This window comes from Halichoerus grypus, chromosome 9 (genome assembly GCF_964656455.1).
Source record: "Halichoerus grypus chromosome 9, mHalGry1.hap1.1, whole genome shotgun sequence".
NCBI lineage: Eukaryota > Metazoa > Chordata > Mammalia > Carnivora > Phocidae > Halichoerus > Halichoerus grypus.
Genome location: NC_135720.1, coordinates 142,024,526 through 142,151,012, shown reverse-complemented (window position 1 = coordinate 142,151,012; position 126,487 = coordinate 142,024,526). Strand labels below are relative to the sequence as shown.

Here is a 126,487-nt window from a genome sequence, read left to right as displayed (position 1 = left end):
TTTAAGAAATGTAATTAAGACCACTGGAAATAACAACTCTATGTGAGGAAAGTAAGATATGCGTTTTTGGCAAGAAGAAATATGAGTAATAAAACTACATACTTGTTGAGGGAAAAGCAAGTGTTAAAGCAAGACTGGTTATTTTAGAGGGAAAATTTAGGTCAAAATCTGAGTATTAAATAAAGAAATTTGTAGGTTTATGGACAAAGACTCTTTGGAAAGAAACTTTATGTGTGGTCAATACTCACTGAGATTAGGATAAACTCAAATAAGTAAATAAGTTTTAATACCAAAAATACACTGGTGCAAAGTTTTTGTTTCCTCTTTGTTGAAAATACAAAGTTTTCTTAAACTATTGCTCTGCCCTTCATGAGAAATTGTAAACAAATTTTTTTCTGTACCTTTTAAGTTATCTGCCTTAAATAAACAATGATTCTAAGTTTGCCAAAATAATTTCTATGTTTATCGGGTCTTTGATTACTTAAGAAAATAGAGTCTTAATATTGAAAGAGCTAAATTTTATTCACAACTATGTAACTTTCTGTATTTGCCTCTGATTGCTTTTCTTGTTGGTTTGATTAAATGGATAATTAATACAGTTTCATAATGATTGTGATCCTATTTAATCAAATGTTCAAACCTTGTGGGTTTTTTGGACATACTTCCGACAATCAAATTCTAAAATGAAGTCTTTTGACCAGAATCTAAGTGAAATTTCCCACTAGGCCCCAGAAACATTAAAAAAAAATTTTTTTTTTGTGAGCAATAAAACTAATTAGGCTTATTTGGTATGTGAAATTACATGGGAAGCATTGTCAATGACATGATATTAAACCCTAGGTTATATTTATGTGCATCTGTTATCTAAAATTATGTGAAACTCCTAGAAATCTGATGTCTTGATATGTTATTATCTTGAAGTGTTGTATGTCACAAAAATAACCAAATTTCCTTGTCAATTGCATTGTAATGAGCTCTAATCAGATCCTTCACCATGGCCATTTTTAAGTCTTTTATCATTTACCGTCATATTTTTACTCAGCTGCCTCTATAAAAGTTTCCTGCAAATGTGCTTCATCTTTAGTGACACTCATGGAAAAAATTCTGAGTACAGGTTTCTGGTAACCTTAAGATCATAAAACTGAACTACATTGGGGTGCCTGGGTGACTCAGTTGGTTAAGCGTCCAACACTTGATTTTGGCTCATGATCTTGGGGTCATGAGAAGGAGCCCCACTTTGAGCCCCACTTTGGGCTCCGCACTGGGCGTGGAGCCTGCTTAAGATTCTCTCTCTCCCTCTGCCCGCCCCCCTCACACTCTCTCTCTAAACAAACAAAACCCAAAAGCTGAACTATGTAAGAATTTCCAGAACTAGTGGAAAAGTTGTATTCAAACAGAACAAGAATTAATAACATGGGATTGAATGAATTGAGGAAGATAATTATACTTTTTATGAGTTTTTATTTCAAACATTACTGACCTTTAAAAAATGTTTCACTTTTTTCCGGATTTAAGAAAACCTTTACTCTTAAGCTAACTGACTTAGAACAGTTTGACAAAGTACACCTTTGTGAACAAATTTAAAAATGTATCATTTCAAACTAATGAGGTAATGTATGGTGATTAACATAACATAATAAAATAAAAAATAATGTATTGTTTCTCCCTACCTGAATGCTCCAGAAAATTTGTGAGAATTCTTATATTTTTATGGCAATTTATTTATTTGCATAAGTTCAATAAACATTTGTTCTCCTTATGACAGGACATAATTGGAAACAATAATTATATTACCAAGGCTTTGACTGAATGTCATATTTGAGAGACATGCAAAGACTCAGATATGACCAGGCAGCTTTAAGGAACTAAGGTTGAGTTTATGGAGGCAATAAAGCCCCTTGGATATATCACCCTGACACCTTGCTTTCAGAATTCCAAACAACCTTACTAGGTGAGTAGAGGTTACTTCCTGGCAGGTGCAGGAACCATAGGATATTTTGGGGACCTCGAGAAGAGAGGAACTCACCCAAATGTGTAGGTATTGCAGGTCAAGTCTGATGGGAAGGATTTGGCTTGGCTTCTGGCCTTGAGAGGCTATTAAAAATTCTATCTAGAGATTCCTTTGAAAAGTTCCAGCAATGCAGGTATTAAAAAGTCTAGAGGGTCAACCATGGTCTTGCTGCACTTATATAACCAGGCCAAGATTTTTTGAAACTAAAAAACTTATTTTGCAAACAAAATACTGTTAATATAGCTATCTTTGGTAAGAATGAGGGTGAGTATAGAGAGAAAATATGTTTCAATAAAACATCTTTGTAGATACAAGATTTCAATACTATTCATTATAAGCTGAACTAGATTGGGAATTCTTCTAGGGTCCTCCAATGCCTGGCTACAAGTCTCCAAACTAACATTTTGATTTTTCTTCCATCTTTCTGACTTCGAATCCTCTGAGAACTAAAACTTCCCTTCCTCCTGAAGCCCTGGCAAACTAAGTATAAATGACTGGTGTAAAGAAACTGCCCTAAGAGCTCATGAATAGACAATCTTTGTCCTGTTGCTCTATGGGCCACTCAAAAGATCACCAGAGACATCTGAATGACTAAGAGAATCTGTCAGGTTGCCAGGACCTGCCCTCACTCTAGTTGAAGATGCTTCAAATCTGACATCTAGAAGTCTTCTCAACTGGCTATCCTGAGACTCAAAAACTGGGTTAACATTTGATCCAATCGTTAATCATTGCTTTTCTTTTGTTTCCATAGAAATGCCTCTTATTTATTACCTGAGTACTTGAACCATAGGCCTAACTCAGAGAATACATCTGGATTATTGCCTCCTGAAATGAGTTTGACTAAACTGAACTACTGTCAGGGCTAAGGGACTAGATCAATGAGATGAAACAACCTACCTGCTCAACTCTTAATATGTGAAACTCCCAATGGAGTTTCAGATGGGGAAACTGAAGGGGCTCAGGACAGTCCCCCCCACCATGCCCCAATGTGCCGCTTGGCATGTGGATTATTTTCAGCTAAGGCACTTGATACCCAGCAGTCTCAAGAAAACTTTTGTCTCTCCCTTAACCAAACAGAAGACTCTAAATTGGTGGTCTCTCCTAGAACAAGGTTTATTAACAGAGATAAATTTTATCTGAGTGACCCATTTGTATGGTAGGGCAAACATCTAATTACCAAACATCTGCTCTTCTTATCCCCCTGTGAATTATTTCCCTCCCTCTGAAGTCTGAGACCCTTCCCTCCATCTCCTTAGTTCAGAATAACATATGTTCCTTATTTTGCCTGACTGTCTTTGAAATGTCTATGTCTATGTGGATTCCCCATAATGTACAGTATTAAATTTAATTTTCAACTGTTAATCTGTCCCATATCAATTTTATTTTTAGTCCAGCTAAAAGGAACTTGAAGTGCAAAGGAATTCTTTCTCCCCGACATTAAATGTCTGGAATATGTACAATATTTTATCTTTTTATGATGCTTCTTTTTCTATAAATCAAAAAAGTGTGTATAATACAAAATATGTTAGATGGTGTACCTCTTGAATCTGAAAACAAATCATGCATGGATTTAAAAAATAATAATAAAGAAAAAATAAGGATGAGGGGGAAATATGCCTAGAAAATGGTACCACGAGACAGCAAGTATAGCAGTATTAATATTAAACAAATTTTAAGGCTCAAAGTAGTAGTGGGGATAGAGAGGTGCACTGTAAGGACTTTTGTTCCAGTGTGGACAACAAGATATTCTGAAAAGCCATCCTGAAGCAAAATAGCTAAGGACTCAATAAACAACAAACACACCCTAGCACATCATGGCCCAGACAACAAGAAACCAAAGAAAACCCCCCAATCTCCCAGAACAATACACACCTAGGAGCTGAAGCCTGACTAATAAACACAGTAGATTGGGTTCATTGGGGACAAATGTCATTAAGATTCTGCACTTTGTCACTTAATGGCAGCCTCTTGGGGAAAAGAGGGTTCTAGGCCTTTCAACTGAACTGGAGACACCTAGCATAGAGCCAGGGCTCTTGAGAAAGTTTAGGCTTGAGGAAAAAAAAATCTAGCATAGATTTCTAAGAAACCTGTTTGTCTCAGAAGTGGCGCTATGGAGAAGGGCAGAGGAAATTTACAAGGGTTTCTCCAAAGACCTAGAGTCTAGACTTTCAGTGAAAGCTTCCTGAAATTAAAGAGCCGTGGGCGCCCTCTACTGCCTCATGGAGGCAAGCTTAAACCTCTTCAAGAAGGACGCATCTTTAACCCGTTATTGGGTTACACACCAATTATTTATTATCTATCTATCATCCATCCAACTATTCATGCATTCATTGTTTACTGAGCACATATTACCTGCCAGGCATTCTCCTAGCAATTTGGGGTGTCCAAATATAAACTCATAATAAATGTGACCTAATTGAGGAAGAAACCACACGATGAAGACTTAGGCTTCCAAATAAAAAAGAGATCCCCCCTCTCCCTCAGAAAAATATTTCAGATATTGAAATTATCAGATAGACACTATGAAATACCTATTGAAAGTTTAAAGGAGTAAAAATGGAATAATACGAGCAAAAAGCAAGGGACATTCAAAATTAGGCCCATTTTTAAAAGTAATAAAATAGAACTTCTGGAGATGAGAAAGAACTATAATCCATAATGACAAATAAAAGTCCAGTGATACGATGTAACATTCAGGGCCCTGACGCGCCTGACCACACAGCTACTATGTATCGCAGGAACTGCCAGGATTAGAACTTCACGGTTACAATTGTAGGGCAAGCTTTCAGCGTCCGACTCTAGAATTTCATATACCAACCAAGGAAGATGCTTATGGTTATAGAAAACTGAACAACACGATAAACATACTTCATCTGTGACTTCTGCACTTAACGCAAACAGAATATCTGATTTATTACAAGGTACACATTTAATAATTTCAAAATTTCAACCCTGGCTTCAGAAAAATAACAATACATACCAAAAAACCAGTTTCATATATACTGCACTCTTTCATCATCATCTGAAGAGTCATAGGAAGGATTTTTCTAAGATAGTAAAAATAAAAATCTTCTCACATGCTTGCAATCTAAAAGCAGTTCTAAAGACGTGGATTAGAACGAATACCATGAGAATCTATGTAATCAAATACTCGCAGGAAGCGGCCTAGAAACCTGAGGACCGTGAGCAGGGCGCGCGCGAGCCGGCGGCCCCGCGGCGGCGCTGGGAGGGTCCCTCGGCCACTGCACAGGACGGACAGGAGGGACACAGGGACACCGCCGCCCTGCGGCTCCGGCGGCACAGCGCTCGGCTCTGCGTTCCTCCCCGCCGACCGCCCAGAGCCTGGCGGCGAAGGGCCAGCCGCAGCTCCGCGACGCCGGGTGACCAGCGTCTGCGCACCAGCAGGGGGCGCCGCGGGAACCCGCCCCGGCGAAGGCGGCGGGAACGAGCGAGAAGACGCGCGACCCCGCGGGGGAGCCGGAAGAACGTAACGTGACGGGAGGCGTAATGGGCGGGACGCGTGCGCGGAAACGGCCCAATGAGGGGGCGGTGTGGAGGGCGTGGCCAGGAGACTGGGGTGAGGGGGCGGGGCTTGCCGGGCCGCCGGGTCCCTTCCACGCCTGCGTGGACGCGGAGGGTGGATGACGGCCGCTGCCAATTTTTAGGACTCTGCAGGTCCGGTTGAAACCGGAGTGTAATTGTGTTGCTGTTCGGTACTAGTATTTCGAAGAAATCCCCTCTTCCGGTCGGAAGCGCAGTTCTCTGGCGTGAGTCCCCGGACCCGCAGCATCGGCAGCACCTGGATAGTGTAGGAATGCAAATAATCCGATCCTGCTAGAGGTCCAGGGCATCAGAATCTGTGAGGTGGGGCCCAGCAATCCGTGCTTTAAAAAACGCTTCAGGTGATTTGGGTGCACGCTGAAGTTTGGGACTGCTTTGAAGTATTGTGTTTCCCTTAGTTCGGGTGCTGGAGGTGACTCTTCAAATGTGAGCTGAGCTAAACCGAGCTGTTTACCTTCAGGATCGTTACCAAAGCCAAAACAGGGCTTAGCCCTTACCCACTCAGACTTCGATGCCAGAGTATAAGGTGAAAAATAAATATGTCTAGAAAGGCGAGATCTGGGAGAGGGATTTGAATCAACAATGACTGCAGAATTCCATTTCTCCAGGTCTGATGAATCATAACGTCTCATCTACAGACGTTTTGCCCTCACTTAGACGTCTCCATCAAAGGTACTGCATGGTAAATAATGAATTCCCAGTCACTGGGCCTGTAAGGAAGTAAATGCTATTTTTATAATCAGAGCAAAAATACAGTGAAAATGCTAAACCACTTTTATTTAGGCTCTTCCCGAGGTAATGCTCTCCTGATGAATCAGTGTAAAACAAACCAGGACAGGTTAGATTTGAGCAGGATATACACACTAATCAATCATTCTCAGGCGGATCAGACTTTTATACTTCATAAATTTATGAGCTCATCCACATTTTCAGTTACTCATTGCATTCATTTCTTCTCTGCATCTCTCTCCTATAACTGAAGAAATAAAAATGGTTTATTTCTTCGGTGTCATTTTGCAGTCAGTATTGATATTTGATGTACAGGGAAGAGAGGTCTTTTAACACATGTTCGTATAATGTGCTATGAGATATCTTTACTCCAATATTACCTATGCCTTAGTCATTTTTAGCATGAACAGATAATGTCTCAAACCATGCTTAGTCAAGAGATATTCCTGAACAAGATGATCTTTGTTCCAAATCCCCCAAATATACTTCTTCAGGTGGGATTTGAGCAGTTCAAAGCTCATATTTTCTCTTTAGTTTTTGACCTGAGAAGAACTGACTACTCTGATTGTCCTTTTAATTCAGTGACTAAAGAAAATATAGTACTTGCTAACAATTGTTAAGTGTATACTAAATGTCTATGAGCATTTTAAGAACTTTACATGATTTATCTCACTTAATCCTTAATAGTGCACTACTTCTTAGAATTATTTTATTGTTGTTGTATACATGTGGAAAATAAGTCCCAAAAAGCCTGAGTCACTTAGTTTATTGAACCATTGCAACAACTCAGCTCTGGCCCCTATCCCTGTTGTTATAGATATACATATACTTTAATTAGTTATGAATGCGGCAAATCCTCACTGAGAGCCCATTGTGTGCCTGCAACAGCCTTAGGCTTTCGGGAGTCAGCAGCAAAAAAGACTAACCCTGCCAGTGGCGCTTGCTGTCTGGAGAATGGGAAGACGAAAGAAACAATATACAAATTCATGTCACTTTTGCTAAGTGTAATGAAGAATGAACAGAATAAGTTAAGAATGGGATAGAAGGGCGCCATTGGACTTTCGCTGATCAGAGAGAATCTCCCAGATGTGGTAACTCTGTAATCCATCCACTCACCCCAAAACCCAAGAAATGCGGGGAGTATTTCAGTGTGTAACAGGTGGTATACCCAGCTGAAGCATCCAAAACATGACAAGGTCTATCCGCTCAATTCCCTCTTTTCCCTTTCTGCTTTCTTTGACTAGCGTGCTCTGTGGCTTCTCTGTGGTCTTCAGGCTCCGTCTGTCCTTTTGTAGTAGCCATTTGCTTCTTCCATTCTTTTTCTGAGTCCCTCTCGATTTCTCTCACCTTTATTCTTTCCCCTATGCTCCTCTGTCTTTCCTAAAAAATAGCCATACCTTGGTTGTGATACTTGTATTGTTTTGTACTTATGAGATTCAGCTTAACCTTCATGGTTAAACTTTTAGACCAAATTCGTTTAAAACTTTAGTCCTTCACTTTTCCACAATTCCTGTTCCCTGTCCATGGTAGCAGATGTCATGGTTATGAAAGGAAAAGTCACTCAAATGCTGCTGTCCAAGTAAAGCAAAGGGAGCCTTTCTTCCTGTGTAGCGCTGCAAACGCACGCCACCAGAATGAAGCTCAAGAACCCGGAACTTCCCCCAACGTGATCTCCACCTCTCCTCAGGCTTCTTTCCTGCAGCCAAGGTTTGGAAGGCAGTTGGGAGTATAAGTCAAGGAGGAGACTGCTGAAGTCGTTCATCTAAATAAAGTACAAAAAATAGCCTTCCATAAGAAAACTCTGTATAACTTTTGGGTCCGCAGTCAATCGAAATAGTCGAAACTATGTGACAGAACCATCAAATGCAAATAGTTGGAGAATTCAAGTTATGGTCAATGACAGATATCTAATTCAAAACTGTAAAAAGTATCATTTTTCTTCGGACTATGTGTGTAGTAAAGCACTAACGTTATCCAAAGGGAGGTGTGGCCTTTGCCCTTTGCTGGGAGGTGATGTCTAGGCCCTTGGAATGTCCTGCAGGATAAGAGTATCTTTGTTTACCAAGAGGCCTTGGGCTGCACAGAATAGTGTAATAATATCATTTATCTTCGAGGCTTTGGGCCATGTGGCGTCTGGACGACCTCCAGGGGGACTGTGGACTAAAAGATCAGCCACGTGGACGGTCATCCATGTTTACGTGATAAAGCCCTGTGGTTGGCAATGTGTATTGTGTTGTTACAATATTGTGCTGCAGGAGGTATTAATACTCCCCACATCCACAAAGGGAAAGGACTACTAGAAGCTCTGAGTTGGAAACCTCTGAGACTCTGCTCATGTGCCTCTTACCTTGGCTTATTTTTAATCTATCTTTTTTATATAGTAAACCGCAACCTTGGGTATAATGAGTTTTAGTGAATTCTGTGAGTCATCTAAAGAATTACCAAATCTGAGGATGGATTTGGAGACCCATCAACTTTGCAGTTGATGTCAGACATGAGGGCAGTCTAATGGGACTGTTCCTTAACTTTGCACCATGTCACAATGGTATTAGTATTACTGTATTCTGTTTATTACTCACATATTTGGATGAATATTTTGCCTAACTTAATTAATTTTGTAGTTCCCATATGAGCCCAAGTCTATTCATCTGCCAGCAGATTTCCAAAGAGTGATAAACATTTTTTTAGGTCTTAGTGAATGATTATTTAAAAAAAAAAAAAAAGGCAATTAGCTTGACTTTCCTTTATGGTCTACAAACCTAAGGGCTCCAGAAGGTCAAGAACAACCTCATCTCTCTTTGTATCTCTAATGCCCATGCCTGTGTCTGGCCCAAAAATATTCAATGACTACCTCTTGAATGATTGATTTATAAGAAATATTCTGAACTATTGCCATGGTACAATTGAGCAAGGAATTTTGACACACGTCAAGGATCTCCTTATAAGCCATCATGACTAAATTATGCTCTTTAATTTCTTCTTTTATGCCCTTTTGCTACCACTTAATCTGTTACCTTTCACTTTAAACATGGTAGCTTATTTTTAAGTCTGACTCAATCATCAATTCAAATTCTACCTTTGAAATCTATTAATTTAGCTTTAACTTCTTGTCCAATTGCAAATTTTATTAATTTGTGTTTTTCCATATTCTTAATTTCTTATATTTTCATAAGCCAAAGTATTTTCTGGGGTTTTTCCTTTTTATTGTATTTTTTTTCACTTTTAGTTTTTTTTTTCATACCTATCCATTTTGTTGGACATTCGTACAACCATCATGAACCAGAGATTCACTGTACAGGTGGCTGGTTAGGAGTTCTCAGATGAATTGATTCGATTCATTCAGTATTTTCTATAAGCACCTGCAATGTGCTGGTTTTATGTAACTGCAGAGACCACTGTTTGGTTCCTTACAATCTCAGGGAAAAGTCCATCAGGACATCATGTGGGAGTTTTATTGGTTTTTGTCTCTGTGGATAGTGGTCAATTGCAGTCTAATTTCCTGGAATTCTGAACAAGCTACCACGTATAAAAGTATTAGGTCCAGGGGATTATACAGCTGAGTTCTGTCTACCCTTTAAAGCACAAATACTTTTTACAATCAAGTATTTAAAGCATAAAAAAATGATATGGTGATTTTGCAATATGTTCACAAATGTACTATCCTTACCTTGAACGATGGAGCCTTGTTACCTTCTGAATATATGCCACATTTAAGTGACTTGCTTCTAATTAATAGAAAGTGGCAGAAGTGACAGCGTGTGACATTTGAAAGTAGGTCTCAGAGACTTTGTGGCTAATCCCTCCCCCACTCTCTCTATGATTTGTCTTTGTGGAAGAGAATCAATTAGCCCTCCTGAGAGGTCTATGTGGCAAGGCATGGAGGTCCTACTAAGGTCCTCCTGCCAAGAGCCAACAGGAACGTGGGTAGCATGGGAGTGAGCCAACTTTGGAAGGGAACCCTCCAGTCACAGTCAAGCCTTCAGGTGACTGCAGCCCATGTTTACGTCTTGACCTCAACCTGAGAGACCGTGGCCAGAACCTCCCAGCAAGTCACTTCTGGATTCCTGACAACCCAGAAACAAAATGAGATAACAAATGTTCATTGATTTAAGCTGCTGAGTTTTTAGGTAGTTTGTTACATAGCAGTAAATAATAGAGGAGAGGCCATAATTAAGATTTTTGCAGTTACCATAATCTTAATGACACCATCTATATGGATGAACCCAAAAGAAAAAATCACAGAATGATTTTATGTATGAATAGAGGAGGAAAAATCCCTCTGACATATTAAAATGTGTGCAGCCAGTATTTAAGATAATAATACAACATGACCAAATAAGATTTGGCCTGGGAATGCAAGTATGGAGTAACATTAGGAAATCTACCTATACTTCATTGTAGCAGATAAAGGAGGAAAAGCACATGATTCCATCAAATGCCAAAAATTCACATATCATTCCTAATAAAAACTCTTAAAATATATTTAGAAGGAAACTAATCAACACATACAGATTACACACTCACACACATTTGCACGCAGGCAAACAAGTTTTTCATGAGGCATGAACGACCAAAGCCACTTCAATGAGAAGGAAGAAAAAGACCGTGATGCCTGCTAGCAGAGCTAACATGGCAAATAGTTTGTGATTTTAGCTAACACAATAACATGATGGAAGTAATTAACAGAAATAGATATTGGAAAGAATATCAAACTTTTTGATTTAATGGACTGAAAAAGCCAGTCAACAGTCCATTAACTATTGATTAAACTGACATACTTTAGTAATCAGATAGATATAAAGTGCATGTAAATAATCAATTTCTCAATTGTCCTCCCGCCCCCCAAGAATTTTTAAGTGCTTCAGTCTGATGCCATCTATCAGAACAGATTAGAAAGCAGAACCTTGTGAAAATCAGCCTTACATTTGTTGTGAGAATTTACGGGGATTAGTTCACAGTGTGACAGAGTGACCCCCCTTTTATTGTATGAGTTTCACTCTATTTTATTTTTAATTACATGAGTACTCCATCAACTCTAAAAAATTCTCAGCCATGATCTTTGAAAGCTCACACCTGCACCATTCTCTCTGGTTGTCTTTGTGGTATCATGATTAGACATATGGCAGACAAATTTACTAGTAATTCCAGGTCTCTTAAATTCACTTTTACATCTCTCTCCCTGCATTTTGGATAAAGTCTGCTCCATCTGGGGCCAATTGACTATTTGGCCTTTCCAGCAAGCCCTTAATTTTAATTTTTTTATAATTATAATTATATACATTCATTTCTAGAATTTGTATTTGGTTCTCTCAAATCTTTTTGGAAAATTCTTTGTATTCTTAGTCCCTCAGCATATTTCAAATAGTCCTTTTTTTTTCTTTTTAAATATATTAAAGTTAGCAATCTGAAATCTATATCTGCTAATTTTCTTTGTACTCTTTTTGTTTCCATCGTGTGCTTCTCTTATTCTTGGTGACAGTGTCTTGTCGAAATGTGTGTTGATTTTGGTTGTGAAGCTGCTCATTCATTTTTTTTTTTGTTGTTATCTTATCTGTGGGGATTTGTTGAGACCTAAAATGAAGCTTATTCCTCCACAGAGGATGTGTCTTTGCATTTACCAGGTGCTCAGGGGCACCAGCTTGGGATATCCCTAAATTAATTCTCAGCCTGGGTGTATTCTGAATCCCTGTGATATTAATGGCAGAAACAAGTGAGTTGTAGCCCAAATTCTCCGTGGCAGAATCTACCTCGCTCAGCCCTGAGGCTCAGGGCACTCTTGTTGCAATCCTCTATGGTGAGTGTGGGTAGGGGTGGGTGCGCATGTGTGTTCGTTTCTAGTTCATCCTTCTGCTGTGAGGATGTCACAGGTCAGGTTGTCAGCTACACCAGGAAAGTTTCTCATGTGCAGCAGAAGCCACGTCCTGCCAGGAAGGGCTTCCCTTCCCTTTCTCCCTCCTCTCAGTCCTTGCCTCCTGGGGACATGGGGAAAGAGTCCTGGGTACTGAGAAGGGGGCCTCAGTCCTGGGGTAACTCTCGCCTAATCAGTCAGACACCTTACGGGATTGAGTAGTGGGCTTCTCTCTTGTGACCCAGAGGGCCTTGCAGCTAAATGCTGCCGGAAGAAGAGTGTAAATGGAAAAGAGCTTCCTAGGAGAGAAGGTATAATAGCTGACAGGATGAAGGCCTCTCTAAGACAGGACAGGCTCCCTTTCCTGTCCCTCTGTGCCTTTAGGACACAGCACATACAACACAGACTGCCCCCCACCGCGCTCCCCCCACCCGCGCCCCCTGGCCCCCCCAGCTGAAAAGGTAACAATTGGAAAGGTAGCAAACCAGGAAAGCCTATGTAAGATTTCTGTGAAAGCTCATATTGTCTTCGGGTTTTTTCAGTATTACAAACCTACATGCTAAAAAGAAAAAGCAAAGCTCTGAGCAGAACAAAGTTTTCAGAGCCTGCCATTTTGTGCCCCGGGTAAGTGATCCTTACCAAGTTCCTGAACAATGTCACGATGAATTTGGAGGCCTGCACGCGGAAACGGGGGCTTTACATTCCAAATGGTATTTTCATTTAGAATTATTAGTTTTGTGAAACCAAAGGAATAATGGTTGTATAGAACCGCTTTTTGCTCATAGTGAGCGCTCAATTTTTGGTAGGTATTTTAATTGACCGTGAAACGTGCACATGCTTCTCAGCCCTAATTGAAAATGAAGAGTCGTAATTAGCTTTCAGCTTGGTAGGATACATCTGAGAATAGCTTTTAGAAAGAGAATTATAGCTCATTTATTGAAAGCATGCGTGGCTCTGAAAAGAGCCTTTGGGGTTGGGATCACAAGACGCTTACTTGGCAAGTTCACTTGGAGCTGGTGTACTTGGTGACGGCCTTGGTGCCCTCGGACACGGCGTGCTTGGCCAGCTCCCCGGGCAGCAGCAGGCGCACGGCCGTCTGGATCTCCCGCGACGTGATGGTCGAGCGCTTGTTGTAATGCGCCAGGCGGGACGCCTCGCCCGCGATGCGCTCGAAGATGTCGTTGACGAACGAGTTCATGATGCCCATGGCCTTGGACGAGATGCCCGTGTCGGGGTGCACCTGCTTCAGCACCTTGTACACGTACACCGAGTAGCTCTCCTTGCGGCTGCGCTTGCGCTTCTTGCCGTCCTTCTTCTGCGCCTTGGTCACCGCCTTCTTGGAGCCCTTCTTCGGGGCCGGAGCCGACTTGGTGGGTTCGGGCATCCCGATATTAAAAACTACACTAACGCTAAGACTTGGGGAAATAATCTGTCTTGGCAAGGCCACGTTTATTTATAGATGCGGTATTCCAATGAGGTTAGTAAAGTCATTCACGATTGGATTAATTTCAGTGTGTCGTCACAAATGCGAATGTAAGAGATACTTGAAGGCCTGGCTTTTCATTGGCTGCTTCGATGCTTTGTTTCGACCCAATCAGAACGTCTAGACTAGGCTACCAGAAGCTACTTATAAATAATCCTCTTCAAGCAAAAGTATCTTTTTTTAACCTTGAGTAAGTGAAACTTTCGTGGAGAGACTGTAACTTTCGGTTTGTGTGTGGACAGCTTCTTGCTGGCTGGTGAAACTTCCTACATTGGGAGGGGTCTCTCATCTCGTTTTGACTTCCTAGATGCTGCAGCTGGTGGGCAAGTGGTTCTTGATGAGATGCGCATTATTCCTGCTACAGCTAACCAACCTAATGGAAAGAACCAGGATTTCTGCAATATGCTGGACTACAGTGACTTTTGAAATGCCTTCTTTATTCCCTAGTCTCTTGGTTTTCTATCAATAGACTTGGTGGCTAAAGTACTTTTGTAACAATCTAAGAGGAATGCCAGTGGTCCACTGAGTGTCAAATCTTTACGGTGGGTATATAGGACATAACACACTAGCGTCCCCCAAGCACATGGTGCCTGGGTAACATTTGTAAATAAGCTATGGCCCCCCAACTTATGCACCCCTTATTGCACCGTGTGGAGTGTGGGCCAACTAATGTGGAAACAGCGCAGTTAAGAGAGTAGAGGGGGAAATAGTGCTCAAAATAGTATCCCAGAGTTTCTAACCGCACTAAGTTTTCAAAGGCCCGAGTGCACTTAACTAGAGTCCCGGTAGGTGCCGCCCCTGGTCCGTGCACTGGTTCTCCCGCCACGCCCCCTTACACTGCAGAGTGCGACAGCTCTTTTCCTGAGGTCTGGGGGTGGCTCTGAAAAGAGCCTTTAAAGATTCTAAACTATTCCATACCATATTCGCTTACTTCTTCTTGGCGGCCACCTTCTTGGGCTTGGCCGCTTTGGGCTTGGCTGCCTTGGGCTTCGGGGCTTTGGCCTTGGCTGGACTCCTGGCGGCCTTCTTGGGCTTGGCAGCCTTCGCCTTCTTCGGACTCTTGGCCACCTTCTTGGCGACAGCCGCCGCCGCGGGCTTCTTGGCCTTCTTGGGGGTCTTCTTGGCGCTCTTCTTGGGGGTGCTCGCCCCCGCGGCCTTCTTGGGTTTCTTGGCCGCCCCGGTCGCCCGCTTGGGCTTGGCCGCGCCCGCCTTCTTGGCTTTGGGCTTGGCTTCCCCGGAGGCCGCCTTCTTGTTGAGCTTGAAGGAGCCCGAGGCGCCGGTGCCCTTGGTCTGCACCAGGGTGCCCTTGCTCACCAGGCTCTTGAGGCCCAGCTTGATGCGGCTGTTGTTCTTCTCCACGTCGTAGCCGGCGGCCGCGAGCGCCTTCTTGAGCGCGGCCAGGGACACGCCGCTGCGCTCCTTGGAGGCGGCCACGGCCTTGGTGATGAGCTCGGACACCGGGGGCCCGGACGCCTTGCGCTTGGCGGCACCTGCCGACTTGCGGGCCTTCTTCTTGACCTGCGTTTTCTCCGCGGGAGAAGGGGCAGGAGGCACGGCAGGTGCGGTTTCAGACATGGTGCGTTTGGATTCCTGACGCTGAAAGCAGAAAAGAAAAAGGATAATAAAGTCTCGGAGTTGAGCTGCCCGGCCCTGGCGTGCGCGTGTGTATATATACAACCGCCACGCTGCGCGCTGATTGGCTCCCAGCTCAGTCCTCCAACTTGACAGCAGCCTAGTCTCAGCTCTGTCCCGGAATTGTGTTTGTTACAACCGAGGAAAGCCAAAAAAATAAAATTTCCTGTGGAGGAATCACACCGATTATATTCTATAGCGAAGCGGGACACCTCAGGCTTTGAGATCTTCATGTTTTCTTCTTCCAGTTTTTATCACGTTAGTCGCAGCTTTTTTCAAAAGCCCCGGACACTCGGAGAGATTCACAGGTCAGAGAGACAACTTCTGGATTTTCGTTTAAAATATAAATTCTTCCCTTTGTGCTTTCCATCGCTTGCTCTCTAGTGATATTCTACACATTCTTGGCTTCTCATACATTCAACAACTGCTTAGTTCTCATTGAGATTTACCCAGAAAATCTGTTTCAAATGAAGAGAAATAACACAGGCTCTTTCTCCATTTCTCTACAAGAATGATAGTAAAGGAAGCTTGGAATAACAGCTAGTTCTGACAAGAACAGTCATTATTTTGTCTGAAAAACCTTTATCATAGCTTTTAGTGACACTTTGCAGGGTTAGTTAGTTTGGCGGTTTCAAGCATTCAAGATTTGTCTAGGAAAATGGGGAATGCAGCAATGTATGATCCTCCTGACATGGTTGTTGGGCTTATGTTTGCCATAGGTGAGGACAGGGGATTTAGAAGAGGCGTAAAAAAGAGTTGGGTCCCTTTATTGTTTGAAAATATCATCTTATTTACATTAATTTTATTTGGGGGGGATCAGTTACTAAAATGTTTACAAGTGTGGGTACAGATTTCTGCCATGCTTGAGGAAGAGAAATATGGAATGTATTAAAGTAACAGAATCAAAGATTATACACATGCATAAGACACACACAGACACAGACATTCACACACTTATGGAATTTCCTTGAAAGGACATTTTATAAAAAGTATGTTTTATATTCACTACTACAATTTTTATTAATGGAAGGAAACACATTACAACTTATGCTTAATGTTGAATAGGAAATAGATTGACTGCAGAAAGTAATTTAATGTGATTTTCTTCACTCCTTAAATTCACTCTTTGTCTTTAACATAGTATCTTAATTTTGAAACATGTAGTAATCTGTGTTGCCCTCAAAAGGTGAAAGAAAGAAATGCTGGGAATACACAGAGCAAAGCCCAAGAGGTGATTCTGATCCCCTCAAAATCAAGAAATGACTGATTACTTCCTTCAGCACATCCAAGTGAAACATGAAAATTAGTGTCACTATAGGTTACATATTAACATGATTCAAATGCAAGAGATGAGGTGAGCAATCAGCTCAGTATAAATCATTCTTACTTTGTGTGTTCACTTGTTACAGAGTTTATGCATTCCTAATCCTAAAGTGGTTTTGATTCAGTCTAGTTGGTTCTGAAGCTCACTTGAAGATTATTCATTGATAGCGATGAGGAGTATGAATTACAGAGAGGCTGAGCCACGGAAGGCTGGGACAGTAGTCAGTCCATACAAGAAAGAGAAGAGCCAGAATTACAACCATGATGGGGGAGATAAAAGAGATGCAGTACCAAGAAAGAAGAGCTGTCTCTAGGCCACGTCAACGCAGGGAGTCTCCAAGGTACCGCCCCAATCACCTTCATGGGCTCATGAGTTACCTTGATGTGGTTAACTTCCAAGCGTCTCCCTTCAGGTCTGTCCTCCTGCTTAACTGTCAGACTTGTATTTCTGGGCGCTTGCTTGATATTTCCCTTTGCACCTTCATACACCAGGCTACATCTTACTACAATTTCTTTGCTGTTGATAAGTGAAGATAATCATTGCCATTTACCCTTACACACCCCCACTAGACTATTGTTATTAACATATGGTTTTTATTCCAACATTCATGGCATTTCCCAAAGTTCCTCTCTGCACATTTTCAAAACCCAAAGTCTTTCAAGGCTCTGAAGATCTCAAAGAAGGGTTCTTGATCAGTTCAGGGCATGGACTTCTTTGCATATCCGATGAAGTTTATGGGCCCCTTCCCAGGACAATGCTTTTAAGTGCTTAAGAGAATATACATAGGATTACATAGGAAAAGAATTATATTACAATACATTATTAAATTTATCAAAACCCCAAACAGTTGAAGTATTAACAGATTTTTTTTTATTAATTCGTTAAAGTCAAAGATTGCCCTAGTGAGCAAGAATTACCACAGTGTAGCAGGAATGACGTGTCTAAATGGTATTGGAAACACTGAGAGCTTAAGCCGCCCGGGATACGCACAAGCCCAGGTCCCGCCCATCACCCTGGTTGCTGCCTGTATTCATAAATGCAGGAAGTGCTAAGGTTCAGTTGGGGGATAGTAGAGCTGGAATTTTTGTTCTATACAAGTTCCTAGATGCCCTGCATCCTGTCACGGTTTCCAAGGGAAGAACCCCAGTCAGGAATTTGTCCCCATGCACCATAAACTCAGAAAACAGCTTTGATGAACTAGGTCCTCCTCACAGACCCTGGAGGAGAAGCCAGATCTCAGCAATTCAACTGGAACTCCTCAATGAGGAGTGTTTATTATTTCAAGGAGTTCTCGAAAGAAAGTTGTGCAAACCAGGATGCTCTGTTAGGCTCAGCAGTTTAGACGGGTGACTACTGAGGGGAGGAGCTGAGAGCATAATGTTGAGTGTTTATTTGCAGATAGTAAAGACTTGACATGGATTATCCGTTTTAAACTCCAGTGCTCTGTAACTTAGCCTTTCTTATACATTTGAAAAGAAAAACCCGAGGCCAGACTGCCCGAGGTCATAGGGCGGCCAGGCCGCCGGCTGTCCCCAGAGCTGGCTCTCGGCTCTGCGCGCGGCTGCAGCATAGAACGCGGCGGCGGAAACCGCGCGGGCCGAGCGGTGCGTCACCAAGCACACGCTCCAAGCACCAGCGTGACACTCCCGGCAGAGCACGGTTCTCGTCACTTTGGGACACACGCGTTTACCAACGTTCAGCGCGGCCTTCAGTGAGGTGGGACCTGATCTGGCTTTGAAGCGCTGAACGTTATGCTGAGTTCCCCCCGCAGGGCTGCGTCCCCGCGAGCCTTCCTTAGGGAAGCAGACACCGATCTCTCGGTGAGACACAGGGACACTTAGCAACAGACTATGATGAGCTCCAGGGTTTATTTCAAGCGTCTCCTGGGGACAGCAGCGAGTAGTGACTCGAGACTTCTGGGGCTGTCCGGGCGACGGGAAGGACAACGGGAGGCTTCTTTGCGGAAAGCGTGTGCGTCGGTGCCCCGCGTGGTGGCTGCCAGTGTTGCAGGCACACGCCGCACTGACGCCCCCGCGGGAGGATTTGGGGGATGACTCCCCGCCCCCACCCGGGACGGACTATGGCTTCGGGCGCCCCGCCTGCCGGCTGCGCAGAGCGCCGAGCAGAGAGAACGAGGCAGTGGGCGGGAGCTGGGGGTGGTGACCGCCCCTGCGCTCGCGGTTTCCAAACAGGTCCGGCGCGTTGCTATAAAAGGGCTGAGCGGCGCCGCGGCCCGCAGTGTCTGGCCGGCTCAGGAGAGTGTTGTTCGCCATGTCTGGCCGCGGCAAGGGCGGGAAGGGCCTGGGTAAGGGCGGCGCTAAGCGCCACCGCAAGGTGCTGCGCGACAACATCCAGGGCATCACCAAGCCCGCCATCCGGCGGCTGGCCCGGCGCGGCGGCGTCAAGCGCATCTCCGGCCTCATCTACGAGGAGACCCGCGGGGTGCTCAAGGTGTTTCTGGAGAACGTGATCCGGGACGCCGTCACCTACACGGAGCACGCCAAGCGCAAGACAGTCACGGCCATGGACGTGGTCTACGCGCTCAAGCGCCAGGGCCGCACCCTCTACGGCTTCGGGGGCTGAGCGTTCCCGTCTACCCACCGGAGCACCGCGATTCTCAACCAAAGGCCCTTTTCAGGGCCACCCATTTCGTCCTCAAAAGAGTTGTATACTTCCTAGTGTTCAGTAGTTTGTAATACTTGTTGGCAGACGTTTTTGCAGTTCTTGGCATACAGTTTGCTACTGTGTTTCTGCGTTTCTTGTTACTCGAAGATCAGTAATTTGTACTAAAGGTTCGAGTGGATCCGTGTTATTTTTGCGTCTTAAGAAATCCTCTTACACAGCTGTTTTGAGTCTGAAACCGGAAGGACCTATCGTCCACATGCAGATTTAGTTTTCTCCAGTGTATGTGTTGGCTCGAAATGGCGAATAATCTCCTGAATACAAGGCCATGTAATGTTCAGTTACCAGGTGAGAATACTGCTGACTGGATGCCACATTCCTGGGAGTGCGTGACTAGTGTTTCAGATCCCACATCTACGGGTCAGGAAAAAATGCTAAGTTCTCAAACGGGTTGCCAGTTCTGTCAATCTAGCGTCTCAGACCGTCCACTTTGCCAGTGGATACTTCCATGTGATCACAGTGGGTTTGATTTTGTGAAGAATTTGGGGGAGTTATTTCGCTGTAGACTGGCCATTTTCCAATAAAATTTGTTCACTGGAACGTAAAGGCATAGCTAAATAGATGGGTCTCTAGCCTTAGGCAACATGTCCTGGCTTTGTCTGGCAGCAGAGGTAAGAATTAGCTAAGATCTCTTGGAAGTCAGCAGAAGTCACTCCCAGGTCTGGGCCTTAAGGCCTTTCCTCTTCCTACCAGATAAGGTGATCTTGTTTGACCTAGCAGGGGCAGGGACATCAGGTCCTATGGGACAGCAGAACGATGACTTGGAGGACAGAGTCCTGGATTGATCAGGAGGAGCAGAGTTGCCCCCTCAGAGCTGGATTAATCACAGTGGATCTGTCCTGTATGACACGAATAACTGTCTTTAGGCTAATTTATTGTTGAGTGTCTGTTATAGCAACTTAATTTTACAAACCAAATGCGTTTTTTTTTCCCCCTCAATTTATGTAGCAGTGTGGACAATCCCTTTGTTGACCTGAAACTGCTTTTAAGGAAAGATGATTCCAAATGGGCCTCTGGTCTTGTTATCTGCCCCGCTGTGTTCCATTCTGGACAGAACACAGGGTCGGGGCTCATGACATGTTAGAAACACATGTGTGGACGGTCCATATGTCTTATGCAGTTGTAATCTGGATATTTCAAGGTATTGTCTCCCTTTGGTAGAGTTGATCTTAACATAAGTGGATCACAAACTCCTTTGAGGATGTGTTAGAAAATATGCCTGTGGACATAGACATTTGATGAGGCTCATGTTGCCCCTGAGGCTCATTCCAGGAATTCCCAGGGCTCCATGGATTCCTGTCAATAACCTGGAGTCTGGATTTCAGGGTCTGAAATACAGATATTCAAAATGTAAGAGAGTAAAGGACAGACATATTACAGAAAGAACACATTGAACAAGAATAATTTGTCACTGTTTATTCACTGTGGGCAGTAGACCTATATATTCAGAAGAAGGTAGATGAAGTCTTAACAGTTTGAAAGTCAGAATGCATGATAGATAGCCCAATTTGAGAAACTTTGATTCTCAGAAGTCTGGAAGTCCATCTGACTCAATCTCACATGATTTAGGAGTAAATAAAAACAGTGAGGGGTTTATTTTCAGCCTGATTCAGGAAGAAGTCCATGAATTTTTCTTTAGGCCCAATGAACCTGTCTTCCATCACCAGTCTTGGTAAATATACTAACAAGTTCTAGGTATGTAGTAGTCTGTGTCATTGAGCAAATCATAGATTACGTTTACAAGTTCCCAATAGCCCCTAAGATAAAAAAAGAAACTGGAAACCTTGTACAGAGGGATGCTTAGTCTTTGTGTTTGTCTTTGTTCAGGTCACTTAACCTCTCTGTGTCTCTGTTTTCCCATCTGTAAAATGGGGATAATGGTAATATCTACCTTATAGGTTTGGGGTGAATAAAATAAAATATTTGGTACTAAGCATTTTGTCCAGTACATGGCACATGGTAAAGGGTTTATGTTTTCTCTTTCATTGTTATTGCTCTATTATCGTTATTCCTCATGAAATTAGAGAGGCCCAGATAAAAAGACAGGGACTTTTAAACCATGAAGACATAGTCTAAAAGTCCCAAACTGCCATTTTCTATTTTTGTGGTCTGTGGCAAATCACTACTAACTGCTTCTATCTTCTGTAATGCAGGAGAAGCTTCCTATTTTTGTGAGCATTGAGTGAGACCACTCAGGGTAAGTAATATGATCACAGTATGTGTTCAACAATATGAGTTACATATATTCATAAGAAGTTGCCAGTATACGAATGAAAGTTTTGTGGATGCAACCATAAAAACTCAATTGCAGATAATTTAAGAGAAAAAAAAAGTCTCTTGAAAGAGGAGTTCCCTGACCACTCTGAAGAAATCGCTGGGTCCTCAGGCCTTTCTCTTCTGTCCCTTTCCCTGGTTTCTCGGATAGTACATCTGCTAGATCCAGCTGGGCAGATGCTAGCTCCAATCAGACATGATGGCCCAAGAGAAAGGGTGACAACGGGGGAACTCTTGGGACCCAGGGAAGAGGCAACAATCCTGAGCCCTGAAATGTCCCATGTCTGGGTTGCCCTTTAGTACCTGTACCCTGAATTCACAGTGAGTTCCATTTACTACATCTAAATGTTCCATGTGTTCTCATCTCAGTAACATCATGGTAGGTTGTCCTCGTCCTCCTTCCTGAAACACTATTTTCTTGACTTCTGTGACTCTACTCCCCTGGGTTTCTACCTCATCATTTAGAATCTTCAGCTGTCTTCTATCTCTCTGAAGTTTGGAGTGCTTCTTCTTTCTCCTTGGGAAAATTCCAATTTCACTGCATGCCAACAACAGTAAAATTTCTATTTTCAAACTCTCCAAAATTTCTATGTTCAGTCCCCAAGTTGTTCTGATTTCCAGACTCACATGTACAACAACGCACTTGACCCTCCGATGGAATGCTTAAGGGGATTTAAACATTGTCATGTCCCAGATTCTGAATCCTCATCCTGTCCTATAATTCTGCATCATTCATCCAAGAATTTCAGCAGCGCTTGTAAGGTGTGGGTAGGCATACAACCTGGAGACACATTGTCTGGCTTTAGCCTCAGCTCCACACCTTGCTCATCCCTAGTCAACTAGAAGACAGAATAGTTGTGTCTAGATACTGTGGATGTTGAGAGGACGAAGTGAGCTAGCCTTTGGAAAGAGCTTGGCACAATCTCTTAAACACATGTAAAGTGCTCAGTAAATGTCAGCTACATGTCTCTTCACCCATGAAACCTGGTTCATAAAGAAATTCTTTGGACTTTCTCCTCCCAGAGGACTTACAATAATTTCACCAGGGTTATTGCAATAACCTTTCCATTCTTTCTTCTGCTTGTTTTTATCTTTAATCCCACAGATACCATTTTCCACACAGCAGCCTGAGTGCTTTCAAATTCTAAGAGTTTCTCAGGACACAATAAAAATCTGGATGCCTTCTTTGGCCCTTAAGGTCCAACATGTTCAGGCATCCATTTAACCCCCAGCCCTGTCTCTTACTTAACACCTTACCTTTGCTTACAAGGCTTCCAGCTCACAGCACTTCCAACCTTGAGCACAAACTCCTCCCTGCCCTAGAGCTTTGTTGTACCATCAGTCCCTTGGCCTGGAATTTGTATCCCCAAATGAGGGTCGTTGGTTCCCTCATCAGGAGCACCACCTAGTCAGCATCGGGGCACCTGTTTTAGTTCAAATAATTTCATAGCAGTGAGAACTGCTATTTGAAATGATGGAGTTGAGGAATCAGTGTGTCTATGATCTCTCCTCTCCCACTAGGATCTCAGCCCCTGAGAGCAGTCTCTTGTCTGTCATGCTTACTGCTCTAGCTTAATGCCTCACACAGACGAAATCATCAGTATTTGACAAAAAGGGCATTGCTTCAACTGTCCTCTGATTTTTCTTTCTTCATTTTTAAAAAATGATTTTATTTATTTATTAGGGGCGAGGGGTGACAGAGGGAGAGGGCAAAGCAGACTTCCTGCTGAGCAGGGAGCCCGAAGCGGGGCTCGATCCCAGGGCCCTGAGATCATGACCTGAGCCGAAGGCAGACACTTAACCGACTGAGCGGCCCAGGTGCGCCTGGCTTTGCTTTCCTCATATCCCATAACCTCATCTTTACCACCAGAAACGTCCACACAGGAAGGGGCTTTGGTTAGCTTGTTCTCCATGTATCAGATGTTCTGGAAGCTTAGTAGCCAGAGCAGCATTTGTATCTGTGGGAACTTGTTAGAAAGTCAAGTTCCCAGATTTCCCCCAGAGCTGATGAGACAGAAACCCTGGGAGTGGGGCCAGCAAGCTGTCCTCTAACAAGCCTCCAGGTGATTTCGATGCACACTCAGTTAGAAGCACTGCTCCGTATCCTCAGGACATGATTCCATGCTTGACACTTGAGTATGAATGAACCAGATGGATGCTCTTTCTTTCTGCCTAGAAGGCCTGGGTATCAGGCTGGAAGGGCCACTTCCCCTCCTTCTTCCTAAGAGCCTCAGTTTCGATCCAATCTCCCCCTCCTCATTGCCTTGTGCTCCAGGGAAGGCAGACTTCCCTCTAGTCTCAGAGATCAGGTCCTGATTCTACCACACTAGTCCTGAGGGTCCCAGCCTCTTAGTAATGATTAGTTTGGGGCTGGGAATACAGCCAGTTCTTTGTGGCTCTGAGAGTCTTTAACAGTGCAGATCAGCTTCCCCAATAACGTTTTGATTGAGCTGAAAAGTGAGTTGTTGATTTAAGAAAACTGTGTATGTTTGTGTGTTGGGGATAAGGGTGGAATCAGGGGCACTTCAGGAAGAGAATATTTGCAAAGGCCTGGAGGCTGGAGAGGTCTCGGGGAATTCCAAAAAGTGTGAAAAAGCAAAAAATGAAACAAACAAACAAGCATAGGAGAAACAAAGAACAGGAGGAAAAGAATTCTGAGGTTTGGTGTGAGTTTTCTGTAAGGGGTAGGCTACAGCCCTTGATTTCTGATTTCGTGCAGTAGGGGGATCACTGGGAGGCACTGAGAGGAATCATGCATGATCAGGTTGCTTTCTGACACAACTGCTCTCCCTGTGGAATGAAAAGTAGATTCACTATGGACAGGAGTTTTAGAACCATCTCAAACTGAAATCAAGATAATCAGAAAGAGTTGAAGTGCAGCTGTAATTTGGCAGCCTGAAAACAGATTCTTGTTGTTTCTTGGTGCTTATTTTGCCTTTTTGAGAGAATAGAGGGAGACTAGACAGAGTGGCTGGAAGGCTGGCTCTGAGTTTCTGGAGGACAGAGTTAGCTATTCTGGGGTGCATTTGGGTTTCCATTTACAGGTGAGGTGCCGGCAAGCCAATCTTTCTCACCTAAGTTCCAGAAAGAAGCCCCTCTGTCGCAGTGCCTGGAGAAATGAGGGAAGGAGACAAATCCTGCTTTTAAGTTTCAGGGTGTAGGCTCGTTGGCATCATGTGATCACAAACCAGAGCCTTTCAGACCTTGGTGTCCAGCATCAGAATGTTAACACTCACGTGCTGAGTGCACATTTCCTGCTCTCCACCCTCTGACGCACCTTGGGTCCCTGTCTTTTTCTCTGGGACCTCCCCACACACAGCTGCTCAAGGGAGCTGGGGGGCAAGAACTGGAGACAGGACAGGTGGACGGCTTGGAAGGAGACCCGCAAGTGACAGGAAAGGGCGGACTGGGGGCTGCCGAGCCGGCCTTCTTATTCCGAGGCTTTCCCCTCTAGTCTCAGGGATCAGGTCCTGATTCTACCACACTAGTCCTGAGGGTCCCAGCCTCTTAGTAATGATTAGTTTGGGGCTGGGAATACAGCCAGTTCTTTGTGGCTCTGAGAGTCTTTAACAGTGCAGATCAGCTTCCCCAGTAACGTTTTGATTGAGCTGAAAAGTGAGTTGTTGATTTAAGAAAACTGTGTGTGTGTTTGTGTATTGGGGATAAGGGTGGAATCGGGCATTTCAGGAAGAGAATATTTGCAAAGGCCTGGAGGCTGGGGAGGTCTCTGGGAGATCACTGAGGCGGGAGGAGACCGTGGCGGGTCATCTGCGAGTCAGGCGGGAGGGGGGAGACGAATGCATTCTTAACTAACCATCAAGTGCAGTGACGATCGCCTTTTCAGGGCAGGTTAAGAAGGAAAGCGACAAGGCACGATGAAAAAGTGGTAAGAACCTGTGTCCCTCCTGGAGAGCTGCAGCCGCCAACAGACACTTAAAGCCCTGGAACAGACGCTCGGCCAGGACCCTACCGGCCCCGGGAAGCGGGCGGGCGAGGGGGAGGGGAGCAGCGGAGCGACACAAAGAGCCCGGGGCGCGAGCCTGGCGACACCGGAACAGGAAGTCCCGCCTTTCGCCGGCGGGCTTTTCAAATGTCACGGTGGCTGCGTACGCTCCGTAGGGTGACACTCGACAAAAGGCGGAGCCCGGAGACTCCGCGGCCGTTTGAGGAGCTTGTAGAGTCGGCGCCAGCAGCCAGCGCGCCCGAGGACACGTTCGGGAGGGGAGCGGGAGCCCCGCGGGCTGGGGGAGGGAGCGCCAGCCGGCCCGGTGCCCGGTCGTCCCCGCGGCTGGGGCCCTCGCCACGCACCGGTCACGGCTGTCAGAGCCACAGGCGGGGAGCGTCACCCCCGAGAACGGGCGACGGGCGATCGAGTCCCCAGTGTCCCCATTAACCCGAGTGAACACCAAGCCGAGGCCGCAGCGCGCGGCAGTGCACAGCTCTGCTGGTGAAATTATGTGGCTCTGAAAAGAGCCTTTGGGTTTGACTGTGCCTCGGAAGACACACTCACTTGGAGCTGGTGTACTTGGTGACGGCCTTGGTGCCCTCGGACACGGCGTGCTTGGCCAGCTCCCCGGGCAGCAGCAGGCGCACGGCCGTCTGGATCTCCCGCGACGTGATGGTCGAGCGCTTGTTGTAATGCGCCAGGCGGGACGCCTCGCCCGCGATGCGCTCGAAGATGTCGTTGACGAACGAGTTCATGATGCCCATGGCCTTGGACGAGATGCCCGTGTCGGGGTGCACCTGCTTCAGCACCTTGTACACGTACACCGAGTAGCTCTCCTTGCGGCTGCGCTTGCGCTTCTTGCCGTCCTTCTTCTGCGCCTTGGTCACCGCCTTCTTGGAGCCCTTCTTCGGGGCCGGGGCCGACTTGGCGGGCTCGGGCATCCTGACCGCGCTTTCTTCTGACAGAACAGAAAATGGAGTCCGCCTCCGGGTCCTGCCTATTTGTACGCAATCGTATGCAAATGAAGAATGCGCTTTGCGACCGCTGATTCGTCGACTAGTGGTGTGGCCTGCAGGCTCATGATTGGCTCGAGCTCTACTCTCCCATTGGTCAGAGCCTGAGAGCAGTTTCCCCCTTTCAGGGCGATTTCTTCAGTTAACCTTGTAACAGGTTCAGATTATTAAGGTTTCAGGTTACTTTGGTGATTAATTTTAGAAACTAGAATTTGCTCTCCCTTGTGTTTTGAATTGCCAAAGAAGCAACGCTCAGGTCTAGGTCACGTCTCCGATTTGCAAGTCCCCTGGACAGCTGCTGGAAAACCTGTATTTTTACGTTTGATTCAGGGTTCTAGACCAGTGAAAGAGAGGTGATGAAGGGGCTGTCTGCCCGACAGGGAACTCTAGACACACTGACCATCAGAAAAGTTCTGAATTGAGGGGAAGTGACCAAGGCCTTCACTTCTGCTTGCTCAGTGATGGAGCAGGGGCTAACCTAAGACCAGAGTGACCTCAGATGGACCCCTGAGCTGGACCCTAACGAAGCTCATCACTGGAGGCCATTAGATAACCACACACCTTACAGCTGGCCAGCGAGTCCTTTTTTTTTTTTAAAGATTTTCTTTATTTATTTGAGAGAGTGAGAGAGAGAGAGCACAAGACGGGGGAGCGGGAGAGGGAGAAGCAGACTCCCCGCTGAGCAGGGAGCCCGATGTGGGACTCGATCCTGGGACTCCAGGATCATGACCTGAGCCGAAGGAAGTCGCTTAACCAACTGAGCCACCCAACTGAGCCACCCAGGCGCCCCAGCGAGTCCTTTCTTGAAGGAAGCCCTCAGCTCCCTGTCTGTCATAGCTTTATTTAAGACAGTTTTTAAAATATTTTATTTATTCATTTGAGATAGAAAGAGAGAGCACAAGGGGCTCGATCCCAGGACCATGGAGATCATGACCGAAGGCAGACGCTTAACCGTCTGAGCCACCCAGACGCCCCTTTTTAAAACAGTTAAATAATAAAGGGACTATTTACAATGTTGTGAGCAGGGTTAAGGGATACCACCAAGGAATGGTGGAGGGCGCTGGCTGTTACTCCTAGTTCAGAAGAGGCAAGACAAGAGCAGGCTTCGAGGAGAGCAGTGAGGATAGGAGAGGGCTGCTCAACAGGAGCTGTGGCTTTTGTGACAGAAAGGTAGTCTCTGCCCAGTTTTGTAGGAGGGGAGCCAAGCAGAATAAATACTTTAGTCTCATTTTTTCCCCACCCTCAGATGTCTTGTGGGTTCCTCTCAGAAACCAGAGAGTAAAGAAACATGGTTGATGCCATGCACAAGTCAGGTCACAAAATATCCTGAGCCTTTCAAGGTGCATATCTAAAGTAGCAAAGATTGAGATTTTGTACAATTAAAAAAACAAGTTTACCTCCTCTTTATAATTGTTTTAATATTTTTTGCTATTTCTTTTTCAGCCCCTGAAGTTAGTTCATGAGCACTGGATTATCTTTAGAGCTGCAAACTTTTAAACATGCTTTGTTGCTCTCCCTGCCATTGCCCAGCTTGGTCCAATGCTACCTTTTTTTATACAAAACTTCCCCTGAGATATTCTCGAAAAAAAAAATTTTTTTTAAGACTTATTTATTTGAGAGAGAGAGCAGGGTGAGAGGCAAAGGGAGATGGGGGGAGAAAATATCAAGTGGACTCCTTGCTGAGTGCAGAGCCCCACGCAGGGCTGGATCCCAAAACCCTGAGATCTTGTCCTGAGCCGAATTCAAGAGTCAGATGCTTAACCGACTGAGCCACCCAGGCAACCCCGAGTTTTCTTAATTATAGCCTGATACAACCCCACTTTCCTTTGCTGGCCTGAATCCTGGAATAGTCTCATTTCCCATTGACCCTTGGTCTCCAGTTAATTTAATCAGCTTTCTTTCTTTTTTTTTTTCCCCCCCAATAAGGCCTGGCTACTCACATTGTGGTCACTGAACCACCACCAGCAAGTCCTGTGGGAGCTCCACCCCAGAGCTACAAATCAGATTGAATCTTAACCAAATCCCCAGGTAATCTGGGTGCACAGTACTGTGTGCAAAGCACTATTCTAGGGAGCTGTCCATATGGTTGCTCGTTATCTTCACCCATGCGGAGTGGCCCCATAAAATAAATGGGCATATATTATTACTAGATTCCCTTTTCTTTCCCATATTTTTAAAAAAACACTCACCCTTTTTAATTCTTTGTCTAGGATCACTTGTTATTTATCAGTTTATCTTAGCTTTGCCATTAGTTTTATTTGTTAGTTAAATTAGCTTTACCAATGACGGAGGGTAATTGGAAGGCAGGCAGGCAGGGACAAGGGGCCCCCTCCCTAAGAGGAAACCACCCTTAAAAGCATTTTACACCACCCTGGAAGGAGTCCTCCACCCTTTCCCATATGATAGGTAGGTGATAAAAGTCTGATTGGATGACAGGCGCAGGGAGGGTTAATCAGATTGAAACAGCCTGCCAACAAGCCCATAAAAACCCCTAGACTTAGAAACGCTGGCGCCAGCCCCTTCGGGTCCCCTCTCTCCTCGGGAGCTTTGTACTATCACTTTGCTATCGTTCAATAAACCTTGCTTTGCTGCCCACCACTCTGTCTGGTCTATCTCTTCATTCTTCCAAGCGGCGTGACCAAGAACCGTGGGCACGGATGGAGAAAAATCCTGCAACACCAATACTACCTCTTTATTAATTTACTATTTGAAAATTTTATATATTTTTATTATGGGTAAAGTTGAAAACCACAGACTGAGAGCCAACACTGTAATGCCACCTACCATATGCAGTCATTTTAGGAGTGATGATTTCTCTAACTTTACTCAAATTTCTTCCTCCCCATAAGATTTGACTCTGAAGAGGGCATCTCTTTTTACAAATATGTGATCATTTTTGACACATTGCCTGGAAACACAAGACCTTTGTGGTCTTATTTATTTCCAATTCAGGACAAGCATGAATAACAAAATAAGAGCAGCAAGAAAATAGTACCAGACCATTTGCCCCACAAGTGTAACCATTGGGTTTATAGGATTTAAATCATGGGTCTAATGGACCCAGCCACTAAATTAAATGTGTGAACCTGAACAGATAGATACTAAAAAGTAGTGAGGATTGACTCAAACTGCCGTCTTCATTCCACGCCTACATGAATTTAGTGAAACACAAACAGTATGTAATGCAAACAAAATAATCCAAGAGTTGTGTTAAAAAAACAGATTGAGATTTTGTAAGGAAAGACTTTTGGGGAAAGGATTACTGACGGGGTGAAAGGGGCTATTGCAATGGGGAAGTGGTGACCATTCCATCAGATCTGCAAGCTCCTGCAAGGTTAAGCAAAAGGGATTTTTTTGATAGGGAAGAGTAAACAAGACTAGAAAGAACCTGAGTATAGGAAGGTGGGTTGAAAAAGTGCCCTGATCAGAGAATGTGAGATAGAGAGCAAATCAGAGAATGTTTTACCCTGAGGCTAGCCAGTTCTCAGGAGGGACCCTTAGAAGGCTGAGGGTGGGTCAAAGCTCAGGGCCTGGGGGATGGGAAAATGTCACTGAGGTTTGGTGGACAAGCATATTGTTTTTTTTTTTTAAGATTTTATTCACTTATTTGAGAGAGAAAGTATGAGAGAGAGAAAGCACGAGAGGGGGGAGGGTCAGGGGGAGAAGCTTACTCCCCACTAAGCAGGAAGCCTGATGCAGGACTCGATCCCAGGACTCCAGGATCATGACCTGAGCCGAAGGCAGACGTTTAACCGACTGAGCCACCCAGGTGCCCCAACAAGTATATTGTTCTGATTAGTGAATGAGGACAAGCAGTTCAGCTAATTGTTTATGAGGCAAAGAATGGGAATTTGAGGGTCTGTGTCTGGCCTTGTCATAGGTAAACAAAAAGTTCATCCTTGAGTGTTACCTAAGTCATAAGGGGAAAATGTGGTTCCTTGCAGCAAATTGTTTTTGGAGCACAAAGGTTCAGGGGTATTCCTCTAACCATTGCTGTTTTCCAGGATCACAAGTCTCAGATAAAGGTCAGTATTGTCAGTTACAATCGATGACATCTCATTTAAATCTTGCTGGGTCTGATGTTTAAAAAAGAAATTAAAAATGTAAAAATATTAAACACATTTGGTTTTAATGTAATTTGAAATGAAATTACTGAAATATAATAATTATGATAGAAATATATGTTGGATAACATGAAAATTGTGCCCACAGAGCTCCTGAATCCCAGTTGTTCTAAACCCCTTGGGGCAGTGATCATTTGATGATGAGGCATTTCTTGGGCCACAGATCATGAATTTTTTTTTTTTTTTAAAGATTTTATTTATTTATTCATGAGAGACAGAGAGAGAGACAGAGGCAGAGGGAGAAGCAGGCTCCCCGCGGAGCAGGGAGCCCGATGCGGGACTCGATCCCAGGACCCTGGGATCATGACCTGAGCCGAAGGCAGACGCTTAACTGACTGAGCCACCCAGGCGTCCCTCACAGATCATGAATTTAAAAGCAAAATCGACAAGCATGCTTTTAAATAGGTGTATTTCTCTGGTGGACTAATTCCCCATAAAAATTCTCTCCAGATGGTGACTTTTTTTTTTTTTAGGTTTACATAAAATGTAACTCCAAAATAATGGTAGATATAAACTTACATGTAATATTTTTTAGTTGTTTCGCTATGTGATTGTGGTCTCATGGAAGTTTTACAAGTTTTCCTTTGCCTTTCTCAGAAAAGCATTGTTAGAGTTCTGGAATATGTACAATATTTTATCTTTTTATGATGTTTACCACATTTTTATACAAAATGTGCATTAGAAAGTGCTCCTTTTGAGTCTGAAAAAAATCATGCATGGATTTAAAAAATAATAATAAAGAAAAAATAAGGATGAGGGGAACAGCAAGTATAGCAGTATTAATACTAAACAAATTTTAAGGCTCAAAGTAGTAGTGGGGATAGAGAGGTGCACTGTAAGGACTTTTGTTCCATTGTGGACAACAAGATATTCTGGAAAGCTGTCTTGAAGCAAAATAGCTAAGGACTCGATAAACAACAAACACACCCTAGCACATAATGGCCCAGATAACAAGAAGCCAAGGAAAACTCCCCAAATCTCCCAGAACAGTACACACCTAGGAGCTGAAGCCTGACTAATAAACACAGCAGATTGGGTTCCCTGGGGGCAAATGTCATTAAGATTCTGCACTTTGTCAATTAATGGCAGCCTCTGGGGAAAAGAGGGTTCTAGGCCTTTCAACTGAACTGGAGACACCTAGCATAGAGCCAGGGCTCTTGAGAAAACACAAGCTTTCGGGGGTGGGGAGAATCTAGCAAAAATCCCTAACAAGAAAACCCGTTGGTCTCTGCAGGGCTCCATGGAGGGTAGAGGAAATTTGCCACAAGGATTTCACCACAAACCTACTTAGAGTCTATAGAATTTCCATGAAAGCTTCCTAAAATTGAAGTGCCTTGGGTTTGTGCGCCCTCTAGTGCTTCCTGAAGGCAAACTTAAACCCCTTCAGGAGGGAAGCATCTTGGACCCAAGTTTTGTACATACAGATTAATTTTTTTTATTCAGAAATTGTTTCTTGAGCACATATTACATGTCAGGCACCTACTAGGAATTTGGGGTGTCCAAATATAAACTCATAATAAATGTGACCTAATCTCGGAGGAAAACACTTTAAAGAGTCAGCCTTCCAAACGAAAAAGAGCCTTAGATCTCCTCCTCTCCCTCAAAGAATTTGATATTGAAGTTACCAGATAGAGACTATAAAATATTTACTCAAATATTAAGGAAATAAAAATGAAATAATACAGTCAAGGAGCAAGGGACATTCCAAACTGTGCGTATCAAAAAAATAAATAAATAAATAACGAAAGAGAACTTCTAAAACTGAAAATAGCTGTACTCCATAATAATTAAATAAAAATCCACTGATAAGATGTAGCATTTAGGGCCTTGAGGCACCTGATCACATAGCCACTATGTATGGCAGTAACTTCCAGAATTAGTAGAAGAACTTCAAGTTTACAATTGTAGGGCAAGCTTTCAATATATTACTCTCAGAAATTCATATAGTAACCAAGGAAAATGTTTATGGTTATAGAAGATTGAACAACACCATGAACTAACTTCATTAATCCATGATTCCTTCACTTAACACATAGAGAGTATCTGAAATTTTCAAAGTACACACTTAATTTCAAATTTTTCAACACTGGCTTCAGAAAAAGTAACAATACATACCAAAAAATCGGTTTCATATATACTGCACTCTTTTATCATAATCTAACTAAAAGGCAATAGAAAGGATTTTTTTAAAGATAGTAAAAATAAAACAATCTTCTCATATGCTCGGAAACTAAAAGCACACTTCTAAATACATAGATTATAATGGACATCATTAAAGAAAGTATGCATTAGAAATACCAATGAATAGACTTAACCAAGGAGGCGAAAGACCTATAGTCTGAAAACTATAAATCACTGATGAAGGAAATCGAAGATGACACACACAAATGAAAATACATTCCATGCTCATGGATTGGAGGAATTAATGTTGTTAAATTGTCCATACTACTCAAAGCAATCTACAGAGTCACTGCAATTCTTGACAAAGTACTAACAGTAATTTTCACAGAACTAGGATAAATAATCTTAAAATTTGTATAGACCCACAAAGGACCTCAAATAGCCAAAGCAATCTTGAGAAAGAAGAACAAAGCTGGAAGTGTCAAAATCTCAGATTTCAAGAAATTCTACAGAGCTATAATAATCAAAACAGTATGGTCTTGGCACAAAAATAGATCAATGGAACTGGTTAAAGAGCTCAGAAATAAACCAAACTTTTATGATATTGATAAGGAAAAATCTGTGTCCTAAGATGGTGAATGGAGCCAGCGAGAGAGTCCCAGTCCTTGCCTCAGGGCTCTTCTGGGTTCTTCTCCCGGGTCTGCTTCAGCACACCAATCCACCAATCTGGGCCCTTCTCCCTGCCCAGCTTCACGCAAGTGCCGAAAGTGCCAAATATGAGGAAGTTGAAGTGTATAAATTGCCCCCTTTGTGCTCGGGGCTCAGACCTTTGGAGACCACTCTCCTGTGAGCCTGCCGCCTTTAAATAAAACCTCCTATCCTCCAAGATCTCCGGGTCCCGCTTGGTTCTTCCGTCAGGTGATCCAGTCCAGGTTCCGTAACAATATAATTAATCTAAGAAAAAGAGGCAAGATGGGGAAATGACTCTTTTTTTCAATAAATGTTGCTGGGAAAACTGGAGAGCTACATACAAAAGAATGAAAGTGGGCTACTTTCTTATACCATATACCAAAATAAACTAAAAATGGATTATAGACCTAAATGTGAGACCTGAAACCTTAAAACTCTTAGAAGAAAACATAGGCAGTAATCTCTTTGACAATCTCTGTTTGCCTTAACAACATTTTTCTTTTTTTTTTTTTAAAGATTTTATTTATTTGAGGAGAGAATGAGAGCATGAGAGGGGCAGGGTCAGAGGGAGAAGCAGACTCCCTGCTGAGCAGGGAGCCCGAATGCGGGACTCGATCCCGGGACTCCAGGATCATGACCTGAGCCGAAGGCAGTTGCTTAACCAACTGAGCCACCCAGGCGCCCCCTTAACAACATTTTTCTAGCCATGTCTCCTCAGGCCAGGAAAACAAAAGCAAAAATAAACTATTGGGACTACACCTAAATAAAAGGCTTTTGCACAGAGAAGGTAACCAACAACAGAATGAAAAGGCAGCCTGCTGAATGGGAGAAGATACTTGCAAATGGAACGTCTGATAAAGTGTTAATATCCAAAATATATAAAGAACTTACACAACTCAACACAAATAATAAAAATAAGATTGAAAAATGGGCAGGTGACTTGTATAGGCATTTTCCAATGAAGACATACAAATGGCCAACAGACACATGAAAAGATGCTCAAATCACTAATTATCAGGGAAATGCAAATCAAAACCAGAATGAGATATTGCCTTACACCTGTCAGAATGCCTAAAACAAAAAAGGGAAATAACTAGTGTTGAAGATGTGGAGAAAAATGAACCCTCATGCTCTGTTGGTGGGAATGTAAATTAGCAAAGCCACTGTGAAAAACAGCATGGAGTTTCCTCAAAAACTTAAAAATAGAAATACCATATGGTATAGTAATTACACTACTATTTACCCAAGAAAACAAAAACACTGATTAGGAATGATATATAGAGGGGCGCCTGGGTGGCTCAGTTGTTAAGCGTCTGCCTTCAGCTCAGGTCATGATCCCAGAGTCCTGGGATCGAGCCCCGCATCGGGCTCCCTGCTCCGCGGGAAGTCTGCTTCTCCCTCTCCCACTCCCCCTTCTTGTGTTCCCTCTCTCGCTGTGTCTCTCTCTGTCAAAAAATAAATGAAATCTTAAAAAAAAAAAAAAGGAAAGATATATACACCCTTATATTTATTTTAGCATTATTTACAATAGCCAAGATATGGAAGCAACCTGTGTCCATCAATAGATGAATGGATAAAAAAGATGTGGAGTGTGTATATATATGTGTGGAGTGTGTCCATATATAGAATGTAATGTTAGCCATAACAAAGAATGAGATCTTGCCATTTGTGACAACATGATGGATGGATGGACCTAGAGGGTATTATGCTAAGTGAAATAAGCCAGACAGAGAAAGACAAATACCATATGATTTCACTCATATGCGAATTAAACATAACAAATGAACAAACAATGAAAAAAAAAGCAGAAACAGACCTATAAATACAGAGAACAAACTGATGGTTGCCAGAGGGGAGAAAAGTCGGGGGATGGGCAAAATGGGTAAAGGGGAGGGGGAGAAACAGGCTTCCAGTTGTGGAATCGATAAATTCGGTTGAAAGGTACAGCATAGGGAATATAGCCAATGGTATTGTAATGTAATAGCTTGCATGCTGACAGATAGTAAACATAGCACAACGTATAGGCAATGTATAGACTTGTCAAATCGCTATGTTGTTAAAAAAATAACTAAAAATGAAACAATCTTCTCAAATGCTTGGAAACTAAAAGCACACTTCTAAACACATGGATTAGAATGGATATCATAAGGGAAGCTATGTAATGTTTTGAGATAAATATGAATGAGAATAATACATATAAAAATTGTAGAATATATTTGTAGTGGTACCAAAAGGGAAATATATAATATCAAATGCATATGTTAAGGAACAAGAAACACTGAAGATATGTAAACTAGATATTCAACTAAAAAAGCTAGAATAAAAATGGGAGTAGATTGAGAATTGGACTTAGAATCCTTAGAATCTGTTGTACTGTTGTGAATGATGTCTGGCTTTTCTATTTCAATTCCAGATAGGTCATTGCTCATTTATAGAAAGGTCATGAATTGTTATGTGGTGCTCATATACCCACCAACACTTTTGAGCTCTTATTAGAACTATTTATAAATTCCCATGGATTGTTACATTGACATATTTTCAATATGTCAATTTTAAAATTTAAAAAGAAAGAATAACAGAAAAACTGGGATGATCCATAAACCAAAACCTTTGGTTTGAAAAACTTAATAACAGACAAGCCTCTACCAAAACTAATTAGGGAAAAAAATAGTGTGTGTACATGTGAGGGGGGTCTGGGGATAGAGGGATAGTTATGGGGATAAAGAAGGGAATGTCACTACCAAAAGGGAGATATTAAGAACCACAAGAATGCTATGAATAAGTTTTACAAATGAAAAAAAAAAAAAAGATACTTAATAGAAAAGGATAATTTTCAAGAAAAAATATTAAGTAATGAACAAGGTGAATAAGCAAATTATGATTATAAGGAAATAGGATGGGCAGTTTAAAAAAAAATCTCTTCTATGCCCCTCAACCCAAATGAAGCCAAGCACAGTTGGGCCACAGGTTTAAGTGAAATTGAAGGAATCAATAATCCCAATTTTACAAAAGCTGTTTCAGTAGGAAACAGATCTCTTCCCTTTTTTCTTTTGAAAATCTATAACCTATTATCAGAACTGAGCAGGAACAACACAAAAAAAGACAGAAAATTATAGTTTTGTCTTACTTAAGAACATTTATTTTAAGAAAAGCTCTATTTAAAAAGCAAGCAAATGGAAACCAAGAAGCCATATTATTTAACAAATAATAGTATATTGTGCAGAGTTTATCCCAAGAATGGAAGAAAAGTTTAACATAATAAATCTGCCAGTGTAGGAAATTAATAGTGTAAAACTGTGGTCATCTCTATAGATACTGAGAAATTATTTGCTAGAATATAACACTTTCATCATAAACATTTTCAACAAAAGAAGAAGAGGGAGTAGCTGCTTATTTTATAAGAAGTAGCTATAGTGAGCATAACATATAATGGCACAATTTTAGGATTCCTGAAAAGTAAAAAAAAAAAAAAAAAGAAAAAAAGACAAAACTTCTGTGGTACTATTCCCATTCCACATGGCACCAAGGCCTGGACAGCACCAGGAGACAAGAAGTATAAATAAGGATAGATAAAAATTCAATAAGGGAAAACTGTTATCTTTATTTTTTGAAAATAATGTCATTTAAGAAATCCACAAGATTCTATAAACAATTTGATCTAATAGAGCACAACAGGATTGGTGGATATATGATCACCACATAAAATCCATGGCCTTTGTATACATTAGCAATACCCTCGCTGGAACTGAAGTAGGAAAACCAAACATCACTCACAACAGTACTTCAGCGTCTAAGGATTCTACGTCCAAGAAAAATAATTCCAAATCTATATGAATAAACTATGTCACTGAAGGATACAAAGCAAGATTGATTTCAGTTAAGAGACAGACATACACTGCACTGTTTATGTTTTGTGATGACTCAATATGCTAAAATGTTCATAAATTCCCAAATAAACTAAAGTTTTAACGTGATGCCACAGAAGTCCACTGAATTTTTGGTAACATTGTGAAATACACATTCATGAGCAAAAATAGTGAAGACGATTCTGAGAAAGGGAAGAAAGAAAAAGGAGAGAGAAAGAAAGAAAAGAAGAAAAAAAGAGTAAAGAAAGGTGGGTTTTGATTTAGGACAGGCACTTTTCGAGGGGCTAGGGTCATCGTGGGGATATAGCCTTGATCTGCTAAAACTATTTTAATGTTTGTTCAAGGGTTTTTAAGTCGAGAAGAGGGCTCAGAGTAACCTGGCTGGAGTTTGGTCCAGACTTTACCTGCTGTCATTTGAAGGAATTGCGAACGGTTACCAAGAGCTGTCTTTAGCGGAGTGGGTTAGGGCAGGGCCCTGGACCTAACCGGCCTGGGTCAGAACCAGAATCCCCTCTGCCACTTCCTAACTGTATGGCCCTGGGTAAGGACAACTTCAAGACGGAGATGACTCCGTGCAGATGCGGGTAACTGGGCTAACAGTTCACAGCTGTGTTACGGGGATTACACGACTAACATCTGGAAGGAACTTAAAACGTATCTGGGTGTTTGCAAAACAACAAGAAGCATGTTTTTAAGGTAAACGAAAGTAACTGGGAAGGACTGTGTGCTACCTGCTCCCAGGCTTCACTGTTTTTTGTGGACCCTAGGGACTAAAATAATAACAACTAATAACACTATTAGAATCACATAAAGGTTAATTTATTAACATTATATACTAGAGCGTTTCGGCCAACCTCACAGTTGGTATTGATCTTCTGATTCAGAAGGAACTGAAGTTTGGATGAGCCTCAGAAAGCACCCGGGCCCGGGGCCTGCGCCCACTGCGCCCAACGGGAGTGCGCAGAAATCGGAAAACAGTCACCGAGGACGAAGTAATTATCCACACACACGGCACACACGAAGCGGCCTAGAAACCTGAGGACCGTGAGCAGGGCGCGTGCGAGCCGGCGGCCCCGCGGCGGCGCTGGGAGGGTCCCTCGGCCACTGCACAGGACGGACAGGAGGGACACAGGGACACCGCCGCCCTGCGGCTCCGGCGGCACGGCGCTCGGCTCTGCGTTCCTCCCCGCCGACCGCCCAGAGCCTGGCGGCGAAGGGCCAGCCGCAGCTCCGCGACGCCGGGTGACCAGCGTCTGCGCACCAGCAGGGGGCGCCGCGGGAACCCGCCCCGGCGAAGGCGGCGGGAACGAGCGAGAAGACGCGCGACCCCGCGGGGGAGCCGGAAGAACGTAACGTGACGGGAGGCGTAATGGGCGGGACGCGTGCGCGGAAACGGCCCAATGAGGGGGCGGCGTGGAGGGCGTGGCCAGGAGACTGGGGTGAGGGGGCGGGGCTTGCCGGGCCGCCGGGTCCCTTCCACGCCTGCGTGGACGCGGAGGGTGGATGACGACCGCTGCCAATTTTTAGGACTTTGCAGTTCCGGTTGAAACCGGAGTGTAATTGTGTTGCTGTTCGGTACTAGTATTTCGAAGAAATCCCCTCTTCCGATCGGAAGCGCAGTTCTCTGGCGTGAGTCCCCGGACCCGCAGCATCGGCAGCACCTGGATAGTGTAGGAATGCAAATAATCCGATCCTGCTAGAGGTCCAGGGCATCAGAATCTGTGAGGTGGGGCCCAGCAATCCGTGCTTTAAAAAACGCTTCAGGTGATTTGGGTGCACGCTGAAGTTTGGGACTGCTTTGAAGTATTGTGTTTCCCTTAGTTCGGGTGCTGGAGGTGACTCTTCAAGGGTGAGCTGAGCTAAACCGAGCTGTTTACCTTCAGGATCGTTACCAAAGCCAAAACAGGGCTTAGCCCTTACCCACTCAGACTTCGATGCCAGAGTATAAGGTGAAAAATAAATATGTCTAGAAAGGCGAGATCTGGGAGAGGGATTTGAATCAACAATGACTGCAGAATTCCATTTCTCCAGGTCTGATGAATCATAACGTCTCATCTACAGACGTTTTGCCCTCACTTAGACGTCTCCATCAAAGGTACTGCATGGTAAATAATGAATTCCCAGTCACTGGGCCTGTGAGGAAGTAAATGCTATTTTTATAATTAGAGCAAAAATACAGTGAAAATGCTAAAACACTTTATTTAGGCTCTTTCACTTAGGTAAGGCTCTCCTGATGAATCAGTGTACAGCAAACAAGAATGGGTTGGATTTGGGCAGAATATTCACATTAATCATTCTCAGGCAGATTACTTTTCATACTTCATAACTTCTATGAGCCGATTCATTTGTTGTTTGCATTCATTTCTCATCTGCACTCATATTTTTCCCCTAACTGAAGAAATAAAAAGAGTTTGTTAGGCGCCATTTTGCCTTCAGCATTAATTTTTGGTGTACAAAACAGATGTTTGTTTTTACATATGCTTGTATAAGTCTCTTCTAATACTACCTACACTTTAGTCATCTTTAACATGATCAGATAAGGAATCAAATCATGCTTAGCCAAGAGATATTCCTGAACAAGGTGATCTTTGTTCTGAAAGCTCCAGCTATCCTTCTTGGGGATTCAACTACTCAGCATTCAAGTAGTTCAAAGGCTCATTTTTTCTTCTTTTAGTTTTTGACCTGAAAGAGAATTAGCTACTCTGATTTTCATTTTAATTCAATGACTAAGGAAAATGTAATACTCGGTAACAATTATTAAGTGCTTAGAAAATATCCATGACTGATTTGAGAGCTTTGCATGAATTATCTCAATCCTTAAAATAATTCTAAGGTGTAGTATACTGTTCTTATTTTTGTTATACAAATGGGGAAAGTGAGACTCAGAAATGGGGTCACTCATTCTACAAATTGAGCCATTGCAACAACTCAGCTCTGGCCCCTATCCCTGTTGTTATAGATATACATATACTTTAATTAGTTATGATTGCGGCAAATCCTCACTGAGAGCCCATTGTGTGCCTGCAACAGCCTTAGGCTTTCGGGAGTCAGCAGCAAAAAAGACTAACCCTGCCAGTGGCGCTTGCTGTCTGGAGAATGGGAAGAGGAAAGAAACAATATACAAATTCATGTCACTTTTGCTAAGTGTAATGAAGAATGAACAGAATAAGTTAAGAATGGGATAGAAGGGCGCCATTGGACTTTTGCTGATCAGAGAGTATCTCCCAGATGTGGTAACTCTGTAATCCATCCACTCACCCCAAAACCCAAGAAATGCGGGGAGTATTTCAGTGTGTAACAGGTGGTATACCCAGCTGAAGCATCCAAAACATGACAAGGTCTATCCGCTCAATTCCCTCTTTTCCCTTTCTGCTTTCTTTGACTAGCGTGCTCTGTGGCTTCTCTGTGGTCTTCAGGCTCCGTCTGTCCTTTTGTAGTAGCCATTTGCTTCTTCCATTCTTTTTCTGAGTCCCTCTCGATTTCTCTCACCTTTATTCTTTCCCCTATGCTCCTCTGTCTTTCCTAAAAAATAGCCATAACTTGGTTGTGATACTTGTATTGTTTTGTACTTATGAGATACAGCTTAACCTTCATGGTTAAACTTTTAGACCAAATTCTAAAACTTCAGTCCTTCACTTTTCCACAATTCCTGTTCCCTGTCCATGGTAGCAGATGTCATGGTTATGAAAGGAAAAGTCACTCAAATGCTGCTGTTCAAGTAAAGCAAAGGGAGCCTTTCTTCCTGTGTAGCGCTGCAAACGCACGCCACCAGAATGAAGCTCAAGAACCCGGAACTTCCCCCAACGTGATCTCCACCTCTCCTCAGGCTCCTTTCCTGCAGCCAAGGTTTGGAAGGCAGTTGGGAGTATAAGTCAAGGAGGAGACTGCTGAAGTCGTTCATCTAAACAAAGTACAAAAAATAGCCTTCCATAAGAAAACTCTGTATAACTTTTGGGTCCGCAGTCAATCGAAATAGTCGAAACTATGTGACAGAACCATCAAATGCAAATAGTTGGAGAATTCAAGTTATGGTCAATGACAGATATCTAATTCAAAACTGTAAAAAGTATCATTTTTCTTCGGACTATGTGTGTAGTAAAGCACTAACGTTATCCAAAGGGAGGTGTGGCCTTTGCCCTTTGCTGGGGGGTGATGTCTAGGCCCTTGGAATGTCCTGCAGGATAAGAGTATCTTTGTTTACCAAGAGGCCTTGGGCTGCACAGAATAGTGTAATAATATCATTTATCTTCGAGGCTTTGGGCCATGTGGCGTCTGGACGACCTCCAGGGGGACTGTGGACTAAAAGATCAGCCACGTGGACGGTCATCCATGTTTACGTGATAAAGCCCTGTGGTTGGCAATGTGTATTGTGTTGTTACAATATTGTGCTGCAGGAGGTATTAATACTCCCCACATCCACAAAGGGAAAGGACTACTAGAAGCTCTGAGTTGGAAACCTCTGAGACTCTGCTCATGTGCCTCTTACCTTGGCTTATTTTTAATCTATCTTTTTTATATAGTAAACCGCAACCTTGGGTATAATGAGTTTTAGTGAATTCTGTGAGTCATCTAAAGAATTACCAAATCTGAGGATGGATTTGGAGACCCATCAACTTTGCAGTTGATGTCAGACATGAGGGCAGTCTAATGGGACTGTTCCTTAACTTTGCACCATGTCACAATGGTATTAGTATTACTGTATTCTGTTTATTACTCACATATTTGGATGAATATTTTGCCTAACTTAATTAATTTTGTAGTTCCCATATGAGCCCAAGTCTATTCATCTGCCAGCAGATTTCCAAAGAGTGATAAACATTTTTTTAGGTCTTAGTGAATGATTATTTAAAAAAAAAAAAAAAGGCAATTAGCTTGACTTTCCTTTATGGTCTACAAACCTAAGGGCTCCAGAAGGTCAAGAACAACCTCATCTCTCTTTGTATCTCTAATGCCCATGCCTGTGTCTGGCCCAAAAATATTCAATGACTACCTCTTGAATGATTGATTTATAAGAAATATTCTGAACTATTGCCATGGTACAATTGAGCAAGGAATTTTGACACACGTCAAGGATCTCCTTATAAGCCATCATGACTAAATTATGCTCTTTAATTTCTTCTTTTATGCCCTTTTGCTACCACTTAATCTGTTACCTTTCACTTTACACATGTAGCTTATTTTTAAGTCTGACTCAATCATCAATTCAAATCCTACCTTTGAAATCTATTAATTTAGCTTTAACTTCTTGTCCAATTGCAAATTTTATTAATTTGTGTTTTTCCATACTCTTAATTTCTTATATTTTCATAAGCCAAAGTATTTTCTGGGGTTTTTCCTTTTTATTGTATTTTTTTCACTTTTAGTTTTTTTTTTCATACCTATCCATTTTGTTGGACATTCGTACAACCATCATGAACCAGAGATTCACTGTACAGGTGGCTGGTTAGGAGTTCTCAGATGGATTGATTCGATTCATTCAGTATTTTCTATAAGCACCTGCAATGTGCTGGTTTTATGTAACTGCACAGACCACTGTTTGGTTCCTTACAATCTCAGGGAAAAGTCCATCAGGACATCATGTGGGAGTTTTATTGGTTTTTGTCTCTGTGGATAGTGGTCAATTGCAGTCTAATTTCCTGGAATTCTGAACAAGCTACCACGTATAAAAGTATTAGGTCCAGGGGATTATACAGCTGAGTTCTGTCTACCCTTTAAAGCACAAATACTTTTTACAATCAAGTATTTAAAGCATAAAAAAATGATATGGTGATTTTGCAATATGTTCACAAATGTACTATCCTTACCTTGAAGGATGGAGCCTTGTTACCTTCTGAATATATGCCACATTTAAGTGACTTGCTTCTAATTAATAGAAAGTGGCAGAAGTGACAGCGTGTGACATTTGAAAGTAGGTCTCAGAGACTTTGTGGCTAATCCCTCCCCCACTCTCTCTATGATTTGTCTTTGTGGAAGAGAATCAATTAGCCCTCCTGAGAGGTCTATGTGGCAAGGCATGGAGGTCCTACTAAGGTCCTCCTGCCAAGAGCCAACAGGAACGTGGGTAGCATGGGAGTGAGCCAACTTTGGAAGGGAACCCTCCAGTCACAATCAAGCCTTCAGGTGACTGCAGCCCATGTTTACATCTTGACCTCAACCTGAGAGACCGTGGCCAGAACCTCCCAGCAAGTCACTTCTGGATTCCTGACAACCCAGAAACAAAATGAGATAACAAATATTCGTTGATTTAAGCTGCTGAGTTTTTAGGTAGTTTGTTACATAGCAGTAGATAATAGAGGAGAGGCCATAATAAAGTTTTTTGAAGTTACCATAATCTTAATGACACCATCTATATGGATGAACCCAAAAGGAAAAATCACAGAATGATTTTATGTATGAATAGAGGAGGAAAAATCCCTCTGACATATTAAAATGTGTGCAGCCAGTATTTAGGATAATAATACAACATGACCAAATAAGATTTGGCCTGGGAATGCAAGTATGGAGTAACATTAGGAAATCTACCTACACTTCATTGTAGCAGGATAAAGGAGGAAAAGCACATGATTCCATCAAATGCCAAAAATTCACGTATCATTCCTAATAAAAACTCTTAAAATATATTTAGAAGGAAACTAATATATTTAGAAGGAAACCCACGCAAACAGATTACACACTCACACACATCTGCACGCAGGCAAACAAGTTTTTCATGAGGCATAAACAACCAAAGCCACTTCAATGAGAAGGAAGAAAAAGACCATGATGCCTGCTAGCAGAGCTAACATGGCAAACAGTTTGTGATTTTAGCTAACACAATAACATGATGGAAGTAATTAACAGAAATAGATATTGGAAAGAATATCAAACTTTTTGATTTAATGGACTGAAAAAGCCAGTCAACAGTCCATTAACTATTGATTAAATTGACATAGTTTAGTAATCAGATAGATATAAAGTGCATGTAAATAATCAATTTCTCAGTTGTCCTCCCTCCCCCCAAGAATTTATAAGTGCTTCAGTCTGATGCCATCTGTCAGAACAGATTAGAAAGCAGAACCTTGTGAAAATCAGCCTTACATTTGTTGTGAGAATTTACGGGGATTAGTTCACAGTGTGACAGAGTGACCCCCCTTTTGTTGTATGAGTTTCACTCTGTTTTATTTATTTTTAATTACATGAGTACTCCATCAACTCTAAAAAATTCTCAGCCATGATCTTTGAAAGCTCACACCTGCACCATCTCTGGTTGTCTTTTTGGTACCATGATTAGATGTATGGCAGACAGACTTACTACTAATTCCAGATCTCTTAAATTCACTTTTACATTTCTCTCCCTGCATTTTGGATAAATTCTGCTTACAGAGTTCATGTAAATTCTTCATCTGGGGTCAATTAACTATTTGGCCTATCCAGCAAGCCTTTAATTTTAATTTTCTTATAATTAATTGTATATATATAGATTCATTTCTAGAATTTGTATTTGGTTCTCTTAAATCTTTTTGGAAAATTCTTTGTATTCTTAGTCCCTCAGCATATTTCAAATAGTCCTTTTTTTTCTTTTTAAATATATTAAAGTTAGCAATCTGAAATCTATATCCGTTAATTTTCTTTGTACTCTTTTTGTTTCCATCGTGTGCTTCTCTTATTCTTGGTCATAGCGTCTTGTTGAATTGTGTGTTGATTTTGGTCGCGAAGCTGCTTATTTGTTTTCTTTGATATCTTATTTGTGGGGATTTGTTGAGACCTAAAAATGAAGCTTATTCCTCCACAGAGGATGTGTCTTTGCATTTACCAGGTGCTCAGAGGCACCAGCTTGCGATATCCCTAAATTAATTCTCAGCCTGGGTGTATTCTGAATCCCTGTGATATTAATGGCAGAAACAAGTGAGTTGTAGCCCAAATTCTCCGTGGCAGAATCTACCTCGCTCAGCCCTGAGGCTCAGGGCACTCTTGTTGCAATCCTCTATGGTGAGTGTGGGTAGGGGTGGGTGCGCATGTGTGTTCGTTTCTAGTTCATCCTTCTGCTGTGAGGATGTCACAGGTCAGGTTGTCAGCTACACCAGGAAAGTTTCTCATGTGCAGCAGAAGCCACGTCCTGCCAGGAAGGGCTTCCCTTCCCTTTCTCCCTCCTCTCAGTCCTTGCCTCCTGGGGACATGGGGAAAGAGTCCTGGGTACTGAGAAGGGGGCCTCAGTCCTGGGGTAACTCTCGCCTAATCAGTCAGACACCTTACAGGATTGAGTAGTGGGCTTCTCTCTTGTGACCCAGAGGGCCTTGCAGCTAAATGCTGCCGGAAGAAGAGTGTAAATGGAAAAGAGCTTCCTAGGAGAGAAGGTATAATAGCTGACAGGATGAAGGCCTCTTTAAGACAGGACAGGCTCCCTTTCCTGTCCCTCTGTGCCTTTAGGACACAGCACATACAACACAGACTGCCCCCCACCGCGCTCCCCCCACCCGCGCCCCCTGGCCCCCCCAGCTGAAAAGGTAGCAATTGGAAAGGTAGCAAACCAGGAAAGCCTATGTAAGATTTCTGTGAAAGCTCATATTGTCTTTGGCTTTTTTCAGTATAACAAATCTATATCCTAAAAAGAAAAAGCAAAGCTCTGAGCAGAACAAAGTTTTCAGAGCCTGCTCTTTGTGCACCCGGTAAGAGGTCCTTATCAGGTCCTTGAACGTCACGATGAATTTGGAGCCCCGCACACGGAAACGAGAGCTCTAGCCTTGAAATGGCATTTTCATTTGAAACTGATGTTTAGTTTTGTGAAACTAAAGGATTAATGGTTGTATAGAACCTTTTTTGTTCATCGTGAGCGATCAATTTATGGTGGGTATTGTAATTGACCAGGAAAGTGCACATACTTGCTACGAAGCCCTAACTGGAAATTAAAGTCCTAGCTAATTTAAATTTAGGAGACATCCGAGAATAGCTCTCAGAATGAGAGGATTACAGCTCATTTACCGAAAGCATGCGTGGCTCTGAAAAGAGCCTTTGGGGTTGGGATCACAAGACGCTTACTTGGCAAGTTCACTTGGAGCTGGTGTACTTGGTGACGGCCTTGGTGCCCTCGGACACGGCGTGCTTGGCCAGCTCCCCGGGCAGCAGCAGGCGCACGGCCGTCTGGATCTCCCGCGACGTGATGGTCGAGCGCTTGTTGTAATGCGCCAGGCGGGACGCCTCGCCCGCGATGCGCTCGAAGATGTCGTTGACGAACGAGTTCATGATGCCCATGGCCTTGGACGAGATGCCCGTGTCGGGGTGCACCTGCTTCAGCACCTTGTACACGTACACCGAGTAGCTCTCCTTGCGGCTGCGCTTGCGCTTCTTGCCGTCCTTCTTCTGCGCCTTGGTCACCGCCTTCTTGGAGCCCTTCTTCGGGGCCGGGGCCGACTTCGTGGGTTCAGGCATCCTAGCGCTAAGTTAGAGCACTATAACTAAGACCTGGGGAAATAATCGGGAGTGCCAAAGCCCCGTTTATTTATAGATGCGGTATTCAAATGAGGTTAGCAAGATTTCGTTCCTGATTGGATTAATTTTAGTGTGTCGTCACAAATGCGAATGTAAAAGATACATGCAGACCTGGCTTTTCATTGGCTGCTTCGTTACTCTGCTTCGACCCAATCAGAAGGCCTAGAGTAGTCTGCCCAAACCTAGTATAAATAAGCCTCTAAAGGAATTGCGCTGGATATTTCTCCGAGAACCAATGAAACTTTTGTGAGGTTAGCTTTCGGGTTTTTTGGTGTAGACAGCTCCCTGCTGGTTAGTACGGCTTCCCGTGTTGACTCTCAGCCCTGCACCACGGGACACCTGGTGGTCCTGCTGAGGTCCTAGAAGGTAGAGTTCTTGGGCTGATAATGGAAGTCATTGGCATAAACATTCGCCTCACGAAAAGGAGCTCTGCAATGTGCTGGGCTGCTCGACATCTTTTTCCTAATATTTAGTCTTTACCTCATGAAAAAAAAAAAAGGTGCCTGCAAGAATTGTGCTCTCTAATTTGTTTACCCTTCTCGCACTGGGCGAACTCACTTCCATGAAGCGGAGAAAGAGCTAGGTGGGAAATAGCATTGGGCGCACTGGTGTCCGCATAGCGACATCAGCCACGTTCCCTGGACGTGGAAGCACCTACACTGTAAAGTTCCGTAAGGGTCGGGGGTATGCAACCGGCGTTGCTGTGAGAACCACCTCCCGGGGCTGGAGGTCCCGCCCCTCCGCGCTGAGCCCTCCCTCCCGCCACGCCCCCTACGAACACAGTGTGCAACAGCTCTTTTCCTGAGGTCTGGGGTGGCTCTGAAAAGAGCCTTTGGGTTGTGTTGAGCTTCTAAGCAGTTGGCCAAAGAAACTTATTTCTTCTTAGCTGCCGCCTTCTTTGGCTTGGCTGCCTTGGGCTTAGCGGTCTTTGGCTTGGCCGCCTTAGGTTTCACCGCTTTGGCCTTCGCAGGGCTCTTGGGCGCCTTCTTGGGCTTGGCTGCTTTCGCTTTTTTCGGGCTCTTAGCCTTTTTGGCTCCTGCAGCCGCCGCGGGCTTCTTCGCTTTCTTTGGGGTCTTCTTGGCGCTCTTCTTGGGGGTGCTCGCCCCCGCGGCCTTCTTGGGTTTCTTGGCCGCCCCGGTCGCCCTCTTGGGCTTGGCCGCGCCCGCCTTCTTGGCTTTGGGCTTGGCTTCCCCGGAGGCCGCCTTCTTGTTGAGCTTGAAGGAGCCCGAGGCGCCGGTGCCCTTGGTCTGCACCAGGGTGCCCTTGCTCACCAGGCTCTTGAGGCCCAGCTTGATGCGGCTGTTGTTCTTCTCCACGTCGTAGCCGGCGGCCGCGAGCGCCTTCTTGAGCGCGGCCAGGGACACGCCGCTGCGCTCCTTGGAGGCGGCCACGGCCTTGGTGATGAGCTCGGACACCGGGGGCCCGGACGCCTTGCGCTTGGCGGCACCTGCCGACTTGCGGGCCTTCTTTTTCACGGGCGTCTTCTCGGCAGGGGCCGGAGCTGCGGGCGCGGCGGGCGCAGTCTCGGACATGTCGAAGGCGGGCGCGGGGAGAGCAATTCGAGCCGGAAGCAGAGGCACTGGCCGGGACTCGGGCCGCGCCGCTGCGCCCTCCCGTTTATATAGGGCGGAGCTGCGCCGTGATTGGTGCGCTGTCCAGCCCGCCTCGCTGGCAGCCGCAGAGTGTCCTCTCGGATCCCGAGTTGTGTTTGTTACACCTCAAAAAATGCCAAAAATATCAAAATTCTCTACATTGAATCGCCCGGTTTTTCTCAGAAAATGATCCCTGAAGCCTCAGGCTTCACGCTGGTCTCAAATTATGAAGAAAGCACAAAGCTTTATGCCAAAAACTTGCAATATTTCCCGCCGTGCTCTTCAAATTTCAACTCAGAGAAACAAAACTTTCTATTTTCTTCGTAAATTATAAACCGATCTTTAACTGTGGAGTTTTCTGACCTCTCAAATAGGATTCTCCAAGTGGTTAGCTTCTTATATGTCCAAAAACCATGCCACTGGCACTAAGATTTTTATTACAAATCTGCGCTTAAGTGAGGGAAGTAACACAGGCTCCTCGGAGAGTCCTGCCTATTGAGCCGAGGGCATTTGAGTTCATCAAACTGGTTTAGTTTAATGCCAAACAAATTATTGCCCATTTGGGGTTAGATTTTGGACCCCTGGGACATCAATCTATGCAGTCATGGTTTTATTTCTGTCTGCTGCAACGGGGTTTTAAAATAATTCTTTAGGATAATTCTTTTCCTTTCTGCTCCCAAGGGTTGGGGGCGGGGCTGTTGCTTCTCTTTTCCCTGGACAACTGCTGCATGAGTTTAGATACCTTGAATTCAGGATATTTGGGACGGTAAGGGGATCCCAAAACATAGTCAGGGTATACAGATGGAAAAGGATTAATTTTCACATGACACAGAGATGAAGTCCATAAAATCACTGTAAGTGGAGGGGCACTTCGAAGAATTTGCCGTGTTGCTGAGTTCTTTTGGCATATTCTTCAGGATTAAACTAATAAAGGAGTTAGAATTGAAATTCAAGCGTCGATCATGAGGGGAAAGAAATGGGAAGTGTAAATTATAACATCTCTACTCCCATTATTAGACAAACCCAGACCCTGTTATTACTCAATAGTTGATGAATAGCTAGTCCAGACATCAATATGGATGGCTTCAGTCATGAAGATTATGGCCGTATGCTTCCCAGTGTTCCATAAAAAAGAAAACAAGTTACATGTAGGATTGAATTATAAGTTCAGATTTCCTTCTCAGAGGCAGATCTTTGAGGAATTATGCAAGTTAAGTCATTGCCCTCTGAAGACATCCTCTGCCAGGTCTCTGAAAGATGGATTTGTTTAGGTAGTTGCCCAATCAGCAAAGAGTACGTGTTGGCAATGGACATGCACTAAAGAATGGATATGTACTAAAGGAATTATTCCTGGAAAATGGTCTGGATGGAATTGTCTTTAAAAACTTGTAAGCCGTGTACTTGAGAAACAAAGTACAATTTTGGCCAGTGCTATTAAGTGATGTGACACTATTCTGTGGGGGTAGCTGGTTGTAACACAGCACTGGACATCACATTAATTTTTAGTTTTATTCATCTTCTCCACACACAACAGACCCTCCTACTGAAATCAAAGAGAATACTTATCTTTGATACAACAGTATTTAAATGTTTCAAATTAGTGTTATTTAAATTAATGCTGGTATAAAAGTGATGTAAATTATCAGTATTTTTAAAGCCTTAGTGTATAAACATTTCAGTGTAATTAGTGCATGCTAGTGAAAAATAAATATGCCCTTTGGTATATATAAAAATAAAAAGGGAGAGGATAAGGTTCCAAAACAGACCAGTTGATAGTTTCTAGGGAAACTGATTTATGGGCACTCAATCCCAGAACAGTGTATTATACTCATTTTCAATGACAATACCTCTTGTAAATGGCTGAAATTTTTGCAACCCATTGAAGTTTTCTCTTAAATGTCTGACTTGATTCTATGTATTCCTTACTATTTCTGACTTGGAGGGACTTAAACTCTCCAAATCCTGTGATCTTTCAACTCACGTTTGCTTGTGTCCTATGGTATGATGTGTTTTCCTATAAGTAAAATTAAGTCATGGATTCAAATAATCCACTGACGATCTCTCACTATTAAAGCAAATATTTATTTGACACTCTTCTTTTTAAAAAATTTTTTATTGTTATGTTAATCACCATACATTACATCATTAGTTTTTGATGTAGTGTTCCATGATTCATTGTTTGTGCATAACACCCAGTGCCTCATGCAGAACGTGCCCTCTTTAATACCCATCACCAGGCTAACCCATCCTCCCACCCCCCTCCCCTCTAGAACCCTCAGTTTGTTTTTCAGAGTCCATCGTCTCTCATGGTTCGTCTCCCTCTCTGATTTCCCCCCCTTCATTCTTCCCCTCCTGCTATCTTCTTCTTTTTTTTTTTTTCTTAACATATATTGCATTATTTGTTTCACAGGTACAGATCTGTGATTCAACAGTCTTGCACAATTCACAGCGCTCACCATAGCACATACCCTCCCCAGTGGTTATCACCCAGCCACCCCATCCCTCCCACCCCACCCCCCACTCCAGCAACCCCCAGTTTGTTTCCTGAGATTAAGAATTCCTCGTATCAGTGAGATCATATGATACATGTCTTTCTCTGATTGACTTATTTCGCTCAGCATAACACCTTCCAGTTCTATCCACATCATTGCAAATGGCAAGATCTCATTCCTTTTGATGGCTGCATAATATTCCTATATATATATATATATATATATATATATCCCACATCTTCTTTATCCATTTATTTGACACTCTTCTATGATGAAATAGGAGTAACACCAAAGGCTCTACTTTATACTATTGATCTGCCAGCTTGGCCAGCTATATTTCAACCACCTGGGGAGTGTATGTGTGTGAGCATGTGTGCTTATATTTTAAATATAGATTCCAAAGTCTTGCTCCAGATGATTCTGAACCAATAACTCTAGTGAGTCTCAGAATCTGAATATTTAACAAGTCCTCAGTTCCCTCTGATGCCCAGCTGAGTCTGGAAACTACCACTCTCACTGGAGGTGACCAACAGGAGAAAAATGTTTTCCCTCATGCGAGTGTTCCTGTGGAACAAGAACACCCATGCTGGACATGACCTCAGGTTGAGAGGATGGGGCCAGCAGCAGTCCAATACTGACTTCCTTGGATTGGCACCCAACTGGGCACTAGTGTGGCCTCTAGAAGGAGAAAGGAGAGTGATGGCAAAGGCTCCTGGGCTTCATGATTTTCCATCCACATAGGGTGGACTGGGTCTCGGCCGCCTGTGGACTCCCAGAATCACCTAGCACAGCATCTCCACTTCTCATCCCATTTTATCATTCTTAATAAAAACTACCCTTTCCATTTACTGGTTATTGTACTCTGTGCTACCTACCTTCTTACTCAGTCAAGGCAACAATCCCTAGTTTGGGATATTGTCCCTATTTTACATAGGAGGACATGGGCTTACACAGGCTAAGGGCTTCTGAGTCTGCTATGAGGTACATCTAGGATTCCAGCTCACATCTGCCTGGCTTCAAAGCATGTGCTCTGAAAGTGCGTTCCAGACTGCAGGTGTGAATAATCATTAGAGGTTGTGAAATCAATTGAGTAGCATGGGCCAAATGTTTCTTTCTTTTAATGAACTAGAATAGGATATCAAATACCAGAGCCCAATTCATTTGGTTTCAGTTATCCACTTAGCTCTTTGACTGTGTGTTGATGCCACCCCGGTGTGAAATGTATTTCTTCTGTGCAGGACCACAGGGCCAGACTGGGAGGAGTCGTCCTCATGCAATTTCTTGAACTCATGAAATATTCTCAAGTGTATTAATCTCTAATGAGCTAAAAAGGAAATTTCCTAATATTGACCTTTTTTAAGCCTCTAGGAAAAACCCTGAGTAATGGAAAGTGGGGAGCACTCGGCGAACATTTCCATTTTGGACATGATAACAATTATGCTAGAGGAACAGCAGTATGATTTGCACAAAAGTTGAAGGGAATGGGAGGCTTGTATTTGGTTCCTTTTACTCAACAATTTTGGGTTCCAAGTACTTAATTCTGGACTTGGCTATTTTAATGTTACCATGATTGCTTTTTTGAAGATAGAGTTTGGGAAAGAGGTGTTTTTTGTAAGACAAATGAGTGCCCCCTCCCCGGCTTCTTCAGGGGAGGTGTTTTGTGTTCAGGGACAGGGCAGCATTGTGAAGACCACCCGTAGAACGCTATCTGTTGGGCCAGACTTCCCCTTTGTGGACTTTTAATAGGTACTCTCTCTTAGCTTTTGGCGTAGAACATTCCTGGAGAATTTTTCTTAAAAGGAGCTATATGTTCCTTTAAAAACTACTATTCTTTTTTATCTAATTCAGCCATCAGAAGTATGTTTGCATACCCTATGCTATTTGTTACTGCCTGTTTGGAACTGTGAAATATTGAGAAGAACTTTAATATCCACATAGAAGAGAGTGGTTGAGTAACCTAGGGCATATTTGCAGAATTGAGGAATATGCAGCTACAAAAATGAGTCAGAAAGATCTCTATGAAGTAATAAGGAGTAAATTCCAGAATGTGTGACTAAATGAAAAAGCCAAGTGCAAAGGAGTATCCATAGTATGCTTCCCTGTATAAGAGAAAGAAGGGGCCATAAAAAAACACATTTTCTGATTATTTATGCAGAAGATATACAGGATGGATAAACCAAAAACAAAGGAGATGAGTTTTCTATGGGGGGAAGTTTAGAAAGGAGTAGAAAGAAGGGAGAAAGGGGAACAGAGTAGCAAGGGTGAGGAGGGAGGAATGTTTTATTGAGTACGTCTATTTGTGTAACTTTGACTCTTACAACTATAGTAAGGTTTCACGTACCAGCAAAAGAAACTATTAAAAGCGATAGGGTTGGGGAAGGAACCCACATGGAATATAAGCACTAACAAATGAACCAAGCTGTCTTAACTGAGTCACATAATAACCCTGAAGGGTTGTAATCTAATAAAAGTATTTCAGGGACATGGCTTAACCATTCTGATACTACCCATGTGTCTATTAGAATTGACCAACGAAGTAAATATGTTGTAGACAATGAGATGTAGTGTTCTTATGGTTGGAAAAAGAAGTATTTGGTTGAAATGAACCTTGTGGGCCTGATTAGAAGCAGAAGTGTATCTACAGTTACATAGGTACAGAGACATAGATGTGTGTGTGTGTGTGTGCGTGGGTTGATATACACATATATTTCTTTGCTCTGTCCCCTGAGAGGGCCTACCAATAGTGACACTCGCAGCAATGAACACACCTGGCACACGATCTTTGGTTGCTAAACATCATTCTCCAATAAAAAGAACCAGGGCTCCTTGGATAAGTGGTTGATTCCAAGGATGGGGCAAGGAGAATACAGGATGGACCTGGGACATCTCGTGGTACCAGAAGATAGGACATGTTTTTAAAAAGATGGAAATGTTGAAAAAACATGCCAGCCAGTCTCAAGGAGCGACTCATGGCCAAAGCTGGTGCCATTTGCTCAACAAAAATATTGGATTTTTTAACGCCTCGAGTAAAATATGTACCCATAAATAAATACATACATGAAGAGAAGGGACAACTCTGCCATATTGCCGATGCTAACATCACTTGGTGAGAGTTTAAGGAGCAGCAGGATTTTCAGACTCAGAGTATCTTCCTATCTTCCCTAAGATATCTATCAACTATGAAGCAAAGATAGTAAGTGTACAGTGGCTAATCTCAGCAGACATCACCTTCACTAAGTGGGCAAGTAAACGTGACACGTAATAGGACATATTGACATGGTGAACTCCTTGCGTTGAGAAGACATTTCCTCATTGTTGTGATATTTCCTGGCAGAAATGCATAAACTCACTCCATTGATAAGAAAACATCAGACAAATTCCAATTGAGTGGCATTCTTTAAAATAATGGATTAGTGCTCCTCAAAAGTGTGAAGGTCATGACAGACAAGGACAGACTACAGAACTATTACAGACCTGAAAATACTGAGGAAAAACAGTAAGTTAATTCAATGTGGGATCCTGAATAAGATCCAGGAACAGAAAAAGGACAGTGGTGGAAAAGTTTGTCAAATTTGAAAAGAGTCTGAAGTTTAGTAAATAATATTGTACCAATGTCCATTTCCTGTTCTTTTGTTTGCTTGCTTTTGTTTTGTTGCATTTCCTGAATTGTCATTTGTACAATGGTTATGCAAGACATTACCATTAGGGGAAGCCAGTTGAAGGATATAAGGGAATTTTTGTACTAGTTTTGCAACTTTCTTGTAAATCTAAAATTAGTTCAAAATAAAAAGTTTTCTAAAAATGGTTTCTCTTCACATCTCACCATGATATAACACTTTTCATAGAAACGGAAAATATACCTGACTGTGACAGAGATTCTCCATAACAGTGGAAATGTAGATGATTTTTATTCTTGTGTCCAAGCTTTTATGTTTTTCAAAGTTTCTACCATAAGCATGGATTACTTTATTATTAGCAAACAACATGCTTCTCTTAAGAATATGATAAAACTTATTTTTTAATGTGTACCAAGTTTCCCTAGACACCCGAGTAGTATAGTCTGTGCCCTTTCTGCTCTTTATCTGGACTTTTCACTGAAATTATTTCTTTGTTTTTTTATCTAAGATTATATATATATATATATATATATATATATATATATGTCCATGAACATTATGCTTTAGTTTGTCCTGGTTTTGAAATGCATATATGCGAGATCACAGTGTACTTACTCTTTTGTGTCTTGCTTTTTTCCCTCAATAAGAACCATCCCTCTGTATTATACTGGGACAGAGAGCTTTAGCTTGTTGATTTGCACTGTTCTCTATTTCATTTTATAAATGTGGCCCAATGTATTTACTTGTCTAGTTTACTGCTCATGGACATTCTCCTGGTTGTATGATGAGGCAAATTTAATTTTCCAAAGATGATTGCAGCAATTTCTCCTGACCCCCACTCCCTCCTCCCGTGTGTCTTGCCTCTTGCGCTTTCATCAAATCTAATTCTTGTCCCATTGAATCTGGGTGAGCTGTGACAGCTTGCACCAAGAGAGTGTGGAGGAAGTAAGGCTGTGTGACTTGTAAGGCCATGCCCTTGCTCTTTAGAGGGCTTGTGCCTTATTTTCTGGAACCCTCAGACTTCCATCTCTGAGCTCTCTCTCTCATGAGAATTTTGGTGATTCTGCAGCCACCAGGCCGTGAGAAAGCCCAGCTGTGTTGGAGACCTTGTCTGGGTGCCCTGGTTGGCTGTCCTAATATTGGAAACATCCTAGTTCAAGGACCAGAAATATGAGAGGAGTCTCCATGTTATTCCAACTGGCAGCGGTCAAGTCTTTTCAGCTGAAATCCCAAACATCATGGCATAGCGACAAGCCAACTCCATTCTGCTCTACCTAAATTCCTGATCCAAAGAATCTGTGAGCGTAATAAAATGGTGGTTGTTTTAAGCAATTAAGTTTGGGGTACTTTGTAACTTAAACAGTAATGGTTTCAGTTTATGTTCATCTGTTTATTAGCTGATCAGTTTTTTTAAAAACCCTTTTTGGTCATAATCTGCATTAAAAAACACATTTTACATCATCATGCTCACACTCACAAACCTGCATGCCTGCCCTAACTGCAAAACAAAACAAAGTAGTAGATATACCTTTTTGATGTAATTTGCTCTGCTACCTCCTCTCCTTCCCTCCCCTCCACTCACTTCTTCTCTCCTCCCCTCGCCTGTCCTCCCCTCTCCTTCCCTTCCCTACACTGCCCTTCTAGTCCCTTCCCTTCTTTCCTCTCTTTATTCAATTTCAACAAAGCTGATCACAACCAACTAAACTGATTTTATAAATAATGTCTCAATCAGCAGACTGAAGGAAACCTGTGTTAGAGGCTGCAGTTTAAGAGGTGACCTTAAACTCATTTTTATACCTTATAGAGTATGTATATATTATGTATATATTTCTATATCTTATATATTTACATTATATATACACACATATTTTAAGTTCTAAACTTAGTCAAATTGTTCGACATTGGCCCAAGGCTAAATAAATCGATAAAATAAAAACAAAAAGTATGGAAAGTGTAAATCTCATAAATCTAAACTTAATTTGGATGTTGAAGCATACCAAGACTCCAAGAATCCATCTTGTTTCAAGATGAAAGCCTGAGAGAGGTTAGTGATTTGCCCTTTGGGTTGCCAGCAAAGGAATCTTACAGAATCTGGATGAAGGAAGGATCCTTGCAAAAGGCACAGGTGGAGAGCAGTTTGGATCTGGGGATGAGATGGAGGATTGGGATGTCCTTTCTTGGCCTAGAAGAGCTTACGAATATAAAACCTAAGTGTCTACATATACACTCTCAAGAGTCAAAACACAGATCCCTTAATCATGGCAAGATCCCAGCAAATACTCTCTTCTGTTTGGAAAGAAAGCCCCTAGAGAAACTATGACTTCAGAGATATTAACTACCTCTTCATTAACCTTGATATTGAACTCATAATCATTTTCGTAGTCAATCTCCTCAGCATCTATTTATTCCATGATCTTGCTGGTGTCTTTGGAAGAGACGGTTCAATGAACAAGAACAGATTGCATTTGGCCTCCTTGTGTATCTCTACTCTGTTCTTCACTTTCTCTATTTATCCATGATACTTCCAATTATTATTTCCTCAACATCCCTTTACTTTCCCTCCTCACTCCCCCTGAATATGCATTTGCTGTTTGTAAATCTAAAATCTATGCGTTTACACCAATGGTTAATTCATACGTGGGGGCAGTTTGGCATATGGTTAAACAGATAGACTCTTATAAATTATCCCAACATTTAGTGGCTTAAAATAATAATAAGCATTTATTATCTCACAGAGTTTCCATGGGTCAGAAATTTGGGGGTGACTTATCTGGGTAGTGTGGATTTGGGATATCTGATGAGATTGGAGTCAAGATATTACCTGGGAGTGGAGTCATCTGAAGACTTGACTGGGGCTGGAAGACCCAATTCCCAGATGGTTTGTATGGCTCACCTGGCTGTCAAGTCAGTGCTGGCTATTGGTAGAAGGCCTCAGTTCCTTGGCCTCTCCATAGGGCTACTCCAGGACTGTCTACATTGCATCTGACCTCCCCAAGAATGAGTGATCTAAGGAGCAAAACTGAAGTCACAATATCTTTTATGACCTAACTTTAGTAGTCACAATATTATATTAGTTACATAGGTCAGTCTTTCCAGTTTGGGAAGGGAACAGTCCAAGTGTTTGCCCACCAGAAGGTGAGATTACCAGGGCCATCTTGGAATCTTACTATCACAGTTCTGGAGACAGATGACTCCATTTCAAATCCCAAGCCTATCACTAACTGGGTTTATGACTTTATTAGACTCGGGTACCTGGGTAGCTCAGTCAGTTAAGCATCTGCCTTTGGCTCAGGTCATGATCCTGGGGTCCTGAGATTGAGCCCCACAACTGGCTTCCTGCTCAGAGGAGAGTCTGTTTCTCCCTCTCCCTCTGCCCCTCCCCCCCACCACTCCCACTTGTGCTCTCTCACTTTCTCTCTCTCAAACAAATAAATAAAATCTTTAAAAAAAAAAAGAAAGTTATTAGACTCTATTTCTCAATTTTCTCATGTTTAAAATTGGGATGAGAATAGTATGGTAGATTGTACTATTACTCCCAAATTTTTGCAGCACATTTGGGAGGATTATATATCCCTGCCCATCAACATGGATTTATAATACACCTCCCCATGTGAAGAGTACACTTCCCCACCACATCGACATCAGTAATCACCGCATGAGTTGCTTTGGTTGATACAATATGAGAAGTGACATGTGCCCACTTTTCAGCAGAATCATTAACAGCAATAAGATCCCTTTATGTCATGTTTAGCCTGGGTCTCTCTATGAAGAGAACACAGAACAGATCCATGACTGATCCACAAAAATGCAATGTGAGTCTGAAATAACCTTTACTATTGTTATTAACTAAGATTTGGGGGTTGTTTATTGTATAATTTGGCAAAAATCTAATTGATACAACTATTATCTACCCAGTAGGAGCGCTGCTAGGATTAGATGAGATCATTTTTTTGAAGTGCTTTCACACTGTTTGACACATAGTAAGTACCCTTACATGTTATTATTACTATGATTATACAATCCTAAATTCACATGAGCTCAGTTTATAAGCTGTGCCATTAACTAATTTATAATGAGATACACTTGATATTAAAAGTAAATATCAGATGTGTGCTTACCTTCTTGTCAGGAGACCAAAATACAGATTAGAGGATATTTTTTGAGCATAGAGTTATAATAAGGGATCTTTTTATCATGCAATGGTCTCCGAATCAATCAGCATCTCCAGCCTGGGGACACTTGGGTACTGCGTTCTCATCTGTAGAAAAGACACATTGAACAAGTTATCATTCTTGAACTCTTTCTAACTGACCACAAACCTTCCTTTTCTCATAGTTGCTCTTACATGAACTCTCTGGACTTATAGGAACCATATAAGTAACTTAGATAACTTATAGTAACCCAGGGTCTTAAACTACAAGAGCTTACCTGTACTGTCTCTCTTTCTGGTAAAATTATTCCAGGGACTAACTCTGTCACCTTTTGTAAATTATTATTATTATCCCTAGTACAGTGAAAAGTTATTTTCATACTTTTAAAATTTATTCCTAAGCTGTCTTCTTTGATTTAGGGGTGGGGCAGAAAGCAGGGGGTGGAGTAGGAAACAGAAAGCAGTTTATAGGACAACATACTTAGTTTATGAAGCCTTAGCATAATCCTTGTCAGCTCCCCCATGGCCTCCGCCAGGGACACCCCCTTCTGTGATGTGGACAATTCAGGGTTTGGGGTTTTGTTTGTTTTCTTCCCCTGCCCTCCCCCCCAACCAAACACACACTTTGGCTTCATATAAAGTGCTCCCAATTCATTTCCCAATTAGAATGTGGTTCCTAAACTTTCCCTATGGAGAAATTCTGGAGCCCCCAATATTCAGAGATTTAAGAGATCACAGATGTCACAAAGCCTCCCATGTTCTCAAATAGAAAACATGAGCCCAGAGTAGTGAGACTCTCTCCTCAAGAAGCAGTCACCCTCGGGACTTCCAGCAGCATGAGGCCCAGGGCAGGTATTTCGCACCAGACAATACAGAAACACTGTTCTGTACATTAGTTGTTCAAGAATGAACAACGTTCATCAGTTGTGTTTGGTCCCACGGCTTATCAGGGTATTAGTACAGTCCAGTTAAAAAGGAGAAACACCATTCTAGGAATTTCATATAGAAGGAATTTAATTGAGATAAGTATATAAATAGATGATGAAAGAGAAACCAAAAGAGGGGTGAGGAGTAACCCAAAGATAAGCAGCGGCAAGAAGGTGCCACCTCTCTAAGGCTACAGGGACAAAGGGAAGAAGAGGGGATAACTATCACCTAGGGAGGAGTTGGGGCTGGAACGCCCAGTGTAGCTAGAGCTGAGACCACCAAGAGAAGGGCCATTTGATGAGACTGAGCCAGAGCACCAAGAGGCTGGAGAAACCTCAGGAAGTGAAGAGGGAAGGGGAGATGTGCCCTGGTCCCACCAAATTGTCCCACCAGGGTCTCCCATTGCTCAAATCTACTGGAAACCGGACAGCAAAGGAGCCTGGGAAATGTTTCCAGGGACACTCAGCCGCAGCAGAGGACAAGCAGAAATGCAAATATTTCTGCAATTTTTGAAGCCTGAGCATATGACCCAGCCTGCACACGACCAGGCCCCCTGTGTGCGAAAACACAGAGATACACTCCCATTTTTAAAGACATGGGATCACGAAGACAGTTTCCCCTCGTTTTAAACAGGTTGTGATATATTCCTTGTGGTAGGTATCCTCTAAGATGACCCCAACGATCCTTGCCTCTGAAGGTTCGTACCCTTGGGTTATCCTTTTCCCTGAGTGTGCGCTACTCTTAGTGACTTGTTTCCAACAAGTAGAATGTATCAGAAGTGATGGTGTGTCACTTTTCAGATTAGGTTACAAAAGGTTGTGGCTTCTGTCTTGGGCCCTGACCTGCACTCTTACTCATGCTCACTCCCTCAGAAGAAAGCCATGTAGTAAGCTTTCTTGTTGGAAGGCCCACAAGATGAGAAACAACGAACAAGGACTTGAGGCCCCCAGTCTAATAACCCTTCAGGAACTGAATCCTGCCAACAGCCACGTGCATGGGTTTGGAAGTGGACTGACCCCACACTGGGCCTCGAGATGACTATAGTCCTAGCCACGTCTTAAAATCAGCATGTGGAAGATCCAGAGGGCCCAGCATGGACCAGCTTCGATCCTGAAGCTGCCAAGTTTGGGGATAATTTGTGACGTGGCAATAGATAATAGATACATCCAGAGATGAACCGAACACATAGATAAAGGGAGAAGAGGGTATGGTTTCCAGTGTCCACTATGGACCAAGCACATTATCCCCCCTTAATCCTGACATCCATCCTCTGAGGTGGGGATACGACGGGTTCCATTTCCAGACAAAGCGACTGAGGATAAGAAGGGAAAACACTTGCTCAAGGTTTTGCAAAAATATTTTGCCACACAGTTTGCAAAAAGTAGGGCCTGATGTATGGCCACACCTGTGCTTTTATGTCCGTTATCCCACAGTGTCCCAGAAATCACAGTGACCAGCCTTTATGGTTGCTGTCATCTTGTTTGGGTTGGGGACAAAGAAAAAGAACAAATTGTTTAAAATCAAGTATCTTCTTGCTTTCTTAAAATCGAATGCATCTCTCAGAAATTCTCTGTCTCTCAGAATGACATAAACCACCAAAAATAAAAAATGAGCAGGGCTTTGTTTCTGGTGTTCCTTAGTTAAAGACAAAGCTACTGAGATCATTATGAAATTGGAGTCACGACCGAGTCAAGTCAAACAAACCTCCAAAGAGACAGACAGTTCTTAGCTCCTTGGGCTACTAGACCACTGGTATCATTGTGTAATAAAATAATGTGACCTGGGCAAGTTACCTAAGTCTCTGTGTCTCGGGCTCCTAGCCTACAAAGTGGGATAATAAAAACACGAACCTCATAAACTTCTTATGAAGATAAAATAAGGTAGTGCTCGAGCCCATCGTGAACATTATAAGCTAATTAATGAAATGAGGTAGGAGCTACATTCCTCACCATCCAACTCTACTTTGCAGAGCAGTAAATGTGGGTACCAGGAGCCTGTGTCTGATTCGGAGGCACACTTCCGAGCTCCCAGCAGCGTGGCTCCTGATGATGGAGCCAGAGGACCGCTCGGCATTGCTGTCCCACGACGCGGGCGCTGAGCGCGCGGAGCTCAAGCCGAGCTCCCTGGAGACTGGGTCCCCCCGGAGCATCCACGGAGGCCCTGATGGGGGGGGTCTCTGCATATTTCAACACAGACCACCCGGTGCAAAAACAAAAAGGTCCTTTTCACAGATGCTAAGCGGAGAGGAAAGAGGGATTTTGGGCAGCAGGGGGGCAGTAGAAAGGGGGCCTACAGGAGAGAAATAGAAACTTATAGAAACACCTGTTGGAGTGTAGCTTTCATGAAGAACATTCGAGAAGATGGACACAAGGAGATTTATTTATTTATTTATTTATTTATTTGAGAGAATGGGAGACAGAGAGCACATGAGAGGGAGAGGGTCAGAGGGAGAAGCAGACTCCCCGCTGAGCAGGGAGCCCGATGTGGGACTCGATCCCGGGACTCCAGGATCATGACCCGAGCCGAAGGCAGTTGCTTAACCAACTGAGCCACCCAGGTGCCCCCACAAGGAGATTTAAATAATGTTTAAGAAGTTAGATCCCAGCCCCTTAGAGAAAGCTCTCCACTCCTGTCCACTGACTCACACCCCTAGAGGTCATGTGACTTCTACCGGGCTTTCCTATTTGGGGCTTCCATTGGTCTCGTGTCGCTGGAACTGGGGGGCAGAAGGCTGCCTGCGGGGTGTTCTCCTGCCCCCGCCCAGGGGACTCGGGGCGGGGCGGGGGGCGCTCATTCCCCGGGAAGGAGGCCCCTGATGCCCAGGGGGGCGCCCACTGTCTGTGTTGTTCCCTCCGTCGAGAAAGCGAGAAAGCAGACTCGAATAGGGAGAAGAAACCTTTTCTGTGTGGGTGTCCGCTGGGAACGCCAGCCTCCCAGCACTCGCGAACGTGGGCCGATCCTCCCACAGGGAGAGAAGCACCCATTGTTCTCAGTTCAGCGCCGGGCAGTCCCCAGAGGAGGCCCCCCGGGTCACGGCTGCACAGCCGGGCTGCGCCTCGCACCGCCTTGCTCACGGCATTCCTGGGCTTCGGCGCGCACAGCCCGCGCTCCAGGCGTCACTGCCCGCCAGACCACGGCCACTCGCCCGCTCTGGAAGTAGGAGAACGACGAGGGAGCAAAGAGCGTGAGGGAAGTGAGCGGTGGGGCAGGTGAGAATCTGTCTGAAGGGTGTTCTAGGTTTCCTCGTAGAATTTGGAAGGTAGCTATGAAACCACCAGCAGGTGAGAAACAATACAGAAATAGACGTGGTAGGTACAGATCGCTCGAGCGAGGGACAGAAATCAGCCCACGAGCACGGCAGGTGAGGCAGGACCCTTCCAGGTAGGAACATAGCGTGAGCCAACACGCGGTCCGTCCCGGGCAGGGGCCACGAGTGTTCCAGGCAGTGGTGTGCTGGTCTCCAACGACTGCCTCCCCAGAAGTACACAGAACACCCCGATTTGGAGCATTTACTAATTCCCATTAGTAAATAGTGCCGCTATGACCACCTTCAGGCTACCAGGGATACACTCTCCGCAGAGTAGAAAGGAGGGAAGGAAGGATTCCAAACGGCATGCAGATTGTCCATGGGAGGCTTGAGAGAGTGAAGACGTCAAGGGCAGAAACACAACTCAGCGTGTGGACACGTACAAACCACCGAGCTCTTCAGTGACGGCGCACAAGACCAGCAGATGGGGCCCTCCACTCTTCATCCGCAACCTGAAGGGACTGACTAAGCTACAGGGAATGGAAGGTTCCTCTGTGTGCCTCCCTCCTGTATTCTGTCCTCCCACAGGGCCCACCTACCCAAGACCCTTTTTTTTCCCCTAAGATTTTATTTATTTATTTATTTATTTATTTATTTATTTATTTATTTGAGAGCGAGCACAAGCAGGGGCAGGAGCAGAGGGAGAGGGAGAAGCAGGCTCCATGCTGAACACAGAGCCTGATGTGGGGCTTGATCCCAGGACCCTGAGATCATGACCCGAGCCAAAACCAAGAGTCGGACGCTTAACAGGCTGAGCCACCCAGGCGCCCCTGAAACCTTCTTTTTAATAGCCTGCTGCATTTTTCTTTTCTCTGCCAAGGTTGCTCAGATACCAAGTCATGGTGAGTTCTCCATAGCCAGGGAGTCGAGTTGAGCCCAAACAGAGTGGGTAGCGTGTGGGGCATCCCTGTCTTGGGTGCCTCTGTTCCTGGAAGGCTGCTCAGCTGAGTTTTGAAAGGCCCACCCAGGCCACCGGGGCTGTTGCTTCGAAGGTGGGAGAGTCCTGCTGGGAAGGGGTGCGGGCCTCCCCCACCACTTACCACCGCGTGTCTGCCCGACTCTCTCCTTGAGGAGCTTCCTCCTGCCATCGGCCCGGCTTCCATCAGAACAGGTAGTTCCCGCTTAGCATAACCCAGGGACTTCGGTCCTGCAGGGGAAGCTGGCAACCCCCTGAGGGCAATCCCAGTACCCTCTCCTACTTTTGCTTTCCCGCATTTGGAGATGGACAGATGGATCCATAGATAATAGGTAGACAGAAGATCTCTATCGACATAGTTTTGCACATGTTTATATTAGGCTTTACCGGGAAGAATGTGCTTTAAAAAAAAAAAAAAAAAAAGATTGATTTATTTAAGAGAGAACACGTGCCCACCAGCGTGTGTGCAGGCAAGTGGGGGGGAGGGGGAGAGGGAGAATCTCCCACATGGGGCTCGATCCCCCAAGCCTGAGATCATGACCTGAGCCAAAATCAAGAGTTAGTCGCTTAACGGACTGTGCCCCCCACCCCGGGCGCCCCAGAACAAGGTACTTTCTCCTGTGCCCCCTCTTTTGATTCGTTCTCAGAACTCTGGGAGGTGTTGTTCCATTTCACAGATGAAAAGTCTAACCTTCAGGGACGGCAGGTGACTTAGCCCCAGTCAGACCCTCGGTAAATGGCCCAGCAGGAACATGAACCCAAGGAATTCAGCCCCAGATTCCCATGCCTTTCCAGAAGGTCTCCCTGCACGTCCGCTGTGTGTAGACGTATTTGTGTCTGTGCACATGCACCAACCACTTTGCATAGACTTGTGATATAGACAAAACCTGACCTTGATTGAAGAAAAAAAAGAGCAATAAGGAGACAGAGGCGGGGAAATTGGGAGAGTGTGTTTTCTGACTCCTGTGAGGAGGGCGGCAAATGGCCATCTCACCGGGGAGATGTCGTAAGCGGGTAACTGATCAAACTGCCTTCCTGCCTCCATGCGCCAGCCTTCACTTCCTCCCAACAGGCGGGGATTTGGGGAATCTCTTGCTATTACAATGTATCATCTATAACTCTCACTAAACAAATGGTGTTGAAAGTTAGACAATCTTATTTGTGTTGTTCTTTTGAGCTTCAAACAGTCCATACACGTGATCTTTTTTCAGTCTCCTAGTGACTTAAGCTAAGTATCCCCTCCATTTTACAGAGGCTCAAAATGACTAACTTGGCTAAGGCCATATCGTTTCCAAGGCAAAGAACCAGAGTCCAACCTGAGGGTGACTGGTTGCTGTTCATGGTCCACAATCCCAGCAGAATAAAAGGACACTTTCAATTGTGCCGTAAATCAGAGTTTATCGCTCTAGAATTGTTTATGTGCCCACCAACAGGGGACGGGTTCCAGAACCAAGATGCATCGACACAGTACAACCGCACAGGACCGTGTACAGAAAGCTCCCTGTTTGCACATCTGGAAAGTTCTCCAAGATAATTGTTATGGAAAAGAACAAGTGCAGAATAGTGCCTACAGTCTGCCGTCTTTTACCAGTGAAGGCAGGGGTTTGACTCACATCTGTACGAACTAGCAATGGGCAGATGCATAAGAAAATGAATGATTGCCTAGTGGAGTAATCCAGCAGGGGAGTGGAGTGTCAATATAGACCTTGTTATCATGATTTGTTTGAACCCTCTGAATATATTACTTATTCAAGACATTAGACATATTTTGTACTAAAGAGAGCTTTCCTTCAGTAATGTTTTCTCTCCCTTTACTGTCCTTATCCCCAAGGCATACAGGTGCACACAGAGAAATAGACCCAGAGTAAGTTTTCAAAAGGCAAACATTTGCAGGTGCAGAATCAATCAGTGATGTCAGAATACTGGCATCTGTCCATTTATTTCTGAGAACTGACGAGTTTAACAGACACTCTGGACCCAGACATCTTTGCAGGGAGAAGCTTTTGAAACCTAAGGAAAGAGTAGAAACCAAAGTAAATATAGTTAAGAACTTCTTTCTCAGCCATCTTCAACACATGCAGAAAAACTTACAGGCTCATTTGTGGTATCAGCCCTTCTCAGTTCCTCACAGAGAAACTCCCCAGGGTCAGAGGACCCAGGCTCCCAGGGAAAATCCTCTCATTTTGCTCTTGAGGTTGGGTTGCCAGATTTGGCAAATAAAAATGCAAGATGCTTAGTTAAATCTGAATTTCAGATAAATCATCATTTTTCATTTAGTATAGTATGTTTCATGCAATATTTTGGAGCATATTTAGTCGAAAACAATTATTTGTTGCTTATCTGACATTCAAGTTTAACCGATCATCCTATATTTTATTTTATTATTTTATTTTTTAAAAAGAGTTTATTTATTTTAGAGAGCGAGCGAGTGGGGGCGGGGCAGAGGGCGAGGGTGAGGCAGAGAATTTGCACTGAGCGCAGACCCTGAGATCACCACCTGAGCCAAAACCAAGAGTCGGACACTCAACTGACTGAGCCACCCAGGCGCCCAGGAATCCTATATTTTATCTGGCAACCCTATATCATCAGGTGCCACCTGGAGGAAGTTGATTAAGTGCTCTTGAACACATTAGCCCCGAAGGACAGGGAGTACTTAGCTCAGTGCTCCCGATAGAACTTTCTGGGATGACGGAGGTGTTCTGTATCTTTGTTACCCAATACAGTAGCTATTGGCAACTTGAAATGTACTTCGTGCAACTGAGGGCTGAATTTTTCACTTGATTATTTTATTTAAATTTAAAATGTGACCTGTGGCTGGTGGCTACTGTATTGGACAGAGCAGCTTTAGAACCAGTCATGTATCTCCCTCTAAACTGAGCCACTGGAATTGAAGACAAGTGGTGGCTAGCAGGGTACATAACCCAGGAATCAGTGCTCAAGTCCCTGCAGCTTAGTGATTATTCCATTTCTGTGCAGATATAAGTTTTGTTGTCAACACATTCGTTCTGAGTATTTACTGAAGATCTATTATGGGGGGAGGAGGTGAAGTGCTAGGTTATAGAGACAAGGAGGGTGGAATTCTTCAACAAACACCCTGGAGGTGAGCGTGTTAACTGGATAATCCTGGCATTAGAATGTAAAAACCAGCGAGGCCTTCTGTGCAGAGCAGACATTGTGAGTGGATGAAAAAGCACTGATTTTGTCACACACACCAGCTGTGGGATTCTTTTCTTTCCCTGATTCTAAGCAAACATTTAGTAACCACAGACCTGGTAGCATATTAAAGAGGATTCTTTTATGCATGATATCAGCCAGCGGAAAACAGGCCCTTAAAAGAATTAAGGGCTTCCTGAGGGTTATCATGAGACATCAAGCCTGGAGAGATGAGTCCACAGAGCTGGGAAAAGGTAAAGTGCAAAGGCAAGTGGCCATACTTCCCCATTTCACTGCATGCCTGGTAACTGCGGAGGGCAGGCAGGAGAGGTATGGACAATGGTTAGTGGGCAGACATCTTTCCATGGGAATTCAGATAACCATGTGCTCGGCTCAGAGAGGGCTTTCTGGGCTACAATATCCATTCCCTGTTCATGTGGCAGAGTTGAGCGGCCACCTCTGCCGGATGCTGGGAAGTCACAGTGAGTAGACAGACCAGGTCCCTACCTCATGGAGCAGAGGATGTAACGGGGAGAGGCACACAGCAAGGGATCCAATCAATAAAATCTTGGGCTGTATTTTAAAGGATCTAAATAGGGCGATTGACAGAAAGTGATCTGAGGTGGGAAATGAGCAGAGAGAGGTTACTTTTTTATTTTACTTTTTATACTTTAAGTTACAAACTTAATACATGCTCATTTTAATGCTTTACACTCAGAAATTTATGAAGGTTAACCATCTCTCCTCATATAACCTTACATCGTGGGGCTTTTGTTTCTAGATGGCAGACACCCTCTTTTTCCAAGTGTCTAATTTTTTTTTTCCTGTTTGGTTTACTTCTTTATTTATCTAGTACTAATTTGTTGTATAAAAGACCAAGTGTCTAATAATACATTTAAATAGATATTGCCGGAGAATTTTTCAAAAGATTATAGGCAGTGGCAAATCTTCCTCACCCTTACTAGCCCCGTGTATTACTGGTTTTGGTATCGCATTGTTACTGTGGTATACAAAACTGACTTCACTCCTAGAAAGGTTAACTTTTTGTATCCCCCTCATAAGCATTGGCCATTTGAATTCAATACAAGATACAAAATATCCTGTTTAGTCATTTTTGTCTATTATATTGTGTCTTAACTTTCCTTTTGGCTTATGTGGTTTATGTCTTTTCTTATATGGTTTTGTGTTTCCTGCCTTGCTTGATAACGACACCTCCCCCTCAAAACACACACACACACAACTGAGGTTAAAGTGTTTCCTGAAATTTAATCTAATGTTTGTGTTTTGTATTCAGACCTGTAGTCTGTCTGGGTAGGTCTATTTCAGAGGGGCTGTCTGAAGAAGAGCTGAGGCCTGAAGGGGGAGAAGGAGCTTGCCAGAAGACGCGTCGGAGAATAGGTATTTTCAGAGAAAAAGAGTGCCAATGGAAGTGTCTTGAAGCAGCAAAGAGTTTGGCAGGAGGAAAGAGACCAGTGTGGCTGGAACAGAGAAATGGAAGATGAAATCCAGGAGGTGGGCAGAAACCAGAGGTAGTCATGGGGGGCCCTTTCAGGTCATGGTAGAGAAGTGTGAAGAATACATCAAGACACACGTTGGGGTGTAGGTGACATGACCTACAGATAGTTTGGATGTGTAGAGATGAAGGGAAGGGAGCAAGGCTCACTCCTAAAATTTTGGCTGGAGCAAATGGATTTAAGGCCGTGTCACTTCCTGAGTTGGAAGGACAGGAGGAAATGAGAGGCTTAGGGTGCAGTGTCAATTCCTGTATCTTAGACATATTCCGGTTGAGAAGAGAGTTCCAAGTGAAGGTGTTAAGGAGAAATGTGTATACACACACATCTGCACGTCAGGGGAGAGGTCAGGGCTGCAGATGTAAACTTGGAAGTTTACTAGCTAGACTTTGAAACTGCACTATGGATGAAATCATCAGGAATAAGAACTAGGACCAAGCTCCAATTTTCTAAAATTTAGAGCACATGATTGTCCGGCCTTGTTAAGATCAATCTTTAATGCAAGGACAATTTGTCGTGGTGTCAGGTCAAGCCAAGTCCTTCCGGCTGTGGCTATCACCAAAGGTAGGAGGACACGGGCTTGCTCGCCTGCCACTGCCTGGTGTCCCTGACGATGAGGAACGTGCTCAAGGTTGAAGCTCCAACTGGCAGACAAACAACATATGGCAAAGAGTGTGAAGCTTAGCACACTTGCTTCTTTCACAAGGAGCCCCAACTCTAGTGATGTGCATTAGTCCTAAGCCCTAAGGGATGCTGGTTCCTTCACCCTGCCCAGAGTACAACTCAAGCAAATAGCTGCAATGTAATGCAGTCCAGTGAAGTCTATTTTTAAAGAGGACCACACCAATCCCACGCCTGCAACTTCACTTTATTTTCAAGTTCAGTATGCATGGCGAATCCTCAGTTAAATTCCTAACATCTTCTAATAGTACACACGCATTATATTTAATAGGAATATTTACATTAATAATATAACTTAGGATCAAAAATGACAAACCCTTAGATGGTAATGCAATTGACTTGAAGATACATACAATTTTTTAGAACTAATTATAAAATGTCTCATCCTCATAAAAAAAGAGTTCCAATGATACATAAAAAACTGGTAAGTGACTATACGGTGGACAGAGGAAAGGAAAACTGCATAGATGGTTTGGAAATGTAAAAAGGGATTTTCTAATTGGTGATATTGTGTCATACTGATCTGCTTTGTTGAGAATGCCCTATATAACCAAATAATGATTCTGTCTTAGCCTCACACCTCAGTAAATCCCTGAGGTCAACTTCTGTCCTTGGTGTCCAGGTGCCTTCAGTAATTGGAAGGCCTGGGTTTATCATTCTCATGAACTTGTCCCAATTGAAATGGTGCTCCCCGGGACCCTTGAGGCATGGCGGCTGGAGACCTGCTCAATGCCTGGAAACCAACTGAAGCTACTGAGAATTTATTGCTCACTGGAGAATTTTCCAAAGACGGAACTAGGGCTTTTGGATATAAACAGTGATGTTTCAAACTAGAAGGAAAAGAAGCATGTTGGAGAGGGGGAGCTAGGACACATCTGTGAGGAATGTCCTCTCGAGAGCCTTTTGGCAGTAGCTCTTAGGTAAGAGCTGGTCAATTGGCACCTTTGGTATTTCTTTGAAGCTCTCCAAATAAGATGCTAGTGCAAATTAGATTTTCAGAAGGGATTTTCTACTGGAAAGAGAAGATGTTATTAGCAACCTGTTAGTCTGGTGTCTAATTAACGTCTCCTCTGGTAATAAACCAACCTCTAGAACAAAGTGCTTCCTGATGGCCACTGACTCAGCTCGACATTTACACAATGCCCCATTTTCAAGTGTTTATGGTATGACAGGGTCTATGCTGACTATTATCAATTTAACAAGATGGGATCTTTGACTTTAAGGAGGTCTAGCAGAAGATGAAACAAAATTAACACAATGTATTATTCAGCAACCAAATACAAGGTTTTGTTACTGGAGCCCAGAGGGGAGAACTCAAAGTCAAATCTTCTCTAACTCCTTCTTCATTCACCACGAGAAATTAGTTTATCAAGTCCTGTAGCTCTTTACCAAACCATCTCCTGATTTGTCCCCTTGTTTCAAAAGTGTATTTACTTCCCCCTGGGTTTACAGTACTAACACAGGGCCAAGATTCACCTTCCTTCCTCCCTTTATGTAGATTCCAGGGAGAACACCTCTCCTCCTTCCCTTAAATTCTTTAGTTTAAGATGCAATTGGTAACGTTCTGGTATGTGGGCAAAGTTAACCCATTATGTCTTGAGTTTTTACTGGTTTCTTTGTTCTGACAATAATCTCTTAGGGAACAGTGTTCACAGAACAGCCAGAAGTCAAAAGTACTGGCTTCCTGACCTTGGGACTTAGACAAATTGTTATGCTCTGTTCCTGCTTCCTCCTCTTTAAAATCAGGAAAGGGATAGCACTTACCGATGGACTGTTGGGTTTAATGAATTTTCTAGAAGCACGTAGAACTGTGTCTGACACAGTAATGCTTAGTGCTAGCCATTACCCTTGAGTGCCCGTGCTCCAGTTTCAGAACGCACACTGCTGAGCCTACTCATTTCATCAGGAGATGAGCAGAGGTGAAGGAGTAATGAAGCAGGGGGAGGTTGAGCACCAAGCCCAAGGTCACACACCTGGTCAGTGCTGGAGCGGGGTCCAAAGCAACCTTTGGAAGGTTAATGAAAAGGATTGCTAGGCTCATATAAAGTTCGACCTAAGGATCCAAGTTCTCCAGCATACAAGAAATTCTGGGTGGAAAGAACCCGGTCCCCTGAGCGGACCGGTCTGGAACCCTGCGAGGCAGGACCTCCCCCGAGTGAAGATTCTCAGTCCCGCTGCCCATTAGAATCTTTAGCAACTCCTCTGGAAACTCTAACGTGTGGCCATCAAGGTGCTTACTTCTTTTTCCGCCACTTTGCCTTCACCAAACTCCCAGACAGGAGCCACTTTTGTCCCTGCTGACAGCAAGTCCAAGGGAGGGGAGGCGGGGCTGGGGGAAGAGGGGAGGCGGGAGGGGGTGGAGGAGCAGGAAGGCGGGGAGAGGGTGGAGGCTCCTGCAGACCACTCCGCAAGCGTCAACATTTAGGAAGTGGGAGGCGCGTCCGCGAGAACCAGCTTCTGTTTAGATTCTCTCCCCACCGCACACGTTCGCATTTGAATGCTCCAAATGAACGATCCCAGAAAATGCTTCAGTGGGAGCTCAAGGAGCGTTTGAAAAGGAGGTTGTTTTTGCTTGGGCCGCCCGAGTCTCTGCGCGCAGAGGCGTGGGCAAACCATGGCCCACTCATTCTCCGAAGCCTAAACCAAGTCATCCTGAAGAACCACTTGGGTGAGACTCGACCCTAGAAAGCAAGATCGTAGGGATTTTTGTACGGTCCCAGATTGCCACTTTTGGGGCTGGAGCAGTTAAGTTACCGGATCCTTAGTAGCAAATGCTTTGGGGAGGCCTGTGGCCATACTTTTATCTTGTTTCCGGGCTGCCTTAGGAATCTAGGCATGTGAACCTCTTGAAATGTATTAATTCCTGTTCGTTTTATGTCAGGCACTAATCTAGGTTAGGGGCTTTAAGTGGTTTAGTTGGCACAAAAATCTGATGACACCATCAATCTAACTCCAGTTTACGGAAGACAAAGTTAGAAACGAGCCCCAGAGATTAATTTGTAAACGGGAAGAAGCTGCAATTCGAATCTGAATTCAGCCAGTATTCTGAGCCACCGTATATTAACGCAGGGAAACCCACTTTTCAGAGGCCCCTTTCCAATGCTTCTTTCGGGTGATACTTTGAAAACTAACGGGAGCAGAGCCTAACTCCTTTACAGGATTAGTTAAGACCGGTTGCTTGCAGCCTAAGACGAGGAGTCCAAGAGGGTTTGGCCAAGGAAGTTACCATGTTACTCGGTTAAGTTTGTCTTCCAGAACATCCGAGTTAAGTTTGCAAGACAAAATTCAGAGACGGTGGAGTTCTGCTTTTAAGCCGTTTAAGTTGGGCCTTACTCGACCGCCTGGTATGCATGGATTAGTGAAGTCAGTAAGTACATGCAATTATTAGATCTTAATCAATTTGCAATTTCCCAGTGGTTGAGAACACACTCAGCCTCTTAAAGCCTGAAAACCCTCAATATCCTATCCTCGGAAAAAGTTAACTTACCTTTGCCTATTTATCCCTTTAACCTAGAAGAGTAGTATTAGCTCTTCTATTGAATTGGTGGGGGGCTCTGAAAAGAGCCTTTGGGTTTGAAATCGTTTCCGGAAACTAAGATGCTTGCCAAATCACTTTCCCTTGGCCTTGTGGTGGCTCTCGGTCTTCTTGGGCAGCAGCACGGCCTGGATGTTGGGCAGGACGCCGCCCTGCGCGATGGTGACGCGGCCCAGCAGCTTGTTGAGCTCCTCGTCGTTGCGGATGGCCAGCTGCAGGTGGCGCGGGATGATGCGCGTCTTCTTGTTGTCGCGCGCCGCGTTGCCCGCCAGCTCCAGGATCTCGGCCGTCAGGTACTCCAGCACGGCCGCCAGGTACACGGGCGCGCCGGCGCCCACCCGCTCGGCGTAGTTGCCCTTGCGGAGCAGGCGGTGCACGCGGCCCACCGGGAACTGCAGGCCAGCGCGAGAAGAGCGGGACTTGGCCTTGGCCCGAGCTTTGCCGCCTTGCTTGCCGCGTCCGGACATCGCAGACTCGAAATGGGAGCGCCAAGCCAAGGACACTACTCGTCTGGCAAGACAGAGCTAACAGTGAAGTAGGTAGAAACATCGCTGCTTTTATAGGCATTTCCTGGGGAGTAAGTCCGGTTGTGTGATTGGCTAGTAACAAGACTCAGTCAAGTAGCCAATAGAAAAGCTCTATTTCCATACCTCATTTGCATAGTTCGGCCCATGGATGACTGCCTTGCCGCTTGTCTTCCAATGAACTAAGACGCTGTCTGCATCCTTCATTAGCATAAAAGCTCTATAAGTAGCAGAGATTCGCTTTCTACTTTCATTTTACTTCGTGTGTTCTGAGGCTTGAAAATGCCTGAACCCGCCAAGTCGGCCCCGGCCCCGAAGAAGGGCTCCAAGAAGGCGGTGACCAAGGCGCAGAAGAAGGACGGCAAGAAGCGCAAGCGCAGCCGCAAGGAGAGCTACTCGGTGTACGTGTACAAGGTGCTGAAGCAGGTGCACCCCGACACGGGCATCTCGTCCAAGGCCATGGGCATCATGAACTCGTTCGTCAACGACATCTTCGAGCGCATCGCGGGCGAGGCGTCCCGCCTGGCGCATTACAACAAGCGCTCGACCATCACGTCGCGGGAGATCCAGACGGCCGTGCGCCTGCTGCTGCCCGGGGAGCTGGCCAAGCACGCCGTGTCCGAGGGCACCAAGGCCGTCACCAAGTACACCAGCTCCAAGTAAAATTGACAAGTAAGCCTCTTGTGATCCCAACCCCAAAGGCTCTTTTCAGAGCCACCCACATGTCCACTAAGAGAGCTGTAATCCAACCCTTAAATTTTGCATGGTGAGGTTGGGGCCAAGTATCCTACCTTAATTAGAAAGTCATTACATGGGGAGGAATTTCTAGCTTCTCTTAATGGTACCATGGCAGTACTGAGCGCAAGTTAATGTTAATATCCTATTACTCTATGCTCTTGGGGGTCATCTCCGTGAAAACCCATGCTGTTTTGAGTCTCCATGCTCAGTCTGCCATAATTGGTCTGATGCACCTGAGCTTAGGAATTTGTGATCTTTATAGGTGGCTTATGTTAAGCGGTTAGCATCGACCTACTGCTTTATTAGACTCCTCAAAATTGCTGGGTAACTTGTCTCCAAGGGAGGCTGAACTGAAGGCAAGTACTAGGGGTGGAGAAACGAGGTGGGAGGATAGGAAGGACGTCTTTGAACTTGGCATACTCAAAACCTTCCAGTAGAGAACTTTCACTGAACAGATATGGCAGGCTGGGAAATTACGGTTTAAGCACTTTACTCATGAACTTTGCTCCAGGCAAAGATTTTAAGGTGAAAGATGCACTTTCTCCCTTTGTCTTACCCAGGTCTAGAACACATTTCAGTACTTAAGAGGAGTGAAGTTTGTTTTTTCCATTAAAAACATGGGAAAATACAGGGAATAAATTTTGTTTCAAAAGAACATAAAGACTTGTACAATTTTGGATAAAACCTTATGTGATGTAGATTACCAAGTTACTTAACATAAGGTCCTCATGATCTTAAGCCTGCAGTTTTCATTAACACTTGGGAAGAATTCTGAAGGCCTGCCTGGCCCTAGACAGGCTTCCACTGGAGCACAGCCCTGGTTGCTAACTTGGAAGCCTTTTGACCTGGTTAGGGTGGAAGTGCAAATGCAGGACAGTTGCAGGTGTTTGTCATACTAGCTCCTCAGCCAAACTCTAAGGTTTCCGGAGTCCTTCAAAAACTGAAATTGGATTTTTTTTTTTTTATCCTTATGTGCTTAGTGAACCTGCTCAAGGACTGATGGTCCAATTCAGACTGACCTGCCACCTAATCACGTTACCCCAAAAATGTGCAGATTCACTATTACCAGGCTGACTACAAGGTTTTGGGTTTTTGTTTGGTTGTTTCCTTTTGTTTTCCTTCTCTTCTCCCCCTTTTCTCTTATATAAATTCTGGTTTGCCTCTGTTGGGTGGAATAATTCTATAGCTTGTTCTCCCTTCTATACAAGTGAAGGGCAGGCTAATCATTAACTACTTGGCCATTTATTTCTGAAGATTTCACCAAGACATTGTTTACCTAAGTCCTGCCATAGGAATCAATAGAAATGTGTGACCTGGAGAAGTTCCTTGTCCAGCCCTGGGCTGTTTGAGTTTTATGCTGATCTGCCTTTGGCTCTTGCATGCTGAAATGTATTCTTGCCCAAATTTGTTTCTTATTTTGGCTCTTATTCTGAGTGCACTCTGTCAATTGGTGACACATTAAAATGGTTTTATGTCAGATCATGAAGCGGTTACTTAGTGCCCGAGGACAGACGATCTGAAGTCTACGGCATTTGTTAATATTTTCTGGGTTGTTTGTGTTTGTCTGGGGATTCTGGTATTCTCTGGCATTTGAGAACACATGAACAGGAAGTTGGTGTTTTTCTTTCTGGCCTTTAATGTGATCCACAGGGTTTGGTGTTTTGTGTTTGTATGCTGTGGGTTCCTGAAATGAAAGATAAGAGTCTCATTCCTCCTTTCAAAATGGTCTTTTCTTGTGTTTACTTATTATGTGTCCAAATAGTTGTCCGTATCTGCAAAAATAGGATTTCTGCTTCAAAGATAATACAAATGTAAAATGGCAATCTGGTAATAACTTTTGACTTTAAGAAAGTGTTTAGGACTTACAGGAGACTAATGACAAGAGAGAAAACCAGTTAAACCAAATCTCCAGCCTGCAGACGCCTGTCTCTTGCTCTGCAGAAGTCTCTAAAGTGTATGCTTCAATAATGCCATGTCCCTTCAGGCTCTTTAAGTAAGGTTAGAGAGAAGTGAGAAGAAACATGGTATTATAAATCAGATTACTGACTCAGACAAAAAGAGAAGGCTTCCAATACCCTTATAAAACAAACATTTAAGTTACTAAATCTTAATGTGTTTATTGTGAGAGCTAGGGCACTGGAAAGTAGAATTTCCTACAGAACTTAAAGAATTTACTCATGTTCTCAACAATGGTGTTTGCTGAGAGATCTCTGATCTTAATTACATTTGTTTCTTTTTTTTTTAAGATTTTTATTTATTTATTTGAGAAAGAGAGCATGAGCAGGGGGGAGGGCAGAGGGAGAAGCAGATGTCCCGTGGAGCAGGAAGCCAGTCATCGTGGGGACTCAATCCCAGGGCCCTGTGATCATGACCTGAGCTGAAGGCAGATGCTTAACCGACTGAGCCACCCAGGTGCCCAATTACATTTGTTTCTTAATTACTCTTTTTTTTTCTTAACTGATCAACATACTTAAATCTGTGGCTCTAGTTTTGTTGTAGGAAAGACATTAAGGTTCGAAGCCGATGGCCAAGAAAGAATTCTTGAGACGTCTTTGGTGCAAAAGGGTGGTTTTATTAAAGCACAGGGACAGGACCCGTGGGCAGAAAGAGCCTCGCTGGGGTCATGAGGAGTGGCCCATTGTATACTTTCAAGTTGGGAGGGGGTTAGGGATAGTAAGTCTCTAAGGAACTTTGGAAGCAAGGTTTCCAGGACCTTGAGGGGGCTAGCTATTGTTGGGAAAAGGTCATTTATTACCCTCTAATAGAACCTTAGTCATGAGACCCTTCAGATGTATATCGGTGGGCCATATGCTTGGGGGACGATTGCCAACACGTATCTTGCCGGGTAGAGATAAAGGAAGTTTCCAGAAGAATTTTTATATGTTAAAGTAGGCTTCCAGGACCCTGGGGTGGAGGGTTCGGGCTAGGATTGCCTTTGCCCTTAGCAAAGCATTAACGTCGAGGCAGCTGAGTCCCTAGAGGAAGGTCTCTCTGCCTGTTTCTAGGACTTGTCAGTGGGCTGTAGATAGTAAGGAAATTTAATAATTTTTCTTCTGCCTTTGTTTCCCACATCAGTTTTACCTACTTTAAATTTTATTCTGGTTTCACAATTAACTCCTCTAACTTGCACAATGATTGAGAATATTTTCTGTTTTATGAATACAAATAATTTTGAGCAAGTCGTCCACTCTACCTCAGCAGGAAACTAGTAAGTTATAATGTAAACTAAAATTTTAAATGGCTTATGTAAAGACTAAAAAACACAATTTAAAGTAAAAGAAACTAAGAGCTAGAGAGTATCATGCTAAGCAATATAAGTCAGTAAGAGAAAGACATTTATCATATGATTTCACTCATGTGTGGAATTTGAGAAACAAAACAAAGGATCATAGGTGAAAAACAGAGAGAGGAAAACCTCTTAACTCTAGAGAACAAACTGATGGTCACCAGAGGGGAGGTGGGTGGGGGCATGGGTTAAATAGGTGATGGGGATGAAGGAGGGCACTTGCTGTGATGAGCACTGGATGATGTATGGAAGGGTTGAATCACCATATTACACCCGTGAAACTAATATTACACTGTATGTTAATTAACTTGAATTTAAATAAAAACTTAAAAAAAAAAAAGAGAGAGAAACTCAAATCAAAATAAAACTTCTCTTGATGCTTTAAATGTGCTTCCTCTTTAAATTGTAACTCCGAGAAAACAGGAAAGTTTAACTGTGAATGTAATTAGTGGTTTTAGTTAACAGGTTATAGGATAAGAAACAAAACAGAACTTCTCTATTATTTTTGAACAACTTAAAATTTTTAGTTCATGATATGTAGTTTTATAGGAATAAACCACATATTTTTAATTAAGATAACTTTTTGGATAAATTCACTGGCTTACTAATCTTGTTTTAAAAATGGCTTTATGTCTTTTTCTTTGTTATTGTCATGATGTAAGAATAATGTTAGCACGATATTCTAGTTCACACAAGTCTGGGGTTTATTTTCTTAAAAAAAGAAGAAAACAACCCGAATTAATTTGAATTTACTAAACTTCTTCCACTAGGTTGACTGGTTAGAAGAGTTAAAATCATTTTATTTAAAATTATACATCTGTAAATTATGCATTGAGCTAAATTAAATCACAATAGATAATGTCATTTTTAAAACAGTTCGATGTTTATAACGTTGCATACAAATCACAAAAAAATGTGTCAGCTTAAATGCTGAATTCATAATCTATAGATAACCCTAAGAATTTAGATGAATATTAAATTGAGTACATTAATGCCTAATCTTTGGATACCTGGACAATTTCTCAATTAGAGGGTACAAAATATGCATCCCTAAAAACAATTTGATCTGGGGCGCCTGGGTGGCTCAGTTGGTTAAGCGACTGCCTTCAGCTCAGGTCATGGTCCTGGAGTCCCGGGATCGAGTCCCGCATCGGGCTCCCTGCTCAGCGGGGAGTCTGCTTCTCCCTCTGACCCTCCTCCCTCTCATGCTCTCTGTCTCTCGTTCTCTCTCTCTCAAATAAATAAATAAAATCTAAAAAAAAAAAAAAAAAAAAAATTTGATCTGTGCAAGGCTTATATTTTTACACAGTTTAGAATGATGCTAGATTAACAAGTTAGAGAACATGTAGATGCCTTAGGAGAATGGAATTAGATGTGTTCGTTTTTGCCACTTTAAATGTGTAAAAGCGAATGTAATGTGTATGCGTGGCCCAGAGGCCCTGGCGGGTTGGGACTGCTTCCAGTTTCCTCAGGCCTATGAGGGAACACAATCGCCTGCTTCTTCTAAGGGCTGTTGTTAACACATACAGTTTTGGTCCTATTAATTATTATAGCTTCAGAGAAACACAGATATGCATACAAGGTAATGGATGTGTTTAGTCTGTTCATTTATTAGGAAGTTGTTATAGTTTGTTAATGAAGTAAATTCAGTGTGATATGTGTTATTTTATTTATGCTGCTTAGTTAAATATACTTTAGAAGTGAAGTCAATGGCTTTGAATTTATCATTCTATGAATTTATTATTTTATTTATCTGTGGTTTTGTTTGTGTATATCTAAACACATGCACAGAAAGACTTACTAGGGTTGGTTAAAAAACAAACAAAAAACACTATAAGGAAGAGAAAAATTCAGGATTCACATGGACTTTCAATATATTTTTTGCCTTTGCCAAGCTTGAAATAATTTCTAACAAGTGCTTTACCTCACCTCAAAGAATTTGCTGCCATCGCTTTATGGGTGTTTTACATTTCACTCTAAAATACGACTGCGGCCAGTTTCTTGTTTTTATATACCTATGATTTGTGTTTACATCTTAGTGTAATAACCAGCTTTCTCTGACATTGTTTTTCTTTTTTTTTTTTTACCTATCGTAGATTCAGCTCTAAATACAAAATAGTAAAACCATTAAGATATCTTTTACACCAAAAAATATCTCTGGGCCTTCCTTGATAGTCATTGGGTAACCAACAATTTATCCCCACAACTTCAAGAAAGGAAGGATGATAAATTCATTAGGTGTATTTGGTATTTTTCAAATATTGATTGCCAAATCACTGCTCAGTCTGCTTTTTATATAATTCTTAAAATTTCCAATCTAAATCCAGCTTTCCAACTTCCTTCTGATAAGAGTAAATCCCATAAATTTTTTTAAAATTTAAATTCAATTAATTAACATAATAGTGTATTATTGGTTTCAGAGGTAGAGTTCAGTGATTCATCAGTCTTATATAATATCCAGTACTCATTATGCCTCGTGCCCTTCTTAATGTCTATCACCCAGTTACCCCATCCCCCCACTCCCCGCCCCTCCAGCAACCCTCAGTTTGTTTCCTATGATTAAGAATCTCTTATGGTTTGTCTCCCTCTCTGATTTCGTCTTGTTTTATTTTTTTCCTCTTCCCCATGATCCTCTGTTTTGTTTCTTAAATTCCACATATAAGTGAGATCATATGATAGTTGTCTTTCTCTGATTGACTTATTTCGCTTAGCATAACACCCTCTAGTTCCATCCACGTGGTTGCAAATTAAATCCCATAACTTTTTTTTTTTTCTTTTTTTAAAGATTTTATTTATTTTTTTGACAGAGACATAGCGAGAGCAGGAACACAAGCAGGGGGAGTGGGAGAGGGAGAAGCAGGCTTCCCGCCGAGCAGGGAGCCCGATGTGGGACTCGATCCCAGGACACCGGGATCATGACCTGAGCCGAAGGCAGACGCTTAACGACTGAGCCACCCAGGTGCCCAAATCCCATAACTTTTTAACAACTGTTCTCACACTAAGCTTGTTTTGTGCCAGTTTGTCTGATGTTCCACACTCATTACAACCTTGACATATTATTTGGTAATTAATTGTCCCTGAAGAATAATCCAAGTAGATTTTTACTGTTATGTTTTAACTTTAACTATTCTCTATAACCAATAACTCAGTCTATGTAATAGGTCAGATATGAGAATGTCACTTTGCTCAGAGCTCAAGGGTTGACATATTTACTTATAGTAGATATGCCTGGCGGTTGGTTGTTCATTTGTTTTCACTTGTATGGAAACAAAGGAGTTTTCTAACTTGTTCAGACCGCTCAGTCAATATTGGGGCAGGAGTCAGGAGAGGGTAATTACTCACGAGAGGAAAAGGAGCAACCAAAGAACAACTGAGTAGTTAAAATTAAACCTAATGCTAAAGAAAATTCCCCAACTGCAATGCAAAAAACAGCCTTTCAAGGTTTCCTCACCATCAGTACTATAACAATTGTCTAGTCTGATTTCTAAAAATAAAATCGTATATAACCAGCCTTTCGATAAAAATTGACTATCACAAATCTCTCATACGGCTTCTGTAGCTCAACCGTCTCCAGACTTTATAATCATGTAACAAAAAACTCCAGTGATAAACACCAACCAGTTCAAATTTTACAAATATGTTGATTAGCCCCAAGACTGGACAAGTGATTGAATCTTGCGTTATCTATAATCAGTATAAATTTCAAAACTATAAAGGTAGGGCAGGGCTTCAAATCACACCTCAAGAACCACGTGAACACATCAATTTCATGTTATTGTTAAAACATATGGATTTTTTTCCCCACCTGGTAATACCTTTACTACTTGTAAATGATAAAACTGAGATCGTAGGTAAATTACTTTCAAAAATCTGTACAAAAGCATTCTTATTGGACAGATCACATCAGTCCATATCATCCCCTACCTGTTGAGAAGATAATAGAAGAGACTTTATAGTAAAATTTGCCCAAAATAACTTAAACTTACCATGCCAGTACTTTTACTCTTCATCCTAATAATCATGATAATGTGTCCATAACTAAAGATTCTCATAAATTCTTATCGTTTGAAATTGTACCAAAGGATCCACGTGACTTGGTTTTTAACATGTTTTGCTTTGGGGCATTCTGATATTGTCAGATATTATCAATAACTAACGTTAGCCCCACTATCATAATTGAACAAATGGAAGCTACATTTGGAGAGAAGATGTCACCGGACACACTTCTATAAATTATACAATTAAAGACTATATTAAAATAGACTTCAAGAAGTGTCAACTTTAGGATGTGAGGGTGATCTGATAGTGACATCTGTCACTGCATTGATCACCAGGGTTGATCTGGCTGATCTGGCTGGGTGGGTGGGCGGATGTCCCCTTCCTCCCTCACTGCTCCATGTGCTGCACGCTCCGTGGAGGAGGACGACTCTGGATAGAGGAGGACCTTTCTCCGGTCAAGGGTATATGAGTAGCTGCGCTCCCCTGCTAGAATGTCCGGACAAGCTCTCAAGGTCCATTTGTAGGAGAACGTAGGGTAGTCAAGCTTCCAAGACTCCAGATGCATCCAAATGAGGCCCTGAATGTGGCAGTCTGCTTTCTAAAAAATTAAATAAATAAAATAAAATAAAATAAATGTCAATTTCATAGCAATGATGGAAAGGGCCATTTCCAGTACTTTTAACTAAAAATATTGCTTTTACACTGCAGGACAGATGGATATTTGATTCCCAAACACAGAATTTCACCACTTGGATATACATTCTCATTGGAAACACAATCCTGAGACTCATTAAAAGTTCTCCAGAATTCTGGAAGTAGGAAGCTTTCTCTTAAGTTTCTACAAATCAAGATGAGATCTAGAGTAGACCACTTCTTCCTTCTTTTTCCTCCCATGTTGCTGTTTTGTCTTTTTCTCCATTATCAGTCTTTCCAATGATTAGATTTTGGATTTGGTCTTCCCCAGTATTAAATAAAATAAAATAAAATAAAATAAAATAAAATAAAATAAATTAAATTCCTCAGAGCCTAGATCTTTACACCTTGACTAAAATTTCCTAAACAAGAATGGGTGCTACATGGTTTATTTCTGACTACGGCTCAAATTACAATTGAAACAATAATTAGGAAAAATAATACTTGTTTAACTAAAATACATCAAAATGATCTTTGAGAACTATTCTTCTACATAAGACATGCCAATTAAATACTTGGAGACTATATGGACTTCAAATACTTCTTATTATATTTGTGATTGCCCTCATACCTTTTTTGACCAAAGTGGGGGAGTTGAGAAATTCCAATGGCAGAGATGGTGAAGATATCACCTACCCAAGATGGAAGTGCGGACTGAGGGTTGGAAGAATATATTATGCAGAGGCAGCCTGTCACATACTCCACAGACAACCTTGAGAGTTTCTAAAGAATCACTTATTATTTTCTTTGAAAGTCCTCTTTAATCTATGTTAGAACAGATTGTCCATACTAAAAATAATGCACACACATGACATCCCTTTCTTATTCTGCAGGCTTTTTCTCCCCTCTGTTATACAATCACCTTTTTTTGACTTCGTTGGATGAAATCTATCTATTGCTTGGCATACCTGCACACAAGAAAACAGTGTGCTAATAATTAACTACATGTCTTTGAGTTACTGTTTGACAAACCTACCACTCTGAGCCTGTAGGGTGGTAATAATTACTTACCCATGAAAATGGGGCGAGGAGTAAATGAAACCGCAAATATAAAATACTTGTCCCAGAAACGGTATCATGCCAGTAAAATGGCTCCATGATGGAAAAAGTGTTGTCTCTAGAGACGGAACCTCCGAGTTTGACCCCCAGCTCACTACTTCTTAGCTGTGAGACTGAGGCAAGTCCATGTTTCATCTCTGTGTGCCTCAGTGTCCTCATTTATGTCTTGAGGATGATGGTAACAGCACCTATCTTCTAGATATTTGTGAAGATTAAAGATCTTTAATGCATAGAAAGCACTTTGAAGAGTGACTGGTGCAGGGTAGGTGCTCAGTGTCTGCTGATATTTGATAAGTTTCATTTATAACCTTCCTTCTACCCTTAGGCCCTAAGGCAGCTGATGACTGAAGATCTTGGTAAAAGCCGGTTCTTTCATAAGTCATGGGAATTTCACAAGTGATTTGATATAAAAAGAATGCCGACTGGGGCGCCTGGGTGGCTCAGTCGGTTAAGCAATGGACTCTTGGTTTTGGCTCAGGCTGTGATCTCACGGGTCTTGGAATCCAGCCCCACCCCATCTCAGTGCTCAGCAGGTAGTCTGCTTGAGGTTCTCTCCCTCTGCCCCTCCCCCCACTCGTGTGTGTGTGTGTGTGTGTGTGTGTGTGTGTGTGTGTGTGTCTTTCTCTAAAATTAACATATACATCTTAAAAAAAAATGACAACTGATTCCACTGTGTTTACCTTGGTCCAACAGATTGAAAGAAAATGCATTTTTTCCCCAACATATTTAATTACCTCCCTAGGCATATTCCTAAGGGCATAAAGAACCATAGCTCCATTTGTCTTGAGTCTTCCAGATTTGGAAGAGTGCATGGATTCCACGCTTTGCTAAGCAGTACCAGCAGTCCTCAATTAAAAGGCATTAAATATTAGTTTTTCCAAACTCACCCCGCGCCATCCAGGATGACTAAGCATAAAAATAAATTGGGCCAACTACACATCTGCCTGTGACCTTTCCTGCAAGACATTCTAGGCTCTGATGAAATTTTTCTGGACTCTGACAATCAACTTGACATATCATCAAGTGCCCTGGGTTCATTACAATTTAGGAAAGAGAGTAAATTTGGAAAAGGAGTTACTTTCTTACTCTCCCACCACAGTTTTGAGGGGGGAAAAGTAAGGCTTTGGTTGGTTCAGTTTGAAGACTTACGTGGCTTTATCATCCCATAAGCAATTTGTATGGTACTTACTAGGAAGGCCTGTTTCATCTTGCTTTGGTTCTTCTTGGTATTAGATCTCCCAGCTGAAAAACTGGGGCTCCTGGGTGGCTCAGTCGGCTAAGCATCCAACTCTTGATCTCAGCTCAGGTCTTGATCTCAGGGTCGTGAATTCAAGCCCCACATTGGGCTCCACACCCAGCATGGAGCCTACTTAAAAAAAGTTTTTTTTAAATATATATAAATATTGAAAATTAAAATATGCCCCTTTTACTGTTGGACTTGCTTAAACTTGGGGTGATAGATATTGAGTACTAGGTTTAAAAACACACACACACATCTGGGCTTTAATGCACTGAACTAAATATTATTTTTTAAAGTTGAAAAAAATGGGGGCGCCTGGGTGGCTCAGTCGTTAAGCATCTGCCTTCGGCTCAGGTCATGATTCCAGGTCCTGGGATCGAGCCCCGCATCGGGCTCCCTGCTCCGCGGGAAGCCTGCTTCTCCCTCTCCCACTCCCCCTGCTTGTGTTCCGTCTCTCGCTGTCTCGCTCTCTCTGTCAAATAAATAAATAAAATCTTTAAAAAAATAAAATAAAATAAAGTTGAAAAAATGAATACAATCGTTTGTTTAAGAATTGGACAGAGGGGCACCCAGGTAGCTCCATCAGTTAAACTACCCACTCAGTTTTGGCTCAGGTCACGATCTCGGGGTCGTGGGATCGAGCCCTGTCTCGGGCTCCATGCTGAGCTCAGAGTCAGCTGGGACTCTCTCTCCCTCTCCCTCTGCCCATCCCCCTGACTCCCATGTTCTCACTCTCTAAAAAAAATAAATAAATCTTAAAAAAAAAAAAAGAATTGGACAGATGCAGGCTTTCAGTCCATGAATGGAAGGAAACCTGCCGGCCTCGAGGGCAGGTGAGAGACAGCTGGTAGGCATCAGGGTCAGTGTTTGGGGAGAGTGCTCGGGGGTCTTGACTCTAAGGGTCAGAGATAGAATTTTGCCCAGTGAGTTCTAGACATAAATAAGCCTGAGTGGATTGGAAATTTTTTTCCCTATATTCTAAAATATACATATATTTTATAGCAGTTTTAGGTGTACAACAAAATTGAGAGGGAGGCACAGATTTCTCATATATCCCTATCCCCACACATGCAGAACCTCCCACATTAGCAACATCACTCACCAAAATGGTCCTTTTTTTTTTTTTTTTTTTTGTACCAAGGATGAACCTACGCTGACACATCACAATCACCCAAAGACCATAGTTTGCCATTGCGGTTCACTCTTGGTGTTGTACATTCTCTGGGTTGGGACAAATGTATAATGACAGATACCCATCGTTATAATAGCACACAGTGTTTTTTCACTGCCCTAAAATGATCAGAAATTTTAATCAACTGGAAATGAGGGGAAGCGTTGGTGGGACCTCCATCTTGCTAGCGTGTGAACTGGGACATTGTGGCTGGTCTGGAATGGGCCTGAAGGAGCTACTTATCTTGCCTTCAGGATTCTCCGAATCCATGAAACACACTTTGACAAGTGCTTTCCCTGCCCAGTATCTGGGACCTCCTTCTCCCCCCGTTTTTTGTGTTCCGGATTGCAGTGGATTTACACACACCCTGCTTTCTTGGTTCTCTGCCCCCCCACCAAATACGCTGGACCTCCATCTTTTGATTTTTTTCCCCTCCTTTTGCCTAGCAAATCCCTACTCATTATCATCCCAAAGACATCTTCTGGCCCCTCGCCTCCCTGGGACCACCCCTCCTAATTGTTCAGTGTGCTCCTTGCTCCGTTCGCAATTAATTGTTACTCCTTGTCTAGCTGTCATGTCCAATAGGCTCTGAGCTCTGATTTGGTCACCATGGTATCCCCAGGGGCTGACACTGGGCCGGGCACATAGTCAGTACACAGAAATGATGGGATGAATCAATTCCTTCAATAATTGTTTTGAATGCCTACCGTGTGCCAAGTTCACGTGTGCATATATCATCGAACAAAATCACAAAATCCCTTCCCTCAGGGAATTAGGACTCTAAGGAAGGTAAGAGTGGAAAACATAATGAATAATGAAAATATCTGGTCTGTTGGAAGGCGAGTGTCATGGAGAAAAAAACCCAAAAGCAAAAGAGCAGGATTAAAGCAGTGAGGACGACGAGGAGGGACCAGCACGACGATGAGCCAGGAATGAAATTCTGAGCAGGCGGCCCCAGTGGGCACGGGGCTTGAAGGAGCCAGCGTGTGGGGTGGGAGCTCTAATGCCCAACCTTTGCTGGGGCATAAGAGTTGCTAATCATTGACTAGGAGACCGGATCTAGGATCAAGGTGCTACTATGAAGAGCAATGTTGAGTCCGCTTCACTAGACAAGCCTCAGGTCAAAGCAAGGTCTGTGATACTTTCTCTTCTATGAAGCAGATCCCCAGAACTTAGTGGCTCGCCACGACAGAAGGTTCTCAGTCCATTACACGATGTCCTATAATGTGCGGTCACCACGAGGCGATGGGGCGTGGCTCCATGTCTTTCAGGGACGGTTCCTTCCAGCTTGTGCCTTGGAGAGCCACGGGTCTTAGAGATCTCTGCTGGAGCCTCGACTTCCGGCCCGCAGCTAGAAGAACGAGGGTTTCGTGGGCCCGGCCTGGAAGGGACACAACACACATCATCCTGTCCACAGTGTTTTGACCAGGACTCAGTCTCAGCAGCACTGACCTGCCAGGGAAAGAGGAAAATGCAGGCTGGCCGTGTGGGCAGGCAGGAAAAGAGCTGACGGATGCAGAGCAAGCAAGCTCTCGTGAGTCCTAAGACCCAGTCCCTTTCCGTGCCCTCTCTCCCACCCCTGCCCCACTTCCTCTTGCCCTTCTGTCCCTTCTAGAGGCCCCACAATGGCTTTTCATCAGTCAGTGACAACGTCCAGCCCAGAGAGACTGAGGACAGTCTTGGGGCGGCATAAGGAGGGGAAGTCTTCCTTTTCTGCCCCGGCCCTGAAGGACCGTCCTCTGGCTCTGTTCCTCCACCTTCAGCAACTGTCCCCTTGGAAAGGGACAACTCACTGCTGTCTTGGAGCTTACATCTTGGCTGGAGAAGACAGACAACAAAAGGTAGTTATCACTACCTTTTATACTATTATATAGAATGCGAGAAGGGATTAAGCGCTCCAGGGAGGTACAAAGTACAGCAGGACAAGGCAGGTCAGGGTGGCAGTAAATGTAATTTTTATATTTTCACGAATTAAAACACTTACTTTCACAATAGTTGCTAACACTGGGGCTGCATGAAGTGTGTGCCAGGCACCATTCTACATGTTTACTCTATTCACTCAGTGAATTCCCAAATGATAACATGTTAGCCGGAAAGCAGACAGGGCTGAAGCCCTTGGAGGAAGAGCCAGGAATGAAGGAACGCAGAGAAATCAACGCCCTGCTGTTCCACCTGCGGAGCGTTCCGAGTACCTGTCCCTCCTTCTCTGCTACCGTTGTCAGTGTCTTCATTCGGGTGTGAGCTTATGAGGGCACGTGTGAGTGTGAGCACACAGGGGGCGAGCACAGGCCTTACATCTGGGGCTTTTCCGCGGTGTTTAGGACAACCTGTGCCGCTTGCCATTGTTAAGACCCTACATTTGAAGCGACTGTGAGTCTGCGAAACGCGTTATGGGGACATCAGGGGTCACATCTTGAGTCGGTGGTTTGTGGGGTGGCTAGTGGGGGAGACTGCCCCTCGCCAGCTAAAGAGAGAGGACCGCCTCCCCCTTGCCCGCCCCACCACTACCAGTAGGCTCTGCTTCAGGCAAATCTTTCTCAGAACCTACCCGAATATGAGTGCGTTGCACTTTTATAAGTACATACAAAACATGCAGCACGAATCTCTGTCTTTGTGAAGTGAAATGATCACCGGGGCGTTAGTTGTGTCAAGCGTGGGTTATAATTATGAGTCCTGAGATTAACCAGGCAGGCAACACTTGCCACAGAGACTCGTATCTCCCCACCCAAGTAACGGGTCAGTCCTCACGTAGAAAAGAGAAGTCCCTGCGTACCTTTTCCTACATGGGACTTGGACACCTGCAGAGGATAAAATCAGGTTTGCCTTTGTTTGCTTGACAAGAGGAGGAGGAAAAGTGCATTTTATAACACCCCAGAAACAGACTAAGCATTTATTTGGGTACATTTCCATCAGGTATGTTTCATTTAACTTATTTAAAATCTCATGGGGGATGACTTCATCTGTTAGCAGCCTGGAGGGATGAACAGCTGGGAGAAGGGTGGCTTCTGGGAACAGTTTCAGCTGGTCCATGTAGGAATAACAAGCTGGAACTCTAACCTGTGGTCATACAAGGACCTTCCTCGCAGTTCGAGCTGTAGCTCACCCCAAGCACCCCGCCTTAGACAATGCCCACTACCTGGTCTTTGTCACTGTGTCTCCTTTGTGAAAAGCCCTAACCTGATGAATTCTTACTCGCCCTTCAAGACTTAGCTCAGGGGCTCCTGGGTGGCTCAGTCGGTTAAGCGTCTGCCTTCAGCTCAGGTCATGATCCCAGGGTCTTGGGTTTGAGGCCCCGAGTAGGGCTCCCTGCCTGATGGCGACTGTTCATCCCTCCCTTTGCCCCTCCCCCTGCTCTGTGCATGCACTCTCTCTCTCTGTCTCTCAAATAAATAAATAAAATCTTAAAAAATAAAAGGACTTAGCTCAAATGTAACTTAAAGGACACTGGCTAGACCATATTCATCCTTTATTTAAGAGTATGCATAGACTCCAGTGCTAGAGGGTGTGAGTTTACTGCAGAGAGTCACCATCCAACAGCTGCGTCACCTGGGATACTCAACCTTCATTTTCTCATCTACACGGCGGAGAAGGATCACTGTAGGTCTTTCATAAGGTTGCCGCAAGATCAAATGCATTGGTATCTATAAAGTGCTTAGAACACTGCCTGGAGCAGAACAAGCCCCCAGTGAAATCAGCCTCCCCCATTATTGCTGTTGTTCTCAGAGTCAAGTCCAATATCAAGTATCTGGTGAATTATAGAAGTGAATTGATCAATCAATCTCTCTCTTTTCACAGCAGGAGCAGATGGGTTTTAGACATCTTTACCCACCACTGGTCACTGCTAAACACCATTGCAGCTCACACATTAAAACGCGAGTGACACCCTAAGAGGACAAATGGAAATATTTTTAACAATCATGGAAGGATCAGTAAGAACCTGGCTAAAATATTTTTTTTCTGAGTATAAAAATATTAAATGTTTATTGTAGAATTTTGTAAAAAGAGAAATATGTAAAGAAGAGAATTAAAAAACTCTTAGTATCTCCTTTTAATATGTATATGACAAATATGTATAGAATATGAATACATATGATACACCTATAATGCATATATGTATAGAATATGAATACATATGATACACCTATAATGCATATAAAAAGCATATTTAGGTATCATGCCATATATACACATAGATAATTTTCTAGGTAATACATGGATGTATCATTACCTACATAAATAGTCCTCTGTTATTAGCTATTTAGATTGAGATCCATTTTTTTTTAAATTTTTTTTCAAAGTTTTTAAAGTAATATCTACAAAAAAAAAAAAAAAAAAAAAAAATAAAGTAATATCTACACCCAGCATGGAGCTTGAACTCATGACCCTGAGATCAAGAGTTGCGTGGCCCTCCAACTGAGCCAGCCAGGCGCCCCCTGAGTTTCATTTTTATGCATTTGAGATCAAATAGATCACACATCTTTGTTTAAATATGTGATTATCTCTTTAAGATAGACTTCTAGAAGTAGAAATACTAAATCACAAGGTCACCACATTTTTTAAGGCCTTTTTTTTTTTAAGATTTTATTTATTTGACAGAGAGAGACAAGCGAGAGAGGGAACACAAGCAGGGGGAGTGGGAGAGGGAGACGGAGAAGCAGGCTTCCTGCAGAGCAGGGAGCCTGGCCCGGGACTCGATCCTAGGACCCAGGGATCATGACCCGAGCTGAAGGCAGACGCTTAACCACTGAGTCACCCAGGCGCCCCTTAAGGCTCTTAATATGTACATTGCCAAATTGCCATCCAGAAGGACCAGGCCCATTTATACTCCCAACATTTTATGAAAATCCCTGTTTTACAGCATGTATATTTATACTGAGAATTGCTTTAAAGCATCATTAACCTGACAGGCCAAAAAAATTTTTTTTTGAAATGCCATTTCCCTCATGGGACTTTTCCCCCATGTTTTCATTAGCTATGATCCCATAAGAAATGAACCGCTGCTGCCCATGATCACAATCATTCCTCGGAAGGCACCATATGTAGAATAAGTAGGCTCTGAGGTTAAGACCGAAAACTAGTATTTAGCAGGTGCTTCCTCTGCCCAGGACGGTGTTGGAATAATAAACTGCATTCGGCTGTGTGTGTAACTGAACCTACTTTTACCTACATTGTTTCTTACAAGCCTCCTAATGACTCCATGAGAAAGGTGTCTAATGTGGATTGAATTCTGTCCCCCCCAGAATTCATACATTGAGGCCCTAACTCCCAATGTGACTCTATCTGGAGATGGGCTTTAGTAGGTATTTGAGGTTTAAGAAGTTATAAAAGTGAGGTCCTAATCGAATTAGATTGGTGGGCTTGTAAGAAGAGGGAGTGGGAAAGATAGTTCTGGTACCTATGCAGCAGAGAAAGGTCATTGGAGGTCAGAGCCAGAAGGCAGCCATGTAGGCTAGGAAAAGTGCTCTCACCAGAATTTGGCCGTGCTGGCACCCTGATCTCAGGTTTCAAGTCTCCAGAGCTACGAGGAAATAAATTCCTATAGCCACCCAACCTATAGTACTTCATCTGCTAACCTGACCCAACGAAGACAGTGTCATCGCCGTGACTTACAGACAAGGAAAGCGAATAAGACTAGGAGAAACAAAGTGCTATTTGGCTACAATCACAAGAGTCAGAAACAGGCAAGGTTGGAAGCTCACCCAGTTGTCCTTATTCCACGGCCAGGGCTCCTCCATTCCACACGCAGACAGGAGCCTTGAAGGGTCAAGAGCCGCGTGTTTCCAGAACCAGTATTAGACTAAGACTTGTCACCAGAAGATGAATGTTTAATCTTAAATAAATATGCTCTGACTGCTCATTTATGAAAAATGTTGAATTTCCTGCAAAACTAAAATGCAAATTGTGTGCAAAACCATTTTGCCAACCCAGTGGAAAATGATATAAAGCCTAATGATATCCTTACAGCACTGGGGTTTGTATGTGTGATGAAGCAGGCTCTCAGATTGGTCCTAAAGTAGTGCCTCAGACAGGTGAATAAACCGGAAAGATATACTGTAAAATGTTTATTTATTTTTAAAAATATTTTTAAAGATTTATTTATTTATTTGAGAGAGAGGGATATGGAGGGAGGGTCTCAAGCAGACTCTGCACTGAACGTGGAACCCCATTTGGGGCTCAATCTCATGACCCTGAAATCACCACCAGAGTCAAAACCAAAATTCAGGCGCTCAACTGACTGAGCCACCCAGGCTCCCTAAAATGTTTATTTAAAAAAAAAATAAAGGAAACATAGGAGATAAAGGTGGAAATTAGATTGACTATATGTCCATCCATCCATTGAATGGGTCTGCCCAGATGAGCCCCTCCCACACACCAGGCAGTTGTGGAAGGATTCAGTACTGTGTACGGCAGACAAAAAATTCCAGGTCCATGAAGTTGGCATGCTCATGGAAAGGTATTATCCAGTGAATCAGTTACGAATGCACTGGGCTGCATTTCACAAAAATCCATATATAGTCGGTTAGCTAGAAAGAGATTTGTTTTTCCTTGTTAGCAGGAGAGCTCGGCTGGTCTGTCAGGGGCCACGGGGAGCTGCCAATGGTGCCCAAGTGTAGAGGTTTCTTCTAGCATCCTGTGCTCTCAGTCGTGCCGTTTTCATCCTCCATGTAGTTTTCAACCTCATGGTCCTCTTTAGCTCCTCTGGAAGGCGAATCTATGCTCCACACTGGAAGAAGAGGTAAGATCAAGGGTAGATAGGCATGTGCCATCTGAGTCAACCGGATTATTATTGGGAAATTAAAAAAAAAGACATCCTGCTTTTCTTCTGATGATTCCACATTCTGCATTAAAGTGCAACAGAAAACTCCCCCCAAGTTCTAATGCTTGTGTCTCCTTATTTTCAGAGACTGGCTCATTAGCATCCATGGAGCTTGAGAAAATCATTTCAGTCATCTAGCAATGAGCTGTTCATGGAAAAGTTTTGGATAGTCTATGTTGTTAGCGTTCTACGTGTGAGTCACAAATTAAGAAATGGCATGATATGAGTAGTGTCTTTGTTTACATACAAATAGCTAATAAGAGAGGTCAGAATGTCAGGAAGAACAGAAATAAGATTACCTGAATGGCTCCTCCAGCGGGTTTCCAGTTATGCAAATAGCTTTTCTTCCAAGCAGGCACTTCAGTGCTTTCTAATTAGACGGTGGTGGGTTTCTTTCCTCTGTCCTCTGAGAAGTTTCTAGAACTCCTTCGGAAGGTGTGCTGTTTCATAAGCAGGAGCAGAAACAGGCTGAACAAGTCATTCAGGTCCATCTGACTCAATTGAGGACACCTTCCCTGCTACCCTCTTTAAACAGAGATTTCTCCATCTTGAAACCCTGAGCAGATTATTGTTTTGGGCATTGATTTTGGCACCAAATAATTGTTGTCATTGCATATATTTAAATCTTATCTCCCAAATACAGAAAACAGTCATTTCTTTAGTTTGGAGACCAAGTAATACTTATTTCTTAATTTAAAAACTGTTGTTTTTATGTCCCTCAGCCCTGGAACAGCATCATACCTGCTCTTGATATTTAATACTTGATGATTTTAGAGACAACTTTTACAAACCATGGAATTGTACACATGCCCTTTCTACAAAGAAAACAAAATAATTACTCAATACCTGAGCAAGCAATCAATCAAAATAGAGTGATTCAAAAATGAAGAGATCAGCTGAAAAAGAGGTAAAGTTAAATGTGAAATAATGTTTGTTAAAGATAGATGAAACTATCTTTGAAACGAAGTTCAAAAATAGCTATTGAAAAAAGAACACACACATGAAAAAGGTTAACAGTTTTAAAAGGTAGGTCTAAATCTTAGATACTAGGAAAATCTAAGAAGCATGTAGGGTAGACATTCTGGTAAGTGAAAGTCTGCTAATCTCACTGAACATAGTGAAAATCTGTAGACGCCTTTATTTTACTCACACACACACATATATGGAGAAATTAGAGTAAACATTTTTTTTTTAAAACAACAGACCAGAGGGCACCCCCTTCGGGTCCCCTCCCTCCTCGGGAGCTTTGTACTATCACTTTGCTATCGCTCAATAAACCTTGCTTTGCTGCCCATCACTCTGTCTGGTCTACCTCTTCATTCTTCGAAGTGGTGTGACCAAGAACTGTGGGCACCGATGGAGAAAAATCCTGCAACACCTTGACCAAAGAGATTACAGATGTCCAGAAAAATAAGGTGTCCTGAGGTCACAGAGCCACACTAAGTACCTCCAATGTTTGCTCAGAGGAAAACAAGGAAGATGAATAGAGGTTCTGGAGGCCAATGTAACACCCACTTCAAATCTCAGCTCTGAGCATGAGACTCTTGATCTCAGGGTCATGAGTTTGAGCCCCATGTTGGGTGTAAAGATTACTAAAAAAATAAATGAATAAATAAACTTAAAAAATAAAAAAACAACAGACTAGAATGTTAAATTAATATTAAAAATGGGCTGTATGGTTTCCATATCATGAGAGAATAAATTTATTATAATTTTTTAAAGAAAACATTTCTTTTATTTTCTTTGCGACTGCTTCCCTTGCTTTACTATTCAGAAGTTAGAGAGGCCAGCAAAAGTTGATCTTAAGGAAATGTTTATGGCAGTATTATTTCAATAATGAAAGTTCAGAAGGTTGACTTTCCCACAATAGAAAATTTGCCAAAATAAGATTACAATATTTTGCTTCACACACACACACACACACACAAAGCTCTAAAAATGTAATTACATGAACATCAGTTCTAACATATTAAGAGGAAGAAAAAAATGACCTGACACAGGTGATGTCCATAACTAGCTAGAGCCTTTTGAAGCCAACCTCCTGCTTCCTAGCTCGAAGACTTTGGGTGAGTTTTATGACTTTTCTGTGATTCAGTTTCTTAACGACAAAATTAGTTTCTATACTTTTTCATTTTTTGAAGGGGAAAAACTTGGGATGATGATTGACACAGAGTAATAAGCACTGTGTGTGTGTGTGTGTGTGTGTGTGTGTGTGTGGTAGCTTTTAGATTTCCAATGCAAAGTATGAATCATGGTTCTTTGCCTGGATCTCAAATTATGGAATGTAAGAATTTTTTAAATTCTCCAATTCTTTGTTACTTTTAAAGCAATAGAATGATATGTTCTGTCAACCTATAGTTATAAGGATCAATCCACTTCACAACCTGACCTGTAAGCACAAGTACTCAGGGGTCACAGAGGGTCAGAAAAACCAAACACATGTTAAAACAGGGTCCTCGGTAAGATGCACCTGTAATCTCCCTTAGAAAGATTTTTCAAACTGAGGGTCACATTAGTGCATTAGTGCGTTGTGAAATCAATCCCATAGTTTGCAACCAGCATTAAAAAAATGAAATAGACTAGAATGTATCAGGATGCAAGCACTTAAGTTAGTATTGTTTTCTGAATTTTTGTTTCAGGTGTGTTTGTAAGCATGAGCCCATGAGTCAGAGAGGCAGAGAATTTGCTACCTCACTTTGCAACCAGAAATTGGAAAGTCTCATCATTTGATTTCCGCTTCAGAAATATTTCAAATGTAGACTCTCTCCTTTCCCACAGTGTCTCCTAAGGTGAAGCCCTTGCTGTTCTTCTGAGACTATTGCAACAGACTTCCAACTTCTGACATTGGGCCCTTTCCAATAATTATTTTTTATGTGAAAAATCTAAAATCAAGACAGCTACAAGAACAATACACAAATCCTCTCCTTAAAAACTTCAGGTCACTCCCCAGCCTGCAGAGCAACAAGCTTCTCATGCAGGCATTGGCGGGGGGGGGGGGGGAGAGGGGGTGATCTCCACACGATGGTCGTTTTGGGGTTTTCCTCTGCTGAAGCCTGGGCTTTGGCCGTACCGCGCTGCTCTCTCAACATTGTTCTGGAAGGTCTGGCCTTGATGAACAAATTCCTTTCTGGACCTCTTACGAAGGCAAGTCCGAGGACAAGCCCAAAAAAGCATCCATCCCAGACCTTGTTCCAATAACTCCTTCCCCGCAGCTTTGCAGGCGCATGGGCCAGCCCAGTCCCGCTGGAGATCTGGGGCTCTGGTTCCCACGGAGCTCTTCCTGCCTCCCGTTTTCGAGTTAATTCAAGCCACAGGGACTGAGGACAGGTTTAAGTCACAAACAACCCACATGCCTTGGAGATTACGGTTCATTAGATTGTGTTTGCCCAAATAAAGTCGTCCTCTGCAGTTTTTAGACAATCCTATAAGCATCTCCTAAGCACGCAGTGAGACATTTAAGAGATGTGTTACTTCCTTCACATACATAAATAATTTTCAATAAAAGTCAAAGTGTGAATAATTTATTTTCTCCACCGACTGGAAGCCAACCGTTTGGAAAACCACTCAGAAGAGCTGAGGTAAGCCTCTCGCTCAAAATTACTTTTAAATATACAAAGAAAAGAGGAAGTTTTCTTCTTCTCCTTGAGTTTTGCTGAAAATCGAGAGCTTTCTCTTATAGTTTGGGCATTCGGGGTCATTTTTCATGAAAAGGTTAAAAGGCACGTGAAATCCGAGTCTCCACGGATTACCCAGCAGAGAAGCGTGGGCGATTCCGCTCGGAGGATTTGTGTGGGATCCCACTTTTGGGGGTAAAACAAACACAAATGCTCCTCCCCCGGGGGGCGGGGCGGCGCCCGGGGGATGCACCAATCACAGCGCGCCCTGCCCTATATAAGGCCATGAGGCCCAGCGCATTTGACGCTTTTCGGTGGTCGACCCCGCTTGTCTTCGTGGGATGTCTGAGACGGCTCCGGCGGCCGCAGCTGACACGGTCTTGGTCTCTATGGAGAACTCTCCTGCTAAGAAGAGAGGGAAGAAGCCGGTGGGCCTGCCAGGCGCTAGTCGCAAGGCCCCGAGCCTGCCCGTGTCCAAGCTGATCACGGAGGCTCTCTCCGTGTCCCAGGAGCGAGCAGGGATGTCCCTGGCCGCGCTCAAGAAGGCGCTCGCGGCCGCCGGCTACGACGTGGAGAAGAACAACAGCCGCATCAAGCTGGGCCTCAAGAGCCTGGTGAGCAAGGGCACCCTGGTGCAGACCAAGGGCACCGGCGCCTCGGGCTCCTTCAAGCTCAACAAGAAGGCTCTTCCTGAGCCCACCAAGAGCAAGGTCAAGAGGCCGTTTTCTGCTAAGGCGAAGAAGCTGGTCTTAGCCAGAGACTCGAAGTCCCCAAAAGGTGCCAAGACCAGCAAGAAAGCCAAGAAGCCCAGGGCGCCGGCAGCGCAGAAAGTGGCCAGGAGCGGCAGGAAGGCGACGGGAGCCAAGGGCAAGCAAGCACGGAAGAGCCCGGGGAAGGCCCGAGCAGGGAAGCCGAAGTTGAGCCAGCAGAAAACGAACCCGAGGAAAGTGGCGTCCAAGAAGTGAGCTGAAAGAAGCTCTATTCTCAACCCAAAGGCTCTTTTAAGAGCCACCCCAAGTACTTCAAAAATGGCTTGACACTGAAAACTTTTAGAAGCTTATAAATGGGTAAACAGTAGTGGTCTATTAAGTAAATCCTACTGCAAGAGATCCTGAGGGTCTCGCCAGATACGGTGCCGGTCTACAGCACCTTAAGGTTTCATTATTGGAAAATCCTGGTGCCTCATCTAAAAGCAGGTTGCACACTAGAGTTCCAGTAGAGCACACGGCCTTGTGTCCCCGCCATACTTGTCTGGAAAGACTACGTGTTGGTCGAGGGAGAAGTGGAGATAAGCTCCGCACAATCCTAGATGACTTTGCAAGTGCTTACATTCCAGTTGACCCTGTTACATGGTGCCGTCACTAGGGTTTCAGAACTCATTGTACAGCTTTCTGTGGGTCAATATATAGGAATTGTAACAGAAGTTGGATTGGGATTTTAAATCTTTGGAGTTTTCCATTTATTTTTTAAAGATTTATTTGAGAGACCAAGCACCAGCATGGGGAGGGGCAGAGGGAGAAACAGGCTCCCTGCTGAGCGGGGAGCTGAGCTGGGGGCTCCATCCCAAGACCCTCAGGTCATGACCTGAGCCCAAAGCAAGAGTCAGATACTTAACCAACTGAGCCACCCAGGCGCCCTGAGTTTAACATTTAATAAACAGAAAAATCAAGTATCTTCAGCTTACAGTTGAAAGAATATTGAAATACCGTTTATCTTCATTTCCAAAATACTGTATTGTCACATTTAAAAAATTGGTTTGAAAATACAAGTAGTCTAATACAATTGTAATTCTATGTATTTTATGAAGAGAGTGGATAGGCTTGTCCAGATTGTGATCCACAGGCTGAAAAATACTAAACCTTCATGGAGATATTGGGGCTACAAAGTTTTTAGGATCCAAACTGAACTACATCACAAAAACGACTTAGGAAATTCTAAAAGGTTAAAAGGCACGTGAAATCCGAGTCTCCACGGATTCTCATTTTAAGCAAAATTAGTTTTAAAGCTTTCACTTAATTTGGGATTTAGCATTCTTAAAGATTATTATAAATATTAAATTCATACAGTTAATCTTATTTTGGGCCTTGGTATTTGGAGCAACCTTGAACAAAGCCCAATGCAAATCTATGTAACGCATTCTTTCATGTACAAGCTTGTATTACGGATAACTCACTAGGGCCTAGCCTTTCTAAACTCACTTACGTAACTGGGCCTCTGACAATTTTTTTATATAATGGAAAACGAATAAACATAAAAGTTTAAAGTTGTATAGTCAGCCACAGCCCGTGTCTTGCTTGGACATGGCGGCCAGCTTCCCTTTCAGGTCGGAACGGTAGCGCAGGAATGCACTTCACTGGCGGGGAAGACCGTGAGCCCCTCCGGCGGACCGACCCCAGACCCCCGCCTGGCAGCAGGCAGGTCCCCGGCACTGCTCGAATCCGCCTAGAACCGGCCCCGCGATCCTGTGCGCCTTTGTTCCTCGCGCCTCCTTAGCGCCTGGCAGACATCGGGTTAAAAACAAAGTTAACCCACCAAGGTTCTTCCGCCAGTTCCGGGGACAGCTATCAAGCCTCTTAGCCAACAGGAAAATGGTGCTGAAATCCCGCCCTCCGCATTTTTTTCCGGCACCACGCCGAGTATCACCCAATCAGAGCTTGTCCCCGAAGGACCATCATTTGCATAGCCCCGGCTGCTGGGGCCCGAGAGCGTCGTGTCGTGGGCGCTTCCGGCGCCGCGCTTCCCCGAAGAACCTTCGTCGGGATGCTTTCGGTGGCATTCAGAATACGCATTTCTGTCCTAAAGTCATTTCATTGCCACCACTCTAGCGTTTTTAAAAAAATAGAAAAATTCATACGGGTACAGAGATCTCCTGATCTAGACTACGTCACTGCCTAAGCGGTTCTGAACCGACTCTTCCGGGGTCCTACGCTTACTGCTGCCAGCGTCTCACACCACCCGCCCTCCCTTCTACCAAGCACCACAGCCCTTTCAACGACTTTGTGGGCGGCCCTGAAAAGGGCCTTTGTGTTTGGAAGTACGCGGGGTCCGGGCGCTCAGCCCCCGAAGCCGTAGAGGGTGCGGCCCTGGCGCTTGAGCGCGTAGACCACGTCCATGGCCGTGACCGTCTTGCGCTTGGCGTGCTCCGTGTAGGTGACGGCGTCCCGGATCACGTTCTCCAGGAACACCTTGAGCACCCCGCGGGTCTCCTCGTAGATGAGGCCGGAGATGCGCTTGACGCCGCCGCGCCGGGCCAGCCGCCGGATGGCGGGCTTGGTGATGCCCTGGATGTTGTCGCGCAGCACCTTGCGGTGGCGCTTGGCGCCGCCCTTGCCCAGGCCCTTCCCGCCCTTGCCGCGGCCAGACATGGTGGTGGTGCTGGTGGAAGTGACTGAGTCGTCTTCGCGCAGCCCTTTAAATAGCATTTCTGCGGACCTGATTGAGAACACCGTGCCCTGGTGTTCTTTCCAAATTAGGTCGGTAAGGGGGTGGGGCAAGGAGGCCTCATTAACATTTGGATGTTTTGATTGGCCAGTGAAACCTCGCTCTTCGTCGGCGGGCTGGAGGGGGAGGTACGGCTCTCACTCGATTGAAAAGCTTGTTTCTCTTTTGTCCTGAGCTGTTTTCTCAGGGCGCGTTTGCAAATGGAATGTGGTTTTTTTTTTTTTAAACCAGGTAAAGCCGCTGACCAAAGAGAACCACTCGTTTCTTTTTATTTCCACTTAATAACTAATAAATTATGTAATGATTCCTTGAGGGGAATGTAGAGGAAATAATGTGAAGGACGGTGGATTTATAGGTCAAGGGACTTTCCCTCCGGCTTCTTTAGTATTCCTATTAAACTGACGCATTTAGAAGGCCTTCTTTGTGCTGGACAAAGTGTAAGCCTGGCCATCTAAAAGCTCTGGCCCTATGTTTGGAAACAAAAAACCCGAACAATTGCAAATTAAAACTTCTTGTTCCCTTTCGAACATTTGTTGAGTGATTCCTGTTTCTACAATATCTGTGCGAGAGTTAGGGAACCTAAAGCTAAGCTTGGACAATCAGTTGCCCCTGGACCCTCTTCCCAGCCTGCTGGGCCTGTCTGATCTGCCTGCAGTTCCTAATAAACTCCCCTTTCCTCCTTAACTGATGCCTTTTCAACCTTCTCCAGGTTTAGAGACAAGAACAAATGTTTTGTTGAGTGGGGGATTAATTGTAGGGCAGGGCTAATACTTGATTAAGGTCATAACAAAGCCTACAGGGCCCTCCCCTGGAGGGCTTTTGATGAGATTATTGGTGTTTTAAACAAGGCTAATCCCATTAAGGGAAAAAAAAAAAAAAAAGCAGAATAGAGCAGAATTGGATCTGAATGTGGTTGGGAGAGGGCCTTCTCAAATAAAAAATTTCTCCTTAGCCTCCTGCTGCAGCTTTTGAAAATTTCCGTGATCAGACTTACTGGCACCCCCTCTCTCCAAAAAGTTCTTTGGACAGAGAATTTCTAACAATATCCTTCCTTATTTATTTAATAAATAAATGCCTGTTGTGGATACTTAAAATAAGACTATGGCCTGAGAGCGATCACACATATATAAAACCTCATACTTTCTCAGGTGAAAAGAGAAGAGTTCCAGGAGAGAGTAGAAAAGCTCTGAATGGTGTATGATTTGTAACACTTCTGGAATTATTAAGTAGTTACATTCTTCTGCCCCAAATTGAGGGTTTTTATGTTCCTGACTTTTACTCCCCTCACCCCCACCACAAACACATACTTTATAAGGGGGACTTAGCTAGGAAGAAATGTCAAACACTACAGAGAAAAAGTGTAGAGTCTGAGGTTATAAGTAAAACTGAAATCTCAACGTGCTTTTTAATTCATGGAAATAAATAAAAATAGCGTGTATATAATATGGTAATTTCATGCAAAAATCCATGGTGTGAGCCCCCCTTTATGCACATCCCAGCAGGTGCCCTCTGCATTTCAAGAAGAGATCTAGGCCAGCTTCCCCCCAATTTTATTTCGCCCATTCGATCATTAATAAAACTTCACTTTTATTTTGACATCTTAGTCCTTTTTTCTATCCCCTTCTCCTAATGTCCTCTTTTATCAATTTTTCTCAATGACATTGACTCAAAAATCATGAATGTCAGAACAGAAATATTTAAAACATATACACATATAGATGTATATTAAAAATAGATCCTTCCACTCGGGGAAGAGTGCAGGTCCTACTTGGTCATGAGGCTCGGGAGAGGGGCGTGACTCACTCTGGAACCTGTATTGCTGGCTTTCTTTTCACCCCCCGCCCCCCCATCCTCAGAGAGAAACTGGCTTCAGAGAACAAATTGGAAACAAAAAACCCAAACAATTGCAAATTAAAACTTCTTGTTCCCTTTCGAACATTCAACATGTGAGGAAAGCCCTTCACCTAAAAACCCTACAAACAAGTTGTGGCTAATAGGTGACATCACACATTTGAACGAATAACACCATGAGGTTAATCAAAGGTTTTATAAAAACATGAGATGCCTACAACCACCCTCTGCAGCAGATTAACTCGATCAAAGTATCAGAGCTGAGGACTGGTGTGTATACTATATATAAATATAATTATATATAGTCAACTGTATATATATAGTCAACAAACAATTCTGATACTTGCCCAGGGTTGAGAACTACCACTATATATCGTCACTTTTAAGTGTGTAATTGTTCTTTAGTGAGACAAAATCCTAGGGTAGAAATGCTTTCGACCTATATTACAGCTGAAGAAAGGTATACGTTCAACCTGACCCAACATAGTTTTCCAGGGCTTTATAACATTAGTTATCTCCAGGCATTTGGGGACATCCCTCCTGGTCTGGGGCAGACAGCTCTTCCAGCCACTGGCTGACAGTTCCTACTGCAGTTTAAGGCTTCAGTGCATTTCTCTTTTCCAGCCACCTAACCTTTACCCTGGTATGAATACCCATTGTCTTATTCACTTTCCCTAAATTCAATTTTCATTCCCATTGGCTTATCTGTGGTCTATAATATATACTGGGTTTTTCCCTAGTTTCCTTACTTCCTCTCCTTCCTGTTCTAGAAAATGTTCTACTTCTTCTTTTCAGTCCAAACATTCTACTGAAAGTTTTGTCCTGCCCACTTCCTCAGCCCGCTGTCTTTGTGTGGGTTTGCTCCCATAAACATTCTTAATGTATTTTGACCTACTAAAAAAAAGTTCTCTGGACAAAGAATTTCTAACAATATCCTTCCTTATACATTTATTTGTTTCAAAATTTTTATATAAATGTCTGTAATTAAATTGATTTTCAGATTTCCTTGAATACTTTCTTTCTTTATTTTTTATTTTTTATAGATTTTATTTATTTATTTGAGACAGAGAGAATGAAAGAGAGAGAGCACATGAGAGGGGGGAGGGTCAGAGGGAGAAGCAGGCTCCCCGCCAAGCAGGGAGCCTGATGCGGGACTCGATCCAGGGATCCAGGGATCCAGGATCATGACCTGAGCCAAAGGCAGTCGCTTAACCAACTGAGCCACCCAGGCGCCCTCCTTGAATACTTTCTTAATTGCATACACAAAGCACAAAAAGTATTTTGCACTTGTTTTAATGGTGAAACTGTGATTCCAAACATATACAAAGGAAAGACCACTAACTGTTACCTTCATATTTAAAACAGATGCTCTCTTTGCACACATTGTCACGATGTTTTGGCAGTATCGAAGTTGGTTATTCCCTGTTTTATGACAACGCCATTGTGGTAACTGTTTAAGAAATAAAATTCAGGGCATTTAATCAACCCTAGAGTAAGGTTAACTGAGACTTAACACTGGGGTTTATAGAGATACTGTACTTACCCCCCCCCCACCCTGTCCCACCCCAAGTACACAGAAGACTCCAAAACTCTTTTTTAGACTCTTTGGATCAAAAGCTAGAATCTTATATGTAAAAAATAACAATACTTAAAAAAAAACCCACAAACAAACAGCAACAACAGTTTCTACCCCACTCTGGTGAATAAAATGATTCACAGGTGTTTCAAGGTTACTCAGACCTAAATTTCTCCCTTAATGAGAAAGAGAATAAATAGAAATGTAAATTCATTCATTAGAAATTTGTTTATTAACAGAAAAAAAAAATCCTTAAATTAAAAAAAATACACGCAAAGAAAATGTTTCCAAATATTTATGAAAAAGTTATAGGGATAAGGCAAATTCTGAAAGGTTAAAACAGATTCCCTCCTCACTGCAGCAAACATCAGAGGTGTTGCCACCAGGAGCATCCCAAAGAGATAATCACAATGCCACACTACATGTTTTCTTGACACAGAAACAGGTTTTTTATAGCGGTTATGAGCTTGACTCCGAGCCAGACGAGCTAGAATAAAAATCGAGCACAATAATTTTCTAGCTGTGTAACCTTCAGCAAGTTATGTAACCTCTCTGTGCTTTGGTTTCCATACAACAAAATAAGGGTAATGAAATAACCATGGTTCCTACTTCACCGGATTCTTCAGAAACAATATCCCGAACAAGGCTTGGCATCTAGTAAGTACATAATCATTGTTAGCTGAAAAAAAATAGTTTTAGAAAATAGTCATGCAATGGAAGGCATGCGTGCAGGATGTCAAGTCAACCCAGGCTTTGTAATGAAATCGTCACACAAGATCATTAATAATGAGTTGACATTCTACCTTTTCACACTGACTCCAAAACAGAAACGAAAAAAAGATGACCCAAAGTCTACAGAAAGAAATCAAAACCCCAAATACGCGTCCATCGATGTGAAAATCTTAAATGTTTAAAGTCATGCATTCTTGAGTTCTAGTCATTATTAGATTGGAGTGTGATTAGAAAAAAAATTATAGTTTAAAAATGGTAGCTTATAAGAATTTTCCAGCATTTTAGAGAAGGCGTTATGTTTTCGAAGGCGTATGTGTGTGGACATGAAGAATGGTTCGTAGTGCATCAAGCCCACTCAGCCCTGTAAGGCGATATGACTCAGACACAGCAAGAAAGTCTGCCTCCACCTCCCAGCGGGTCTTAACCAACGGCTGCACCTGAACTACAAGGATTTCCAAAGGTCTTCCTCTGTTCCGTTCTCAGTTCAGGCAGCTCAACAGTGCCCTGTGATCAAACCAGCTGGTGACTCGTTTCTTATTTCCTCAAGTTCTCAGGGGCTTTTCTCGACAAAAATCTCCAGCGCCCACCTCTTCTCTCTCTCCCTAGCCCTGCAGGAACCACCCCCGCCACCCGCCCCAGGGCTAGACAGTCACATGACCACTGTGACACTTCCGACCGTAGCCACCAGGTGGCACCCTTCTCCACACGACCGCGCTTTGTTTGTGGGTGGTTTTGCCAGAGGCCAAATAGGATCCAGAATTTAAAATGTAGGTCTTTGATTTTTCAAATGTACTTGATCTTCAGTATTGATGAACAAGGGAAGAAAAATTAAGCTAAGAAACACTGAAAGAAAATAGAGGTTTATAACTTCCATTATAAAAAGAATGGGTGGCTCAGTAGGTTAAGGGTCTGCCTTGGGCTCAGGTCATGATCCCAGGGTCCTGGGATCCATCGAGCCCTGCGCCAGGCTTCCTGGTCAGCGGAGAGCCTGCTTCTCCCTCTCCCTCTGTTTCTCCCTCTCCCTCTGCTTCTCCCCCTGGCATATACTCTCTCTCTCTCACTCTCTCTCTCTCAAATAAATAAAATCTTAAAAAATATATATATAAAAAGAAAAGTAAGAGGCCACAGTCACCAATGGTTAGTGAAAGTCCCACTGTGAAGACAGGTGTTTCTTGAAATCTCAGTCTGTGTGAAAGAAAACCAATATAACACACACCATTCCCTAATTAGTTGTATCCTTAATGAGCTGGAAGAGCAAGGGAACCTTTTGGGCAGTCTGTTCTGAGTACAGAATAATATCCAGAGAGAATCTGTCGGTGTGCTTTCAATATGGTTTGGAAGTAAAATAACCAACACGTAACAGCTTAGATGATAATGTTTCTAGAGTGAGGAAAAACAACTAATTCAGCTACCAGAGTTTAATGAAGATATTCCATAAAACAAAATGTAAAAAAATCAGAAGCATATCAATGTCCCACAAATGACCCAATGATTAAGTTGATTAATCCATAACATTGATAAGTACCTAAGAAAAATCATACCGTGGTGCCTGGGCGGCTCAGTCAGTTAAGCATCTGACTCTGAATTTTGGCTGAAGTTGTGACTGAGATTGAGGCCCACGCTGGGCTCTGCACTGGGCGTGGAGTGTGCTTAAGGTTCTCTCTCTCTCCCTCTACCCCTCGGCCCCCTAAAAAAAAAAATCATACAGTATACAACACAATTAATTGTATGTTTATTTAAGTGTATTTGTTGATTTTATATATTTTAATATAGCGATACTGAGAGGAAATACACAGATCATTCATAGGGTTTATCACTAGCTAATGGAATGATAGTTTCAATTCATTCAATTCAATTCATTCAATTCAAACTCATTTTCAACTTTTTGACAATAAGCACAAATTACATGTACTTTTATCCACCTAACTTTCATAACCAGAAAAAAAAGTTAAAAAAAAAATTGTCGAGATCTCTTTGCCCAAATTCAGTAACTACCAAACAAACCATAGAGCTTTATTTGGTCTTCGGAGGCACCTGCCGTGGGAGACAGAATGCCTTGTTGCAGTTCTGTGGCCAAACACACACAGCAACAGAAAGGAGACACCGGCCATCCGGGGGTCTGTGTCAGTATTCTTTTGAACATGGTCCGATGAATTACTTTCCCAGAATGGAGTAATTCCTGATGAGTTTCTTTTCTTAATGTGCACAGTTGGGGAAGAGAACCAGACTCCCAGGAGCCCCGGGAACACGCCAGGGTACCCCCAGGCCGCTCGGTGGCATCTGTTTTACCATCTTTAATACGACAGACGGTCGCTCCGGTTCCTGGAGGGAAATGCCACGTGGCTTCTGACTCTGGAGGCGCAGGCAGAACAAAAACACTGTGGGGTCCAACACATCCACTGAGGGACTCCGCTGATCCCCGTCTGGACCCAGGGCCCGAGAGACGCGCCAGACAGAGCCGACCGGGGTGGCAGCAGAGTAAGCCGGCCACACGCTGGATTTCTTTCTGCAGAGACTTCGAAAGGAAATGGCTGAGGTTATTTTCTGTTATTTTCCCTTCGCTTTGGTCAAGCTCGCTGAGAATGAAGACACTAGGGCCACAGAAGAGCCGTGCCCCCCCCCCATTTCCTGGCACATCTAAAGCATCTAATGCCACGGCGTGTGAGATGGATCAGAGTCAGACTGACTGAGCTGAAACCTCTCTAGCCCTGGAAGGCTGTGAGATACTCCCTACTTCATTTTGTTCACCTAAAAAACCCATGAGGATAATAGTTCTTATATCAGAGAATTATGGTAAGAATCATAATGTAAGCAGGTGCTCAGAACTCAGTCTGGCAGCAAGTGCTTTTTTTTATAAGTGTCAGCCACCTTATCATCACCATCATCATCCTTAGGATCACTTTCCTTATCATTTCATTAGCAGAATCCAAGTAGGAAATGACTGCGTTACTTCAAGCCTGGCATACCAGAGAGGCACTGTGAACGCATTCGTGTAAACCGTGACTCTGGGGAAACCTATGTGACATCTTGCTGCCAGTTAGAAAAACATACCCCTCCTCAAGATGTTTCCTGCCCACTTTCTGGAAAACTATCATGAATAAACACAGGCATCCACAATGGCTCTTCTGAGGGTACCTCCATGGCTTGTACAGTACACGGCCTTCACCGCTGCACAATGACCCACTTCACCCTCTGGTGGAAGAGACCACAGGGCTTGGTGACAGGTGAATTACTGGGTAACAGAGAGAGAGAGGATCAAAAGGAAATTGGATGGGCCTAGGAAATGCCTGGATGTGTGTGCAAAATTCTGGTAAGGGCATGAGAGTGTTATGTCCCGGGGAGAAAGTTCATCGTTTTTCTCAGATGCTGAAAGGAACCGTGAGTCTCCCAAATTTCAGGAGCGTTATTCCAGAGATAGGAGATGAGATGACATGGGCATACGGAGTCGGAAGTGATGCAGAAATGAAGGCAGGCTCTAGAGGCAGCTTGAGATTCAAGGCAGCTGGTTCTGCCCAGAGGCCGGCGCTGGGGCTCATTGGCATGCAGGAACTCAGAAACCAAAATGGGAGACACTTCTCAAAAATGAACATGGCAGGCCACAAGCAGAGAGTTCCTGGGGCAGTTCCTGGTCGTTCAGTCCAATTCTGCCCTGGAACATGAAGAAGGCCACAGGGGCACTCTCTCTTTGAGGCTCCACGTCCCCTCCCCACGAGGGGTCTGCAGGCTGTCACTTACATTCAGCCAAGACGTAGTCCCCCGAGGCTCCTCCTGCAGAGACAAGAGACAGAAAAGGGGCATCGCAGACCCGAGCACCCTGCTGCCTAGTCCCTGGCCCTCACCTCCCACATCCATTCACCTCAACTGGGACCACCCCCTTCCCCGAGCACCATCATCTCTCACCTGGAGTTGCTTACCAGCTCTCTAGCTGGCTCCTTGCCTCCCATCTCACCTCCTGACACTCATTCTCCAACTGCCCAGACCGTGTCCCCCATACTGTCCCTGCACTGACTTCCCAGGGCTCCCGGCTAGCATCCTCGAGGCCCCCAGAGCTCCGCCTGGCTGGCTTCCATCTGCCCCCCCTCCCCCAGATGCTCAGGAGGCAGGCGTGCACCCTGGTGATGGACAGGCGGAGACACAATCATTTCTCACCTCCCACTATGCCTCATGCTCTGCCATGTGCATGGCTGCCCCATCTGGTAGACCCCCCTCGTCCTCAACCTTTCCTAAAGCCATCTACCTCAAGGCCCAGAATCCTTGGTCAATCCTCAGCAGGTCATGGCCATTCCTTCTTTTGACACCCAGAGAATGGTCTGTCTTAGGACCTCAGGGGCTCTCCTTTAACCGTGTTTGCTCGTGCTACGGATTTCATTCCCTTCTAGTTGTGGGTCCTGAGAATAGCAACAGTGATGAACCCAACTGCAAAGCCCATGTACTACTTTAAGGAGCATCTCGCAAAACAGTGGGTGCTCAAAAGAAGTTTGTTGAATTTGGAGCTTTCATTCTAGGAAAACAATTCATTCCTGCTCCCGGGGCGGAACCTGCGTCCCCAAAGAGAAAAAGAGGAACAGGCTTCTTTCAGATGGACACCAAATCCCCTTCGCCCTCCCTCAGCCCACTTCCTGATGCATTAGTGTGTCCTGGGGTCAGAGGAACTGAGAGACTTCCTCCTTCTTCCTACTCACTCGAAGCCTGCCTTTTCCTGAAGATTCTGAACAGAATTCCAATAAAAAAGAGGATGACGCAGACAGCGATCCCACCGATGACTCCAGTGAGCAGGGTGCCAGGCACCGGGGGTTCTAAAACAGCAAAAGCAAATGAAAGCTGGGACTGCGGCCCCAGCCCGGCTCAGACCCTCCCCTCACTGCCATGCTGACCCCTCTGGTTCTGCCCACAACGGACTTCTTCCACCACCACCCCCAGCTCCCATCCGTACCCCAGGAGGCAGTGAGGGGCTGATCCAGGCCTGGGTGCTCCACCTGGCAGGTGTATCTCCGTTCTTCCCCAGGGGGCACGGCCAACGCCACCCAGCCCTGGTAGGTCCCATCCCCGTTGGGCAGCACGTCTTTCAGCTCAACGTCCTTGGCATCCAGGGGCTGCCTGTCCTTCAGCCACTTCATGGTGATGTTCCGGGGGTAGAAGTTCAGAGCCTGACACTGCAGGGTGCTCACCGCCGAGGCCACGTGATGGGTCACCTTCACGAAAGGAGGCACTGGACAGGAAGGAGGAAGGATCTGGAGAGGGGAGCTCTCTACCCTTGCCAAGAAGACTGGAACTTTCACTTCCCTTTCTCTATGGGCTGGAGGAAGAAGCTAACCCTAGGCCGATGCCGCTGCGTGAGTCACCATACTGTGTCCTAAACCATGTCGCAGGACTCAGCTGTGATGGGGTGCTGCATGGTAGATAGTCAAGCCCATGCTCCTGTCCCGTATATAAATATGCATACCTGCATCTCGCGGCTTCTGTCCTTTGTCAATACAGTAAATGGAATCGGACAAAATTCCCCTGTATGTGGATTTGATTGACTAAGCCCTACTGGTTCATTCTACCTGGCTCAACCCAGTAAGGATTCTTGTAAGAAGGGGCCCTGGAAGATTGGAAGCCCTCAGGGACTCTCTCTCTGTTCTGTGAAAGTAACCTTTAACCTCCAAACGATTCTGCTACTCTGCCTGGCTGCCTCCTTTGGTAATTGCTTGGCTTGGCATTCATGTGATAATTGACATCTCTGAAATTCCTAAAAGGTATAAGTATACACAGGGTTCTCAGTTAAATCAAAAGATCACAGATACTTCTTTGGCCACATGTAGGGAGAAAAAAAAAAACAAACCCTAAAACCATGCCCCTGGGCTGGGTCCTACATCTCAGTTATAAGGTGGAGACCTCAGACCTCAGTGCCTTCCCCGAGAGTCACGTGACCCTGGCCCCCTGGGAAAGTGCAGCCGGGACCTCCCCCGGCACCTGCGGACGCTGCATCCGGAGAGTCTGTGGGCAGACGGGGCGCTCCCACCATACCTTGCCGGTCCAGGGCCCCTCTCCCCAGCTCCAGCAAGCGCTGCAGCTGCTCTGGGCAGTCCCTCTCGAGGTAGGCCCTGTTCTGTTTGGCTCGAATCTTGTTCACTTCCCACTCCAGCTTGGTGGCCTGGGCCTTGGGCTCTGCTGCTCTCCAGTCCAGCGTCTCGGGGCAGAATTCCAGATGGTTCTGCCCGTCGTACCCGTACTTCCAGAACCCCCTGGTGCTGTTGTCCTCTTGCACCTCGCAACCCAGGATCACTTGCAGGGTGTGGGACTCTGACAACACCCCGAGCTTCGTTACTGAAACCAAAGGAGTAAGTCCCTGTCTCAGCATCCATCCCCAGGGACCCCAGGACCTCAGACTCCTGCCCTCCTCCCCCAGGACCTCAGACTCCCTGCTTGCTCACCCAGAGCCATCTTCGAGCTACAGGAATGCGCTCTGCCCACCTCAGAAAGGAGAGCGCCCTCTCCACGTACCCTTGCTATGGTTGTGATTGTCCATGATGGTCCAGAAGTCGACGATGAACATGTGATCCCACCCTTTCAGGCTCTGACTCAGCTGCAGCCACAGCGGGCTGGCGGCCCCATCCCGGACCCACTGGGCGCGGGGCTCTGCACGGCGACTCTCGTGACTGTAGGACACGAATAGCTGGTCGTCCACGTAGCCCAAAGCCTCAAACAGGGGCAGCCCAAGGTCCGGCACCGAGGCGCCCATGAAGAGGTAGCGCAGGGAATGGGACCCTGGGGGGAAGGCAAGAGGACAGCTCCGTGGGCTGCAAGCGGGGTGGGGGGGCGGAGGGGCCACATCCCTGCTGGATCAAACTCACAGCACCAGCTGTGTCTGGGCCCACCCCGCTGCACGTGCGCTGCAGGGCCTCTCTGCGCTCCGCCACAGGCCTGGGTGCTCTCGCCCCCCTGGGGGGCTGCCACCACCCCCCTCGGAGCTCCCAGCCTCTGCCCTACTTCCCACATTTAGGGCAATCTCCCCTGCAGCCCACAAACTCTCAGATCCCAAAGGGTCTCTCGCTGGGGCAGCCGAGCTCAGGAGTTGATGCTCAGGGCAAATTGGATCCAAGTGCTGAGGAATTCACTGTTGGGTTTTTTCCACGACTGCCGTCTCTAAACCCTTTCCTGTGTAAATGTTTGCCGTGAAATGCTGGCAGATCTGCTGATCCATAACTAAGACACTTTCAGAGCAAACACGGAAGAAGCCCCAGTAAGAGCAAGTGAGAGTTTCCCTTCCTTCCGCTGATGAACGCCCAAGGCCTAGAACAGCACCTGGCATGTACTAGGGGCTCAGTACATGCTTGTTAGATGGATTGATGACGACTCCTTGGTTTTCATCTCTGGCCCTGAACTCCAGATTCTTACGCCCAACTGCCGACGGGCACCACCAGTTGGATGAGGAATTGGAAAAATCAAACTTAAGTCTAACTCTTGATTTCCCCCAAGCTGCTCTTTCTTCTGCCTTCCCCATCTCAGAAATGGCATCACCTATCACCCCATTGCTCAGGCCAATAAAACGTTTAAAATAATAAAATAATTTTTAAAGAACAGAGTCGCCTTTGACTTTTCTCTGTCTCTCACACGGCACCGGGGTCCTTCGGCAACTTCCTCTTGAATACATCCAGGATGCTGCTCTGCTCCTCGTCTGCCCGCCCCCAGGCCCGGCCGCCGCGTCCGGCTGGCACCCAGCAACAGTTTCCCGGCTGCTCCCGACTCTGACTGCGACTTCCTTCACCCCTGCCTCCTGCAGACCAGCGAGAGCAACCCTTCCCAAAGCTGTGCCAGATCAGGTCCGTCCTCGGCTGGAACCCACACGGCAGCCCGCGAGGTCCTAGGAGGCCTGGCCTGTGGCCCATGGCTGAGCCCCTGACGAGTCCCGGCCTCTGGTCCCTATGCTCGTGCTGCACCCCAGACGCTCCTAACTGGGGAGCTGTGTCTCCCAGCAGACACTTGGCAACGTCTGGAGACACTTGTGACCGTCATAACCGGGGGATTGCTACTAACACCCCGTGAGTAAAGCACATCCTACGATGCACACAACGGTCCTCACCACAGACAGGGGTCAGTTTCCCCGAGGGTGCAGTCCCTGCTTCCACTCCACTTGCGGGGTCCACTCAGCTCGTCTGGGAAGCTTCCAGCCGGCACCAGCCCTGTTTCCTTCAGCTCTCGGCTCCACCACCAGCCTGAGAGGAGCCTGCCCCAGCCTCCCCACCTCACCCGTCTCCACAGCTCCTGCCGCTACCTGGGGCGCTGGGTCCTCTTGTTAGTTTATTGTCATCTCCCCAAGAGAACGCAAAATGCCAGAGGGCAAGGACTTGGCTCCCTGCTACCTCCCTGGGGTCCAGAACAGTGCAACTCACGCTCTGTTACTCCCTTTCTACGCGTGAACAACGAATATCTCTGTTCCACATCAAATTGAGGATTCAACCTCTACTGTGGTGTGACATTTAAGAATCACAGCTACGGGGGTGCTGGTTCGGCCTCAAAAGCCCAGGGTAACGGGGAACAAAATTACCCATGAGCAGGTCATGCCTCATTGTCATCTCTGTAACGTGGATACACATACGACCTTCCCTCCAAGCGTTGTTCTCAGACCGTGTAGAAGGTGTGCAAAGAGTCACGGTCACCTGAGATTAGGAACAGTGGTGGTACTTCATTTTTCATCAGAGAACCAGATCCCACGTTCTTTCTAACCTGGGGAAGGATAACCTGAGGGCCAGTCAACACTAGTAAAATCGCCCTATGACTGGTTCTTACCTCCCAATGCTGGGTGGAGTCAAACCAGATCACAGAGACGAAGGTGATTTAAAACTGAGTTAAATGTTAGTCGTCACGTTGGCATCCTTTAGTAAAAACCCATTAGTTATGTATAGTACGATTAACGTTGCAAATCAACCCCCCCCCCTCCCCGGCTGAAAATGAGAACTCTTCCGTTCAGTTCAAAAGTCCAGAAATCACCGTTATCATGAAAAACTACAGTTTTTCCAGGCAAAAGAATAACCGGCCGCCAAGAGTCAGTAAGGCCGGGGTCAGATCTGTCTCGGGAGCCTCCCCTGACCCCGAGTTGGAAAGGGGTGGGAGGAGGGGCGCGGGAAGCCCAGCCCCCCGCTCGCTCCAGCAGCGCCCCCCACGTGCCGGCGAGACCGGGTGCGGGGGGGCGGGGAGGGACCCCGCTCGGCCGAGGCCTGCTGCCCTCCGCCAGCCCTGAGCCTCAACACCCCGGCCGGGCCCACGTCGTCTTTGGGGAGAAGAACTTCCTGTTTGGGGACGACAGGAGAAAACACGACATGGCCCAAAGCAGAACGAGGGCACCCAGCTCGGAGTCCGAGGGCCCGGGGACCCTAGCTCAGCCCGGATGAGAAACGCACAGATTTGGAGTTAAAAGTAGTTAAAAGCGTCACAGTCGGCGGAGGGGGCGGGTGGCTCCGAGCGCCACCCTGGGAGCTGCGGCGGGGGCGGGGGGCGCACAGGTCCCGGGCGAGGGGACCGCAAACCCGCCCGCACCCGGCGGCGGAGCCCCTCCCGGGAGAGTCGGGGACAGGCTGCGCTCGGGGCCCCCGCACTTGGCCACCCCAGGGGCTCAGCGAAGCTGGTTTCGGTCTCGCCCCCCGGCGGCCCGGACTCACGCGGCGGCCGCCCGAGCGCGGCCACGATCCGCAGCAGGAGCAGCGCGAGCAGCGCGCACCGCGCTCCCGGCTCCATCTCGGCGCTGCGACCGCGCGTCGTCCCGGAACTTCACCCGCCTCCGAGCCGCGGCGCCGTGGGCATGGCCAGCAAGTCACCCTGGAGTCGCTGCCCGGGCTGCGGGGATTCCGGACCAAACTTCCTGGCCGGTGCGATGCCTTTCCGGGCAGTGGCTGCAAAGAAACGCGCCTGCTGAACTTGAACTCTCCGGCAGCCTGAGCACGGGCTTGTGAAACTCAGCGACCCAGCTGTCCCTGCGGGTTTCCGGGCCTAAGGGGACGTTGCTGATGGGGGGAGAGTGTGCTTAACAGTGGTCCGACCTGAATAGCTTAATTTCTGACATTCGATATTTAAATAGTAATTCAAAAATTAGCGATACGTTTTCAAAGTGTTTATCTGAAGTTCAGCTTGCCGATCTTGTTATTGAACTTAAAAATACAGTTTTTGTGTAAAACTTCCATTTTATTCCCACAGTAGAAATAATTAAATCCTAAGTTTAATAAATTAGAACCTACTGAAACATCTTTCACAATTTACATAGTTAAATTAAATTTCACGAAATTTACAAAACACTTGAATCACCTAGAAAATCATTAAACCCATTGATGCCCTGCTTTTACCGTCAGCTACTAATTTAATTGGTGTGCCGTGCTACGTGGGGATTGGAATTTTAACCCCCACCCCCCACAACCCACCCACACACACACCCAAAGTTTGGGAACTACTGCTTTAGATATTTCAAAACATATTAATAAATTTAATACAGCTGATTTTCCTAAAAACTTTAATATCTTTTAATATCTTTAATATCTATAAAGCTAATAAATCCAATGAGCAATATCTTTTTTAGCATGTATGCCAATTTTGGCCATCTAAGAAAAAAAATCAAACTGGGAAATTGGGGCCTAACTGTAGGGGGATTTGAAATGTTGAATACAGTTGATGAGTACATTGGGGTTGACTGTAATATTCTTTTTCTTGGTAACAGCTTGATTATCGAGATTTAATTCACGCGCCATATGATTCATCCACTTAAGGTGTAAAATTCAGTGAGTTTTTGTATTTTCACAAAGGCATGTAACTAACTATTACCTTGGTTTTAGAACATTTTTCATCCTCTCCACAAAGAAACCTTGTACCTTTTAGACAGCACCTCCGAATCCCTCCATGCCTCCCACCCCACCCAAGGCAGTCACTAACCCACCTTCTGTCTCAATAGACTTACCTCTTCTGAACATTTTATACCATGGAAGCCTAGAATATGTGGTTCCTCACGACTGGTTTCTTTTATTTAGCATGATGTTTTCACGTTTCTTTTTCATGGACGAACAGTATTCCATTAGACCCCATATCCATTCGTCAATTGATGAAAACTAGATTATTTCAACTTTGTGCCTATTAGGAATAATGCTGCTCTGAACACTTGTGTACCCATTTTTGTGTGGACTTATATTTTATTTTCTTTTGGGTGTACACCTAGGGGTGGAATTGCTGGGTCATATGATGACTCCATGTTTAATTAACCTTTTGAGGAACCGCCAGACTGTGTTCCAAAGTGGCTACACCATTTTGCGCTCTCATCAGCAGTGAATGACAGTTCCGATTTCTCTACACCTTTGCCAACACTTCCTATGGTTCATCTTTATAATGCTAGTCATCCTAGTCAGTGAGAAGTAGTGCTTCATTGTGCTTTGGATTTGCATTTCCCTGATGACTGGTGATATTGAACATCTTTTTTTTTTTTTTACCAGATTAGCGGCCATCTGCAAACCTTCTTTGGAGAAATGTCTATTCAGATCCTTTGCCATTTTAAAATCTGGGTTATTTGCTTTTTCTCATTGAGTTGTAAATGTCCTTTATGTATTCTAGATAAAGTCCTGTACCAGATGTATGATTTGGAATTTCCGATTCAGTGTGTTGTCTTTTTACTTGCTTGATGGTATGCTTGCTAATGTTGGTGAAGTGCAATTTATCTATTTTTTTCTTTAGTTATTTGTACTTTGGGTGTCGTAACTAAGAGATCATTGCCAAATCCAAGGTCACAAAGATTTATACCTATGGTTTTTTCTAAGTATTTGTAGTTTTAGTTCTTACATTTATGTCTTTGATCCATTTTGAGTTAATTTTTGGATATGGTATGAGGTTGAGGTCCAACTTCATTCTTTTTCATGTGTGTAAAGGAAAAATCTCAGCTTTTCCTTCGTGTATGGGGGAAAAAAACCAGTTCTTCTGCATTGTGTTTTCTATCCTGTGTGTCTCCTTTACTCCTTACACAAAACACTTGCCTTCTGACTCTTCTGGTCAGCAAATGGTTGGAGTTCCCCATAACGATAAGCAATTCTCTACAACATCAGCTGGGTGTCCTACAATTTAACTCAATCCTGATCCTCTCTACTTGGAGGTGGTGTCGGATCCCACAGGTAAGGGCCCAGCCCCATGAAACTGCCCCCCCTTCAGATGCCATTCTCAAGGCCACATTGTCACCTGTGCTTCTGACCAATGGGTCATCGGTCAGAAGTTCCAGTGACCCCCTTCTCAAGTTCAATTAGTTGGCTAGAACGGATGGCTCACAGAACTCAAGGAAACATGTAGGTTTACCTGTTTATTAAAGGATATGATAAAGGACACAGATGAACAGCCAGGTGAAGAGATACATAAAGAGAGATGTGGGAGGGTCCTGAGCACAGGGCGTCTGTCCCTCTGGAGCCGGGGTGCATCCCTCTCTTGGCGTGGATGCCTTTCCCCAGCCTGGAAACTCCCCCAAACCCATTCTATTGGGATTTTATAGAGGCTTCTCACACAGGCATGATCAATTATTAACTCCATTTCCAGCCCCTCTCCCCTCTCTGGAGGATGGTGGCGGGGGGAGGGGGGGACATTGAGTATTCGAAGCTTCTATTCATGGCTTGGTCTTTCTGGTGACCCTCATCCAAGAGCCACCAGGAACTCACCAGAGTTGCCTCATTAGAACAAAAGAACAATTTCCTATTACCCAGGAAATTACAAGGATTTTAGGAGCCCTGTGTTAGGAACTGAGGGGGAGTCCAACATATATTTCCTATCATCTCACAGTGTGGATATTCAGTTGTCCCAGCACCATCTGTGAACAGACTATTCTTTCTTTACTGAATTATTTTGGCACCCTTGTCAAAAATCAATTGACTGTGTATGTGAGGATTTATTTCTGGACTCTCGGTTCTATTTCATTGATCTAGTTCCTGAAAGTGCATATATCAAAATTAAAGATTCTTGTTCAGTGAAGGATACTGTGGATTAAGTTAATAAATAGCTGACGGAATGGCGGAAAGTTTTATACGATGTTGGAAACAGACAGAAGGGTTAGTAATTAGAAGAGAAAAGAAACTCCTCTAAATCAAGAAGACTAAGACAGAAACCCCAAATCAAGAAATGAGTGAAAAAAAAAATGAACAAGAAACTTACATGAGAAAAATCCAAAGCACTTGGTAAAAAAGGTAATGAAAAGGGATATATAATTTTGTCTCTTAGGGCATTAACAAATTACAAAGTTGAATACTGCCCAGTGTTTGTGTGGATATAGGAGTGCAGACTGGGGCTTCAATTCCGTTCCCGGGCGCCCTTTGTTAAGATTTTCTCAAACGTATCCTTCAACGTACACGTCTGCGTGTGACCAGAAGGTGCGGACACACAGGGTATGCCCTCCCTGAGAGAGTAAAATGAGTAAAATGCGACAACTGCACCACAGGGTATTGTAAGAAACCAAAGACATTCGTTTAGTAAATTAAAAATACATGCAATGCAAAACAAGGACATTTTCCCTCTGATGGACATTTTCAACCAAAAATACCCATTTAACTCATTAGAAAGGCAGTCTGTAAAGGTGGAATGGGAGTGGGCCGTGGTGGCAGAGAGGGATACGGAGAGTAAGCACACACGCACACTCCCTTGTGTGCGTTCTCTGGCAGAAACAGGGGGGCCTGGAGGATTGAGGGCCTTCTCCACCCCACCTGCTGGACAGCAAACGGCCAGGGACGAGCTCTCACTCTCCACGAAGTGACATGGCGACAGTAAATGCGGTCTGATCTGCGGCTCCAGACTCTGGCCGTGCAGAAGACCCTGACAGCAAGCCCCACTGTGCTTCTTCTTAGCTTTCCTACCTGATTAGAATAGCTTTTTCCAAAGAACTCCAATGGCAGCCATGGCCAAAATGCTTGCTAACATGGGCATCCGAGCAGTGGTGTTCCCGGAGTCCGATGAAGGCTCTGTTTGAGGTTCCACAGGACTTAACTGCCGGCTTCTTTTCGCCCCTCCCCAGGGTGAGAGTCTGGGTCCTCTGCCCCAACCATCTGCTTCGGTGAATATGCCAGACCCACCCAGGGCTACCAACGCTGATGGCCTCGCTCCTTACTCCACGTGCTAATGGTGGCCCCGTTCAGGCCTCGGTATTCAGTGTGGCAGGGGTAGGTGGCTTCTTCTCCCCAAGGGATAGTCACCCAGCGCTGCCAGGTTCCATTCTTGCTGGGCTGGCCCCCTCCGTGGTCTGAGCGCAGGCCTCTCTGACCCCTTAGCGAGAACTGGTATCAGTATGATAGCGCAGAGGAAGAAACACAGGGCTGGGCTCCGCACCACTGCTTCCTGCCAAGAGGTCCCATGGCTGGTCACATATATTGAAGGAGGTTCTGAGGGGCAGGGGTGGGAGGAAGAATGGGCCCTGGGCCCTCCCTTCTGAGATACTAGCTCACTCCACGAGACCAGCAACCACTTGCAGGCTGGCCTCAGCCCCTCAGCTGGTGCTTCAGCCTCAGCCCCTCACGTCTCTGGAAACCCTTGTGGATGGGCAGGTGTTATGGGTTGAAATGTGTCCCCCACTAAAATGGTTGTTGCAGTCCTAACTCCCAGTACCTGTAAATGTGACCTTATTTGAAAACAAAGTTTTTTTTTCCAAATGATCAAACTAAGGTAAGGCCATTAGGATGGGACCTAATCCAATAGGACTGGTTTTGACCCAGAGAAGTTCACAGAGGGAAGATGTGAAGACACAGGGGGTAATCCACTGCAGGCTAGATGCCAGGAGAGGGACCTGGAACAGATTTTCTCTTGCCTTGCTCAGAAGGAACCAACCCTGTCAACACTTTAATTTCAGAATTAACCCCAGAACAGTAATTTCAAATTGTCCAAGTCCTGCTTATTACCCGAGCAGAGGAAAGGAAAGGGAAATGCAATTTGCAGAATGCTAGCCCTGTACTAAGGATCATGCTAGCCTATTTATATAGGAGAAACTTACTCTCAATATCTTCTTTTTTTTTTAAGATTTTATTTATTTATTTAAAAGAGAGAATGAGACAGAGAGAGCATGAGAGGGGGGAGGGTCAGAGGGAGAAGCAGCCTCCCTGCTGAGCAGGGAGCCCGATGCAGGACTCGATCCCAGGACTCCAGGATCATGACCTGAGCCGAGGGCAGTCGCTTAACCAACTGAGCCACCCAGGCGCCCTATCTTACTCTCAATATCTTCTTAAAAATATATTATCCTGGGACGCCTGGGTGGCTCGGTTGGTTAAGCTCCTGACTCTTGATTTCAGCTCAGGTCATGATCTCAGGGTTGTGAGGTCACATCCAGCTCCATGCTGTTTGTCCCTCTCTCTCTGCTCCTTCCCCCACTCTCTCAAATAAATAAATAAATAAAATCCTTAATAGATATATTATCTCTATTTGCAGACTGGGAGTTGAGTGTCTTGCCCAAGTTCACGGAGGCGAATAACTCTGTGAACTCACAGAAATGAATAACTTTCTGCCTTAATGACTTTAACAGAATCAGAGAGGAACCAGGCCAGGTTCTACAGAAGCTGTGTTTCATTGCATCTGGTTCCTGATTGTTTCTCTGTCTTCCTCTGAAGCAGGTGGTCTAAACCCAGGATGAGTTCCTAGGAATGCCAGAACTTGTTAGGAAAGCTTAGTTTCCTGTCTTCATGTATACATTCACACAAGGAAACATGTCTTGTGCCCATGTAGGCTCCCTTCCGCCTGGTTGCTCCCCTGACTTCTCTCCCTCCCCCCAAAAACCCCTTCAAGCTCCGTCCACAGGAACAGTAACTTTCTAGGCCAAGAATGTTTGTTCCTCTCTCTCTCTTCTCTTTCCCTTGAACTCCTGCTTCGCAGTGAGCCCGGTGACCTCACTCTATACCGTTCGGCACTGTTGCCTCATATAAGTACTCAATAAATATGTGTGGATTGAGTAAATAAATGAGCAAATGAATGAATGTCCAACATCAGACCATGAAGCCAACGGAAACCCACTTGGGAAGACTTCCTGGCTCTCTATATTCCTAGGGCCCCTGGTACTCATGAACACTAGGGAACACATTGCATGAACTTACATATATACATTAGTATATTGCCTCTCTACTAGATTCGTCACTGCCTGAGACCTTCTCTTTTCTTCTTGATAATCCTGATGCTTTGTGGAGTAACCGCACAGAGCTACACAGTTGCTTCTACTATAACCCAGTGTATATATTCCTGAAAAACCTCACAGTCTTAAAAAAAATACACTCACATTAACAGGGGTCATGGAAAACTGGGATGGGGCAGAAACCTCAAAACTCTTTAACAGGTGTGCAAAGGGAAGGTGTACCTGTTTTCCCCCCATATGCTCAGAGTGGATCTTTCATTAACTCAGAACCTTGCTCTGATGTTCTGTTAATTGATGGATGATCATTAGATAGACACTTCGATACATTTCTTTTTTTGAAAGACTTTATTTATTTATTTGAGAGAGAGAGAGAGCGTGCATGAGCCTGTGTGAGAAAAAGAAAGAGGGGGGTGCCTGGGTGACTCAGCGGGTTGAGCATCTGCCTTTGGCTCAGGTCATGATCTCAGTGTCCTGGGATCAAGCCCCCCCCCCCCCCCCCCCCCCCCCGGGTTCCTTGCTCCACAGGGAGTTTGCTTCTCCCTCCCCCTCTGTCCCTCTCCCCACCCCATCTCCCGCTCATGCTCTCTCTCTCAAATAAATAATTAAAAAAAAAACCAAAAAAAAAAAAAAAAGAAAAGAAAGAAAGAGAGCAGGAGCAGGGGGACCAGAGAGAGAAGCAGGCTCCCTGCTGATCAAGGAGCCTGATGCGGGGGCTCAATCCCAGGACCCTCTGGGATCATGACCAGAGCCAAAGGCAGATGCTTAACCAACTGAGCCACCCAGGCGCCCCCACTTAAATACATTTCAAGATAGAACACTGAGACACCTCTTAAGCATTACTTTAACTTCATATGCTTTTGCTTTTTATTTTTATATGCCTTAGAGAGACTGTATCTTTGGGTCTGTTAATGAACATGTTTACTTTTGTCACTTTGAGTAGCTCTACACACATGACCTAACATTCATATAATCAGCTCCCAGGACAAGAGAAAGAATGTGGGGCTGACAGAGTATTTGAAGAAATAATGTCTGAAAATCTCAGACTTTGGTGAAAAGACACAAACTGCATAAACCCTAAGTAAAATATAACCAAAGAAACTCATGCCAATCACTTTGTAATTAAAATTCTAGAAACTAAAGACAGATTAAAAATCTTAAAAGCATTCAGAAAGAAACAAGCGATGTGGGGACAACTCAGAGGACAGTGGGTTGTTCCTCTGAAGGAACGGGGGCCAGAAGGAAAGGGCACACGCTTTTGGGGCAGTGAAAGAAAAGAATTGTTAACTGCTAATTCTATATCCTTTAGTAAAACTACCTTCAGGAATGAAGGGGAGATAAAGACATTCTCAGATGCAGGAAACCTGAAAGAATTTTTTGCTAACAGATCTATCTTTAAAGAATGACTAGAGAAAGTTCTTGAAAGAGAAAAGAAATGATAAAAGAGGGCATCTTAGGATACCAGGAAGGAAGAACTTACAATGGCAAGACCAGAAATATGGGTAAACACATAGGCAAACATTAGATTGCCTTTCTAGTGAGTTTTCTAAATCATATTTGGTGATTGATACAAAAATTGTAACACAGTTTGATACTCAAGACAATATTTTTAAATAGGGAGGATAAAAATGAAGGGTCCTTGATTAACTTGAGGTGATAAAACTTGATCCTAGTAGACTATGAAAAGTCATATGCATTGTAAGACCCAAGAGTAACCACTGACAAAACTGTACAAAGCAATACACTCAAAAATATTATAAATAAATCAAGATGGATTTAAAAAAACCTGTTCAAATAACCTACAGAAAGACAAGAAAAGAAAAACAGGAAAAACACAGAAAACAAATAATAACATGGCAGACCTAGACCCTCACATGTCAAAAATCATCTTAAATGTAAATGGTCTAAATACCTAAATCAAAAACAGAAATTGGCAGAGTGGCAAAAAAAAAAAAAAAAAAAAAACAACCCTAGAATCTTAATTTCTTCTCTATCCTCCATTCAAATCTGCATTTCCCATCTCAGGAAACGTCTCTGCCATTCACTCTACAGCTAAGGCCGAAATAGCCAAGGTTACTCTCAGGGTCTCGTCCACCGGAATGTAAGCTCTGTGCAAGCTTTTGTTTGATTCATAGGTACAGTTATTATTCTGGGTTGAATCATGCCCAGTCTAAAAAAAAAAAGCTATGTTGTTTGGGTCCTAATTCCTAGCACCTCTGAATGCAACCTTATTTGGAAATAGAGTCTTCATGGAGGTCGTCAGGTTAAAATGAGGTCATTAGGGTGGGCCCTAAACCAATATGACTGGTGTCCTTATAAAACAGGGGAAACTTGGACCGAGACATCCATGCATAGAGGGAAGAAGACGGCCATCTACAAGTCTAGGAGTGCCGGAGGCTGCCAGAAGACAGACCCACGGCAGACTCTCTTTCTCAGCCCTCAGAAAGAACCAACCCTCTCAACACCTTGGTTCTAGATATCCAGCCTCCAGAATGTGGGACAATACACTTCTGTTGGCTGAGCCCCTCAGTCTGTGGTACTTTGTGATAGCAACAAACTAATATAAGCTAAAACATTTACAGTACCTGGCTCAGTGCTTTACACACAGTAGACACTTGATAAAAAAAATTGATTGAAATAAGAAATCGTAGGAGAGACAAGCCTGGGTATTTGTGCTCTAGGAAACAACGGGAAGGAGCTGGGACAATGTGAGTATGCAGATTCTCTTTCCAAACCCTGTTTTCAGTTTGGGGCTGCAGCCTTGCATTAAGCCATGCCTGAGGCGTCTGAGCCCAGAGTCCCTCTGACTGAATGTCACGCAAGGAAAACCCTCAGTCTCCTGCCGACTTGGGCTCCAGTAGCTGCCTGGCTGTTGGTGCGGGGACGTAACCTGGGCATCAGAGTGCCTCTTCCACAGGTTTCTAACCAACCTACCTATTTCCAGTCCTGCTCACAACCCTGACCTCAGAGATACCTGGTGTCTCAAAGACTTATATCTCTCTAGGCTTCTGTGGCGGGGAATTTATTTGTTTCTTACTGGTTTCGTCCCCTTGCTGGGGTTGACCACAGCTTTCTCTGGTCTGGCAAGGCGTTCATCCATGTGCTCTCCAGCTTCCAAAATTTTGTTGACCTCGTTCATGGGTTGTCTCCTCTCCCATCCTCTTCATCTCTGAGGGTTTATGCCTTCTTTGTAAAATCCTTTACTGTAAAAGGGTGGAGTTTGGAGAAGGAGCAGAAACTGATGTGTCCAGCAGTGTGGTTAACTGCAAGTTGGTTCCTTTAAATAAAAAATAATGCAGTGTTGGGGCATCTGGGTGGCTCAGTTGGTTAAGTGTCTGCCTTCAGCTCAGGTCATGATCCCAGGGTCCTGGGATCAAGCCCCGCATCAGGCTCCCTGCTCTGCGGGGAGTCTGCTTCTCCCTCTCCTTCTGCTCCCCCCCGCCCCGCCCAGCTTGTGCTCTCTCTCTCTCTCACAAATAAATAAATAAAATCTGAAAAAAAAATAATGCAATGTAATAGTGGTAAGATGAACTCTATTTGCTAAGAACCATGTATGAACCTTCTGGATATATGATCTCATTTCAATTTAAAAAATATCTCACCCTCTATCAAGGAGTTTATGGTCAGATTGCAAAGATATGCCCTATTACATTAACTAGCCAAATAGTAGTGCCCTGGGGTTCTGTTGGATCTATAACCAGTAGGAGAAATAGGTGAAGGTGTAAAGGTCCACAACTGGAATGACAATTCCATTTCTTTGTGCAAACGTTATCTAACTTTGAGTCCAAAGACCTGGTTGCTTACTCCTGACCTTTTACTGTACTGTTTACTGCTATTTTTATTGTACTACTGTATGGCTTTACTCCAGCCCCTCTGAACCTCAATCTGCTCATCTGTTAAATGTGGGTAATAATTTCTGATCACCGATCGATTCTTTACGTGAATGACCTCTTACAGCTATTAACAGATATAGACACCAGTAGAAGGTAATAATTACCCAGCAGATTAGGAATGAACTGTATGCAATACATTTTGGTTTAGAGTGCCATCAGAACTAACGACAGACCACAGTGTAAAGGTCTAGTTCAGCTGGGAAGAGTTGGAGGTCAACGCAGTGACTAGTCCTGTTAATTGTTATCTTTCGGCTCCTTTGGCAGCCCCAGAAACTTTCAGGGAGGAAATGTCCTTGATATCTAATATCTTCCAACTGAAACTGTCCATATATTTTTTCATGACTGATGAGAAAAGCAATAGAACCTACAGTTGTTCACTTTTGTACAACCGGAGTCTTTGTAAGCTTCCCTATCGTGTATCATTTCTGATGAGCATGTGAGTGTGCTTTAAAGACACGTGAATTATAATCAATCTGCAAGGCAAAGTTATATTGCAAAGCCACTTAAACTCTCTAGGTCTCAATTTTCTCGTTTGTAAAGAGGTGATAACAACAGCTATTTCATAAAATGATATTTAGAATTAAATTTTAAAAAAGAAAAAAATTGATAAATGAAGCCCTCAGTACAGTGTCTGGTATATAATCAAGGTTAAGCCATGATGATGATGATGATGATGATGATATATTCTAAAATATATATTATCTAATATACTATTATATATTCTAATATAATATTATTATATAATAACTACTATATATTATTATATATTCTAAAAATATTATTATATAATACTACATGATAATAATAATATTGTCAATGACATTGCTGACCTGAGGATGTCACTTTCTACCAGGTGACAAACAGGTCAGTACCCTCCTACAGATTGCCTATACTGTGGTTTTCTCACTATTAAAATAATAATAATTTTAGAAAGATAAAGCATATGCAGTCTCTCCAGGTCTCTGGGGTTCTTATGCTTAATTTGCTGCTCACATTTAAGATAGAGTTGACGTGGCTTCTCCGAGATTGTTCCCAGACCCGTTCCTCCCTGGGCCTCGGCTCTGCACTCCTGTCCATTCCCTTCCTATGTGTTTTCTTCTTTATTCTAAACCGTAGGCAGTGCAAGCATGGTCATCCGTATTTCTCCTCCTTAGTAACTGTTTGGGGGAGTGAGTGGATCAAGCCTCGCGGGTTTCTTGTCCAAGACAATGTATCTCCTTATGAGGAGGACTGACCCCAAAAGTCCTCAGCTGGCCTCCCTGCTCGACTGTTCTGGGCCCTTATTCCAGCCTCACTGCTTCTCAATACTGTCACGTCAATAGACTGTATGAATGAGGTTTGAAATCTGGGTAGTGCAATGTCAACCCAAGGTTAATGATTGAAGACGGGGCCGGCAGCTGCGGGCAGTTTTTATCTGGAGCGCCATCTGGTGTCCAGTCGCGCAAACAGCATCCTGCGGCGTAAATTCCTTGGGGCAGGAAAGGGTGAGGCCAAAGACAATCTGTGTATTACACCGTTATCCTTCGACAATCCGACTAGGCCTGGACACTTCAGAGGTTAAAAACATAACCTTTATAGTCAATTCTTTATCTAAAACTCTTTAAAGTTACCAGTTAGCAATCGGGTGTTTTAAAATCAATTAATTAATGTTCTGCATCTCAAGGGCCTCTTCTGTTGGACTTGGATAAACCCACACTTCCGTGCAGTGTCCTCTGGGGCTTTGTTTGAGGAGTGTGTGTCACAGCCAAGGTGCTGGGTTGATCTTCCACACATCGCGAAGTCACTAACCCTTTCAATACACACTGCTTAATACGTTTATTGTTACTCTTATTAGGACTATCGTCATGGTCATGACCGATACACTTAACCAGGAATCTCAGAATTCTGTTCCCTACTAAGCGCCAGTTCTGGTATTCTCCGCTGCACAAGTTTCCTCCTCCTCTCTGTGGTCATTGCCCTCTGAGAATGAAAAGAAGGAACTGAGTACTTTCAAAGTTGCCCTTATAAGGGCCTAACCTCCTCCTCCGGGGAAAACCTACTGTTCCCCTCTTTCAGGCCCCCTCTGACGTCTTCTGAACAACCACTGTGACCTCCTTTTTCCTAGTTTCCCCTCCTCCCAACCTTTCCACCATCAGGGGAGAGGCTGTCCTCCTTACTTTCTTATTCCCCGAACCCAGCACAGTGCTGGGCTTCTCGAGGGTGCTGATGAGTTCTTCGTGGAATGAAAGAATTATCCGGCCTGATTTCTCTACACCATTTAGACAAGAGTCCAAATCACTCAATTTGTTCCTCTCATGTTCTTTCCTGCCTCTGGACGTCCTGTAGTCTTAGGGCTTCCCAGGGGCCCCCGGATCACCATCTGTCAAATGGGGATAGTAATTTCTGTTCACCAAAAGGGAGAGAAAACTGTTAAGTGTGTAATGAGAGGTTAATAATTACCTAAAGGCCTGGAGAAATTGCCTCTAAAATAAGAGTTGGTTAGTTCGGAGCGCCACCTAGCGTCAATCAGGACAAACAACACGATGCATTGTAAATTGCTTCTGCCGGGAAGGTGTGAGTTCCAAAAAGGATGTACTTGCCTGCGAAAGGCCTTCTACCTAAAACTCACTAAACAGATTAATAAGTAATAGTTGGGGTGTATTTTAATTTATGCACTTTATAGGTTAAAAAACAAGTCTTATCTTCGACTGTAGTTCAATGGGTATTTGTGTGTGCACAAGTGTTGGGGACATGGATTGTACTGTCTTCACGGCTGTCCCAGGAGGAATCTGAATTCTCAATCTCCGTTTTCTTACTGATGAAATGATATTGAATGTAAAGGACGTATAGGATGGTGGTGAAGATGGAACGAAAATAGTGCATATAATGCCTGGTCCATACAGTGTGCAGTTACCTGTTATCTTTACCAGTACTACTGACACTGTTGAACCAACAGTTGCAGGATTGTGCTGTGTTGTGGTTATAGTAATATATGTGTCCTTTTAAAACTAATTTTTATTTAATATGTATATATAAAATTTTGTACTTATAATACGGCAGGTACTATTCTAAAAGCTACATAAATATTAACTCATTAATTCACATAACAGCCTATGAATCAAGTAGTATTACTGACATTT

At 44.0% G+C, this 126,487-nt stretch overlaps 11 protein-coding genes across 29 annotated transcripts; 3 read left to right on the top strand and 8 right to left on the bottom strand.

Annotated features, from left to right (window-relative positions):
• Nucleotides 1-4,876: 4,876 nt before the first annotated feature.
• LOC118548420 (histone H2B type 1-M) lies at nucleotides 4,877-13,533 on the bottom strand. 2 transcript variants are annotated; one of them, XM_036112352.2, is made up of 2 exons: nucleotides 13,144-13,533; nucleotides 4,877-6,282 (listed from the first exon to the last, which is right to left on the bottom strand). In XM_036112352.2, exon 1 carries the CDS (start codon nucleotides 13,531-13,533, stop codon nucleotides 13,153-13,155), a length of 381 nt encoding a protein of 126 aa, XP_035968245.1. In that variant the 3' UTR covers nucleotides 4,877-6,282; nucleotides 13,144-13,152. The 2 variants fall into 2 exon arrangements, with proteins under 2 accessions (XP_035968245.1, XP_035968243.1); XM_036112350.2 differs by lacking the exon at nucleotides 4,877-6,282 and adding an exon at nucleotides 6,324-8,063.
• Nucleotides 13,534-14,559: 1,026 nt separating this feature from the next.
• On the bottom strand, nucleotides 14,560-15,285 carry LOC118548393 (histone H1.3-like). Its single transcript, XM_036112319.2, has one exon. It carries the CDS (start codon nucleotides 15,205-15,207, stop codon nucleotides 14,560-14,562), a length of 648 nt encoding a protein of 215 aa, XP_035968212.1. The 5' UTR covers nucleotides 15,208-15,285.
• Nucleotides 15,286-18,843: 3,558 nt separating this feature from the next.
• LOC118548431 (histone H4) lies at nucleotides 18,844-95,681 on the top strand. Of its 3 annotated transcripts, XM_078055779.1 has the most exons (5): nucleotides 18,844-19,558; nucleotides 21,424-21,467; nucleotides 89,156-89,289; nucleotides 92,900-93,084; nucleotides 94,817-95,681. In XM_078055779.1, exon 1 carries the CDS (start codon nucleotides 18,860-18,862, stop codon nucleotides 19,169-19,171), a length of 312 nt encoding a protein of 103 aa, XP_077911905.1. In that variant the 5' UTR covers nucleotides 18,844-18,859; the 3' UTR covers nucleotides 19,172-19,558; nucleotides 21,424-21,467; nucleotides 89,156-89,289; nucleotides 92,900-93,084; nucleotides 94,817-95,681. The 3 variants fall into 3 exon arrangements, with proteins under 3 accessions (XP_077911905.1, XP_077911907.1, XP_077911906.1); XM_078055781.1 differs by lacking the exons at nucleotides 89,156-89,289; nucleotides 92,900-93,084; nucleotides 94,817-95,681 and adding an exon at nucleotides 25,394-29,101; XM_078055780.1 differs by lacking the exons at nucleotides 89,156-89,289; nucleotides 92,900-93,084; nucleotides 94,817-95,681 and adding an exon at nucleotides 25,389-29,101.
• On the bottom strand, nucleotides 25,937-26,461 carry LOC118548424 (histone H2B type 1-C/E/F/G/I). The gene has a single exon (XM_036112357.2). It carries the CDS (start codon nucleotides 26,429-26,431, stop codon nucleotides 26,051-26,053), a length of 381 nt encoding a protein of 126 aa, XP_035968250.1. The 5' UTR covers nucleotides 26,432-26,461; the 3' UTR covers nucleotides 25,937-26,050.
• Nucleotides 32,574-47,551, bottom strand: LOC118548419 (histone H2B type 1-M). Of its 4 annotated transcripts, none has more exons than XM_078055777.1 (2): nucleotides 46,320-47,551; nucleotides 32,574-33,702 (listed from the first exon to the last, which is right to left on the bottom strand). In XM_078055777.1, the coding sequence occupies exon 1, from the start codon at nucleotides 46,707-46,709 to the stop codon at nucleotides 46,329-46,331; it is 381 nt and encodes a 126-aa protein (XP_077911903.1). In that variant the 5' UTR covers nucleotides 46,710-47,551; the 3' UTR covers nucleotides 32,574-33,702; nucleotides 46,320-46,328. The 4 variants fall into 4 exon arrangements, with proteins under 4 accessions (XP_077911903.1, XP_035968240.1, XP_035968241.1 ...); XM_036112347.2 differs by lacking the exon at nucleotides 32,574-33,702 and adding an exon at nucleotides 38,102-39,437 and having other exon boundaries at nucleotides 46,320-47,550; XM_036112348.2 differs by lacking the exon at nucleotides 32,574-33,702 and adding an exon at nucleotides 39,484-39,696.
• H1-4 (H1.4 linker histone, cluster member) lies at nucleotides 47,607-48,373 on the bottom strand. The gene has a single exon (XM_036112315.2). The coding sequence runs from the start codon at nucleotides 48,299-48,301 to the stop codon at nucleotides 47,642-47,644; it is 660 nt and encodes a 219-aa protein (XP_035968208.2). The 5' UTR covers nucleotides 48,302-48,373; the 3' UTR covers nucleotides 47,607-47,641.
• H2AC6 (H2A clustered histone 6) lies at nucleotides 65,537-73,191 on the bottom strand. The gene is made up of 2 exons (XM_036112334.2): nucleotides 72,603-73,191; nucleotides 65,537-65,780 (listed from the first exon to the last, which is right to left on the bottom strand). Exon 1 carries the CDS (start codon nucleotides 73,115-73,117, stop codon nucleotides 72,725-72,727), a length of 393 nt encoding a protein of 130 aa, XP_035968227.1. The 5' UTR covers nucleotides 73,118-73,191; the 3' UTR covers nucleotides 65,537-65,780; nucleotides 72,603-72,724.
• On the top strand, nucleotides 73,376-95,681 carry H2BC4 (H2B clustered histone 4). 4 transcript variants are annotated; one of them, XR_013441470.1, is made up of 4 exons: nucleotides 73,376-73,846; nucleotides 89,156-89,289; nucleotides 92,900-93,084; nucleotides 94,817-95,681. XR_013441470.1 is itself a non-coding variant. In XM_078055776.1 (2 exons), the coding sequence occupies exon 1, from the start codon at nucleotides 73,457-73,459 to the stop codon at nucleotides 73,835-73,837; it is 381 nt and encodes a 126-aa protein (XP_077911902.1). In that variant the 5' UTR covers nucleotides 73,376-73,456; the 3' UTR covers nucleotides 73,838-73,846; nucleotides 94,817-95,681. The 4 variants fall into 4 exon arrangements, 2 of the variants coding, with proteins under 2 accessions (XP_077911902.1, XP_035968248.1); XR_013441471.1 differs by lacking the exon at nucleotides 89,156-89,289; XM_078055776.1 differs by lacking the exons at nucleotides 89,156-89,289; nucleotides 92,900-93,084.
• A 113-nt stretch (nucleotides 95,682-95,794) lies between these two features.
• On the top strand, nucleotides 95,795-99,759 carry H1-6 (H1.6 linker histone, cluster member). The gene has a single exon (XM_036112322.2). The coding sequence runs from the start codon at nucleotides 96,133-96,135 to the stop codon at nucleotides 96,754-96,756; it is 624 nt and encodes a 207-aa protein (XP_035968215.1). The 5' UTR covers nucleotides 95,795-96,132; the 3' UTR covers nucleotides 96,757-99,759.
• On the bottom strand, nucleotides 97,411-99,162 carry LOC144379123 (histone H4). The gene has a single exon (XM_078055778.1). It carries the CDS (start codon nucleotides 99,154-99,156, stop codon nucleotides 98,845-98,847), a length of 312 nt encoding a protein of 103 aa, XP_077911904.1. The 5' UTR covers nucleotides 99,157-99,162; the 3' UTR covers nucleotides 97,411-98,844.
• A 5,342-nt stretch (nucleotides 99,760-105,101) lies between the features above and the next one.
• HFE (homeostatic iron regulator) lies at nucleotides 105,102-113,324 on the bottom strand. 10 transcript variants are annotated; one of them, XM_078055773.1, is made up of 8 exons: nucleotides 113,033-113,320; nucleotides 112,164-112,249; nucleotides 111,922-112,033; nucleotides 109,878-110,141; nucleotides 109,401-109,700; nucleotides 108,368-108,600; nucleotides 108,074-108,187; nucleotides 105,102-107,159 (listed from the first exon to the last, which is right to left on the bottom strand). In XM_078055773.1, the coding sequence occupies exons 3-8, from the start codon at nucleotides 111,968-111,970 to the stop codon at nucleotides 107,025-107,027; spliced, it is 1,095 nt and encodes a 364-aa protein (XP_077911899.1). In that variant the 5' UTR covers nucleotides 111,971-112,033; nucleotides 112,164-112,249; nucleotides 113,033-113,320; the 3' UTR covers nucleotides 105,102-107,024. The 10 variants fall into 10 exon arrangements, 8 of the variants coding, with proteins under 8 accessions (XP_077911899.1, XP_035968202.1, XP_077911897.1 ...); XM_036112309.2 differs by lacking the exon at nucleotides 112,164-112,249 and having other exon boundaries at nucleotides 113,033-113,324; XM_078055771.1 differs by having other exon boundaries at nucleotides 111,922-112,249.
• Between the last annotated feature and the right edge of the window lie 13,163 nt (nucleotides 113,325-126,487).

Bases quoted from the DNA above. Each gene is read 5' to 3' on its own strand.
- HFE (XM_036112306.2), bottom strand. From the start codon at position 113,108: ATGGAGCCGGGAGCGCGGTGCGCGCTGCTCGCGCTGCTCCTGCTGCGG. The intron at 108,601-109,400 runs GTATGGTGGGAG...CTTCCTGTCCAG, and splicing joins AGGGGCCCTGGACCGGCAAG to TGCCTCCTTTCGTGAAGGTG. The intron at 107,160-108,073 runs GTGAGTAGGAAG...TTGTCTCTGCAG, and splicing joins CAGGAAAAGGCAGGCTTCGA to GAGGAGCCTCGGGGGACTAC.
- H1-6 (XM_036112322.2), top strand. From the start codon at position 96,133: ATGTCTGAGACGGCTCCGGCGGCCGCAGCTGACACGGTCTTGGTCTCT.
- LOC118548424 (XM_036112357.2), bottom strand. From the start codon at position 26,431: ATGCCCGAGCCCGCCAAGTCGGCCCCGGCCCCGAAGAAGGGCTCCAAG.
- LOC144379123 (XM_078055778.1), bottom strand. From the start codon at position 99,156: ATGTCTGGCCGCGGCAAGGGCGGGAAGGGCCTGGGCAAGGGCGGCGCC.
- LOC118548393 (XM_036112319.2), bottom strand. From the start codon at position 15,207: ATGTCTGAAACCGCACCTGCCGTGCCTCCTGCCCCTTCTCCCGCGGAG.
- H2AC6 (XM_036112334.2), bottom strand. From the start codon at position 73,117: ATGTCCGGACGCGGCAAGCAAGGCGGCAAAGCTCGGGCCAAGGCCAAG.
- H2BC4 (XM_078055776.1), top strand. From the start codon at position 73,457: ATGCCTGAACCCGCCAAGTCGGCCCCGGCCCCGAAGAAGGGCTCCAAG.
- LOC118548431 (XM_078055779.1), top strand. From the start codon at position 18,860: ATGTCTGGCCGCGGCAAGGGCGGGAAGGGCCTGGGTAAGGGCGGCGCT.
- LOC118548420 (XM_036112352.2), bottom strand. From the start codon at position 13,533: ATGCCCGAACCCACCAAGTCGGCTCCGGCCCCGAAGAAGGGCTCCAAG.
- LOC118548419 (XM_078055777.1), bottom strand. From the start codon at position 46,709: ATGCCTGAACCCACGAAGTCGGCCCCGGCCCCGAAGAAGGGCTCCAAG.
- H1-4 (XM_036112315.2), bottom strand. From the start codon at position 48,301: ATGTCCGAGACTGCGCCCGCCGCGCCCGCAGCTCCGGCCCCTGCCGAG.